The following is a 144,179-nucleotide window of genomic DNA, read 5'->3' on the forward strand; positions in this document are numbered from 1 at the left end:
TTTTTTTTTTTAAGATTTATTTATTTGTTTGAGAGGCAGAGAGAGAGCCAGAGTGAGTGAGAGAGAGAGAGGTCTTCCAACAGCTGGTTCACTTCCCAAGTGGCCGCAACGTCCAGAGCCAGGAACCAGGAGTTTCTTTCTGGGTCAGGGGTGCAGGGGCCCAGGCACCTGGGCCATCTTCCACTGCTTTCCCAGGCCATAGCAGAGAGCTGGATTGAAGTGGAGCAGCTGGGTCTTGAACTGGTGCCTATATGGGATGCCAGCACTTCAGGCTGCAGCTTTACCTGCTATGCCACAGCACCAGCCCGATGATTAAGTTTTAGCAAATGGAAGCTGACTAAATTATGAATATAACTTACATATCTTCAAATATCAAGATTCAAGTAGTATATTTTCATATGTTCTGTATGTCAAGGTATTACATTCAGGTTCCTATAATTAAATGCTAGTTACTGTCTGATAACTATAAAAATTATTTTGTAATATGCACTTTTCCTAAGAAAATAGATATTTGAAATGTGAAACTTCTTGGAAAACACATAAAGATTGATGGTTTCATGTCCTTCAGGTATAATTTCAGGTTGAAATTACTTAAGATGAATTATGCTATGTATGATATTATGTGCTATCATTTGTATATCATGTGTATAATTCAATAATATTACATATAAATATTTGTCATTTATATTTTAGTGCATAATCCCTCCTGATTTGTAATGGTCGTTTGAAAGCATTATATGGAAAGATGAAATTTATCATGAAGTCTTTTGAATATTTTTCTTAGGATGACCCAAGGAAGAAAATATTGACCAGATGGCACAACTCCAAGAGAATCTTTTAAAATTTATGTGGGGCTATATAGTATGCATTCCTTCAATAGTAACTAGAATTGGAGGCTTATAAAACTTACTGAAGAGATGAAAATATCAAGCTGATTTAAGATATTTGTGTCACTGTGATCACCTGGAAAATTTCTTACTAGAAAGATAAAACAGCATTGTATGGTTTCTAATCTTCCTAATTAATGTGTTTATTTATTTATTCCTTTTCCTCTTAGTATGTTCATGTTCATTTGATATCTTCTAGGTTGGCAAAGTTGGGAGTTGTTCACTGGAATATATCTCTCTCTAGGAATATATACTTCATTTGATTAAAATATAGATAAGGTGATTATTAAAGCATGCCAAGTGCTTATGTTTGGGGAATGAAAAATGAAAATGTTCACATGTTGATCTTGGGTAGCCTTACAAATACAAACAAATTAGAAAGTGACCTGTCACGGCTAACATGATTTTCCCCAGAGAAAGCTGTTTGTGCACAACTAGCAGTGTCACAGCCCCAGAAAACAAAATATCTATGTTTGAAAGGTATTGATTGAGGTCTTATGAAATCAAAAACCTCACCAGTGACATTTTCCATCACTGTAGGTCACCTTGTTGTGAGTCTCACAGCTTTTCATACTGACATTAAGATTTCATCCACCTATTTCATGTCTCTTCCCTTTATTTAGGTGAATATATATAATCCAGAAATCCATCATATTTGTGAGTGGTAATATGTTGATGTGGCCATTGGGAATAATGGAACGTATTTGTAATACTGAGTTTTCTTCCCAAGTTATTATCTCTTTTTATTTTATTGACACATCCTGAACTCTGAAAGTCTAATGACACCTTGTAAATCATATCCATAGTATTTGGGTAAAATTTATAAACTTCAAAAGTATGATTAGGCTATCTATGAAGTCCACAAAGAAATATCACAGAATAGCACTGATGAATGCAGTTAAAATAAAAACCAAAATAAAAAACAAATAAGGCCATGTTATCCACCTACATCTTGGGATGCCAACAAATTACCGCCTGTAATGAACTGCAGGTATTTTTTGATGAGCATTTGGCTGTTTATCATTTCTCCCCTAGCAGTGTGACATCTCTGCTGATTACTTACATTATGGTTAATTTGCAGCTTATAATCAGTCCTAGTTTCTTAATAAACGTCTCGTTAAGTGACGGGAACTGCCATTTGCCTCTGTGTTCCCACTTCCCAGTATAGTCTGTGCACATTTTGGAAAGAAAAAGGCAAAAAGCAGGAATGGGGCTCTAGGATGTCACACGTGTCATTTGCAGTCGTGTCCCGGAGCCTCAGAGGGAGCATGCAAGGTCGGTGCCCTTCACAAGGCACTGCTGCAGAGGGGGAAACTGGGATTATCACCATCGTGCCGGCTTGTTGTCACATAGCAGACTTTGAATACCTAACTGCACTGGACAAACTAAGAAAGTGTCTGAGGGATTCTAAAGTGGGCGAGACATTCTGTCTCTGAGGGAGGATGATGATGGTGGCAATGATGATTGACAGGTGACAATGATGATTGACACTCTGCATTAACACATGAAGTTCACCAAAAGACCAACAGACATCTGCAGACATCCAGAAAACATGCATGCCCACCTACTTTACATAAAGCTAAAAGAGTTCCTGGGTGAAACATTTCCAGAATCTTTAAGAATCAGAAACATGCTAGAAGATCTGTGGTTTTGGTACTAGATAAAATGTGACTGTTTGAAAGGCTCTTCCTCTTGTGGCCAACATACATGAGATGGACATGTAAAAATATAGGTGAACAGTGGCTTGGCATCCTCCAAAATCCTTTTTTGTTTTGTTTTGCTTTTCAGAACAACGTGCATTAAAGTGTTGTTTTCTTAAGTGTGATTTTGCAGTACAGTTGTGATACCAACAGTAATCTACATAACTTGCAAGATGAATTTCTTGCAAATTAAAGTAAATGTGGTAACAGAAATAATCATACTGGAACTTAACTCCAATCCTCATAGATACAAAAGTTCAGTTGATCAGACCCCAGTGATCAGATTATGGGAAATAATCATACTGGAACTTAACTCCAATCCTCATAGATACAAAAGTTCAGTTGATCAGACCCCAGTGATCAGATTATGGGAAAGTGAAGAGAAGGTACTCTTTTCTACTTACCGGAAACAGAGCCTTCCTTTTCTCTGTAAGAAGCAAGGTTACAAGGCGTTGTTTGAGTATATTGTTATTTTAAAAATATTTATTAATTATTTTGAGATGACATTTTTAATATATAGAGAATTGATTTCAAGAATTTTATAGATGCAATTCCAAGAATACATAATTTTAATTTACATTATAGACAACAGTTTATCGGCTCACAAGTAAAAATTTATGAGACCATAGTCCAGCATGAACATAGTCAAGGGCTACATACACTAATCAAAGGAAAAATATGCTCAAATTTTTTTAAAGATTTACTTAATTTAATTGAAAGTCACAATTACAGGGACACACACACACAGAGTGAGAGAGAGACAGATATCTTCCATCTGCTGATTACTCCATGAAGGGCTGGAATGGCTAGGGCTGGGCCAGGCTGAAGCCGTGAGTCAGGAGCTTCCTTCATGTCTTCCACATGCATGCAGGGGCCCAAGTTCTTGGGCCATCTTTCACTGCTTTCCCCAGGCCATTAGCAGAGAACTGGGTTAGAAGTAGAGCAGCACCAGTCAACACCGCGGCTCACTAGGCTAATCCTCTGCCTGTGGCGCCAGCACCCCTGGTTCTAGTCCCAGTTGCTCCTCTTCCAGTCCAGCTCTCTGCTGTGGCCCAGGAAGGCAGTGGAGGATGGCCCAGGTCCTTGGGCCCTGCACCCGCATGGGAGACCAGGAGGAAGCACCTGGCTCCTGGCTTTGGATAGGTGCAGTGCCGGCCGTGACGGCCATTTGGGGGGTGAACCAACAGAAGGAAGACATTTCTCTCTGCCTCTCTCACTGTCTAACTCTGCCTGTCAAAAAAAGAAGAAGAAGAAGAAGAAGAAGAAGAAGAAGAAGAAGAAGAAGAAGAAGAAGAAGAAGAAGAAGAAGAAGAAGAAGAAGAAGAACAAGAACAAGAAGAACAAGAAGAAGAGCAGCACCCAGGACACGTATGACTCCTATATGTCATGCTGACATCATGCCTGCTCTGCCACAATGCCAGCCCCCATAAAGTGAGCGTTAAAAGTAACAAAAACATCAAAAGTTTACTGGTATATAATTGCTATCAATTTACTTGAAAATATTTAAAACATGGGCCCGGCACTGTGGCATAGTGGGTAAAGCAGCCCACCTGCAGTGCTGGCATTCCATATGGGCTCAGGTACAAGTCCTGGCTGCTCCACTCTCAATCCAGCTCTGTGCTATGGCCTGGGAAAGCGATAGAAGGTGAACCATATCACAGGGCCCCTGCACCCACGTGGGGTGACCCAGAAGAAGCTCCTGGCTCCTGGCTTCGGATTGGCACAGCTCCAGTCATTGCAACTGTTTGGGGAGTGAATCAGCGGATGGAAGACCTCTCTCTCTCTCTCTCTCTCTCTCTCTCTCTCTCTCTTTCTCTCTCTCTCTGCTTCTGCCTCTCTGTAAATCTGCCTTTCAAATAAATAAGTAAATCTTGAAAAGATAAAAATATTTAAAATAAAATTTGTCAAAGCACTGTATTTTCAGCAAAACTATTAACACTCAGTCATTTCTTCCTCCCTACCAATTTTTTGTTTGTTTCTTCCTTTCTTTTTTTTTATTTTTTTAAGATTTATTCATTTATTTGACAGGCAAAATTATGAGAGAGAAAGAGGGAAACAGAGAGAGAGAGAGAGAGAGAGAGAGAGATCATCTTGCATCTGCTGGCTCACTCCTTAAATAGCTGCAAAGGCTGGTGCTGGGCCAAGTCGCAGCCAGATGTTAGGAGATTCTTCAGGGACTTCCACACAGGTGGCAGAGGCCCAGACACTTGGCCATCTTCCACTGCTGTCCCAGGCACATTAGGAGGAGCTGTATTGGAAATGGAGCAGCCTGGGCTTGAATTTATCACCTATATGGGATGCCAGCCCTGCAGGCAGCGACTTAACCCACTACACCACAGTGCCGGTCCCTCTCCTCTGTTTCTCTTTCTCTCCTCTCCTCCTTCCCTCGCTCCCTTCCTTCCTTCCCCTCTCTCTCACTGGGTTTGCCTTTTAAATAAGTAAATAAATCTTTAAAAAGAATATGAGACCAACTAATGGGACACATAGTTTTTTTCTTTAAATATTTATTTATTTATTTATTTGAAATGTACAGTTACAGAGACAAGGAGAGGCAGAGAGGGAGAGAGGTCTTCCATCCATTGGTTCACTCCCCAAGTGGCTGCAACGACTGGAGCTGTGCTGATTCCGAAGCCAGGAGCCTGGAGCTTCTTCCAGGTCTCCCACGTGGACTTGGGCCATCTTCCACTGCTTTCTCAGGCCATAGCAGAGAGCTGGATCAGAAGTTGAGCAGTTGGGACTTGAACCGGCACCCATATTGGATGCTGACACTGCAGCTGGCGGATTTACCCACTATGCCACAGCATCAGCCCCAGGGATTCACAGTTTTAAAATTTAAATATTTCCAGTCTCTAAGGTGAAATTACTGTAATTAGTGTTCATTATAAACTACTAAGATTCAGTATATGGCATATAAATAAGGGCTACTCCATCAAATAACTGTTAAATATATGGAATAATTTTGATAATTTTAAAGTTCACATATATTTTATATCAGCATTTTGATATTACTAATCTGTTTCAAGTTTTAAAATGCATTATTTAAAATTTAAGCATTCTTATAGTTACTGAATCTCATGACTTTTTAAAAATATATCAGTCAAAATATTAATTAGCATTGCTTTAGAGTTTATCTAAAACCTACAATTTGATTTTATGCACTAAGATAAATAGTATTTCTCTAGATTCTTACTTCTCTTTGCTTTGCTAGATCACAAAAAGGAAGAATAAGGAGATATATTTATTGGACATCCAACACTGTTAAGTCAGTTAATCTTCACCATAATTTCCACTATAACTTTACAATAAAGGCAATTTCATTTTATAGATGAGAAACTGATCTCAGAGGTAAGATGCTTCTGTATAGCAACATAAAACGCCTCCAAACTAGGTTTAATCATTGTTGGGATTACATCAAACACAGATAAGCTTTAAAACAAGTTACCTAATTCATTTTTGATTCTTTCTATCCATGAACATTGATCTATCTCTCAAATATTTTAACATTTTTGACAAATACAAATATAACATATTTATGTCTAAATATCTGTATTCATTAACTTTTTAATAGTTTTATTCCTTTTGTAAATGATACATTTTGGAGTATTTATTTTATTAACATTTATAGAAATGTGACTAATTTTTAGTATTCATCTGTAAGTGCATGAGAGTAAATTCTCTTATTAAATCTAATAATATATTTGTATTGTTTTGGGGCTTTACTACGTTGTTAATGAAATTGCAGCTTTCTTTCTAATCTTCATGTACTTAGTTCTGTTTATATTTCACTTCAACTGAACCAGATAAACTATTAGGACAATGATGAATAAAATCATAATTACGATTTTTAGAAATATGCATATTACACACACAGAAGAAGGGACAACTGCCAAAAGAGTTTCCTTTACTCTGTCTCCAGAGTCACAAAATTATTGGACAACACTAATCACTAGCTTCCTTAAATCACGTTGGACGCAGCTATACTTAATATACACCTAATATGCATTAGACGTGTCATCACTCATCATATCATATATAGATATCATTTTCTGACAGTGAAGGATAGCTTCTTTTCACAAAGTTGTAGATTTTTTTATCAGATTTTAGGCAGAAAAGTAGAAAGAGTTCAAGGATTCTCCAAAAAACTGTCAGGGGCTTTCAACTTTTACCAGTTTTATATCCTAAAATATCTTGCTGCAAGAAACATAGAATAAGATGGTTTCATAGTTTCATAACCCATTGTCCAAAAGTCATATGTTCGTATAAGTTTTGGCATTATAAAGATAACTATGAATTCACCTTAATAAGGAAACTCCTATTGTGTGGACCTTGTTTCTGGAATCCCAGCACTCAGAGTGAGGTAATGTGACAAAGACACCAGCCAATGTCTCTGGGTCTCCAATGCTGGCAAAGAACACTGTGCCTGTACACGTGCAAGACAGTGGATCTGTTAACATATTTGGAGCTTTCACACTGGCAAGGACCCTTGATGTGAATAACACATTTTTATGTGGATGGAGAGAAGACCAATAGGATAGGGTAAATTATCCACGACACCCACACTGCATTAGGCCAGACTAAAGCACTCTGCATGCCTGCCTGTGTTCCCACCTTGTCTGTGATCCATTTACCCCCCACTTCAGCTGCTACTCTTTACTCTGATGGAATGATGAGGGATAGCCTGTCACCTGTGTATGGGACTAGCCTCTGGAAATGGCCCTCCTGAACCCTATCACTAACATTCAGATTCTAGTTCCAGTATTTCTTATATAAAGTAATACAGATTTGTCCCAAAGTTCTGAAATCAGAAAATTCTCTTTGGAGAGAATAATCGGCCAATGAAATATGATATATAATTGATGCGACTTGAAAGCTTGTTTTCTACACTAGGCAATAAGGATGGAATCTTGTCCTCCGTGTCTTACTGTATCTTATGATTCTTAACATATTGGCTGAAATGAAATAGGAAGATTCCTGTAATTTCTTGGATGAATGAAAATCCGTTACTTGATGATCGACTGAATGAGTGAAGGCGTAATCTGAATGGTATAAATCACCAACATCAAGTTACTGAAAACTATTTTGAAGGCATAACCAAGATATGGACTCCTGTATGACTGTGAACATTTTACAAAACAAATGAATTCAGAGAACATCCAATCATGTACCTTATTTTATATTACTCTGAATATATCTTTAATAAACTACCAAAAAATAGGAACTTATAATAACTTCCTACAATATTAAATATAATGTGAAATGCGAATCTTGATCCAGGGTATGAGTTATATGTGCTAATGCACAACAAAAGAAAAAAGACTAATCATTTACAGGAACCAATTGTTTTGTGCTAAAGAAGAATTGCAAATATTCCATTGTCGGGAAATGTTTTACAAGTATATTTTATGGATTAAATTTTTGCTATACAGTATCATCACGATTCTGTCACATTTCAGTATTATTGATTTGAAACAGAAGTGGTTTTTGATATCATTTATTCTGGGTTATGCACTGTGTAATTATTCAAATGCTTCATTTTCATTTGGGCTTTCCTATTTGTTTTAAATGTTATTACTTGCTTCAGTGCATTTTCATTTTAGTGAACACACTGATAAATATTTCTATCAATTGCAGATGTGATTTTTGCATAAGTAACTAAAATGCTAGTACCATGGTTTAATACAATATTAGACACCACAGTATCTGCCAGCAGTAATTAGAAAGTTTGTGTGCATTTGTGTAATCATAAATGCCTTATGGAATGGTTTAAAGTGTGATTATAACGAGGAATTTGAATGCTTCCTATCTGTCCAAAAAGCCTTAGGTACAAAGACAGAGCCGATCCTAGGTAAAATGGTGATGTGCACTAAATGTCCATTGCATTTCTTTCATCCTTTCATCCCTGCTTTGCAAACTCATTGGCCTTGCCTCTTACTCAGTCCCAGTCAAAGTCATCTAAATCAAATCAGTATTCTAAATGCATTTCATTCTTTGTATCATTCTTGCCTACTTATCTTCTGTGAGACTATTCCAAATTTCCCTTCCTATTGGCTCATTGATACTGGTCTGCTTTATTCACTTCTGTGATAGGTTACCAAAATCCTCTTAAGATAATTAGAACACACCCAACCCAAAGAGGTTGAATGGTCAGCTGGTGTTACCATAGTAAATAAGTCTTAGAGTTTCTGGGATCCAACGTGATTGTTTAACTTCTCCGCGATCCTTATGAGTTTACTACTAACATAGCTAATTCTCTAACATAGTGAATTCTTCATTGTATTTTTCCCAGTGGAAAAAAGGGAAGCAGTTTTCTACATTAAATAAAAGTGAATTGATCAAAGCAACAGAGAAACTTCCAGATTCCTTGAACAGGATCACTTGAGCCAAGGGAAGAGCCTGAAAGTTTCCACGAAAAACCTGCTATTCAACAGGGCTGGACTGTGCATTCACCAGACACAGATTTCACTTGGAGGTTAAGCTGCTTTGGCAACCAGCAGGCTCTCCACATGCTGCTTAGTGAATGGAGTCTCTCTCTCTCTCTCTCTCTCTCTCTCTCTCTCTCTCTCTTTCATGCACATGGACGCACACAATGGTAAAAAAGGAAACAGCTAGTTTCTCTTTTTATTTTAATTTTTAAGGATTGACTGATTTGAGAGGTGGAGTTACAGAGAGAGAGACAGAGACAGAGAGAAACAAAGAGAGAGACAGAGAGAGAGGTGTTTCATAGGTTGGTTCACTCCCCAAATGATCACAATGGCTGAAGCTGGGCCAATCCAAAACCAGGACTCAGGAACCACACAGGTTCAGGGGCCCAAGCACTTGAGCCATCTTCTACTGCTTTCCCAGTCATAGCAGAAAGGTGTACAGGAAGGGGAGCAGCTGCAACATGAACCAGCGCCATATGAGATGCTGGTGCCACAAGCGGAGGCTTAGCCTACTACTCCAGAGTGCCAACCCTTTATTTTAATTTTTAAGATATATTTATTTGTTTGAATTGCAGTTATAGAAAGAAAGGGCACAATTATTCTTAAGTGTTGAAACTTAACTGAAAAGCGATCTCTGTTAAATATAATAGTGGGAACAAGAGAGAGAAGAGATGTACAGTTTGGGACATGCTCAAGCTGACTTGCCCCAAATGATAGAGTTAGAAACATGCAGAGGATTTCAATTCAATCCCATCAAGTTGGCATGTACCAATGCCATCTCACTAGTCCATGTGATCAATTTCTATTCACAATTGATCACACTGATAGGTCTAAGAGTCAAAGGGATCACACAAACAAGACTAGTGTCTGCTAATAATAACTGATAGAATCAAAAATGGAGAGAACAATCCAACATAGGAAGTGGGATACACAGCAGACTCCTAGAATGGCAGATATCCTAAACAGCACTCTGGCCTCAGAATCAGCCCTAAGGCATTCAGATCTGGCTGAAAAGCCCATGAGAGTATTTCAGGCATGGAAAACCAAGACACTGTGGCAAAAAAATAAAATAAAATAAAATAAAATAAAATAAAATAAAACACCTAAATGAAAGATCTCTGTGAGTGAAATCCCAGTGAAAAGAACAGGTCATCAAAGAAGGAGGTACCTTTCTCTGAAGGGAGGAGAGAACTTCCACTTTAACTATAACCTTGTCTAAATATGATCTATGATCAGAGTCAGCGAACTGAAAAGGCCTCCATAGCCTTGGAAACTCATGACAAGAGCCTAGGGTGATTACAGACGCCATAAACAAGAATGTCAATTTGTTAAGTGAACAACAGGAGTCACTGTGCACTTACTCCTCATGTAGGATCTCTGTCCTTAATGTGCTATACATCGTGATTTAATGCTATAACTGGTATTCCAACAGTATTTTACACTTTGTGTTTCTGTGTGGGTGCCAGCTATTGAAAGCGTTACTTAATATATGCTAATTTGATCTTCTGTATATAAAGATAATTGAAAATGAATCTTGATGTGAATGGAAGGGAGAGGGAGCGGGAGAGGGGAAGGTTGCAGGTGGGAGTGAAGTTATGGGGGGGGGCATTTTAATCCATAAGCTGTACTTTGGAAATTTATATTCATTAAATAAAAGTTAAAAAAATAAAAGAAAGAAAGGGAGAGAAGGAGAGAGATCTAGATCTAGAGTTTCACTCCCAAATGGCCATAGTGGTTGAAGTTGTGCCAGAACAAAGCCGGTGCTGGGGACTTCTAGGTCTCCCATATGGGTGCAGGGGCCCAACTACTTGGGCCATCTTTCATTGCTTTCCCAGGCACATTAGCAGAGAACTGGACCAGAAATGAGGCAGCTGGGACTTGAACCAGCACTCATACGGGATTGCATTGCAAGTGCAGCTTAACCTGCTGTGTCATAAAGCTGACCCTGAGTTTCTCTTTAGAAAAAAATCAAAGCCAGAGTGAGAGAAAGAGAGAGAGAGAGAGAGAGAGAGAGAGATCCCTCCTATAGTTCACTTCCTAAAGGTTCTCATTGTCTCAATAGCTAGAGCTGCGTCAGACCAAAGTTGAGAGATGGTCACTCAATTCAGGGCTGCTATATGGGTAGTGAGAACCCAATAACTTGGGTCATCACTACTAACAGGGCCCATATTAGTAGGAGCCTGGATTCAGCAGGTGGACCCAGATATTGAATCCAGGTACTCCAACATAGAATAAAGCTGTGTTATATGTCAGTGCAAATGCCTCTCTCGGGCTCTATTTTTTTTTTTGTAATGTCTATATGTTTTTGAAAGGCAAAGCAAGAGAGAGATGGACAGAGACAGACAAGAGACATCTTCCATTTATTGGTTTACGCCTCAAATGCCCTTCTACAAGTGAAGATTGGCCAGGTCAAAGCAAAGAGCCTGTAGTTCCAGGAAGGTCTCCCATGTTGATGGCAGGGACTCAAGTACTTCCCCCTCATCCTCTGACTCTCAGCTTGCACATTAGCAAGAAGCTGGACAGCAAGTACAGGAAGGACTTGAACCCAGACACTCAGTGGGAGTGCTGCTGTCCCAAGTGCTGGTTTTACTGGTCACAACACAGTGCCAGCCCTGGTTTCTCTTATTTCTGACATTCCTTTGTAAATTAGGAATTTGCAAACCAAAACTTGAACACTAAAAATGCATGTTTATTCAAATAAACATTAATAATATCACAAATAACAAAATAGCAAGCTGGTGCCAATTATTCCATTTTCGTATGTTAATGATTACATTTGCATAATGACTCCTGGATAGTGACGAGGATGAAAAGGTCATGAGAATTGATAATTCTTAAATATGTTCAAGATTAACACCTGATGAGAATAAAATAGACCTAAGAATTGCATAGCAAACAACAGCAACAAAAAATCAACAAGTCAGGCTGGTGTTTGACATAGTGGTTGAGATGCTAGGAACTCCTCCATCCCATATCAGAGTGCCTGGCTCCAGAACTACCTGTTCTCCTTCATATTTGGCATCCTGATGATGTGTACTCTGGGAGGGAAAAAGTGATGGTTCACGAACTTGCGCGCCTGCCACCCATATTGGGAAACCTGCATAGAATTCCTGGCTCCTGACCTCAGACTTACCCAGCCTTTTCTGTTCTTGACATTTGGGTAGTGAATCAACAGCCGGATGATAGATATCTCTCTCCCAACCCTCCTTTCAAATGAAGTAGAGTTTTTTGTTTTTTTTTTTCAAAAAATTATTTAAAAAAATTTGCCAAGGTGTCTGCTTACTAAGTTTCTGGCTTTGCTCTGTGTAACTTCCATGTATTATCACATGCTATTCCCAATAAAAGCCATGGCATAGACATTATTATTCTTTTCATTTTTAAAAACAGATTTATTTATGTATTTGAAAGTCAGAGCTGCAGAGAGAGTGAGAGGGAGGGAGGGAGAGAGAGAGAGAGAGAGAGAGAGAGACCCTCCCCAGGGTTGGGCCAGGCCAAAGCCAGGAGCTTCTTCCTGGTCTCTCATATGGGTAGCAGAGGTTCAAGTACTTGGGCCATCTTCTGTTGCTTTCCCAGGCCATTAGCAAAGAGCTGGACTGGCAGTGAGGCAGCCTCTGGGATTCGCACTGGTGCCCTTCTGGGATGCTGGTGTCTCGGCTGCAGCTCTACCTGCATTGCCTTTATTATTATTATTATATTATTTTCATTTTACAGCTGAGGAAACCAAAGCAAAAATTTGTTAATTAACCTGATGAAATTGACATGTGGCAAGGTGGAGGCAAGATTCGAGCCTAGCATTTATGGCTTTAAACTGCAGAATTAAACACAGGGAGATAGAGCTAAAAATGTTGAATTTTTAACCTTGAGGGATATTGGAAAAGTGCTAGCAGTATACATAGAATCGTCCTAAAATCATGGAATACTATTTAGCCTACGTATTGTAAAGTACTATTTAGCATAAATATTGTAAAATGCATATGGCTAGGCAAATTATTGTAGCGTTGAAACATCATGCAGGTTGCACAAAGTATATCAGATACTCCTTAATTTTCTTCACTTATCAGCTCTCCAATCTTTCTACAAACTTAGGTAATGATTAAATTTGCCTGATTTTGGCATTCAAAAATCAAAGTTTCAAACAATCTGGACTCTAAAATTTCCAGTAAATCTTGGACTTTGGTTTTTCCAGTTTGGGCCCAACTGAAAAAATCAAAGGACCTATGTCTCTCATCTTATAGAGACACCAACTAATCAGGCTATTTGGATTATATTAGAAGTACTGTCAAGATGTAACGTGGTACTAAATTTTAAGTTTCTATAATGGAAAATGCTATTAATACACATGTTTGAGAATTAAAAAGTCTAATGATCTTGTGTTACTAGACATGATACTTATCTTAATGAGAAAGCCCCAGAGGCCTAAAGGGTTAAATACTTGTAAAATCCTACAGGTGCTTTCAAAAATACTGTGAAGTAAGCAAGTGCCTCTTGTTGGTTGATGAGTTTATAATTTTAAACATGACAGCTTAAAGTCTTTTGTCATCCACAGTTATATATGATTTGCTGCTCATAAAACTAAAGCGTTGTTGGTTCTGTGTTTAGGTGTCCTCCTACAGGTTCCAGCCACTTCTATTGTATTCAGCACTTTGGGATGGCTCTGTAAACAGATGAAGCCAATAATGTATTAACAGTACCAACTGAGAGAAAGTATGGTTAACTGAGGTTACTAAAAACAAAAAGCAATTCAAATCAATTGGCAATCTACAAAAAGAGTTAAAGATTTTAAAAGCTATTATTAAAATTGCTATATTGGTCTATTATGTTATATGTGTGTACATATTGTATGTCCACATGGGAAAATTTTATTAGGAGGTTTATTTTAATTGGCTTATAGATAAGATTGTCCATAAATTTAAACTGCTAAAATTAATCAAAGATACATTTTAATTCATGTGACCTGAATCTCTGCATCATATGTTTTATACTTGTTGGTAGAAAGAAACTAAAAACATTTTATATGGTTGTGCTTAAGTTTACTGGTTAAACAAAGTACACCATGTTAGATATTTAAGAGATGTTTTCAAATACATGATTCTTAAAATTTATAGAAGGCATTGGACCTTCTGGTAAATGTTTTCTTAAGTTGTTATCTAATGGTTGAAACTGTTTGCTAAGTATTCATGTAATATTGCTATTGTCAGCAAGCGATCTAGGACTTGCTCCCTCATTTCTCTATTCTAAGCCCAACTTGTTCTTTCATTTCTCTATTCTCTTCAAGGTAGGAAACTAATTCTATTATGAACGTATCTGTAGGACGCACAATTTAATCTTTAGACCTTATAAAAGAGATGGCTAACATTTTTCTGTAATAGCATAGCCAAAATAAGAGCTTAAATTAAAATCTCATAGCTAGATTTACTTCGCCAAACAGTAAGTAGAAAATACCTCCCTTTCAGACCAAAAGGAAAGAAAGTTTTAAAGTGAGAATATAATTTTCCTCATGGGCTTTGTCCACCTTAGAAAAACTACTACAGAACATGCCTGTGACTATAGACTTGTAGTTCAGGCCACCGATTAGAGATGAGACTTGGGCATTCCCTTGACTTGCATCCTCTGATCTGCTTTAACAAAAACCAGGAGGAAAAGAAAGCTAGGCATCAGAAGCAATGGGTGGCAGGTCTATTAATGGCTGATCTGTACAGTGATCTGCCCTCAAGGAGACCCAACAGGCCAGTTCACTGCAGTGGCTTCCAATGTGGTAAGCCTGGGCTTCAGCAGAAGTCAACTTGTGAAGAGCCCTGGCAGCTCTGCCAGGAGTTGGATCACTGGAAATGGACCTGCCCTGGAGTCGAAGGAGGCCCAGGTCAGAGCCACAGATCTTATTGGCTCTAAGCTGAAAAGCCCTTCACTCAGCCCAACTTCCAAAGTGACCACTGCAGCTGAGGGGATGGCCAAGTAGGGTCAGCAACATTGCAGGCAGAACTGTAAATTTCTTGTTAGAGATGCCACCTGCCTTTACCTGGCTAGCTCTCCTCCCAGGCCAGCCAAGTAATGAAAGTCAACAGAGTGTCTTCCCCTAGGAGGTTCACACCTCCCTTAGGATGTACCCCATGTGAAGAGATAGATAGGTCTGGGTCTCTTAACTTACAAGGCCTAAAGCCCACCAGATTATTATCAAGCCCCTTCTATCAGGTTCTACTTGCCTCTCAATCAGAAAACTTAATTGTAGCTTAGACAGCACCTTTCTTAGCTCCTCTAATAATGACTCTGTCCTTTGTTCTAGACCCTGTCTAGCACACTTGGGCCTCATTCCTTCGTAATCATAACCTCTACTCTACCACTAATGGCTCTACTCCCAATCTGTGTGTACTGATGGTCCTCTTCCCCACTTAATGCTGTATAATTGTTCAGACCTGGTTAATGCCACGCTTAGGATCATTGGTTACTATCCTCACCCTGTCTTTTATGACCTTGTCTAAATATGATCAGAGTCGGCAAACTTGGAAGGCTTCCATAGGCTTGGCAACTCATGACGAGATCCTAGGTTGTTTACTGGCGCCATAAACTAGAGTGTCAATGTGTTGGGTCAACAACAGGGGTCACTGTGCACTTGCTCCTCATGTGGGATCTCTGTCCTTAATGTGCTGTACATTGTGATTTAATGCTATAACTAGTACTCAAACAGTATGTTTCACTTTGTGTTTCTATGTGGGTGCAAACTGTCGAAATCTTTACTTAATGTATACTAAATTGATCTTCTGTATATAAAAAGAATTGAAAATGAATCTTGATGTGAATGGAAGGGGAGAGGGAGCAGGAGAGGGGAGGGTTGCGGGTAGGAGGGAAGTTATGGGAGGGGGAAGCCATTGTAATCCATAAGCTGTACATTGGAAATTTATATTCATTAAATAAAAGTTAAAAAAATTGCCTGATTTTAAAATCATACCTTAATAAATCTAAATATATCATTAAAAATCATATTATTTATAATTTGTGTTTCTTGTTTGTTTCACTCAACATTAAACATGCACATATTTAATTACTCCAAGTCCATGTAGCAGTATGCATTCCTTGATTTCTATGCAATATTCCATGGCTTCAATATGTTAAGATGTATACATCCATTCTGTATGAGAAGAATATTAACTTCTTTCTGAGTTATGTCTAAGAAGGTAAATGTGGCTATGAACTTTCTTGTCCACACGCATTTGAGCACATATGTAAATTTGTAAACTTCTACAAGAATCATCTGGAAATGCCAATAGAGATTGCACACCTTTCATGAGCAGTGTTCAACTATTTTTCAATTATTTTACATGTGCAATCCCAATAATAGCACAGTGAAGTTCCAGTTGCTTCTCTTATCCAGTGACTTGTTTTATTCCTTGTCTCTTAATTGTGTCATTAGATTAAAAATTCTCCTTTAATTTGTTCATTAGTTTTTGATTATAATATCCAGTTTAAAGAAGTGTACTTAGTAGATCGGTCCAAATAAACACATGCATATTTTCTGGAACTTTAGCTTTTCAAACTGATATATTATGTGTTTATATTCATAAGTAAAGAGATGATGTTCAATGCATCGCAAGAGTGTCATAATCAAAACGAATAGTAGATTTCAAAGTAGGATTACTACTTGAATTCAAGTAAGAACAGAAGAACATTAGTGTAAGGAATAAACAAATATATATCATTGTAAGTTGTTGAGATTTTAGAGCCATTTCTTATAACAAATCCTATGCTGAGAAATGTAATGATAGTAAAATTGAAAATAAAGAAAAATTCAGCACAGGTTTACTGGATTGGGGGCATGGCATCACATCCACCTTCTCATACCACCGATGTTGGGTTTGGATATAATGTCAGACAATACACCGACCTGACTAAATGTGCTCAACAGCTTGACTTTCGCTGCTTGCTGCTCTACCATGAGACAAGTACTTCCTCTGTAGCCAGAACCATATCAGCTGGGACCATCCCCAAAATAAGAAAAGTAGATTGAACTCAAACTGACAGCTTGGAGCCAGTGCAAGGGGACTCGATGCTAGTGACTTCCAGCTGAACCCAAGCTCCATCATTTCAGCATCAGTTTACTTGCAAGTCTGTAAACACAAAATAAATTCTTGTGGTTGCAAAATTTCTGGCAGAGGCTGTTGATTTCCTAACCATGTATTTCAGGTTTTAAGAATTCAGAGAACTCTCGCCACCTCCAACTAATAATATCTGCATCTCTTCACCTGCAGGCTCTCTATGAGACTGAATATGAACTCAGTGCCTACACACAGGGAGAATTAATACTCCTGAGAGCATCTTTTACAAAGATGGGTTTTTCTATAATTTTTTACTAATTCCCATATATACATTTATGAATCCATATATATGTGAATACATACAATTTTGAATTATGCATTAGAGTTGCTATGAACTTTATAACATTAGTTTATGTATTTTATATTATTTATAACATGTTTATTTATAAGTATAAAGGTAATTATATTTAAATTTTAAATCATATCATCCTACAGATGCTCATTCAACCCTTAGGACAAAGATGATGATGAATCAAAAAGAGGACTGAGTAAGAAATGATAGAAAAATAGTCAATCTACATAGAGCAGCGACACAGAATCCAGAGGAATAGTGCATTTCGAAGGGTATTGATAGTAATGCTTGAAGCATGGTAAAGGTGTGTTAGGAGAGAACTGAAGGCTAAGCGTTATAGAGCCAATATGGCTGTGAGTCATGACTGTATTTTGAGATGATGCACGCAATTTATAAAAACAGAAGCCTACTTTCAATGAGTTTTGCAGGAGATGAAAAGTAAAGAAGTACAGACATGGCCAGCACTGCGGCTCAATAGGCTAATCCTCCACCTTGCGGCGCCGGCACACAGGGTTCTAGTCCCAGTCAGGGTGCCGGATTCTGTCCCGGTTGCCCCTCTTCCAGGCCAGCTCTCTGCTGTGGCCAGGGAGTGCAGTGGAGGATGGCCCAAGTCCTTGGGCCCTGCACCCCGTGGGAGACCAGGAGAAGCACCTGGCTCCTGCTTCGGATCAGCGAGATGCGCCGGCTGCAGCGGCCATTGGAGGGTGAACCAACAGCAAAGGAAGACCTTTCTCTCTGTCTCTCTCTCTCACTGTCCACTCTGCCTGTCAAAAAAAAAAAAAAGTACAGACAGTGAAAATGGTTTGAAATTTAAATTAACATTTCTGAAACTATAAACTATGAACCATGTAAACAACATACAGCTATGAAATTAATTAGCACAGCACTATCCAATATAGATATTCCATGAGCTGAATTTAGATAACTTAAAATTCTCTAAAAGTCTCATCAGAAATTAGAAACCAGTGAAATTAGAAAAATATATTTAACTTACTATTTCTAAAGTATTACAACTTCAAAATGGAATCAATGAGAAACGTTTTGCAGAGTATTTTTATTATAAATCTTTAAATTTGGGTGTATTGACATTTACATACATATTAATTCAGATTAGTAGTATTTCAACTATTCAATATTTGTATGCGGTCAGTAGCTACTATATGGTCTCAGTGATAAACACATTCAAACAATTCATAAATTCTGTTATAAAGGAGAAAAATATCAGTTTGCCAGTGGGCTAAATGGAAGAATTAATCTAGGAAAACTCGGGGGAATATGTTGACTGTTTAGAAGCCAGATAATAGCTAATTGCCTGTCATGTTTCAGAGAAGAGATACAGTAATTTATAACCTCAGAAATACTGATGTGTGAATTATTCAAGAAAAAGTATTATCAATGACAGATTATGTATTTTATTTCAAAGTAGACTGAAAACCGTCATTTATATACACTAAAGCTTTAAATGCACTGCTTGAGTGTGTCATGTTTTGCATATATAACAAATGAGCATCAAATCGTCATTCTCTGAAATGGACAGAGTAGCTTGTGGGAGTATTGTCTAATCTAATTTATTGTGAATATATTGTAAAACAAAAACCTATAGCTATGGTTCTGAAATATAATCAAGCACTTCCAAAGTACATCTAGGGACATACATAGACATTGATTGATTACTCTTAAAATTTAAGTGTCAGGTTTTTTTTAATTATTTTTAAAGATTTATTTATTCATTTGAAAGGCAGAGTTACAGAGAGGCAGCAGCAGCAGCAGAGAGAGAAATCTCCCATCCTCTGGTTCACTTCCTAAATGGCTGGAACAGCCAGAGCTGTGCCATTCTGAAGCCAGGAGCCAGGAGCTTCTTCCGGGTCTACCACACGGGTGCTGGGGCCCAAGGAATTGGGCCATCCTCCACTGCTTTCCCAGGCCTTAGCAGAGAGCTGGATTGAAAGTGGAGCAGCCAGGACTCAAACCAGCACCCATATGGGATGTTGGTACTGCAGGCAGCAGCTTTACCTACTATCCCAGAGTTCTGCCCCCCTCCCCCCAGTGTTTTTAATATTACCCCAAATCCATGAAACAGCTATGGAAAAGCAAAAGCAAAAATAAATTGTTCTGATTAAGAAGCATGAGATGAAGTCGGTGTCAACAACTTGCAGTGTCCAAAACATTTGTATTCTTAAATGCGATAATCAGAATTGGAAGAGATCATCAAAGACAGGTCATCAAGGGAAATGTTCTCTCTGATTGAAGGTGTCTATTGTTAGGGCTATTTGTATGGAAAGTGAGGAATTTGTGTCTTCGTAAAATTATTCCTAAATGCCTTTGGAGTTTCTAGAAATCAACAATGGAAATCAAAGGTGACGATAATCTAGGATTCTCAGGTTTATCACACACACACACACAAAAAAAGCATCTAGAGCACATAGTTACACACAAAACAAACAAAAATTAATTTTTTACCTGATGTTCCAATGTAACTGGGTGTCCTGTAGTTGATCCGGCAACCTGTATCAATCCCACACCTTTTGAAATAATCAGAAATGTATTTTCCCCATCACTTCCCCAATGCTGAAGACGTTTCCCCTGGGAGATTGTGAGATTCATGCTACTCTAACTCTCACAATTCTTCTACCAGCTGTCACAGCATTCTGCTCACTTCTCCATCCTGCATGGAACTCAGTTGACAGAAACCTCGGTTTTCCTGCTCCTTTAACTTTGCCATCTGTATAGCCCCTCCTCCTAGTAGCCCAGTCTCCCTCTTGGACTTATGATAGAGATTTACAATGCACACATCCGCTAAGTTGTTAATATGTTCACCATAGTCAGTGAAATTATTATATTATCTATAGTGATCCATAAACTTTTTTTTTTTTGACAGGCAGAGTGGACAGTGAGAGAGAGAGAGACAGAGAGGTCTTCCTTTGTCGTTGGTTTACCCTCCAATGGCCACCGCGGTAGGCGCGCTGCAGCCGGCGCACCGCGCTGATCTGAAGGCAGGAGCCAGGTGCTTCTCCTAGTCTCCCATGGGGTGCAGGGCCCAAGGACTTGGGCCATCCTCCACTGCACTCCTGGGCCACAGCAGAGAGCTGGCCTGGAAGAGAGGCAACCGGGACAGAATCCAGCGCCCCGACCGGGACTAGAACCCGGTGTGCCGGCGCTGCAAGGCGGAGGATTAGTCTATTGAGCCACTGCGCTGGCCAACTTTTTTAAGATTTATTTATTTATTTGAAAGGCAGAATTAGAGAGAGGGAGAGGCAGAGGCAGAGAGAGAGAGAGAGAGAGAGAGAGAGAGAGGTCTTCCATCCACTGGTTCACTCCCCAAATGGCCACAATTGCCAGAGCTGGGCAGATATGAACCCAGGAATCACAAAATTCTTTCAGGTCTCCCACACGGGTGCAGGACCCCAAGCACTTAGGCCATCTTCTACTTTGACTTAGGCTTTCCCAGGCCACAGCAGGTAGGTAGCTGGATTGGAAGAGGAGCAGCCGGGAATCAAAACGGAGCCCATATGAGATGCCAGCACTGCAGGTGGTGGCTTTACCCTCTACACCACAGCACTGGACCACCATCCTTAAACTTTTAAAAACAAGACCATGGGGGGGTCGGAGAGGGATTTGGCTCACTGATTAGCCAACTTCTTGTTATTGTGAATCCTAGGAAGTAGCAAAGATGGCTCAAGTAACTGGGCTCTGCCACCCTCAGGGGGGAGTTAGATTGACTTGCCAGCTTCCAACTTCTATGCAGCGTGTTCCCAGCCATTGTAGATGTCTGGAGTGTGAACCAGCAAGTACACTCACTCTTCTCTCTCTCTGTCTCTCTCTGTCTGTCTTCTTTCCTCCTTCTCCTCCCTGTCTTTAATTTAGAAAATTAGTAAGACCACAGGATACTTTTAAGGATTCTATACGAGGTGAAAATTCACATAACTTAGTGTGGAAAATAAATGCAATTTGTCTAAACAGGGTGGAAATACTCTTCAATAGAAAAAGAACCGTGAAGGGTCATTATGATACTTGAATACAATTTCTTTCCCCAAGGAGGATGTGCTGAGCAGTGGGGAACCAAGTACCTTTTTTGCATGTTGTCTGGTAATATTTCTTCATTTCCTTTACATATTTTAATGTAATCAGTACAATTCACATCTGCATAGCAATCAAATTATCTATCAACATAATCCAATGAAATGCTGAAGAGCCAAATAATCAAATTCAGGTTAATATTAATTGCTCTATTCTCTGCACCTGGATTCAGAAAAGAAAAAGAAAGAAAAACAGCAACAATAAGAGATAATAAATATTCACTAACTATTAAATAATTATTATGACATTTTGTAGTTGGCCAAACATGTTTCTTTCAGGTTTGTTTGAATACTTTAACCTGGAAAGTTGAGCCTTTTTTTTTTTTTTTTTTTTGCTGTGTGTTGTATCTTTTCTATCAAGACTCTCTCCGATATAAATTTGTTACACCTGTCAATTAAATTATAATTTCATTATAAGTAAAAAATGAGTTACATCAATATAAAGTTAGGAAAAGTTGGAGATCCTTAATTATTATTGTTTTGTTTGACATTACTCAACTTTATTATGAAGTTTTAGTTCAGAATCTCCTTATTTTCAAAAATTTGGAGTTAACAAGTTTCATTTATTTGACAAGTCATTAATGTTAAACATAATAAAACATTTAAATTGTTTATAAACAATTAGATAGTATACCAAAAGGTAGCTATCGACATGTGCTTAATTTTTAACAGTGATAGTATGTGATTCAAAATTAGTATAAACATTGTATAGACATTATTTCAGCCACCATTTATAGCATAGACTAGGAAGAAATAAAATGAAGAAAATAACAAATTCAAAGAATCTAGATATAAAGCTGAATTTTAATTTTTACATTTTTTAAAGTAAAATATTTTGGGGCTGGTGGCATTGTGGTTCACTTGGTTAATCCTCTGCCTGTGGCGCCGGCATCCCATATGGGCACCGGGGTCTAATCCCAGTTGCTCCTCTTCCAGTCCAGCTCTCTGCTGTGGCCCAGGAAGGCAGTGGAGGATGGCTCAAGTGTTTGGGCCCCTGAACCCACATGAGAGACCAGGAAAAAGCACCTGGCTCCTGGCTTCAGATCGGTGCAGCGCCAACTGTAGCCACCATTTGGGGGGTGAACCAATGGGAAAGGAAGACCTTACTCTCTGTCTCTCAGTCTCACTGTATATAACTCACCTGTCAAATAAAAGAATAAAAAAGGAAGAGACCATTTAAAAAAATAAAGGAAAAAATTTTAAGTTATTTAATGAAGTTCCCCACAAACAGAAAGAGTTTAATTAAAATTCAGCTTTTCCTCTGCATTGAAACTTATAAAAGCTGAATACAATTTTAAAGTATATCAATGATGCTATTTTTCATTTTTATTCAGGTCTAATTTCCCTTAGAAAATTCCACACATCTTGATTGCATAACATTATGAATTTTCACATAGAATAAACCCAAGTAACCAATATGAAGATGAAGGAGAACGTCTGCCTCATGTTAACAGGCTCCTGTGTAACTCTTTCTGGTGATTAATCCATGATGTACTCAAGACTGATCACTATGTTGGTTTATATCACCATACACAAAATTTGCCAGTTTTTGAACATTATGCACTATGAACTTTGCTGCCTCTCTTTCATTTAACAGTATATGTACAAATTCATCCACATATATTATTGTATGAAATGGTAGTAATATTTTATAAATTCCATTTTGAAAGTGAGACAATTGTAAAAATTGAAAATTCTAATCATAATTCACAGAAGAAGTAACATTTCAAGCGATTAAAATATCAGGCAAGTCAGCCCTGCTGCTGTGGTGCAGTAGGTTAATCATCTACATGCGGCACTGGCATCCCATATGGGCACTGGTTCTAGTCCTGGCTGCTCCACTTCCAGTCCAGCTCTCTGCTGTGGCCTGGGAAACAGTACAAGATGGCCCTGGCTCCTGGTTTGGCTCTGCTCAGCTCTGGCCCTTGAGGTCATTTGGGGAGTGAACCAGCAGATGGAAGACTTTTCTGTCTGTCTTTCCCTCTCACTACCTGTAACGCTACCTCTCAAATAAATTAATTAATTAATTAAATATAAGGCATGTACAAAAAGCACTAAATATTCCCTAAATGAAATAGTAAAGCAAAAATACCAATCAAGTATCAAGTTAAGTAATTTAGAATACAAGGATGGGTGCAGCACCTTAAACTGCTTGTGATGCCAGCATCTGATTTCAGAGGGCCTCTTTGAGCCTTGGCTACACTGTTTCCAGTCCAGTTTTCTGCTAATGCACCTGGGAAAGCATTCATTTTCATCACTAAGTAATTTGTATTTTCTAAAAAGCGCTTTTTTTGTTTAATGATAAAATTTTAAGTGATGTATTTATTCATATGAAAGGAAGAAGAATGAGGGGAGGAGAGGAAGGGAGAGGAGAGGAGAGGAGAGGAGAGGAGAGGAGAGGAGAGGAGAGGAGAGGAGAGAAGGGAGACAGAGAGAGAGAGAGAGAATGAACATTTTCCATTCCAGGGTTTGTTCCCCAAATGACTACAATGACTGTGTTGGTTCAAGCTCAAGCAAGGAGCCTTGGGCTCCATTTGGAACTCTCTAGGTCCCCAAGTACTTGAACGTTCTTCCACAGATTTCTCCAGCACATACATAAATAGCTTGGTGAGAGGAAGAGCAGATAGGAATTGTCAGGAGCTCAAGTATGGTATGCTAACGTCTCAGGTAGCAGCTTAGTTCACTGTGTAACAATGTTGTCCTACTTAATAAGAACTTTTCAGTTTAAAAAAACAAAACTTGAGGATTCCAAGATGGCTGAATAGGGAAATGACATGCTGATTTTGACCAGGGAAAGATAGCAGGGAAAAACGTAGAGGAAAGTATATTCCCAGAGGAGAGTTGGAGAGAAGTTTGTAGTGGAAACTCTACAGAAAGAAGAAGAACCCCATGGAGCAGTGTGGAAAGTACAGATGTGCAGCAATGAGCAGGAACATCATCCATGATCCCCACCACTGGATGCTGGAGAAGATGCCATTTTCCAAGTGCAAGGTGAGGGAAGACTATGGCAATAGTAATATTGCCTGAGGGAGAGCCCTGTGGACCACACTATCTTTGAGTCTAGCCTAGAGCCCTAATAGCGGGCAAGGTACCCCCAACCCAGCTGAGGAAAAGCACATTTCTTTCTCCCCATCCCCAACAGGGGTGTCCAACAACCAGAGGGGAAAAGATGCTGTCTTTACATAAGAAGAGGCTGTGGTAGCTCTTGCAAATACTGCCAGGGTGTTGCCGTTGAATTCTCTACAATGTAGCAGTGGGTTCGTTTCTGAGAAGAGCAGCGTGGTGGGGGCAAGAGGCGCGGAGTCAACACACAGACCCCGGGAGTCTGGTGAGAGCAGGCTTGAGGCGAGCAGCCTGCAGACTCGTTTATTACAGTTGATACAAAGCTTATATAGCCAAGACCAGCCAATCTGGTCAAGGGGCGGTCTATACCCCAACCAATCACAGCCTGTTGCCAGGCAGTTTCCAGAGCCATCCAATCACAGCCTGTCACCAGGCAGTTTCAAAGCCATTCCTGACTAACTGACGCTCGCTTGTCAGTGGCCACCTTGGCATGGCCTTCTCATTCCACTACATTTCCCCCTTTTCGTTTATTTTTGAGCAACGGGAGGCATGATTCTTGGCCATACCATTGTTGACCCCGTTTCCATGTGGTCTCCGTACGCAGCTGTGCCTGTCTTAGGTTGTCCCCCAGGGGATCTTACCCGTCATTGACTAACCAGCACTCAAATCGAGAGACCACAGGATTGCTTGCTCAGATAGGGGTAGGAATGAGGAATAATGGTTATCAGGAATGGCATGACCGCACACAGGCTGTGGGCCATTGGAGTGGCTGACCAGAGCTAGTGGGGTACACAACAGTAACAGATATGGCTTCGGGCAGTTGCTCAGGGTAGGATGATAGGGCAGGTGCGTCTGCTAACAAGGCGGAGTCTTGGTCTTGTTCAGCTGGTTCTGGTTGGCTGTCAGTTGCAGGCTTGATGTTTCTGGCTGGTACCCAAATGGTCTGTTCTGCATTCTCTGGAAAGACACAAGCATATCCTCGACCCTTGGTTAATAGAAGCCTTTTTATAGGCGTTGGAATCCAGGGTCTGAATTTTGCGTACACTTCAACATTAGCAGCAAACATGCTGATGGCATGGGATCTAGCGGCTGCCCTGAGAGCTTGGGGTGCCCGAGGACTGCCACAAATGTGGGGATCCTCACTGGGTGCGGATGGGATGACCTTGCATGAGTTATTGTGTAAAGGTCCTCTTAGTTCATCCCACGGGTATGTGGGGGGTGGCTGACTAGGCATTGCTACCTTGTTTGCTACGTTGTTTTTTTCACTGTCGGAGTTCCCTCTCCCTAAGTCAGCAACCGTTGTCTGTGAGACAGGGACCTGGAGTGTCAGGCTCCTATCACTCACAGATTCACGATCTTTGATAATCTGCACAGGATTCTGAGAGGGGGGTATCTTTCCCATGTCTGAGCGCTTAAGAGCGGCACGGTACGCCAACTCTAGCCAGAGGAAAGACACATACAGCACTGCTACTGTAACAAAGCAAATTCCTAGCACCTCAACTGTGGATGGCATTTTGTAGGAGGTTTCCCTATGCTAGACAAACAGATAGTGGTGTATCAGATCGTACGTATGTCCTGTGCTTAGTGGGGGACTTCCTTGATTCGTTAGGTCAAGGCCGTATGCCCACACGGTGTCTCCGGAGCGTCACCTCTCTCGAATGAGGGAAGATGACTTGGTTCCGAATTCTGGGATGATCAGTCCCTTATGTGAATTCGCCGGGCGAACCGAAAGTGAAAGGAGGAGCCGAGAAGCGACGTACGCTTCAGGGCGGTGTGTGCTAACCTGGGGTCACTTAGACCAAGGACAAGGACAAGGAAAGGGGCGTAGGAGGGGGTTCTGTGCTCACCCTCACAGAACCGAACAGCACACCAAACACCGAGGGGCCTACTTGCCGAAATCCAGGGGGGACCTCGCCGAGTCCGACACACTGTCTCTTTCCCAGTCACGTTGGCGCGCCAGATGTAGCAGTGGGTTCGTTTCTGAGAAGAGCAGCGTGGTGGGGGCAAGAGGCGCGGAGTCAACACACAGACCCCGGGAGTCCAGTGAGAGCAGGCTTGAGGCGAGCAGCCTGCAGACTCGTTTATTACAGTTGATACAAAGCTTATATAGCCAAGACCAGCCAATCTGGTCAAGGGGCGGTCTATACCCCAACCAATCACAGCCTGTTGCCAGGCAGTTTCCAGAGCCATCCAATCACAGCCTGTCGCCAGGCAGTTTCAAAGCCATTCCTGACTAACTGACGCTCGCTTGCCAGTGGAATGAGAAGGCCATGCCAAGGTGGCCACTGACAAGCGAGCGTCAGTTAGTCAGGAATGGCTTTGAAACTGCCTGGCGACAGGCTGTGATTGGATGGCTCTGGAAACTGCCTGGCAACAGGCTGTGATTGGTTGGGGTATAGACCGCCCCTTGACCAGATTGGCTGGTCTTGGCTATATAAGCTTTGTATCAACTGTAATAAACGAGTCTGCAGGCTGCTCGCCTCAAGCCTGCTCTCACCGGACTCCCGGGGTCTGTGTGTTGACTCCGCGCCTCTTGCCCCCACCACGCTGCTCTTCTCAGAAACGAACCCACTGCAACATTGTGGAGAAATCAACTACAACACCAGGGGATTTTACCAAAAGCAAAAACCACATTTTTCACTGCCATTGAATAGGCCTGGAGGATTGACAGGGTGCTGGATGCTCACAATTGTGAAGTATCCCTGTCCTCTCAACCTATGACATCCCTCTGGGGCTCAGACATCTAAAGTGGAGTACCCACAAGCAGCTGGCCCTGGAAATGACTCTGCTCTGTCCATAGACAGGACAGGCTTTCAGAATAAAGAAAGGATCCTCTGATCCTTGTGACTATGGGAGCCTTGCATGCTGTGTCTGGAACCCCCATGACACCACAATAGGGTGTGGGGTTTAGCTGCATCTTTGGGCAATCACTGTATCTAGTATTAGATACTCAGAGTTCCCAGACTGTCTGGGGTGGGTCATCTCAGAGAGATCTGTGCTCATACTGAGAATTAAACAAATACTTTGTGTGGATCATGCACCAGTGTGGGCAACAGTTGTACCCACTGCTGGCTAACTCCAGGAATTGATCCGCTTGTAAGTCAGGAAGTGAAGTTGTGATTATGCCAACAGGAATGATCATAGCCTCCCCACTTATGGCAATAGAAGATATCTACCAAGCCCAACGTAGGTGCCCTCCTGGAATCTTGCCCCATCCCTATGAATTGACAAGAGCCCCTGGGTACTAACTGAAGGGACAGATACCCCAATAAGCCACAGAGGCAGAGTTGAATGATAAAAAGTAACAATGGAGTAAAACAAAAAGTATTTCCAAAAATGTCTAAAATCGAGGCAGAAATACAAGAAACAAGAACATGGAAGACAGAAAAAAGAATATCCAAGCTGGAGTGTAAATCTTTGGAAATAGATTAAAAAAAGAAAGAAAGAAAAAGAAAAAGAAAAAAATCATTGTTCAAGATTTATAGGATATTCTCAAATGTCCCAACATGTGGGTATTAGGAGTTCCTGAAGGTGTAGAAAGAGAGAATGGATTAAAAAGGCATATTCAATGAAACAATTACATAAAACTTCCCTAAGTTGAGAAGAAAAGACTATCCAAGAACAAGAGGCATGTAGAACTCCTAATAGACAGGACAAGAAAAGATCTTCACCATGTCACGTTGTAGTCAAACTTTAAATAGTAAAAATAGAGAAAAGATTATAAAATGTGCATGAGAAAATGTCAGATTACTTTCAGAGGATCCCCAGTTAAACTCACCGCTAACTTCTCATTAGAAAACTACAGTCTAAGAGAGCATGGAGTGACATATTCCAAGTTTAAAAGAAAAAAAGTGTCAAGCCAGAAATTGTACCCTACAAAACTCTCATTTATGAGTGAAGATGAAATAAAGACCTTCAATAACAAAGGGAAATTGAAAGGATGTGTCACCACCCATCCAGCCTTACAAATGATGCTTAAGGATGTGCTGCACAGAGAAACACAGAAAGATAGTCATCATTATGAAAGAATGTGAAAGCAGTCTCCACTAAAAGTACAAAGGAAATCCAAAGTAAACAATAAGATTATTTATAGAAAAATGGCAGGAAAGAGAAATTAGTTCTAGTAATCTTGAATATAAATGGTCTAAATTATAAAATTTAAAGACTGATTGGATTAAAAACAAGACCTATTTGCTATCTACAAGAAACCCACCTTACCAACAAAGATACACACAGACTGAAAGTGATAGGGCCATAAATCAATGCTAATGGAAATCAGAAACAAGCAGTTGTAGCCATCCTAATACCTGAAAATATAGAATTTAACACAAAACTGTTCAAAGAGTCAAATAAGGGCATTATGTATTGATTAAGGGATCATTTCAACAGATTAAGTATTACTATAATAAGTGTACATATAACCAATGCCAAGGTGCCTGGCTGTATAAAATAAATGTTAATGGATCTAAAGGGAGAGGTAACACTCCAATCGAATAGTAAGAGGGAAATAATTCAACACACATTCTTCATCAATGGACAGATCAACTAGACAGAAAATTAGTGAAGAAATAGTAGTGCTAATCAACTTATGGATCTAACTGAAATACACAGAATATTTCTTATCACAGTTGAAGAATAGACATTGTTTTCATCAGTGTATGGAGTATTTTCTAGGATAGACCATATGCAAGTTTTAAATGTAATCTCAGCAAATTCAAAAAAATTGAAATCCTATCATGTGTCTTTTCTGACCACAATGGAATGAAACTGAAGTTTAACAACTAAAGAACCTCTAGAAAATATAAAAACACATGGCGACTGAACAAAATACTCCTGGATGAACAGTAGGTCACTGAAGAAATCAAAGGGAAATAAAAAAATTCCTGGAAATCAATGAAGGTGACAGTACAACATATCAAAATTTACAGGATAGAACAAGAGCATTCTTAAGAGGTTTATTGCAATTAGTGCCTATACAAGAAATTGGAAAGGAATCAAATAAATTTCAATGTATCAAATAGATTTCAATGTACCTCAAGGACCTAGACAAATAGCAATAAACCAAATCCAAAGTTAATAGGAGGCAAGAAATAATTAAATTAGAGAAGAAACATACAGAATTGAAAAAAAAACAATACAAATATCAGTGAAATAAAAAGCTGGTGTCTTGAAAAAAAATAAACAAAATTGATGTACCAAGAAAAGAGGGAGAATACTCAAACCAATAAAATCAGAAATGAAAAAGGAGATGAGATGTAATGACAGATATTACAGAAATAAAAAGAATCATCAGGGGCCAGCACTGTGGTGCAGTATGTTAATCTTTCAGCTGCAGTGCTGGCATCCCATATGGGTGCTGGGTCTAGTCTCTGCTGCTCCTCTTCTGATCCAGCACTCTTCTGGTGTCTGGGAAAGCAGTAGAAAATGGATCAAGTGCTTGAGCACCTGCACCCATGTGGAAGACCCAGAAGAAGCTCCTGGCTCTGGATCAGGGCAGCTCTGGTCATGGCAACCATTTGGGGAGTGAACCAGTGGATGGAAGGCCTTTCTCTCTGTCTCTCCTCTTCAATGTCTGTAACTCTAACTCTCAAATAAATAATAAATAAAAACTTTTTTTGAAAAAAAGAATTATCAGGGATTACTACAAACAGCTATATGCCAACCCGGGAACCTAGAGGAAATGGATAGATTCCCGGATTCATACAATTTACCAAAATTGAGACAAGAAAACCTAAACAGGCCAATAACCAAGAAAGATATTTAATTATTAATAAGGTCCTACCAACAAAGTCCTGGACCTGAACTAATTCCAATTCTTATCAAACTATTCAGAACAATTGAAATAGAAAGAATCTTCTCAAACTCCTACTATGAAGCCAGCATCATTTTAATTCCAAAACCAGAAAAAGTTACAACAAATAAATAGAACTATAGACTAATATCACTGATGTATATAGATGCAAAAATCTTCAAGAAAACAATAGCTAATCAAATCCAACAATACATCAGAAAAATCATTCACACATACCAAGTGGGATTTATCCCAGGTATACAGGGATAGTTTAACATATGCAATTCAAAAAATGTGATACATCACATTATGAAACAAAAGATGAAAAACCATATGATTATCTCAATAGATGCATAGATAAGTTTGAATAAAATACAATATACTTTCATGATAAATATTTTAATAGAATTGGATATAGAAAGAATATTTCTCAGCACAACCAAGGCTACATTATATACCAAATAACCACAGACAGTGTCACATTGAATGGAGGAAAAATTGGAAGATTTCCACTGAGATCTGGAACCAGACAAGGATGTCCCTTTCAGCACTGCTATTCCATATAGTCATGAAAGGTTTAGCCAGAGCTTCAGGGGAAAAAGAGAGAAAGAAAGAAATCAAAGGAGAGGATGAAAGCAAATTATCCTTGGTTGCAGATGACATCATTCCATATATAGTGGAACCAACCAAGAGGCTTCACTAAGTCTGGAAAGGTTTAAAGATATAAAATTAGCACACAAAAATCAATAACATTTATATAGACATAACAATGCCTTGTTGGAGAAAGAACTTGTAAGTTCAGTTCCATTCACAATAGGTACAAAAAACTAATTACCATGCAGTAAGTTTAACAAAGGAAGTGAAAGATCTCTTTGCTGAAAATTACAAAATATTTAAGAAATAAGTAGAAAAAGACACAAAAAATGTGAAATTCTTCCATGGTGGATTGGAAGAATTAATATCATCAAAATGTTCATGCTACCAAAACCAACTTACAGATACAGTGTGATTCCAATAAAAATACCAACAACATTCTTCTCAAATCTAGAAAAAATCATATACAAATTCATATGGAAACAAAAGAGACCCTGAATAGCTAAAGTTATCTCAGACATCAAAAGCAAAGTCAAAGGTATCACAACACCAGATTTCAAACATACAGCAGAAGAGTCATAATGGAAACATCCTGGTACTGGCACAGAAATAGACATGATAACCAGTGAAACAGCATAGAATCTGCAGAAATCAATCTATGCATCTACAATCATCTGTTCTTGGGCAAAGAATCTCTGGGGAAAGGACAGTCTATTCAACAAATTGTGATGGGAAATTTGGATCTAAAAAGGCAGAAGTATGAAGCAAAAACTCTACCTTACACCTTATAAAAAATCAACTCTAAATGGTTTAAGGATCTAAATTTGTGACATGATATCATCAAATTACTGTATTAGAATATTGGGGAAATTCTGGAAGACATTGACATAGGAAAAATCTTGGAAAAGACCACAGCAGCATAGGCAATCAAAGCCAAAATTGACAAATGTGATTACATCAAGTTAAGACGCTGCTGCATTGCTAAAGAAACTCTCAGCAATGTGAAGTGGCAACAGAAAGAATGGGAAAAATATTTGCAAACTATGAAACTGATAAAGGATTAATATTCATCATTTATAAAGAGCTCAAGAAATTCAACAACAAAACAAACAATCCAGTTAAGAAATGGGTAAAGGACTTTAACGGGCATTTTTCAAAAGAGAAAATTCAAGGGGCCAACAGATTCATAACAAAATGCTCAGGAACAATAGCCATCAGAGAAATTCAAATCAAAACCACAATGAAGTTTCACCTCTCCCCAGAAATCTCTCTCATACAGAAATCAGAAATTGCTCATAAAGATTCTCTAATCTGCTGTTAGTCAGAATGCAATCTAGTTCAGCCATTGTGGAAGACAGTATGGAGATTCCTTAGAAAGTTAATAATAGATCTACCATATGACCCAGCCATCCCACTCCTGGGAAGATACCCAAGGGAAATGAAATCAGCATATGAAAGGGTGATCTATACCCTCATGTTTCTTGCAATTCAATTCACAATAGCTAAGATATAGGAGGTGAACCACTTCTCACTCTTTAGGTGAGAGCTCTGAATAGTGGATTCCTTTCAAAGAACGCAATACAGAAAGGAGGGAATGGTAAAACCAACTTTCAAGTAGAGAGATGCTACTGCACCCAGGTGATTAATACTAATATCATAGATGTTACATTGATTACATAGACCCTCAAAAGGATGTGATGCTGAGAGCAATTCTCTCTGATCTTCTTCTACAGATTAATAACCACAGTCTAACAATGAGAAGACATCAGACAAATCTCATTTGATGAATACTATACAAAATATCTGATCACCACTCCCAAATTAAAATATATGGTAAAAAAGCCTCACATACAAGCAGAGCCTAAAGTACATGAATATCGGATGTAATTTGTTTTAAAATATAATTTTAAAAAATGAAAATTGGGTCAAACTGAATAACTAGTTAATAATAGGGTGTCCTGGTCCATGAATTGTGACAGGTATATCCTATAGATATTGGTATTGTAGTAAATTAGGAGTGGGATTTGACAATTTCTCTGTAAGATCATCTCAACTTTTCTGTAAATCTACAACTAATCTAAATGCTTTAAAATTTACTGAAAACTTAAAAAGGAAAACAGTTGAAGAAATACAAAGGAGGGTTTTAGGGTTGTAGTCCCTTTCTGACAAGAAGTCTAATCCAGAAAAAGAAATAAGATCCTATTTATAATTTAATTATTAACCTGTGTATGAGGCTATGCAGGGTGACCTACTTGAGAATGAATCAACAGTCTTCAGACCATCTCATACACATTCTTTACAAGTCGAAGAAAGGTTTCATAGTACATGAACACCTGCCCATCCACTGCAGGATTGAGCATGAAAAGAGGAATAGTTTTGAACTTTAGGTCATGTGATATGTCAAGGTATGACAACTCCTGAGATGACATAAGCATGTCTCTTAACTGGGGAGAAAGTGTATCAGTTCTTACTTACCATATGTCACTCTTTTCTCATAGACACATCTCCTACTCAAACCACAAAGCCTAACACATGAGTTAGTTATGTACCAGGGTAGAAAAAGACAAAAAATACTCTCGTAATGAGAATTCTGTTAAGCCCTATGGAGTTCTAGCTTTCCCTTAAAATCTTCTTTCCAGGCAGACAGGGAAACAAGCTAGCTTTAGAAACTTGAATGAGACAAATGTTGCATTCAAGTAATCATCACTTGGTTTTTGGACAATTTTATCAGTGATTTCTGAAATATTCACCTCAGCTCTAAAATATGAGTTATTTCAATATAAATTTAGAACTCAGAACATCCTGATTTTTATTTTGTGTTGATTACATTCACCTTGGGAACCAAAATTTAACCATTTAATGTTGAATTCCACTGATCTTTGGAATAGTCTCTTTCAGTATTTTGTTGGGACTACAGGCAAACTTGAGAAAACTTTTGTCATTGTTTAGGTAGAAAGGAAGTCAAACCCTTACCTTCTGTTCCCTCCTCTCGCCCATATCTCCCTCTCTACTTCTCTTTCCTCTCCTTCCCTCCCTGCACCGCTACTCCAACCCTTCTGTTTTCCCCTTTTTTCCTTCCTGCCTCACTCTTATCTCTGCAGATGCATTTCCACAAGGTACCAATTACTTTGCTGTACTGCCCTATAGGTGGCCTCTTCCCCCTCTTTCTCTTCTTCACAGCAGAGTGCTTAATTAGGTGCAGAAACCACAATGTCTGAGGTCAGCCTTTTGAATGTCATGAAATTGACTTCTCACTTTCCATTACCACTTATAAGCCATAATTAGCCTTGTCACTGAGTGAAACAGACCTAAACTGTTACAGTGTATTGATTTGTACATTCAGTGAGACATTTACTACTTGTTAGTACGTATCTATTGTGCTTTATTAGAATGCTATCTAAGTAGAAAGGTGAGATCACAATTGAGAGAATGAGAAATTAATTGTGTTTGTTCTAAATGATTCTGAAAACAAACCATCAAAGACCTTATTTATAAATCATTTCAAACATTTTAGTACTTCAACATACACTGATGTAATAGAAGAGTATAATGAACTGTCATGTACAATATACGTATCATCCAGCATCAATATTTATCAATGCTTCCTAACTTATTTGATACATTGTAACTCATCATTCTCTCATATTTCCTGTCTTCCTAAATCATTCTCTGCCTTCATTCTGGATATTTTTTCTCGTTTTTACATTCCTTTATTTCCACCTATTTTTTTTTCTATTGTTGGGTTATTTAACATTTTTTAAAGATTTATTTATTTGCAAGGCAGACTTAGAGAAAGAGAAAGAGGGACAGATAGACAGAGATCTTCCATCCTCTGGTTCACTCCCAAGTGGTCACCACAGCCAGAGCTGGGCCAGATCAAAGCCAGGAGACAGGAGTTTCTGACTAGTCTCTCACATGGGTGGCAGGGGCCTAAGCACATGGGTCATACTATTCTGCTTTCTCAGAATCATTACAAGGAAGCTGGATTGGAAGTGGAGCAGCTAGGACACAAACTGGCACCCATATGAGATGCCAGAATCTCAGGCAGTGGCTTAACCCCAAAAGCCACAACAGCCTCAGGGATATTTAATATATATTTTAAAATTTTTATTTATTTACTTGAAAGTCAGAGTTACATAGAAAGGGGAAAGGCAGAGAGAGAGAGAGAGAAAGAGAGAGAGAGGTCTTCCATCCACTGGCTCACTCCCAAGTTGGCCACAACATTCAGAGCTGTACTGATCGAAAGCCAGAAGCCAGGAGCTTCTTCCAGATCTCCCACAAGGGTACAGGGGTCCAAGGACTTGGGCCATCTTCCACTGCTTTCCCAGGACATAGCAGAGAGCTGCATTGGAAGTTGAGTAGCCGGGATTCAAACTGGCGCCCGTATGGGACGTCAGCACTGCAGGTGGTGACTTTACCCACTATGCCACAGCACCAGCCCCTAGGGTTATTTAATATTAAACATTTTTTTTTAACATTTCCTAAGTACAACTTTTGGACCATAGTGATTTTTTCCACTGTACGTACCCTCCACCCACATTCCCACCCCTCTTTCCCCACCCTCTACTATTCCCATTTTTAGTTTTACTAAGATCTATTTTAATTAACTTTATACACACATGATTAACTCTATATTAAGTAAGATGTACACAAATAGTATGATAAAAAAACAGTTCCTTAACAGATGAGACAAGAGCTGTTTAAAGTCATTCCATCTCAAAGTGCCAATTACACTTCTATAGATAACCTTTTAGGTGTTCTATTACTTATCACAGTTCAGGGACAAAATATATTTCTCCTTTTGGGACTGGCTTATTTCACTAAGTATGATGTTTTCCAATTTCATCCATTTTGTTGCAAATGAAAGGATTCTTTTTTTTAATTTGCTCTGTAATATTCCATGTTGAACATATCCCATAATGTCTTTCAGTCTTCAGTTGACATATATTTGGGTTGACTTCCTATCTTAGCTTTTGTGAATTGAGCTGCAATAAACATAGGGGTACACATAACTCTTTCATATGCTGATTTCATTTCCTTGGGGAAATTCCCAGGAGTGGTATGCCTGGGTCATATGGCACATTTATATTCAGGTTTCAGAGATATCTCCATATTGTCTTCCTCAGTGGGTTTACCAGTTTGCATTCCCACCAACAGTGGATTAGGGTACCTTTTCTCCACATCCTTGACAGCATTGGTTCTTTGGTTTCTGTATGAAAGCCATTCTAACTAGGGTGGTTTCATTGTGGTTTCTATTTGCATTTCCCTGAGGGCTAGTGATCTTGAGCATTTTTTCATTTGTCTATTGGCCATTTGGATTTCCTCTTTTGAAAAATGCCTGTTGACGTCCTTTGCCCATTTCCTAACTGGATTCTTTATTTTGCTGTTGTTGATCATTTTTTAAACATTGTCACTTGCATAGTTTGCAAATAATTTCTCCCATTCTTCTGGTTGCCTCTTCATTTTCCTGAATCTTTATTTTGCTGTGCAGAAGTTTCTCAACTTGATACAATTGATGTTACTTTTGCAGTGCAGAAGCTTCTCAACTAGATATAATCCCATTTGTCAATATTGGCTTTGACTGCCTGTGCCCCTGGGGTCTTATTGAAGAACTCTTTGATTATGCCTAAATCTTGCAGGTTTTCCCCAATGTTCTCTAATAATTTGATGGTATCAGGTCATAGAATTAGATCTTTAATCATTTTGAGTGGACTTTTGTGTAAAGTGTAAGGTAGGGGTCTTACGTTACATTTCTGCATGTGGAGACCCAGTTTTCCCACACCATTTGTTGAAGAGTCTGTCCTTCCTCGAGGTGTTGATTTTGCCTCCATTGTTAGAGGTAAGTTGATAGTAGATGTGTGGGTTGATTTCTGGAGTTCCCATTCTGTTTCATTAGTCTGTCAATTTGGTTTTTTTCACCAGTACCAGGCTGTTTTGATTATAACTGCCCTGTAGTATGTCTTGAAATCTGGTATTGTGATGCCTCTGGCTTTGTTTTTGTTGTATAAGATTACTTTAGCTATTCAGAGTCTTCTGTGTTTCCATATGAATCTAAGCATCATTTTTTCTATATCTGAGAATATCCTTGGTATTTTGATTGGGATCACGTCAAATCTATAAATTGCTTTCAGAAGTATGGATATTTTGATAATACTGATTTTTCCAATCCACAAACATGGAAGATTTTTCCATATTATGTCTGCTATTTCTTTCTTAATGTTTTGTAATTCTCATTGTATATATCTTTGACATCCTTGGTTTAATTTATTGCAAGCTACTTGGATTTTTGTTGTTATAGTCAGTGGGATTTATCTTAGAAGTTCTTTATCAGTCATGGCATTATCTGTGTATACAGAGACTATTGATTTTTTGTGTGTTGATTTTATATCCTGCCACTTTACCAAACTCTTCTATGAGTTCCAATATCCTCTTAGTGGAGGCTTTTGGATTACCTATATATAGAATCATGTCATCTGCAAATAGGGACAGTTTGACTTCCTCCTTCCCAATTTGTATGCCTTTGGCTTCTTTTTCTTGCCTAATGACTCTGGCTAAAACATTGAGGAATATATTGAATAGCAATGGTGAAAATGAACATCCTTTTCTTGTTCCAGCTCTGAGTGAGAATGCTTCCAGCTTTTATCCATTCAATTATAAGCTGGGGGCCAGTGCTGTGGCCTAATGGGTTAAGCCACCACCTGCAGTGCCAGCATTCCATATGGGTACTTGTTCGAGTCCCAGCTGCTCCAATATGATCCAGCTCTTTGCTATGGCCTGGGAAAGCAGTAGAAGATGGCCCAAATATCTGGGCCCTGCATCCAAAGGTAAGACCGGGAAGAGGCTCCTGGCTTCTGATTGGTGCAGCTCCAGTTGTTGCAGCCATTTGGGGAGTGAACCAGTGGATGGAAGACCTCACTCTCTTTCTCTCTCTCTTTCTATCTCTCTCTTTCTCTCTAACTCTGCCTTTCAATTAAAATAAAAATCTTTAACAAAAATAGTATGCTGTCTGTGGGTTTGTCATGAATTACCTTGATTGCTTTGAGGAATGTTCCTTCTATATCCAATTTGCTTAAAGTTTTTATCATGATAGTGTATTGTATTTTGTCAAATGCTTTCTCTGCATGTATTAAGTTAATCATATGGTTTTTGCTCTCCAGAGACCAATGCCTGGAAACTGGGCCCAGGGGTATAATATTCCTCTGTGCTGCCACAAACTCCACACAATGCGTCTGGGCAGTCATCTTTTTGAGCACGATCCTGCAGCAATGAATCAGGGAGCCCTGAACACATGGATCTACCCACAGTGACTGCCCAAAGACCCAGCTATACCCTGTATCCTCCCATGCAGCCACAGTGTTTTCACACAAAGCTCCATGGTCACAAACACCAAGTCCCCTATTAATTCTCCCAGCAGACAGGTGTCTCCTCTTGGCTGACTGCTGAATGGTCCTGACATGATCTGGTGCACCTGTTACTTATGTCCAAAATGGTATCTGCCCTCTCACAGCTAGTTACAGGATGCCAGTGCCAGGTGACTGGGGAGAGGGAAATACACCCCTTTTCTCCCTATATGTACACCGTCACCCTCAGGGCTCCAAGCCAGACTCGCATCAGGCTCTTCCCTCAGCTTTATCACCAGTGGCTTGGGCTACTGCAGTCTCTTCTTAGCTCACTATCCAAAGCTGGGGCCGAGGCTCTCAGCTGCTGGGGTCCTGAGTTGTGGATGTCCACACCCTCCAGGAAGATCCGCTGTGTCCCTCTAATTTCTATTGAGTTTCCACTGCAGTTTTCTCCTTAACTCTTCCCTGAGATTGTACTCTCTCCAATTTTTTTTTAACTATCTTCCCCTAGACTAGAGCAGTAAACTCCCTTCCTATTCTTCCATCTTGGAAAACACATGTTATTTATTCCACAAATAGTTCACGATGCATCTCTAACAGAAAAGGTTGGTTATCTATAATTAGTGTAGCAATCAAATCATTGTCATATCTAAGAAAATGTTTAAAGAATCTGTAAAGTCTAGGCTAATCCTCTGCCTTGCGGCGCCAGCACACTGGGTTCTAGTCCTGGTTGGGGCGCCAGATTCTGTCCTGGTTGCCCCTCTTCCAGGCCAGCTCTCTGCTGTGGCCCGGGAGTGCAGTGGAGGATGGCCCAAGTGCTTGGGCCCTGCACCCAATGGGAGACCAGGAGAAGCACCTGGCTCCTGGCTTCAGATCAGCACGGTGTGCCGGCCGCAGTGCGCCATCCGTGGCGGCCATTGGAGGGTGAACCAATGCCAAAGGAAGACCTTTCTCTCTGTCTCTCTCTCTCTCACTATCCACTCTGCCTGTCAAAAAATTTAAAAAAAAAAGAATCTGTAAAGTCATGTACTAACATGGGATTATTGAAACTGTTAATTGAATCAACTATTTTGCTAATAGATCTAAATATTAAGATCTATGTAATCAGCCATTGATCTTGAAGATATCAAATATTCTCTATTTTATTCTTGCTAAATTCTAGGACAGGGATATAACATAAAAAACAATTCCAGAACTGTGTTTGAATCTCTGTTATTTTAGATATGGAGAAATTGTGCTTGAGGAATAAGCATTGTAATTTATAGTGAGCTATTTCCACACAATCACAGAAGTTACTTATGAATTTTGTTATTATAAAAGAAATAGTTTGTGACTACACTAAAACTTACAAATTCTCTTTACAGCTAAAAAAATAAAGATAGAAGAAAGGAGATGTGTGATCAAAGATAGGTTATGACAAAGAAATGCATTTTTATTGCAGTTTTTTGCCTTTATAGTGTTAAGAGACATTTAATATGATTCATGGAAAATAAAACTTTTGTATTTTCATAGAAGAAAACTTAAGAGAAGCTAAGGATTTTTTTTCTTGAGATAATAGTGTTTGCAATTATCTTAGGGTCAGGATACGGAAAGAGAAATACTGTTTTAGATACAAGATCTATCAACTTCAAAATGTTTCTTAATTTCTTTAAGCACCACCTTCTTTACATAAAATGGTGATAGTAATTATGCTTATCTCAGAAAGGAGTCGTGAAATTTAAATGAGATTACTCATGTCATCATAGAGTCAGACCATAAGAGTCTCAGTTCTTATGTCACTGTGATAGTGGTTGTGCTCCATGCTCTCAGAGGTCATCAACGTTTACTTTTTAAAATGTATTTATTTACTTGATAGAGTTACACAAAGAGGGTAACACATACACACACACACACACAGAGAGCGAGAGCGAGAGAGAGGATGAGAGCGAGAGTGAGAGTGCTGTCTTCCATGCACTGGGTCACTTCCCAAATGACCACACAGGCTGGAGTTAGGCCAGGCAAAAGACAGGAACTCCCTCTGGGTTTCCCATGAATGTAGCAGGGGCCTAAATTCTTGAACCCTTTTCTGCTGCTTTCCCAGGTACAGGAGCAGGGAACTGGATCAGAAGCAGAGTAGCTTGGTCTAGAACCAGCAATCTGATATGGGATGCTGACATCGCACATAGCTGCCTAAGACACAAAGCCACAATTCTAGCCCCAAGCTTAATTTTTAAAATTTAGAACACACCTGTGGCCAGTGTTGTGGCATAACAGTTAGTTGCCTCCTGAGACACTAGCATCCCATATGGGTGAAGTTCATGTCCTGGCTGCTCTACTTCCCATCCAGCTCTCTGCTAATGGCCTGGGAAAGGCCTCATGGATGGTCTCTTGCCATCCATGAGAGAGTCCCAGATGAAGTTCTTGGCTCCTGGCTACTGGCTCCTGGCTTCTGGCTCTGGCCTGGCCCAGCCCTGGCTGCTATGGCCATCTGGGAAGTAACCAGTGGATGGAATTTCTCTCTGTGTTTGTCTCTGTCTCTCCTTTCTCTCTGTAGTTCTTTTAAGTCAATAAATAAACCTAAAAAAAATGAAAAAAAGAAGTCTTAGAATACAGCTAATAACCATAAAAGATAGCAAATGCCAGGACTTTTGGAAATGCAAGTCCCAGGTTTTGACCAATGACATGCATGCTTGAAACTTCCTGTTTCTGTATCCCTATGGGTTCTTGATAATGTACTCAGGTCTCCTCCAGAGGCAATCATTTGTGGAAGCTCCACACTTTGTTCCTCCTTAGTTTAGTAGACACAAGGGGTTGGTTCCTTTGAGGTGTCAATAAATAATCAGACACAAGTGGGAGTTGTTCACAAACATCCTTATTGCCTTGTGATAAATATGGAGTAGCAAGCAAGCTATAATTTCATAGAAATTGTCTCCCTGAGAAGCATTTTGCCAAATCTTTTACAGCAAAGGTTAGGAGAGTGTCTGCGATGCAGAGAAGGGGGAAGTGAAGGGCCTTTCCAGTCTGCAATACATATTTCCAGGTAGCCTGTGTTCAAAGCCCAGCCTGGAACTTGCTGCTTGCAGCTTTTTCACTTTCCAGTGGTCACATCCTCTGTGAGCTCAATGTTGCAAGGTAATGTTTCCAGGAACACTCTTCAGAAAAAGCATGCTCAAAAGCATCGGCTGTTTGAGATCCTCCATGCATGTGCCACTATTGCAATTTTGTCTGAGTTTTATGTTCTTGGTTATACATGGAGCACCAGTTATCTTTTTATTTTATTTATTTTATTTATTTTTTTATTTTTTTGACATGCAGAGTGGATAGTGAGAGAGAAAGATAGAGAGAAAGGTCTTCCTTTTTGCCGTTGGTTCACCCTCCAATGGCCGCTGCGGCCGGCACACCGCGCTGATCCGATGGCAGGAGCCAGGTGCTTCTCCTGGTCTCCCATGGAGCACCAATTATAAAAAGGGCTCACTCTTGGAATCTAATTCCTATTGTCTTTGGCAGAGTTTTGTGGGAGGGAGCCTACTCAGGAGGCTTCTCATTTCATTTTCTAGCAAAACAAGGGTCAAACCAGGATTGGACGAAACAGAGGCACAACTAGCCAGGTGACTCCCTCAACAGAGAGAATATGTACACAAAGGAAAATTCCATCACCCATGGATTTTGGACCTTTTGCAGCTACCTTTCAAATAAATAAATAAATCTTTAAAAAAGTTGGCCAGCGCAGTGGCTCAATAGACTAATCCACCACCTTGTGGCGCTGGCACACTGGGTTCTAATCCCGGTCGGGGCGCTGGATTCTGTCCCAAAAGATTTCTTGCATAGCTCTTGACTCCCTTGACTCCACACTACTTAAGAATCTGATGCCAGTGTAGAATCATTTTATCAGGACCGGGGTTGAGTTTATCATCAGTATGGCATGGGGTGAAATTTAAGAAAATGGCAGGAATTTCAAACTTTGTAGGTACAGAGCAATCCCATATAAATCGTAGAAGGCCATTTTGTAGTCCAGGTACTGATTCTAAGGTTTATTTTTTTTTAACTTTTATTTAATGAATATAAATTTCCAGTGTACAGTTTATGGATTACAATGGCTTCCCCCTCCCATAACTTCCCTCCCACCCACAACCCTCCCCTCTCCCGCTCCCTCTCCCCTTCCGTTCACATCAAGATTCATTTGCAATTCTCTTTATATACAGAAGATCAATTTAGTATAAAGATTTCAACAGTTTGCACCCACATAGAAACACGAAGTGAAACATACTGTTTGAGAACTAGTTATAGCATTAAATCACAATGTACAGCACATTATGGACAGAGATCCCACATGAGGAGCAAGTGCACAGTGACTCCTGTTGTTAACCCAACAAATTGACACTCTAGTTTATGGTGCCAGTAACCACCCTAGGCTGTCGTCATGAGTTGCCAAGGCTATGGAAGCCTTCCAAGTTTGCCGACTCTGATCATATTTAGACAAGTTCATAAAAGACAGGGTGAGGATAGTAACCAATGATCCTAAGAGAGGCATTAACCAGGTCTGAACAATTATACAGCATTAAGTGGGGAAGAGGACCATCAGTACACACAGGTTGGGAGTAGAGCCATTGGTGGTAGAGTAGAGGTTATGATTACAAAGAAATGAGGCCCAAGTGCACTAGACAGGGTCTAGAACAAAGGACAGAGTCATTATTAGAGGAGCTAAGAAAGGTGCTGTCTAAGCTACAATTAAGTTTTCTGATTGAGAGGCAAGTAGAACCTGATAGAAGGGGCTTGATAATAATCTGTTGGGCTTTAGGCCTTATAAGTTAAGAGGCCCACACCTATCTATCTCTTCACTTGGGGTATATCCTAGGGGAAGGCACTCTGTTGACTTTCATTACTTGGCTGGCCTGGGAGGAGAGCTGGCCAGGTAAAGGCAGGTGGCATCTCTAACAGGAAATTTACAGTTCTGCCTGCAATGTTGCTGACCCTACTTGGCTGTCCCCTCAGCTGCAGTGGTCACTTTGGAAGTTGGGCTGAGTGAAGGGCTTTTCAGCTTAGAGCCAATAAGATCTGTGGCTCTGACCTGGGCATCCTTCGATTCCAGGGCAGGTCCATTTCCAGTGATCCAACTCTTGGCAGAGCTGCCAGGGCTCTTCACAAGCTGATTTCTGCTGAAGCCCAGGCTTACCACATTGAAAGCCACTGCAGTGGACTGGCCTGTTGGGTCTCCTTGAGGGCAGATCACTGTACAGATCAGCCATTTATAGGCCTGCCACCCATTGCTTCTGATGCCGAGCTTTCTTTTCCTCCTGGTTTGTGTTAAAGCAGACCAGAGGATGCAAGTCAAGGGAGTGCCCGTGTCCCATCTCTAATCTTCGGTGGCTTGAACTACAAGTCTATAGTCACAGGCATGTTCTGTAGTAGTTTTTCTAAGGTAGACAATGCCCATGAGGAAAATTATATTCTCACTTTAAAACTTTCTTTCCCTTTGGTCTGAAAGGGAGGTTTTTTTTCTACTTACTGTATACTTTGCTGATGGCGAAGTGAATCTAGCTATGAGATTATTATTTAAGTTCTTATTTTGGCTATGCTATTACAGGAAATTGTTAGCCATCTCTTTTATAAGGTCTAAAGATTAAATTGTGCATCCTACAGATTCCTTCATAATAGAATTAGTTTCCTACCTTGAGAATAGAGAAATGAAAGAACAAGTTGGGCTTAGAATAGAGAAATGAGGGAGCAAGTCCTAGATCGCTTGCTGACAATAGCAATATCACATGAATACTTAGCAAACCGTTTCAACCATTCGATAACAACTTAAGAAAACATTTACCAGAAGGTCCAATGCCTTCTATAAATTTTAAGAATCATGTATTTGAAAACACCTCTTAAATATCTAACATGGTGTAGTTTGTTTAACCAGTAAACTTAAGCACAACCATATAAAATGATTTTAGTTTCTTTCTACTAACAAGTTTAAAACATATGATACAGAGATTCAGGTCACACAAATTAAAATGTATCTTTGATTAAATTTAGCAGCTTAAATTTATGGGCAATCTAATCATAAGCCATTTAAAATAAAATTCTTAATAAAATTTTCCCATGTGGACATACAATATATACACACATATAACATAGCATAATAGTCCAATATAGCAATTTTAATAATAGCTTTTAAAATCTTTAACTCTTTTTGTAGATTGCCAATTGATTTGAATTGCTTTTTGTTTTTAGTAACCTCAGTTAACCATACTTTCTCTCAGTTGGTACTGTCAATACATTATTGGCTTCATCTGTTTACAGAGCCATCCCAAAGTACTGACTACAATAGAAGTGGCTGGAAAAAGTCCATAGGAACCTATAGGAGGACAGCTAAACACAGAACCAACAACGCTTTAGTTTTATGAGCAGCACATCATATATAACTGTGGATGACAAAAGACTGTAAGTCGCCATGTTTAAAATTATAAACTCATCAACCAACAAGAGGCACTTGCTTACTTCACAGTATTTTTGAAAGCACCTGTAGGATTTTACAAGTATTTAACCCTTTAGGCCTCTGGGGCTTTCTCATTAAGATAACTATCATGTCTAGTAACACAAGATCATTAGACTTTTTAATTCTCAATCATTTGTATTAATAGCATTTTCCATTATAGAAACTTAAAATTTGGTACCATGTCACATCTTGACAGTACTTCTAATATAATCCAAATAAATGACTCATAAAAGTAGCCACAGTTCTGAGGACAACTACATTAAGGACAACATAAAACCACAAACACACCAAAAATTATTTGGGGGTGGGCATTTGGCAGAGAAGGCAAGTTTAATTTTTGGTCCAAAATCCAACACCAGTCATTCAACATCATAAATTGTTGCCACTTGAGATGCCTGTATCCATAGCAAATACTCTGGTTCAAATCTAGCCTACTCTGCTTCCAACCCGGCTTCCTGCTAATGCACACAGTTAAAGGTAGCGGATGACAGCATGCATAATTAAGTCCTGACACGTCCACAGGAGACCTGGATGGAGAAACTGGAAGAGATTTAGTAATGGAGAATGGCACTCACTGGTGAGGTCAATGTGTACACAGCTTTCCCACAGAGCAGGAAACTAACAACTGCAGGAGGAAGTCTCAGATCAAATGGCTTCAGGCATTCAAGACGGGAATTGTCCAAAGAGCAAATAAAAGGAAAATAAACATTTTCTCTTCATGTTATTTCTTAAGTTTTTTTCCTGGTGAACAAATGCCACTTATACACTCAGTCATTTAAACACATATTAAGTATGTATGGAAAACTGAAAACTGGAAGAATGAGCTTCTGTTTGACAAATATGAACAATGATTCAATCGCAGGATTTCATTTCACACCATTTTTGGTTTCTGTGCTTACACAGATAATTCACACCTATCTTGGAAGCAGTTAAAACACATATGGATTTTTAAGGACATCATTTGGGTCATAATATCCATACATAAATTATATAAACTGAATGACAAAGGATCATTTCATTTAGTTAAGATTTAATTCATCAATGCCAATGTCAATGTTCCTGTATTCCAGTTATATAATCTTTTTTTCGGAATTTTAAAACTGCATTTTATTTTTCAGCAAAGATATCAAGGAAGTTAAGCTTGCCTACTGACCTAACGCCTGATTTAGGTAAGTAAATAACTTAATATATGTCCAAAGTGATTAAATTCTTTTTTTAGAAAGCTTTTATTTAATAAATATAAATTTCATAGGTACGGCTTTTGGAATATAGCAGCTCTTTCCCCCATACCTGCCCTCCCACCCCCAAATCACCCGTCCTCCTACTCCCTCTCCCATCCCATTCTTCATTAAGATTCATTTTTAACTATCTTTATATACAGAAGATCAACTCTATACTAAGTAAAGATTTCAACAGTTTGCACCCACAAAGAGCTCAGATTTCATTCAAAATATCTGTAATTCCTCCAGGTTCTAGTTGACATGATGACTCAATCCTTCCTTGCTTACTAACTACCATCAGTGAATGTACATGTCCAAGTCAGAGGATCCTATGATCCTAGAGTAACTGAGACTAAGTTCTGGACAAAATTAGTGATAAGGCTCTCCATAACTCTGAGCTTATGGCTGGGACTCTTGGATGGCTCTGTCCTTTCCTTGCCTGCCCCTCCATCATCTGCTAGTGCTCACTGATCTCACACTTTCTGCTCCTTCAGAAAACCAAGCCTCTGAATATGATCTTAGATAAAGCACCAGCTGTCTATTTATAAACAAACAACCAAACTCTGAATTCATGTATGAAATCTGTTTGGAAGTTGTTTCAGTATGGGAAGGCTACAATAAATAGAAACTCCTACATTTAATTAAAACTAAGTCACTAATATCACAGGTTAATGTCTTCAGTTATAACATTTTTATTACATCAGTAATAAATTTTTCCATGTATTGTGATATTAAATCAGGTGATACTTTTATCCAATCATTATTTGGAGATTGTTAAAGTTTGATTTTATCAAATTACAGGAGACAATATGTCATTAACACAAAAATCTTGGATTTCAGGCATCTCTGATTCATAAAATGTCACACACCTTAAATTACATGAAAGTCTGAAGCAATTTGATACAAATATTTTTATTGCATGAAATTTGCATATTCTGTATAAAATCTGCAGGTGCTCGTACCTATCACTAATGTGGCTTAGAGAATACACCCATTCATAATCTCGGTTAGAAATGACTTATTCTCTATATGATAATATCATATAATATCAGGTATAAAAACTTAAAGAACAGATATCTTGAATTTTATTAGTGTTCTGTATGATGATATATGGTTTATGTGAACTAACCATTTAATACATTGAGAAAGACATTCATGATACAATGTCAGCCATTTTTAAAACTTTCTGAGTGGAGTTCATCTTTTTCTGTACTTGTACATTTTAATTTTCTATCTGCTTTTTTAAATCCCAGCTAATTAAGGGATTTCACTTCCACATAATGATGGACTCTTAAGCCAAGCTCGTAATTACAATGAGTGTGTAGTGTTCCATTAATTGCAGATTGCGGGTTAATTGGTAATTCCTCGCACAGCACTTTTCTGGAAGATGTTTCACAGTGTAGTTAACTAACTTCTTCCTCAGGACAAAGATTTAGCTGTTTGTCTAGGCATAGATCCTCAAAATGCTAGCTAAGGAATCCTACTTCTTTGATATAGAGATTGTATAAGAACAAAGCTGGGGAGATTCATTGTGAAAATATCTTCATCACCCTACAAATTTAAATTTTATATTATCCCCTTTAACTCACACATCTATCCTTAAAACCTTTGAACAACTCAATCATGTATCCATTAGGGATCATTCTGGCTCTAGAGTGTTTTGCATAAAATTAGTTATCTTTCTTCAACATTTGTCTACAGAAAGAGAAAAAGAATGGGGAGTAGGGAGAGAGGGAGAAAGAAAGCAAAGAGTGATTTGCACGATTTGATTTGATTTTCTTAATTTACAATCAATCAATGAGGTAATAACACTTTGGCATTGATGAATGATTCCTTCCTGAAATCACAAAAATTCAATATATCTAACACTAATCTCATGTTCATATCTTCCAACCAAGCTTATTATCCTCACATTTCTCATCATACTCCTACTCAGGATTAAGATGTGAAGTAACTATGGACTGTGCTTTCATTCTTTACCCCCAAATCCAGCCATGCATATGTTTCAATGTTTTCTATACAGTGACAGGTGCATTTTTGTATATTCTTCCTTTCTGCCTTCAATGCCTCTCTCAAAATTAAGGAATTCATCATATTATAATTTGGTTTTTAATGTAATTCCTTAATATATATGGAACTAATTTAATAAAAACCATATTACTATAAAATGCATTGTAAATATCTAGTCACTGAATATCTTTCTGAGTAATATATTGATTAAAACAGTGATATTTCAGCAGCAACTTTATACATTAGATAATAAATAATTGTTTGAAATTATCGCAACTTCTATCTCACAGCATTTGTGTGACCATCACAGAGCTCAGTCTTGATTTTTTCTTGCCAAATATTAGTATATCTTAAATTACTGAAGAATTAGTCTATTAATGTGGTTTGCAATCATTAAAAGCTAAGTTTGAATTATCTGTGTTACCTAGGTAGCAGTTCTTACTGATGTTAAATTATTCAAACAGAGGAAGGTGATGTGGCACAACAGGTTGAGCCATCATTTGGATGCTCACATATCAAATAAGGCTGCTGGTTCTCTTCTTCTGGTCCAACTTCCCACTAGTGCTTCCTGGGAGGCAGCAGATGATGGCTCAAGTGGTGGTTCTTGGACTTGCTTGGGAGTCCTGGATGGTGTCTCAGGCTCCTGGCTTTGGCAGCCATTTGGGAAGTGAACCAGTAGTGGAAAATTTCTATATCTATCTTTCTTTCTCTCTCTCTCTCTCTCTCTCTCTCTCTCTCTCTCCCATCCCACTTTCTCTCTGTGTTCTAAGTAGATGAAAATAAATAAATATTAGAAAAACAAATTATTTTGTGAAGAGCCCTGGCAGCTCTGCCAAGAGTTGGATCACTGGAAATGGACCTGCCCTGGAGTCGAAGGATGCCCAGGTCAGAGCCACAGATCTTATTGGCTCTAAGCTGAAAAGCCCTTCACTCAGCCCAACTTCCAAAGTGACCACTGCAGCTGAGGGGACAGCCAAGTAGGGTCAGCAACATTGCAGGCAGAACTGTAAATTTCCTGTTAGAGATGCCACCTGCCTTTACCTGGCCAGCTCTCCTCCCAGGCCAGCCAAGTAATGAAAGTCAACAGAGTGCCTTCCCCTAGGAGGTTCACACCTCCCTTAGGATATACCCCATGTGAAGAGATAGATAGGTCTGGGCCTCTTAACTTACAAGGCCTAAAGCCCAACAGATTATTATCAAGCCCCTTCTATCAGGTTCTACTTGCCTCTCAATCAGAAAACTTAATTGTAGCTTAGACAGCACCTTTCTTAGCTCCTCTAATAATGACTCTGTCCTTTGTTCTAGACCCTGTCTAGTGCACTTGGGCCTCATTCCTTTGTAATCATAACCTCTACTCTACCACCAATGGCTCTACTCCCAACCTGTGTGTACTGATGGTCCTCTTCCCCACTTAATGCTGTATAATTGTTCAGACCTGGTTAATGCCTCTCTTAGGATCATTGGTTACTATCCTCACCCTGTTTTTTATGACCTTGTCTAAATATGATCAGAGTTGGCAAACTTGGAAGGCTTCCATAGGCTTGGCAACTCATGACGACAGCCTAGGATGGTTACTGGCGCCATAAACTAGAGTGTCAATTTGTTGGGTCAACAACAGGAGCCACTGTGCACTTGCTCCTCATGTGGGATCTCTGTCCTTAATGTGCTGTACATTGTGATTTAATGCTATAACTAGTACTCAAACAGTATGTTTCACTTCGTGTTTCTATGTGGGTGCAAACTGTTGAAATCTTTATACTAAATTGATCTTCTGTATATAAAGAGAATTGCAAATGAATCTTGATGAGAATGGAAGGGGAGAGGGAGCGGGAGAGGGGAGGGTTGTGGGTGGGAGGGAAGTTATGGGAGGGGAAGCCATTGTAATCCATAAGCTGTACACTGGAAATTTATATTCATTAAATAAAAGTTAAAAAAAAAAAAAAGAAAAACAAATTATTGGCCGGCGCCGTGGCTCAACAGGCTAATCCTCCGCCTTGCGGCGCCAGCACACCAGGTTCTAGTCCCGGTTGGGGTGCCGGATTCTGTCCCGGTTGCCCCTCTTCCAGCCCAGCTCTCTGCTATGGCCCGGGAAGGCAGTGGAGGATGGCCCAAGTGCTTGGGCCCTGCACCCGCATGGGAGACAAGGAGAAACACCTGGCTCCTGGCTTTGGATCAGCACAATGCGCCGGCCGCAGCAGCCATTGGAGGGTGAACCAATGGCAAAAAGGAAGACCTTTCTCTCTGTCTCTCTCTCTCTCTCTCACTATCCACTCTGCCTGTCAAAAAAATAAAAAAATAGAAAAACAAATTATTAAAATCCCATGTTTAAATGACTTATTTGAACCAATATAAAATTTGGAATAGAAATCTTTGATTAGCTGTGACTTTCTAAGTGCAAAAGAAAAGGCCCAATGGAAATTGCTCTGTCCACGAAAGAAATGGATAACAAATGTTACCAGGTGGAATACATAAAGAATAAAATATATAAAATGCTGAATAGTGCTGTAGATAACATTGTCAGAGAAAAAAAAAGTCTCTCTATATATTCGTTTTGCAGAATCATTATTATGTTTTAATCTAAATTCAACTTTATCTTATTCCACTTTATTCCATTTTCCAGTCAAATTCTTTCTAGTGTGCTTCATCTTAGCCCTGCCTGCTCTCCCTACCATGTCTATTTATGTACCACGCTGTAGACCTACTAATCCATGTGGAGTTCTCTAAACAGGAAATGTCTTCATACTTATGACCAATACATGCAGTGCCAAAAGCTCTTTCCTTTTATTGTTTCCAAGACATGAAATCTCCACAGTTACAAAAACTGACACCTTTCTTGGTATGCACTTGCTAAGACAATAACACAATTGCCTTTGGCAGATCATTACATCATTCAAGAGGATTAAATAAAAATTTTCTTGGACCTCCTCACTGCTTAACCTTTAGTGGTAGCCTTGTTCCTGGATGAGAACCAAGTCCTTAAAATGAACTTTTTGGCTCTGTGGCCAAAATAGACTTTAGTATGTATACTTTAGGCCCTGTGCTGCAAAACCACAGTCCTTTTGGGACCCCACCTTCTCTTTTCTTCAAGCTTTTATATTTTCCCATCTCAATTTCTCAACTTGTTGCTTATCTTTATTCTTTTTTTTAAATTTTATTTATTTATTATTTGAAAGGCAAGGCAAAGTTACAGAGAGGCAGAGGCAGGGGACGGAGAGGCTGGTTATTCCATCTGCTGCTTCACTCCCCAAATGGCTGCAATGGCCGGAACTGGGCTGATTCGAAGTCAAAAGCCAGCAGCATCTTTTTGGTCTCCCATGTGGGTGCAGGGGCACAAGGGCTTGGGCCATCTCCACTGCTTTCTCGGGCCATAGTAGAGAGCTCAGACAGAAGTGGAGTGCCATATGGGATGCTGCCCCTGCAGGTGATAGCTTTACCTTCCACGCCACAGTGCCAGCCCCAATTCTTTTAATATCATTTTAAATGACATTTTCTAAGGGAAATCTATTCTGGCATTTAAAAGACATTAGATTGCCTGTTACACACTCTAACCTCACCTTGTCATTTGAATTTATTATACTGAAGGCAGTTTGCAATTATAACTTTCTGTGATCATTTCATTAATCTCTACTTTCTGTACCGACTTGTGAGCTCCACAAGTCCAGGCCTTTGCCTGTTTTACTCAGTATTATATTGGTTTTGATTCTGACATGCCCAGATGGTGGAAGTGTTCAGTGAGTAACTGCCTGAGGCACAGAAGAACTAAGACAGTGGTACGGAGCCACGAATCGGGAAACATTTACATTAGCCATGTCTGTGTGTCTAGTGCTGCTGTATTCCACTGGGCCAGAAGATAATCAGAGACACTAGCATTGAGAGGGAAGAGGAAGACAAGCTGGAAATCCATATACCTATTTCAATGAGGGTTGTGTCTTCTGCAGCTGTAAGTACCTCTTCAATTCCCTCAGGAGAACATGAGAAGGAGAAATAAAAATCAATTAGGAGATAGAAAGGGTGGAAAGGTCCTCACCAAAAAAGAATTAATTGGGGCCTGCATTGTGGTGCATCATGTTACGCTACCATCTGCAATGCGGGAGTCTCACATGAGCACCAGTTTTGTCCTCGATGCTGTATTTCCAACCCAGCTCCTTACTAATACATCTGGGAAAGCAGCAGAAGATGGCATGGGTACTTGGACCCTTGAACTCCTTGTGGGAAAACCCAATGGAGCTCCAGGTTTCTGGCTTTGGCCTTGTCCAACTCCAGCCATTGAAATCCTCTGAGGAGTAAACCAGCAGATGGAAGACACACACACACACACACACACACTGCCTTTCTGTAACTATGCCTCTCAAATAAACAATTTTTTTTTAATTTAAAAAAAATAGAGGGGAAAATACCATGTCAGCCTATCTGTTGTTAGTTTTCCCAAAGCAGAGAAAAATCTCTTTAATTTTTAAAAAATAGAAAAGGGGAGAAAGGCTGTCAGTTGAGAATGAGGGTGTGAAAGAGTTACTGGAATGTTCTAGAAAAAGATGAAAAGGTGTGGTAAGGTCCATGAGAAGAAAACTTGTCAAATGGTGCATGAAAAAAGCCAGAACACAAACATTCTAGGCTTGGTAGGCTATTTGCTCTATGTTGCAATTACTCAACTTTATCTTTGTAGCAGGAAATGAACATAGCGGTGCTTCTGAGAACTTTCCTAACAAAACAGTGTTTTGGAATTGGCCATGATCCATAAATTGAAACCCTAATCTGGGGCAATATATGTATGGACTTGTGTTTGGTTGTAAGGGACACCCAAAGCCCACTGGAGGTTACAGATTGGAACTCCAACCTAAGTTGCCAGCAAGCTTGAGGTTGAATATATTCTCCAGGCAAGAGGAGCTGGATATCATCAGAAAGGTGGTGGCCACACAGGAGTTTTGGTCTCTAGTTATTAGTATCTCTCTCTCTCTTCCTCTCTCCCTCTCTCTCTTTCTCTGTTACTCTGCCTTTCAAAAACAAACAAATAAAATAAATAACAGTTCTTCGTAAAGCAAGAGCTCCTTCTTCAATAGCTAAATGAAATGTCAGCCTTGGAAGCAATAACTTATCAGATGGGATTCAAAGCCAAGTACTGGAAATTGAGTGTCCTAAAGTATTTTCAATGTGTTTCAAAAAACTTATGGGTGTTTTATTTGAGATTTACTAATGCCTTTGCTTTCCTATGTTCATTTCATGAATGAATTGGTCAATTTCCTATATAATAAAATAGGAGGATCACCTTAAATTCCTCAATCTGAGGTACTCTCAAATCCAGTGAATAAAAACTCAATATTTTACCTCCTGTTACTCAAAGCGTGGAATTCAGGGCTGCAGCCAGTATCCACTGGATGTTAGTAGAAATGCATAATCTCAGCTCTTTGGGTGGCCACTAGCCAATGTCTACACTGCCGCCCTGCCCCCAAACCCCAGGGAGGTGTTGTGCTCACTAACCTCTCAGAAGCCAGTCTCGGTAGCACCACCTCCATATTCCTGAGACAGAAAAGAAAATTACTGTGAAAGTATTGCAATCATTTGGTTTCATTTCACAATTTTCTGTAGAAGTCATTACAACCCTTTGAATTAGTTGGTCATGCTGGCTAATAATTTCAGTTCTGGCCTCTAAATGTCATTCAGAAGATCTGCTCTGAAAAATCAAAAGGAAGAATATTAAATTATGAGGAGTTGTTCCATTCATTGCTTTCCTCCTAACTCTAAGAGCTTTATTTTTAGATGAATAATTGCATCCTTTGTACTGAGAACAAATTAATAACCACTTGCGTTTTGCAATTCCAATTTCACCAATGCAAGGGCTCATGTAACAGTCAGAGTAGAATATCACAGTGACAATTAGTTAAAATTTAGCTGGCCTTGTGGAAAAAAATCTCAATTCCAAGGGCAGCTGTTGTTAAATGAGGACATTTGGGTTACTAGGCAAATATTAAATTAGATGAGTTTGCAGAAGCCATAAACATGTTATTCCAGCACCCTACAAGAAGATAATAGAAGTCATAACAAATAGGCTTTGAAATCACATTTTAATTAGACAAACTGTTTTATACAGGATCCCTGACACAGCACCAGCAATGAGGCCATGCAGCTAGTTAAACATATAGATATGAGCCAGTCTATTTTGAAATAAAATTATACCACTTAATAAGCAGTTTTGCTCAAAAATAACAACTTCTGTAAATCATTATAACTAGAATAATATTGAGAATAATATTGAGTTTGGAATATGCCCTATTTGACTGTATTATTATTAAACGTTATCTCTGGTACCATAACAAAGTTCCATTTTCTAGATGTATTTTTCAATAATAGGACAATAAAATAAACTGAAAAAGTTCACCATCAAATATTCTTGATTCACTATTTCAGAGACAGTGGGGGCAGGGTAGTAAAGCAGGAACACAGAAAAGTGTGTATGTTCTGAAATTCAGGTAACGTCATATTTTTCGTGTGCTTCCAGCACTAATTTATGCATTCACACATTATTTATACTCTTACCATTCATTGTCTTCTCTCTCCCTTTTGTTTTTTTAAAGATTTATTTATTGAAAGGCAGAGATACAGAAAGAAGGGAAGAGAGAGACAGAGGAGAGAGATCCTCTATCCAAATGGCAGCAATGGCTGGGGCTGGGCGAGACTGAAGCCAGGAGCCAGGAGCTCCTTCCAGGTCTCCCAGGTGGGTGTGAAATCAGAGAAGACCCCCTAAAGTTTACAGTAAAATGTGGCCCTTTAAAGTTCCCCAGAAATGCTATCCGGGGTGCCACATGTGCTACCGGAATTTGGGGTGCCTTACAATTTCACCACAGGCTTATTACTAAATCCCCGATATTAATAAGCCCAAGAGGGTTCTTGCCTAATATTTAGAGAAGAATTCTAAATACCGGCACAGATAAACGAGGCAGCATGGTACGTTTTAAGCTTTTATTTAGTGAGAAAGAAGCATAGGAGAGTGCGAGTTTTATTTAAGAGAGAGAAGTGAATGGGGGTTCATACCGAGCACCAGGAGCCAGCCATGTGGAAGAGCTTCTAGGCCAGGAAGCCTCGTGCACATGGCCCGAAGGCCATGCGCCCTGGAGGCGCGGGGCTACAGCAAGCCCCTTCCTAGCAAGAGGCCAGGGAAAAAAAGCAGGCCGGGCCACACCATGGCCCAGCTTTTAACCCACTTCCAAAGAGGAGTGGTTAATTAACCTGATTGGCTGGTGGGCACCCAGGTGTGGCCAGTTAGGGGAATGAGGACACTCAGGGGCGTGGTGAAGGCATCAGGTAGGGGCATGAGGTCACACAGGGGCGTGGCGAAGGCGTGGTCCTCCAGTTCACAAATCTGATCAATTTTAACCTACATGCCTGCCTACTTCAGGTGCAGGGGCACCTGCTTTCTCAGGCACATTAGCAGGGAGCTAGAGAACTTGAACAGGCACTCATACGGGATGCCCACACCGCAGGCAGAAGCTTAACCTAGGATGCCACAGCTCCAACTCCTCTCTTCCTTTAGGTAAGACTGAATGTCCCTAATTTAACAACATGGGCTAATGCAGTTTAATCTGTTTTCTAGGTGCTTCATTTTATTCTTACCACTTGGCTCCTTCAGATTTTATTTTCCTTAAGAGAATCCTGGTAAGTAGATGGGCAGACTATTCACCTGGTCCCCTGAGAAAATGATGACGCTCACTTCCAGCTTAGCATAATTTGTTTCAGGTGAATCTCAGTAGGCTCAAAAGCCACAGCATAGATTATGTCCTTGCTGGTATTGCTGGGAAGCAAAAAAATCAAGAAAGGATGCAACCAAGAAGTGCTTTACATTCTTTAGAAACAGAGAAAGAACTGAGAATGAGCAGTCCAAAAAGCTAAAGTGATGCAAATAGCTCACTTGCTATTTGCCTTCCAAGATTCTAGTTAGCAGAAAGCTAGACTCGCCAGTGGGGCCAGAACAAGAACTTAAATACTCTGATGCAGGAAGCACCTGTCCCAAGAGTCATCCTAAACAGTGGGTCAAATACCTCCTCCCAAACTAACTTCTATATCATCAGAATTTTTTTGATAATTAGGCTACTCAGCGCTATACTCGCTGTTTTTAGGTTTGACTTTAAAAGTCTTAGAAAACATTCACACACACACACACACACGTGAAACATGACTTAGCATTACCTTGATGCAAGACTGGTAGTGTAGTATTCACTTTCCTTCAAATCAACAGTGTCTCCTTTAGAAAATACAATATGGCCAAAGAGGGTTATCCTGGGAATACAAAGTTGGTTCAGCATTGGAAAATGCATACTGTAATTTATAATGTAATTGACTAAATGGTAAAACATTTTCATCAAACAATAAAATTATTTTCTTTCACCATAAAAGATATGCACCCTCAAATCTTGACAAACATTGTACTCAGATGTTAATAATCTATTTAAAACAAACACTGGAAGTATAAAAAGGTCACCAGTTACTAGCATTTATCCACACATTAACATTAGACAAGAGCACTAAAATTCAACAGAAAGATATAACGATTATCAATGTATACGCACCTAATTACAGGGCACCAGCTTATTTAAAAGACTTGTTAAGGGACTTAAAGGGAGACTTAGACCCCAACACAGTAATACTGGGGGACTTCAATACTCCACTCTCAGAGATAGACAGATCAACAGAACAGAAGATCAACAAGGAGACAGTAGATTTAAATGACACTATAGCCCAAATGGATCTAACAGATATCTACAGAACATTTCATCCTACATCTAAGGACTTTACATTCTTCTCAGCAGTACATGGAACCTCCTCTAGGATTGACCACATACTAGGCCATAAAGCAAGTCTCAGCAAATTCAAAAGAATTAGAATCATACCATGCAGCTTCTCAGACCACAAAGGAATGAAATTGGAAATTGGCAACTCAGGAATCCCTAGAGCACGTGCAAACACATGGAGATTGGACAACATGCTCATGAATGAACAATGGGTCATAGAAGAAATTAAAAGAGAAATCAAAAATTTTCTGGAAGTAAATGAGGATAACAGCACAACATACCAAAACCTGTGGGATACAACAAAAGCAGTGTTAAGAGGAAAATTTATATCAATAGGTGCGTACATCAAGAAATTGGAGAGGCACCAAATAGATGAGCTTTCAAGTCATCTCAAGGATCTAGAAAATCTGCAGCAAACCAAACCCAAACCCAGTAGGAGAAGAGAAATAATTAAAATCAGAGAAGAAATAAACAGGATTGAATCCAAAAAAAACATTACAAAAAATCAGCCAAACGAGGAGCTGCTTTTTTGAAAAAATAAACAAAATTGACACCCCATTGGCCCAACTCACTAAAAAAAGAAGAGAAAAGACCCAAATCAATAGGATCAGAGATGAAATGGGAAACGTAACAACAGACGCCGCAGAAATAAAAAGAATCATCAGAAATTACTACAAGGATTTGTATGCCAGCAAACAGGGAAATCTATCAGAAATGGACAGATTCTTGGACACATACAACCTCCCTAAATTGAGCCAGGAAGACATAGAAAACCTAAACAGACCAATAACTGACACAGAAATTGAAACAGTAATAAAGGCCCTTCCAACAAAGAAAAGCCCAGGACCACATGGATTCACTGCTGAGTTCTACCAGGCATTTAGAGAACTAACTCCAATTCTTCTCAAACTATTCAGAGCAATCGAAAAAGAGGGAGTCCTCCCAAATTCTTTCTATGAAGCCACCATCACCTTAATTCCTAAGCCAGAAAGAGATGCAACATTGAAAGAGAATTACAGACCAATATCCCTGATGAACATAGATGCAAAAATACTCAATAAAATTCTGGCCAATAGAATGCAACAATACATCAGAAAGATCATCCACCCAGACCAAGTGGGATTCATCCCCGGTATGCAGGGATGGTTCAACATTCGCAAAACAATCAACGTAATACACTACATTAACAGACTGCAGAAGAAAAACCATATGATTCTCTCAATAGACGCAGAGAAAGCATTTGATAAAATATAACACCCTTTCATGATGAAAACTCTAAGCAAACTGGGTATGGAAGGAACATTCCTTAATACAATCAAAGCAATATATGAAAAACCCACGGCCAACATCCTATTGAATGGGGAAAAGTTGGAAGCATTTCCACTGAAATCTGGTACCAGACAGGGATGCCCTCTCTCACCACTGCTATTCAATATAGTTCTGGAAGTTTTGGCCAGAGCCATTAGGCAAGAAAAAGAAATTAAAGGGATACAAATCGGAATTGATGAAATTCTTAATATTGTTTGGGTCTTATCTCCAAATTATCTTATAACTCAACAAAATACCAGACTCTCAAAAGTGGCATCTATTTTAGTTTGCCAAAGAGTAGTGATAAGTAGAATGACAAACTTTTTGTGGAAAGACAATGACTGGTCTGTAATGAAAGCACAGTTGGCCTCAAATAATAATTTGAAATGTATCAGGCAGGTCATTGTAGATTACTGGGGAATGGAGGGGCCACTTAATAAAGGAGGAGGAAACAATTCATTTTCTAATTGGGAAAGTTAATTTAAAATTTAAGTTGCAATATATTAGAAACCTAACTGAGAGTCACATAATATTAAACAGTTATAGAAAAATAGATCAATAGGTTTATTAATAGGGAATCTGCACATAAACATCACAGAGTTACAAATCCTGGATATGCACAGGAAACTGATATCTGCTACAGGACCAAAGCCCACAGATGATCAGTTACTTTATGTTAGTGGTGCAGTATTTGGATGAAACCTGTGCATATCCTCCTGTGTAACCTAAATCATGTCTAGATTACTCATAATAGCTAACATCATGTAAATGTTATTATAGTGTATTGTTTGTGGAATAACGACAAGAAAAAAACCGTGTATATAAAATCAGCACGGGTGCATTGTCAAATGTGTTTTTGATCTGTTTGGGTGAATCCATGGATGTGAAACCTACTGATGTGGAGGATTAATTCTATTGCTTTAATAAATAATCCCCAAATTCCAGTGATTTAACCAATCACTTGCTTTCTATTTCTTGTATTTTTTTTTTTTGACAGGCAGAGTGAACAGTGAGAGAGAGAGAGAGAGACAGAGAGAAAGGTCTTCCTTTACCATTGGTTCACCCTCCAATGGCCGCCACGGCCAGCGTGCCGCGCTGATCCAATGGCAGGAGCCAGGTTCTTCTCCTGGTCTCCCATGGGGTGCAGGGCCCAAGCACTTGGACCATCCTCCACTGCACTCCCGGGCCACAGCAGAGAGCTGGCCTGGAAGAGGGGCAACCGGGACAGAATCCGGTGCCCCGACCGGGACTAGAACCCAGTGTGCTGGTGCCGCTAAGCGGAGGATTAGCCTATTGAGCCGCGGCACTGACCTATTTCTTGTATTTTTAAAAGAGACATTTATTTGTGTGAAAGTCAGAGCTACAAAGAGAGAAGGAGATCACCCATTCAGTGGTTCACTTCCCAGATTACCACAATGGCCACTGGGATGGACCAGATAGAATCCTGGAGCCAGGTGCTTCTTCTAGGTCCCCTATGTGAGTGGGAGGGGCACAAGCACTTGGGTCACATGCCACTGCTTTTCTCAAGCCATTAGCAGGGAGCTGATTGGAAGTAGAGCAGCCAAAATGAAAACAGGCACTCATTTGTTTTGCCGGCATTGAGGCGATGGCTTTACCTGCTACAACGCAACGCTGGCCCCATTGTATTTCTCATATAACATCATCTATTGATCTGGGTGTCTGGTCACAGAAATAGGAACTTCTAAGTAGAATTGCCTTAATATCAAACAAATCATCATCATCATCATCATCATCCTCATCAGAGAACTAAAACAAATTCAGGAAAATCACAATATTCAATATAAAGAGGCAAAATGTATTTAGATTTCTATACAGTAACCATGAGAAATCTGCAAAGAAGTTGAGGAAAAAAATTCTGTTTACAATCATGTCAGAAAGAATATAAAGAAACAGAACCAAGGAGGTGTAAGACTTTGTTTTTTACTAAAATTGTTTTTCGTCTCTTTGTTTTGTATCATCAGTTGTCCTACCATCAACTTGACAAACTGTCTTGTAACCATGCAAATTAGTTGTTAAAACTTTTTTTTTTTTTTTTTTTTTTTTTTTTTTACTTTTTAGCACTGTCATAGAGCTGTTGCAGGCTTTTGGAGAGTGAACCAGCAGATGGTTGCTCTTTTTCTCTCTGTATCTTTTTATCTTTCAAATAATAAATGAATACATAGTTAATGAGAACTTCCAGACAACTCTTCATTTCTGAAAGCTGTTTAGGCTCCTCTATACTGCACTGCTACCCTGTTTCACCATATTTACTAGGTCTCCTTTACCTGTTTCCTCTAGGAGTAATATTTCACATAATTTCAGATATTTTCTTAATCTTCCCTCCAGAATGCAAGCTCCTTGAATACAAAAGTGTCATTTTTTCTAGATTTATCTGAAACTAAAACAATGACCAATAGTTGCTCAGAGGTCAGCGAACACTTGTTGACTGTACAATGTGGTTCTCCAGTATACATGAGGGAACTTAAAGGTATCATGTGAAAAGGTACAGGTAACCTATATTCTAGTAGCTACGTTAGAGTCCCCGCTCCACCCCCAGTTACAGCTTCCTGCTAATGTGTACCCAGGAGGCAGCAGGGGATGGCTCAGTTACTTGAGTCTTTGCCATTCACGTGGGATTACCAGATCAAGATCCCAGCCTCTGGCTTCAGACTGGACTGCTCTCCACTCTGCAGCATTTGGGGAAGCAACCAGCACATGGAAGATGTCTCTCTATCTGTCTCTTTCCCACTGTTTCTTTTTCTTTATCTCGCTGGCTTGCAAATAATACCATTCTAAAAAATGGAATTAAAATGTAAGTTTATTTTGGTGCAAATAATTTTTTAACCCATATATATAAGTTTTCCTGATACATATTTCCATGAACTTTTTGAATATGCTTCATATTTAATCTGTGAATGGACTAATTCACGAATTAATAGAATATCTCTTAAGATATATCTCTAATTATTGTAATTAAATATATATGGAAGGAAATATATTGTTTTCTTTCAGAAATAATATTGACTTAAAATAATATTCAGAAATAATTTTGACTTAAAATAATTGGAAACCTCACAATAATTTGGGCTAACATTTAATATTGACTGCTATTTGGCTTTATTAGAAATTTTATAAAGTGTTAACAATTGGAAAAGGACTTTGATTACTTGTTCTTGAATGTTACAATCTGAATTCATACTTCTGTTTATGCATTTACAACTTAAAAGCAATCTCCAGAATATTAACATAAAATGTACTACTGTAAAAATATTTTAGTGTTTTTAGTTAGAACAAATCATTTTTTTGTCTTTCCTGAGTATTTGTTTTGAAATCCTTGGGGAGCAGTTAACCAAAAAACAAACCAAAAAAAATCATTAGTTCTGAGAAGATAAAAATTTTGCTGCAGCGTGAACACTAGTGTTATTAAAATCTCCATTGGATGAAATGAACAATTAAAAGATTAAGTTGCAAGAATAACTGTAAAGAAAGAAAAGAATCAACCATATATTGTTTATATGTGGGGCTGGTGCTGTGGCACAGTTGGTTAAGCCTCAGTCTGGGGCACTGACACCTCATATGGGCACCAGCTTGAGTCCTGGCTGCTCCACTTCCAATCCAGCTCTCCTCGATAGCCTGGGAAAGCAGTAGCAGGTGGCCCAAGTGCTTGGGCCCCTGCACCCTCGTGGGAGACCCAGAAGAAGCTCCTGGCTCCTGGCTTCAGATCAGCTCAGCTCTGGACATTGTTGCCATTTTGGGAGTGAATCAATGGATAGAAGACCTTACTCTCTGCCTCTGCCTCTCTGTAACTCTGCCTTTCAAATAAATAAATAAATCTTTTTTTAAAACTTTTATTGTTTCATGTTAAGCTTTTTATTGTTTCCATAAATTACCACATTCTTCACATTGCAATGCCTACCTCCATCTTGGTAATTACGCATGATAGCTCTCAATGCCTATAATCAACCTGTATTAGATTTGATAAGGGTTTTGGAGAGCATCCCTAATATTTCTTTTAAATGAGGAGTTCAAGTTTCAGTACAAAGGTGATGTGATCAAGACAACATGGTGACAAACCCAAGTACAACCTAGGCCTTCCAGGACTTATCTGTACTTGATACATAAGGTTTAGAGGTGTTTAAAACGATGAGCTCAGAGACCAAATATTCTACCATTCATTCTACACTTTTCTCTCTTTTCCATACTTCCTTCTTTAAATAATATTTTATTAATATTAAATAATATTGATTGATATTACAAAGATAAAAAGGTAAAATGTAGATGAGCTTAATATATTGCAAAATAAATTTATGTTATATTGTGACCCTCTAGATATTTTGGCTGCATAAAATATGAGTTGATAAAATTTAGAATATGCATATAAATAGCTCCAAATATATACCTGTTCCCTAAGTGCTGTCCTTCTGTCTAAGAATTTTGAAGGTGTTAAATGAGCCAAACTAAATGAGAATATGAATCCAAGTGTCTAATGACTAGTATCTGTAATTTCGTCTTATGAACAATGAAAAGGATAGAAAGGTGCATGTGAATGAAACATTATTGCCCAAATACAGACTTTCTTTTCTTGTTTTTAGCATAAAACATAGAATCATGATCCATAAGTAGAGGTAAGGAGCCATCCTAATCAACATATTTTTAGTTCTACCACTAGAAAATGCAACCTCATCAGTGAACTTAACTCTAAGTAATCATGCAAAGATCCCCCTAAGAGAGAATGAGGGGGTGGGTGGAAGATAGGAAATTTGATAGGAATATAAAGCATCTACATTCTTTAGAATAAATGCAGATTTGATAAATATTCATTGATGCTCTTGCTATTCATGGTAGTGATCCATAACAATTGTGAAGAATAAAAATAAAAAGAGTAATTAAAGATAATTAGAATTTTCAAAATCATACCCTTAGATGGAATATTTCTTGAGAAATCTTCAAATGACAATTTTCTGAATTAATTTTAAGTTTGCATCACCCAGAATGATCTGAAACTATCTTACTGATTACTCAAACTGAGAGAATATAATTATGATGATTCTAACATTGTTCAAAGTAATTACTGCAGTTCAGCAAGTTCAACATAAACTTGCACTAATATGAGACTATTTGGAGATAATGTAAGGATAATCATGAATAAAATCTGAAATAAATAGTTAAGTCTTATACCTGAAAATGAAGCTGAAATTCTGAGACAAGTCATCTGTAAATAATTGTGCATTGTTTTTGATTATCTGATTGATCATGTTTCATTGAAATAGGCACCTGCCTTCTGATTACAAATAATAAGCAAGCTTTTTTTACCTTTAATTTTTGGATCACCTATAAATATTTTAACATAATTGATTTTATGTGTTAACTTTGTTGGGGCAAATATTGTATTATGCTGTACATTTTGATTTAATGCTATAACTAGTACTCAAACAGTATGTTTCACTTTGTGTTTCTATGTGGGTGCAAACTATTGAAATCTTTATACTAAATTTATCTTCTGTATATAAGTATATAAAGAGAATTGAAAATGAATCTTGATGCAAATGTAAGGGGAGAGGGAGTGGGAGAGGGGAGGGTTGCGGGTGGGAGGGAAGTTATGGGAGGGGGAAGCCATTGTAATCCATAAGCTGTACACTGGAAATTTATATTCATTAAATAAAAGTTAAAAAAAATAAGCTATATACTCTGAAATATTTCAATTAAAAATGGTAATAAAACTTTTGCATGAAGATTTTCAAAATTAGTAGAACCAGGTTAACTCATTAAATTTTAACTAATTAATTAATTAAAAGGGAAAGAGAGAAAGAAGAGACAGAGAAAGAGAGAGAGATATCAATCTTCTATTCACTGCTTCACTCCCCTAGGAGCCTATAATGGTTTGTCTGAGCCAGGCAGAAATCAGGAACCAAGAACTCCATCTGAGTTTTGCACATGGTGGGCAGGATCCTAAGTGCCTGGCCATCATCCACTGCTTTCCCAGCTGCATAACTAGGGAGCTGGACAAGAAGAAGAGCAGCCAGAAATTTGAACAACACTCCAAAGTAGGACACAGGTGTCACAAGCGCAGCTTAAGCCACTGTGCCACAACGTTCAAATGACTTGAAATTTAAGAATACATAATGAGTATGCAACACATTCTTTCTTAAAATTAATTAGTAGAAGTTCAAGGCAAATTAATGCTCAAAGCAGAGGGAACCAAATCAATAAACAATTTATTTTGAACTACCTATTTATTCATTTATTTTATCAAATTTCATTCAAATACTTATTTATTCAATTAGTTATTTATTGAATTACATATTAATTCAAATATACTTCATCAAATATTTATTGAGTTGCTATTGCATTCTAGGCTCTCTCTACAAGGATATCTCTAAGAGCCATATTTCCCAGATTTACCTGATTACAATTAAGATTCAGTTGCCAACATAAAGGGGGAAGAATGTACAATGGGTAGGCAGCCAAGAGTGTCTGCTGAATAGCTCAACTATTGAAAGTAAATGAAAGAATCATATTAAATTAGTTATAAGGACTGTTTCTTCATACCTGATATCAAGACCAAACATGAGTGATCCTTTCCTCTTCTTCAGGCTTTTCAGAATCTATGTTGGTCTATAATATTTTGTTCTTCTCTTTAAGAATGTCTCATTTGCATAATTTAATCAAAACTTGCCAGATAAAGCTATATGAAATTCCACAACATTTCTATAACATAATCAATAAAAAGTAATTTCAATTATCAAAAAAAGTTTACTTTCAAATTTTTGAAGTAATCCACATGTTTAGAAATGTGAGTTGGCTTAAAAACTAAAAAAGCAATCATAGAAATCAACATGCATCCATGCAGATGCAAATACACCTTGAAATAAAACGTGATGGATTTTGAAGATATTCATGATAAATCTCATCATCAATGGCAATTTTATTTTATTTATTTTTTTAATTTATTTTTATTTTTTTATTTTTGACAGGCAGAGTGGACAGTGAGAGAGAGAGAGAGACAGACAGAGAGAAAGGTCTTCCTTTTTGCCATTGGTTCACCCTCCAATGGCCGCCGCGGTAGGCGCGCTACGGCCGGCGCAACGCGCTGATCCGATGGCAGGAGCCAGGTGCTTCTCCTGGTCTCCCATGGGGTGCAGGGCCCAAGCACTTGGGCCATCCTCCACTGCACTCCCTGGCCACAGCAGAGAGCTGGCCTGGAAGAGGGGCAACCGGGACAGGATCGATGCCCCGACCGGGACTAGAACCTGGTGTGCTGGCACCGCAAGGCGGAGGATTAGCCTACCGAGCCACGGCGCCGGCCAATGGCAATTTTTAATAAGAAGATCACTGTAATCACTTTTACATTGATACACTTGTATACGGATATGTTTGTTGATGTGTATTAGTGTTTTCTGTGTGATAATATTGAAGTACACTCCTATTTTTTTTTTCTTTAGTTACTCATGGTTTTAATTCAATTAACTCTAGAAAATTTGACAATGGGGAAAGAACAATGAGGATGAAGATGAGGAAGGGAATGTGATCAGATGAGGACTATGGTCCTCATTCCCCCGTAAGTCCAGCTGGTAGGAGATACCCTTAGAAGTGGTCTTCCCTCAGTGCATTACTCCCTACCTCAATGCCTTACTGTGTCAAACTTCGGTAATCAAGGAAAGTATTGTTCATGCACTGTTTGGTTACTATGTGTCTCCAGAGATTTATCCACGCTGCAGATACTCTAATGCAGCTTGATGGTTTAGGGGTATTTCACTGCTACTACTGTCCTTTCAGATGCTGCAAGCTATCTGGACACCCCCAAAATGGGATGGAGCAAAAGTGCAGGGTCACTGGAAGAAGAGAGCAGGGGATGATCATTGTACACCCTGATCCTTCCATGCATAAATTCTGAAGATGAAACTGCAGTAGGAAGTTTGAGAGCTATATTATCAAGGCCTCTCCTGCCTTTCCAAATAGGACTTGGAGATCACTCATCTGGCTGAATCTTTACCCCATTGAATGTAAGCATGTCTTATACAAACAGGAGAAGTTCCTGAGAACAGATCTCCATAGATTCTCCTCTTTTGTGGAGTGGAAGGGACACAGAGATGAGCATATGCCCTTGAGAAAGGTCACTCACAAGACAGTGATGGCGTTGGCAAGAAGAACCTGCTGAATGGTTTGCAGCCAAGATTTATCAGGCAGACTCATGGGGCCAAAATGTATCTTCAGTGTGGATAAATCTTTGGAGATAATATAGAAACCAAAACAGTGCACGAATAACACGTTCCTTGATGACCAAAGTTTGACAGAGTAAAGCACTGAGGTAAGGAGGAGTTTACGTAATTACCCACAGCAAAACACCAGGGACGCTGAGAATGAGCCTGCATCCGAAAGGCTCTGACAACACCGTCAGACTTTCCTTCTGTAACCTCGAGATTTCTTCTTCACATACCACACTCACACTGCTTTTCAGAGGGTTTGTATAGCATAAAAATTCCCATAGGGAAACCTTGTACCTAAAACTCTTGTATAAAATACTGAATCAGGTTAACATTACTCTTGTTGAAAGGGAATTTTAAGACTCGTTAAATTTCAAAAAATTCACTTGATCAAGAAAAGTTGCTCCAGAACTGGGTGGCATTCCAGATCAAAGCAGATACTGAGTGCCTCCTCTGACTATATAAAATGTTATTTTTAACCAAAACATCAGGAAATGACATATAGAGATTACCTAATTTGTGCAGTTTGATGTTTGCCTTATTTGGGCCTGAAACTGACAGAAAGACCAGATGCTGTGACTGGCTGAGTTTCAGTTGCCTAGTTACAAGGATATGCTCTTAGGCTAGTTCACAACCTACTTGTATGAAGGTAGCTTGTAGTTCACTATATAAGGAGGCCAGGTTGGGCCAAATTTATTATTCAAGGATGGAGGCTGTTTCAGGACAAATTTATTTCTGTTTAACACTCTGTTGGAGTCTGTTAATGTGCAGCCGATACCCAACGAGCTGTGAGAGATAAATAACAGGGAAGGACAAATTAGGTACAAAATAATGAGTATAGCCTATTTGGTTTGGTGGTTAAGTACATGGCTTTTGTACAAATGTGAACGAGTGAGTACTAGAGAATCTTTCGTGGGTAATAGAGTCTTTAATGGATCTTTAACAAGGTTGAGATTGTGAAAGTTTAAATATCTGAGCAGTTATTCCAGGAAAACGGTAAATTCTGCTGTAACAAAAGTATTTCACAAAAAGGAATACCAAATTATGAACAAATAATATATTTTAAAATATTTGGGGGCCAGTGTTCTGGTGTAACAGATTAAGCAGCTTCCTAATGGGTGCCTGTTTGATTACTAGCTGCTCCACTTTAGATTCAGCTCCCTATTAATGCACCTGGGAAACCAGCAGAAGATGATCTGAGTGCTTCTGGCCCTGCATCCAAGTGGGAGACCAGGAAGAAGATCCTGGCTCTTTTCTTTTTTTATAGATTTATTTTTATTTATTTGAATGATGGAGTTACAAAGAGAGGTAGAGAGAAGAAGGGTCTTCCATCTGCTGGTTCACTCCCCAGATGGCCGCAATGGCCGGAGCTGCACTGATCCAAAGCCAGGAGCTAGGAGCTTCTTCCGGGTCTCCCATGTGGGTGCCAGGGGCCCAAGGATTTGAACCATCTTCTGTTGCTTTCCCAGGCCATAGCAGAGAGCTGGATCAGAAGAGGAGCAGCCGGGACTAGAACCGGCACCCATATGGGATGCTGGCGCCTCAGGCCAGGGCTTTAACTGCTGCGCCACCGTGCTGGCTGCGATCTCCTGGCTCTTAACTTCAGTCTGGACCATTCCTGGCCATTGCAGCCGTTTGAGGAGTGAATCAACAGATAGAAGATCTCTCTCCCTCTGCCTTTCAAACAATGTTTTCCTTTAAATTTTATTTGTTAGGCAAATTTTATGTAATTCATATTAGGAAAACAGTGATACTTCCCATTCTACTTCCTTTCTGTCCATTCTCCCGCCCTTCCTCCTCCTTCCTCTCTTAATTTTTACAAAGATCTATTTTCAGTTTATATTCAGAAGATTAATCCTACGCTAAGAGTTCAACAAATAGTTTGAAGAAAAAAAAAACTGTACCTCAACAGTTGAGACAAAGACTTTCAAATAAATAAATAAATCTTTAAAAAATAACTACCCCAAGAAAAATATTTGAAACAGGAATTAGTCAAAATAAATGTCTTACTGATTTAAGTATGACTTATAAACATAAAAATTACCTCAGCTTTAAAACCAGCAAAATGCCCTGATCCAAAAGCTTAGGTGATAATGATTTTAACATAATTCCTTAGGTTGTGACTATCTGAGTCTGATAACCTGGAACTGAATACCCATCAGATGATAAATGTACACAGTGCCACTCTAAAGGATATAAAAATGAAATATGGCTACATGACTACACATGTAAACATAGAAATAAAAATTCAAGACCATAAGTCTGTTACATCAAAAAAAAAAAAAGGGAAAAGTATATTCTGTAAAGAAATTCACTTAAAAGGTAGATGATGAAAACATAAAATTTCAATTTTGTGTGATTAAAGGAAGCCTATCTAAACTTTCTAAGTCTTTTTGGTCAAGTTGTGTGGAAATCTTTTTAAAAACAGCAATCTTCAATGAATGAAATCAGTTTTCAAACTCAATATATACTGTATTTTTTAACTGCTTATTACTATAAGGAGACACCCAAGGAAGCCTAATTTTGAAGAAAACATGCTTACTTAGTTTAAGGGCATTTTATGGACATTGGCTTTGTTCTGGTGAGGGCCATCTCCACTGCTTCAAATCACAATGGATAGCAGTGTTGGGAGCAAGGGATCAATGGTAATGGAGGCCAAGCACACGTTTTTATAAAATTCCTCTCGAAAGAACTAAGAAAGGTCCTATTGATAGATACCTCAGTCCCTTTCCAGAGCATTCATTCAACTAGCCTAAGGAGCTCCCGCTGGATTCTCACCTTGTAATGTTTTCACATCAACTCTCAATGCTGCCATCCTGAAACCAAGCATGCAACAAGTGAACAGTTAGAGGAAAACCACACCCAAACCATAACAGATAAATAAATGAACCTTACAATCATGCATGTTGGGGCTGGCTGTATGGTGCAGTGGGCTAGGCCTCCCCTGTGGCATCCGCATCCCACATGAGTGCCATTCTTGTTCGGCTGCCACTCTTCCCATCCAGCGCTCTGCTATGGCCTAGGAAAACAGTAGAAGATGGCCCAAGTGCTCGGGCCTCTGCACCTGCATGGGAGACCCAGACATCCTCAGCTCCTGGCTTCAGGTCAGCCCAGCCCTGGCCATTCCATCTGGGGAGTGAGCTGGTGGATGGAAGAACTTTGTCTTTCCCTCTCTGTGTCTTTGGCTCTACCTCTTAAGTAAATAAAATCTTTTAAAAAATAATGCATGTTTTGGAAGAACTGATATAAAGTTAATAGACAAGAAAATTATAAAGAACTTTTCATTAAACAAAGTTAGAAATTAGTTCAAAATATTTTATTTTATTAATTTCCTATATCATAAGATGGAATGATAATGAAATTTAACTATAATGGTTCCATTAACTGCCTTTACTTAAAAAAATTAAACAACTTCCAGTCAATTGCATTCATATTTAAAAAATCTTTTTTTTTTTTTGACAGGCAGAGTGGACAGTGAGAGAGAGACAGAGAGAAAGGTCTTCCTTTGCCGTTGGTTCACCCTCCAATGGCCGCCGCAGTAGGTGCGCCGCAGCCGGCGCACCGCGCTGATCTGATGGCAGGAGCCAGGTGTTTATCCTGGTCTCCCATGGGGTGCAGGGCCCAAGGACTTGGGCCATCCTCCACTGCACTCCCTGGCCACAGCAGAGAGCTGGCCTGGAAGAGGGGCAACCGGGACAGGATCAGTGCCCCGACCGGACTAGAACCTGGTGTGCCGGCGCCGCAAGGCGGAGGATTAGCCTAGTGAGCCGCGGTGCCGGCCAAAAAAATCTTACTCATTTGTAAATTTGCAAGTATGGAAAACATCAGTCTAAATAATCAAATGGCACAGATAATTTTAAAGACAGTTTTCTAGTCCCCATATCCAGCTAATTTATATAAATAAATATGCACTGATAGTATACTTATATAAAAATGTATACAAATAAATATATTTGTACATAATTAAATAATTAGTTCCTTATAGATTCTAATCATTATTTAAGAATAAGTTTAATCCTCCACCTGCAGCACCTGCATCCCCTATGGGCGCAGGTTCTAATCCCAGCTGCTCCTCTTCCAATCCAGCTCTCTGCTGTGGCCCGGGAGGGCAATGGAGGATCCCCAAGTGCTTGGACCCCTGCACCTGCATGGGAGACCAGGAAGAAGCATCTGGCTCCTGGCTTCTGATCGTAGCAGCCATCTGGGGAGTGAACCAACAGAAGGAGGAACTTTCTCTCTTGTCTCTCTCTCTCTCTCACTGTCAATAACACTACTTGTCAAATAAATTTTTTTTAAAAAGGTAAATCTCTAATCTTAATACATTATTCATACTTTGCTGGCTGTTTCTACTGACATGAGTCTATACCAGGGTATTTCTCTTAAATTGCTCCTATATTTAGAGGTCAGGAATCAGAGGGCATGTGTTCAGCCTGGTGACTAAGATGCCTGCAACCCACATTAGAGTACCGGGGCTCAGTTCCCTGCTATGATTTGAGCTTCCTGCTAACACAAACCCTGAGTGGTAGAGACGATGGTTCCAATAATTGAGTTCCTTCCATTCCCATGCGAGAACTGATTGCATTCCTATCTTCAGGCTTTGATCTGTTCCAGCCCAGATCACTGTGGGCATTTGAGGGGAGGAATGAACCAGTGGATGGCAGCTTTTTCTCTTTCTCTCTCTGTCTCTCTGCCTTTCAAATAAGTAAATCAATAAACAAGGTTCAGATGCAAATTTATCTTTGCAGAATACTAATGTATTTTTGCATGTGTTTGGAACATTGATATATTGAATTATAGGGAAATATTTTTCGCATAAGATAAACACCAATTACACTAAGGAAGTAATTATATGCACATCTAACACTAATTTTATCATCATATAAAGAAACATAAAATTTAAATTAATTGTATATTGCTTGAAATGTGTATAATTTAAATATTCACTTTAATATTGTAACTTTGAAGAACAAAGTGTCAACGCAGAGTTTTTTGGTGTTGTTTTTGTTAAGCAGAAATTGCTTTTGTGGTGAAGACTTGCTACCTTAAAAATCCTCAAATTCATTTTCATTGTTCATCTGAACCTCACTGTACAATTTACGGCACAGTAAGAGAAGACTGGGTAGATAAGTACAGAAACTGATCTTGGAACTGAGTCAGCATTTTTATGGAATATGGTTTTTAAATAGAGTATTTCTCCTGCTTTAAGCCCTGAAAAGCTATCACATGCTTTTTTTTTTTTTTTTCATCTTAACTTTTCTCAGTAACTCTAGAAATAGTCTTTTTCAAAATTTGGAATCATTTCTAAAAATAATATAAAGGCTTAAAATATTTCATTTTTTGACTTTTTTCTGAATTAAGATATCAAGATACCAAAATTGTGAAAAATGCATCAACCGATTATATTAAATGGAATTTGATTCACATTTAAGTTACTTAATTCTGGTGGAAATTATTTATATTTACTCCATCTTTAGAGAGAGGTGGACATTTTACTTATGAAATATAATATCCGTTACATGAATTTCCCAGTATTATACAAAATGATGGTCCTTATAGAAGAAAAAATGAAACAAGATTCTACATGAATAAGAAATTCAGCTGTTTTATTTTCATTTTTAGATACAGCTGTCCTTCTCCAAGACCCAGAGTTAAGGAACTGTCTCAGGCAGTAAGTTGTACTGATGGACTGTACAGGTGCTCATCCCTGGGCTTCACCTTCACCATTCCATGTCTTCATGATATCATTTATCTGCTTTCTGGATATTTATATCTTGAGTGTAAACTGTACATGGCACGTGCAAATGATACTCTTGATCATTTTAAAGTTGTTGAGATTTTTATCCTGGTGATGCAATTTTTTGCATTAACTTGAGGAGAGCATTTATGCTTGCACTCAGCTACATGAGGCATCTCAACGGTAAATCAGCAGAAGCTGTAGGTTTGCACTTTATTTTTGCTGTCAATCCAGTTCTTGCGTTACCAACGCAAAGAACGAGTATCATATACTTAATGTCTAAACTACTAAGAGACCTCATTTTTCCTTATGATCTTGTTCTTTTCTACCAAAATGTTCTGTTGGAATCTCTCCTCCATGATGATCTGGGATTTAATGGGCCTGCCTCATGTTTTTAATTCCTTCCATGTGGATATTAGAAATGTGGCATGAAGAATTTAAGAGCACAAGGGCAGTGGAAATGAGCAGAGGGGAGCCATAGTGAGTGGAGTCTATCTTGTATACCTCTTCTTGAACAAAATCCATTATCCTAAAACATTGAGCTCACATATCTTTTATTCATTGCACTCAGTTAGGCCTGTGTAGAGCTTATTTACAGTGAGAAACTTTAGGTATAATCAGATAGACTTATGTTTTAATTAAGAATTTTCTGTACCCCTCACATGTTGCATGGAAATTGGTATTTGAAGTAAAAGCTGCAATATTTAACCTTTTAAAATTAAGACGTTGTTCACACTGGCTTCTGTGTATCATAGGGGACAGTTTCATTCCAAATGCAATAGTAATTGTTGTCAACAATAACAGAAGCTAGTGGAAAAATGTTTACATTGATTGGAGAGTAATGAACTATTTTCTACAAGTAGAAATTGATCAAATTCATTGAAAGAAGGGAGAAGGAAAAGGTAGGCAAGGAACAACAACAACAAAAAGAAACACAAAACAAAGTAAATAATAAAACAGGAGGCTCGATCCCAATCATATCATTAAATGTTAATAGAATAAACTGTTAATTAAAAGGCAGAGATTATTAGAAAATATTCCAAATACTGTACTCAACTGTATGCTGCCCACGAAGATACTCCTTAAATATAAACACATAGATATTTTGAAAGTATATTTAAGGAAATGCATATTATATGCAAATATTACTCTATATAAGAACATATAACATACAGCTATATAAGCTACAAAAGCATCAGATAAAATTGGTTCCAAAGCAAATATCTCAGGTAAGGGGGCATATTGAAAAAAGTTCAATCCTTCAGGATTGAATCACTAAGATCATTTCAAAAATTCATAAATCAAAAATCATCAGAAGATAAGATGTATTACACAATTCTGTAATCATAATAGGACATCTGGCATCTTTCTATTAGTTATCTAATCCTGCAAAGCAAGTCATTCCAAAACCTAGCAACTTAAAGCTCACTATTTCTGTGGATCAGAAATTCAGTAGTAGATTCAGAGTCCTATAGAGTCCTGGCTCAGAGTCTCTTGTAGTGTTGTGTTCACATGTCTGCTGCAGCCACAGTTATCTGAAGTGCTGCTTGGGGCTGGAAATCCGTAGAATCTTACTTATGTGGCTGGCATGATTGTGCTACCTGTTGGTTGACCTTAATTTCTCTCTTCAGCTTCTCACAAGGCTTTTGAGTGCCATAATGATTATGTGACAGGTTTCCCTCAGAATACCTGATCCCAAATCCCACAGTGCTAGTAGCAGAATCTTCACGACCAAGCATTGGAAATCATACATGGTCACTTCCATCACATTTTGTTGTTTACACAGACCAAACCTGATTAAATGTAGCAGAGACTTCTACATGTACATAAATAACAAAAGACTATTGTCACCTAGGCGGCTGGCTAACAAAGTATGCCATCTGGTGCTAATGAGGCACATTCACTTGCCTTAAAATTATAAGCACCCCTTTCCAAGTTCCCTGAGTCTCCTCTCATTACATTAGCTCATAGTTAGGCTGTCACTAACTAAATTAGGTCTAGGTCCAGATGAACCTCTGCAGTGTAGATCCTCAAATATAACTCATGTACAGTCTTTCTCAAAGTGAACATCTGGGAACTAACCATGCTTGTATCTGCTCCCAAAGCTCCCTACAAACAATAGTAGGACAGACAGAAACTTAGTTGTGTGTATACTTATGATCCCCAGATATTTTTCCTGATCAGTCTACATCTCTCCACAACACTAATTCCTTGGTACAAACCATTATTTTCTCTCTCTGAAAATATTGCAATAACCCCCTTTTATTTTTCACCTCTTATAATCAATTGTGGCTGGCGCCATGGCTCAACAGGCTAATCCTCCGCCTAGCGCCGCAGGCACACCAAGTTCTAGTCCCAGTCAGGGCGCTGGTTTCTGTCACGGTTGCCCCTCTTCCAGGTCAGCTCTCTGCTGTGGCCCCGGAGTGCAGTGGAGGATGGCCCAAGTGCTTGGGCCCTGCACCCCATGGGAGACCAGGAGAAGCACCTGGCTCCTGGCTTCGGATCAGCGCGGTGCGTCGGCCACAGTGCGTCGGCCACAGTGCGCCGGCCGCGGCGGCCATTGGAGGGTGAACCAACGGCAAAGGAAGACCTTTCTCTATGTCTCTCTCTCACTGTCCACTCTGCCTGTCAAAAATAATTTAAAAATAATAATAATAAAATATAATCAATTGCACAATACATAACCAATGTAATCATTGAAGATATAATGCCAATGATAATAAGCTTTTTCATAAATATCTTCAACATTCCTCATTCCTTTAAATTATATTGGAAATTCCTTAGTCTGTCCCCACAAGATAGAGTAACTGTTGACAACTATGGCAAATTCTCTATTTTCTCCTTCTTAACTGCATTTTAGTGGCAGGAAACTTTTCTTCATCCATTACATGAAGATGCTTTGATGATGTTCTGTGCTCTGAAAATGCCTTTTTCTGAGCTTTTTGTCTGTTCCTTCTACTCTCTTTTCATGTCCCAAAGAGAATTTCCCTCAGTTTCTTGTCTAGGTTAATTTGTCCTACCTGCCATCGCTTCCATGTCATCACCTCCCTTTGTTTTTTCACCATTTTTAGCACTTAGAAAAAAAATGTTGTACTTTTACTTAAAAAATTATTGTTACATAGTTCATTTGGATTTAAAATTTGTGAATCAGGGTCAGAAAAAATACAGAAAATCAGATTGTCACATCATACATACACAAAGCTCAGACTTTAGTAAGTATCGATTTTACCAACAACTTCAAGTACACCAACTAGTCAAGAGGCATCAGTGAAATCAGAGACAAGGTGAGGCCCAGGATCGACTACTGGCCTCCCCAGGAGAAATGTCCTGAACTAGCCAGTCACATAAGGTTATCAAAGGTCACCTCAAGTCTGAAACATGTGTGCTATAGACTCAGATAGATACAAACTGCTGTGATATTACCCAGGAGGCATTCCTCATCAACTGGAAATCCTGGGTTTATCATCAGCAGTGCCAGACAACCAAGCATCTGTTGTCAAAGGCATTTCATGAACATGGGCTGTCTTGCTACCATCGCTTGCCATGGTGTGTGCCACCAACACATTTACAGTGAGGTTAGATCTGACCAGTCCAGAAGTTCTTTCCTGGTAATTCCCCTCAGCTTTACCCATTCAACTTCCTTCCCCTGCCTCATTCTCCCATGGTCATTTTCTATAAAGTTCAACCTGTTGAACAAGTGTCCCAAGAGTTTATGAAAGGTACTCAGATTCCAGTAGATTGCCAATTAGTATGATTTAATGCTGCATGGAGCAAATTACCCTTATTAATATAAGAAATCTTAAATGAAAATTGCAATCTCTTTTCCTAATTTGGAACTCACTTGTATATAATTGTTATCCAGTAATTGATTTTCTCTCTTCATGTTATTTCTTAATGTTATATTCTTGAGGTCCAGCAAATTCCTTAATAATGTCAGTAAGTATTGTTAAAAAAGGATTGAAGAATATGTCTTTAATATATGTCATAACATTACATATTATTTACCATGCCTTCTCTTTGCTGATACCATGTTCTCTCTTCCTATTTTTCTCGTTCCTTTGCTCATCCTCGTGGACTCTGTAGCACTTTCTCTTTTGTTGTTCTTGGTGTTTGTTTATTGTTTTTTTAATTTTTTAAATTTCTAATTAGTTTTTGTCAGATTCAATACAGTTTGTAGGTAAAATTATAAGTATATAATGATATTCCACTCTGCTCTCCCTCCCTTCCTCCTCCTTCCTCTCCTTCCCACCCTCCCTCCCTCTCCCTCTCTTTTATTTTAGTTTTTGAGATGATACTTTTTAAATTTCCATTACCATAAAAAGGCTTAATGCATCTGTAGCTCTTTCAATCCCACAAAAATCACTGTAACTCCCAAAATCAGTCTTGAGTAAAGGCATGGGGTATTCAAAATAGGGAAGTGTAATGGTCAGTTTAATGTGCCCTGACTACCAAGAGGAATTGTCTGAAATGGACACCAGGAAATTGTGTCTGGAATACAGAAGATTCTTTAAGGTATGCCTTGCATGAACATCCCTGTGATCGAGGTCAATGGAAAACCAGAACAACCAAAGCCGAACAGCACTACATGGCCCAAACATCAACAACATAAGCTTTAGTGAAACCCACCAGGTGGAGAGCCATTACCACCCGAAGAATTGCTATGGGCAAAGAGAGTACAAACTGTGGAAAAGCAGTAGGTAATTATAAATACTAGCTGTATTATAGGACCAGTTACAGAAAACAGTATTGTAATGTTTATGAGTAATCTTCCTTATTTGTTACGTCTTTATAAATTATGGTCCGGTTTATAATTTACTTTTGTAATGATTATCATGAGTTTCATGCGCCAAATAACTGTACAGTTCCTGGTTAACGTAATTAAACACTGTGGTGTTATTTTATAGATATGATTACAGATGATAATCAACTAACTTAAACAAAGGAGGTTATATTAGATCATCTGGGAAGGGGCTGATTCCATCAGTTGAAAGGCTGTGAGGACAGCAATGAGCTTACTGTGGGAGACAACAGTGCAAGAGTGCAAGCAGACTTAGCCAATGCCAAGGGTTTCTAACTTGTCCTTCACGACAGCCAGCTCTACAGATGTCATATGTCCCATCAACTAATCCCTTGCCACAACTCTCTTCCTATCAGTTTCATCCCATACTATTTCTCCAGTTTAGCTTTATATAGGAGGAGAAATTACCACATTAAGTCCCGTCTCAGCTCTATTTTCTAACATTCTGGGAAAAATCTCATAAATGTCATATGTATCCCTTACTCAATCTCCAAGTGTGTTTCAATCCCGATGTTCTCTCTACATCTGTTTTCCTGAGCAGTCTTCCAAGGCTTTCGTCTTTCTTTTTACTTAGATGAAAATTTCATCCTATTTCATGCTCAGCTTGTAAACAATAATCTTAAAGGTCTATAAAGGTGTTTCTCATCTCACAAAGTATTAGCAATGATGCTGTCCGTATCCTGAGAATCTGAAGTTAATAAGGAGAATAGAATCATAGAGTCTTAACCCAGGTATAAAGATGCTGTAATTTTGCCATGCCATGATTTCTAAAAGTATTTTTCATCGAGCTCTGGTTCTGTGAAATGACTAATAGTGAAAAATTTTCTTTGAACAAACTTTCTTGGAAATCCACATACAACCTATTCTTGGCTGCTGCCATCATTTGGGGAGTGAACCATTGAATGGGAGATTCCTTTATCTGCATCTCTCCCTCCCTGTCTCTGTTACCCTGCCTTTTAAATGAATGAACAAATATCAGCATAGTAAAATCACTGAAAATTATGTCCATTTTTCCTCAGTCTTTAAGGTTTTATTTGTTTCAGGCCTTTAAATATCTGTTTAACCTATGAACTCTTCTTCACAACATTAATTTAGAATAGGCAGAATCATAAAGCTTACCCAAGAATTACTAGGTGGGAGCTCATTCTTCTACTCTTATAAGTAAGACTTTGACTCTTTTTTCTAGCCAGGGAATATTGCAGATTAAAGGTATGTTTTTGCTGGTTATTTTGGGGAAAAAAATGGAGGGAATCAGTAGTAACCAGGACAGCATCGCAGTTTGCTCCCTTAACCTAAGGTAACTGAAAGCAGCACTGTGTTTATCTTTAAGCAGTAATATTTGTAATGTCCTACCCACATAAGTCCTTAAATAAAAATTATGCATTCTCTGAAAATAAAATTGGAAATACCAAAATGCCTAAAGCTATTTCATTAGAAATGTGAAAACTGTGCATGACACAATGAATAAAGAACAAGGCTTTGTTTGGTGGAGGTATAACACCGGGTGGTTAGTAATCCGTCCCTATTGTATGTCTAAATGGGAATGCCTGGATAATAATTTAGCCTTAACCACCAGGAAGAGATGGCGACTCACATAAGTCATACACCACAAAGGCTGTTGCTCACTAAACAAATACCGACAGGAAGAATAATGTTTGCCTAATGGTGGTGAAATGTCAGACAATGCAGAATCAGCAAAGCAATCACTATCAGCCTACACGGAATGATTCCGTGAAACATACTATTCAATGGCATGGGGTGTCTCCCCTTCCTTCGATCTCCCCACAAGAAAGAGGTGATTTTCCTTAGATGAAAGTGAAATATTTCTTGTTGCTTGATGTCTACATTAAGGTTTGGTTGAGGATGAGGAAAATAAATATTAATTCAAAGAAAGAAAATAAGAATGGAAGGAAGTATTAAAACAAAACTGAGAAAGGTACAGGTAGAATTTTTGATTCATTTTTAGTAATTTATTTTAAAGGGAGATCCTCAATACCCACTAGAATATAATAAATTACTTTTCTGTGTAGATTGTGAAGGTTCACAAATGCATACAATACCTTAAAAACTGTTTGCACTCAAATACTATAAACAGAAAGAACAAGGAGCAAATGGAGGAAGAGGAGTTCAAGGAATTTTAAAATATATTACACCACAGACTGTGTCTAAAATACTTTAGTCACTATAATACTACAATATTTCATGAGTGTCTTTTTAGTTTAGTTAATAGTTTATTTTTAAAAGACATCCTAAGAGATTAAAAATTCATCAGTTATTTTCTTTTACTCCAAATTATGCCCTAGATGTATTAATTTGAAGGTTAGTAATAAAGGAAACTAATGTTTTCCCTAAAACCACCATCAAAATTATACTAATGATATGTATTTTGTCATCATACCACTATGTTCAGTCAGTAGTTCACTTGAGAACATGAAAATATATTTACAATGCTAATAACAATTTTCCTTAGATATGCAGGCCTATTTTATTATATCATTAATGTCATTAATATTCTTTTAAAAAGTATTTAGAATAAGGTGAACAAATTTAATGTATTTCATGCACATAGATTTTGGAGCACAGTGATGATTCTCCCCCTACCTTCCTTCTTGCCCATGCTCACAAAATCTCTCTGCTTTACTTTCTTATTCTTTCTTTTAGTTTTTACAGTGACATATTTTCAGTTTATTCTATAATCATAAGATTAACCTTGCACTAAATAACTAATTCAACAAAAAGTAAGAAGGAAAAAAAAAAAAAGAAAAACCTGTTCCTCAACCATACAGACAGGAGCCGTAATACATAATCAAATATTGAAACGCCAATTTCACTCATATACATTACTTCTTTTGTACTCTGTTATCTCGAGTCAGGGAAAACATCATATTTGTATATCTATCAAGAGATCTTTTATCACTTTGATTCATAGGCAAGAGGATATATTGTATAATTGGATAACACTTGAATCTCAGTTTGAATGTCATATGGATAAATAAAAGTATGTTATTTCAAGCAAATTATAAATATTCCTGACTATGGCATAGATTTATGTACTATGGAATTAAAATCCTATGATAGAGCAGCTTGTCACAGTTTACTGACAGTCACATAAGGATGGCAAGGTGATATGGTCAGCCTCAGCCCATGGAGCAGGAATCTGAGATAGAACGGATGCTGGAGGCCATTGATTTATCTTTTCTCATATTTCAGCAGGAAGAGACCGATTCTGCTGAGATCACTTAAATTTCCTAAACACGCGTACACACTAGAGCTAAATTGAGGCTGACAAGCCTGTCTTTCAACTCACAATTCTGTGCTTGTTCTTCTACTGACGCTTATTGCCCATCAAGTGATTCAAAACCTGGCCAAAAATTAATGCCACAGAAAGTTTATGCATCTTACCATGCATTATGAACACTAGTGTATAATGCAAGTACTTTATACCACCGTGATGTGAAATAAACACACTGTTTTAATGAAGATTTATGGGCAATAAAAGGAGGAGTGAAATAGTAAATACAGCAGGCTGGATAGCACCGTTTCTTTGTACACTGAGTTATATTGGTTGGGAAAATTCAATACACCAAATTCTCTACATTCTGATTACATTTTCACAGAGAAAATTATTTTGTTATTTTGATATCATCTTCAGTATAAATTGGTACACTTGCAAAATAATAGGTTGAGTAGTATGATATGAAGTACTTGGTTCTTATGAGAGAGGTTTCTCTTTGAAAATCTGTTCAGTTTTGTGGTTTTTAACTGGTTTTCTTGTGGGTAATTATACAGGAGCTAAGTACAATGAGTATTTTTGTCTTTCTGGGCACTTAATAGTTTGGCATGTTGTTCTTCCTCCTTAGTCTTATGAAGATGGCTGATGTGAGTCTCTAAGTGAAAATGCAGTGTTGGGTTTTATTTAAGCTTTATTTTGTTGAAAGGCAGAGATATGGAGAGAAAGGGAGAGACAGAGACAGAGATCTTCCAACCACTGGTTTACTCTAAAGCATCAGCAGGCAGGGCTGGGCCGTTCCAAAGACAGGAGCCCGAAACTTATTTGAACCATATCCTGTTGCTTTCCCAAGCACAAAAGCAGGGGATTCAATTGAAATTGGAGCAGATAGGATTCAAACTGGTGCTCCAATACAGAATGTTGGCATTGCAGATAATGGCTTAACCCATTATGCCACATCTACTATCCTATGAAGTAACTCTTAATGTGCTTAGAAGCAGCTTTCTGGATTTTTCAATCTAAGGGATAAACCTGACAAAAATAAGCTAAAAGACTTTTGAATATCTTCATGATTTACTTGGGAGGCCATGTCCAATGTGTAATGACCAAACATTTGAACTTCTGAAGAACTGTACCTATACCATGTATAACTATGAATTCATTAGGATGTGGATTATGTTTATTTCCTGGAATAGAAAATATATTATTGTTTCCTCTGTTAAAGAGATTTGGTGCATTTGACTTAAATGAACTCATTCTTTCAGAATTTTCTACTTTTCCCTAAAAATGGGGAATCAACTTACTTAACTCTCTCCTGTTTGGTTGCATAAACAACTAGCTTGTACTCTGGAAGTAAAGTCAGACAAGTCAACCACTTACGACCCCATTTTTGATCAGTGATAATTGATGATCTTAACTCTCTAGGGTCAAGACTAGAAGAAGAGTTTAATTCTTTTTTTTTTTAAAAAAAAAGAATTTTATTTATTTATTTGAAAGGATGAATAACAGAGAGAGAAGGAGAGATAGGAAGAGAAAGAGATCTACCACCCACTGGTTCACTCCCCAAAATTGCCTCAAAGCCAGGGCTGGGCAGCCAGAAGCCAGAAAATCCATCAAGGTCTCCCACTGGGGTGGAAGAGGTCCAAGGAACTGGGCCATCTTCTCCTGCTTTCCCAAGCCTTTAGCAGGGAGTGAATCCAAAGTAGAGTAGCTAGGATTCAAACCAGCATCCATATAGGATACTGAAATTATAGCTGGTGGCTTGACTCACTATGTCACAATGCTGGCCCAATCTTTGCTATTTGTTCTTGGTTCTTTCCCCTACATACATTTTTTAAAAAGTACATTAGAAAACTGGGTAGTTAACACATAATCATATATCATTTTTGCATATATCATATTTCATTAAAATATTTTAATAAATACAACCAGTTCTTTTTTTTTCCTGAACATAACATCATTTGTCAAATCATGTACAAAAGCATTACTATTGTCCCAAAAGGAAAGTGCTATTTATAGTACCTGCAATGCCAGGGGCTCCTAAAGCACTGGCTTGATATATTTATTAACTCAGTAATAGACATCTTTTGATGGACGATGAAAGAGGTTAGCCTGCATCATAACAAATGTGCAATTCTCATACTATTTATAAATATGAAGCTGTCAGGGCTACTGTACAGCAGTACAGGTAAGAGTCTAAACTATATTTGCGATTAAGTTTGAATGTGGTAACCTAATGACTGATCTTCTTTTATGGTCACTACATAAAAAATCTTTCTGTAGTGAGCATGAGACATTATGCAGAAGGCACAAAATGAACAGCATTCATGTTAGTATCATTATCTTTGGAGTTAGACTACTATTGGATGTATAACAAATCCCCATGATTTCATCATCTCTTGGAGTTGACACACACTCAAAAGTAGAATGTGGTCCTCTTTCTTAGTGATTCATTCTGCAATGGAACACAGGGAAAACAATAATAACTATGCAGTGAATGATTATTGTGGTACATAAGTCAAAATGGGTGCCAGAATTAAGAATACAAGTAAAAGGTGGTTGCTACAGTTGGACCAATTTACTGTTATACTAATTTTAACTCTAGGGAAGTTAAAATAGATTTTAAAATATATAGATATGCTAACAGGAAATATACAAAGGAATCTTATTAAATTATTAAATCAATCCTAGTCAGGCAGATATGAAAGCAATCAAACAAAAACTCTAATAAGTAAAACCCACAAACATAGGCGATATTACTACATATATTTCAGTAATTAATATGAATATAATTGAATATATATGGTATATAAACTAATTGAAATACAGAGTTTGTCAGAATGGACAAGAACATGATAATTCTGCAGTTTGTGTAAGAAACTCAATTCAAATAAAAACTCAGTTTAAAAGTGTAGGGATGAGAAATAATATATTAATCAAAAGAAGGGCAAGAACTGGGAATACCAACATTACTTGTAAGGAATTTTTTATGTGATAGAACTGTTTTTTAAACTGAATTGAGTTGACATTTGCAGAATTTCTAAAATAAATTTCCAAATTCCTAGGGACTGTATGCTTATAATATTGTGGTGAGTATACCTCAATAAAACTTTTTTTTTAAGTTATGGTATTTCATTTGATGATACCGTCATTCCTCTTTTACTATTTGCAAATGGTGTCTTACATGGTATAATTCGAACAATTATAAAATAGATCTCCATGTTAAAAAACACAGATGGCCTATATGCTTGTACTCCCATATAATGCAATGAGCTATATTTGCCAAAGCACTCAATGTTTAATAAAATGTGAAGTGCAGCAGTACTTCAGAAGATGCCTGGAGAAGTTGATGCTAGTGTTGGTGGTTGTTATGGCTGCTGGAGCAGAGAATATGATATCAAACTGACATACTGGGTAACCAGATTGGGAGAAGTGTATACTGCCCTTGAGTATGGTTTTCCTTATTTCCTGATAGACAAGATTACAACTTTTTTTTTTTTTGACAGGCAGAGTGGACAGTGAGAGAGAGAGAGAGAGAGAGAGAAATGTCTTCCTTTGCCGTTGATTCACCCTCCAATGGTCACCGCGGCTGGCGCACCGTGCTGATCTGAAGGCAGGAGCCAGGTGCTTCTCCTGGTCTCCCATGGGGTGCAGGGCCCAAGCACTTGGGCCATCCTCCACTGCCTTCCCGGGCCATAGCAGAGAGCTGGCCTAGAAGAGGGGCAACCGGGATAGAATCCGGCACCCCGACCGGGACTAGAACCCAGTGTGCCGGCGCCGCAGGCAGAGGATTAGCCTAGTGAGCCGCGGCGCCGGCCAAGATTACAACTTTTGATTATATTGACTTAGAAACTAAATCTATTTCCTTTAGAGAGCCCATCTCCTAATTGTTGGTATTATTGAGTTCCCTGCTTATCCAGGCAACTTACTTTTAGGTCATCATATTCCAGAATCCTCCAATAAATCTATTTTCAAAGTATCTCTCCCAATCCACAGAACGACATTCTAGGGCTTTCAGCAGATGGCTCTTTTGTTTTTTCACATACGGTTAGACTACTGAACATCATGAATGAGGCACGTAGTACTTCAATAGTACCTCATGGTGCATAGGTACTGAGGTACATATAATGGTAGGTAAAAGTAGATGTAGTTTTTTTTTTTCTTTCAAATAGTTTTCTTCCATGATTGGCTGAATCCATGAATGTGGAATCCAGACATATGAAGGGTCAACTATATACATGCGCTGAAATGCTTTCTGGAGGTCACTCTCATCTTTCAGCAACTTACTTTTGTGCAATAACACCAGATGTATTACCTTTACTGTCATGTCCATGACTGACACCTGTCCCATTTCTTGGATTCATGATACAAAATAAATGTCAGTCATAAATATCTATATCTGTATTGTATAATTACATTCCACATATAATATTATTAATAAAATTTCTTTGTTTACTTGTAGGGCATGGAGGCACAAAGAAGTGCCAGCATAGTTTAATTCATATCAACCTTAGTATATTTTTTTATTTATACTCTATTTTGTTTACTTCTTATTATGAAAAATGAATGTAATTTGCTGTTCTCTCTACTCAAACGACTCAGTGGACAAGAGGAAACTGAATTTTATATAATTTCTTCCTTAAAATAAACTCATAGAACTATTAATATCAAATTTGAATTTTAATATTGTTGGCAAAAATTATAAAATCAATAAAGGAGGCAACAATAGAAAAGATAATCTTGCTAATGCTCACTTAGTAATATCCAACAAAAATGCAAAATTTCTGAAGAGCATAGCTTTAATGGAAATGCACATAGAAAAAGCAGTAATCAGGGAAATACTTGACTTAAGACAGTGTCAAGGCAATGATAAACAATGATATATCAAATACATAATTAAAGAAAAGTTAGCTTTCACTCTAATCTGTGAAATTTAACACACGTCTCTAACTAAAGATATTATTTCCACTGTCACATAAAATGTTGAGGTTTCAGTGGTTTTAGCTAAGTTCCTGAAGTCACTCCATGATAAGTGAAGAAGTAAAGCAAAAAGAATCCAAAGCCTAAGATAGCAGATTTAAATTTATATTTAATGTCATATAATGACAACATGTAATTGACTTTTGTAAGAAAAAATACACTAATTTGGAGAAATCCAGCATCCACATAGGAAAACAATAAAATAATAAATTCTCCAGTTAATAAATTTTGCTAATCGCCATTTAATCAAATCACCAATAGATACTCACTATAGTCACATATGCCATGCTTTTAAAATGTGTTTGCTTGACTTGAGGGAATGCAAAGATTTTGACATAACCAATTTACTTATCTTTTTAATTTTTATTAATGTAAAGATAATAGATTTAAGGTATTTCATCGATACAACTCTAGGAAGATACCCATAACAAATTTAAATAAGCATTATATGGATATCTACAGTTTCAAACTTTCCTTGAGAACATCTTTTGTACATTATGATAAACATTTCTCTGATTTTTTGCACTGGCAAGTTTTGGTGCTGTTTTTGTGTTTGTTGCTTTTGTCATTTTAGGTATGAACAATGAAGATAAAGACAGTTTAATTTCTTACATATTCATACAATTGACTGCATAATTAAACTAAATCAAAATGCAGTTAGTTGTAATAGAGAAAAAGGGGAACTCCAGTCTTTCTTAAATTTAGATATTTTTACGAACCTAATTCAGTTTTATTATAGAACTATTTTTTTTTTATTTGACAGGTAGAGTTATAGATAGTGAGAGAGAAAGGTCTTCCTTCCATTGGTTCACCCCCTAATGGCTGCTATAGCTGGAACTGTGCTGGTCCGAAGTCAGGAGCCAGGTGCTTCCTCCTAGTCTCCCATGTGGGTGCAGGGGCCCAAGCACTTGGGCCAACCTCCACTGCTTTCCTGGGCCACAGCAGAGAGCTGGACTAGAAGAGGAGCAGCTGGGACTAGAACCAGCGCCCATATGGGATGAAGGCACCACAGGCAGAGGATTAAGTGAGCCACGGTGCCAGTCCCTATTGTAGAACTTTAATCACAGTAGAAATTACATATGAGTTATCTTGCTTCTGAGACAGTCCACATTTTGGTTGTAATATGTTGGATGAATTTAGACTACAATAGTAGGAAACAAATATGTAACCAGCACATCTTACATTTTCACAAAAATCTGGATATTTATATTACCATATTGCTCAGAAGACCTTGGCATTTTCATAGGAGTTAATACATAACTTTAAAAGCAAACATTTAGGAAGTCCTGCAGTGAAAATTACAGAGCAATTATGATGCTTAAAAGCAACTAAAATCCTAAAACATTACAACACATTTCCCAAAGAAGCACAGTTTGTCATTGCTGCTTGTTTAATAAAAGGTACCTAATAGTGTCAACCTTAACCATATGAACATCTCAACTAATAATTTTATCCCTTAAGAATAATCAAAACCAAGAGATCTAGGCATTTGTGGGTTTATGATAGACACTTAGAACTGCAAGGTGTTAAGTATCATTATTCTGTGAAAACTGTATACATGAAATACATGAATTTTTTTTCCTTTTATAAATAAAAAATTAAATGAAAGGAAAGGATGTACATCTCTTGCCACAATAATCATCATACGTACTTCAGTAGTCTCAGGGACAATCATGTCTAGATGAGTACATATTATGCCTGTTTACATCAATAGTAAGACAACAGAAGATACTGGAAATTGCTCAAGAGTTGCCCACACTTAGAGACTCATGTGGCTGCTTCAGGACTATGTCATAGTGAAGCAAACTCAAGGTGATATTAAATGAGCTAAGCAGAGCATTCCTGTTAATGAACGACAGACAGCTGGAAGCTAACCATCAGGTTCCAACTGTTCCAGCCAATGTGAACATTCAAAAGGGAGTAAGTTAATGCCAGGTAGTGATTTTTGTAGACTTTATTGTATCTGGTTCAGGATGAAGCAGGGCACTGTGTTTGAGGTTCTGCTATAGAGCATGATTCCATGCTCACAGAGATTCAATGGCCAAGACAGATTGTCACATCAAACAGCACTCCATGGGAGTTCTTGAATGGAATGGCAGTGGTGTCTTCTTTAAGCAGAAATAAATAAAATAAAATAAAACAAAACAAAATAAAGTAAATAAGATAAACTTTTAACTTGTAGCTACCAATCTCATTGGAGTTTATAAATTATCTTATAATTAAAAATTACCATCTATAAAACTCACTTCCAGTCTGACTCTACCATATATAGATATGACCTTGGAAATGGCATTTAGGTTCCCAGGAGCTTCATTTAAAACAACAAATTAAGGAAATGGTTATAATGGCTTGCCCTTTTTAACTAGAATGTTTTTAAAAGTCATTTGCTTTACTTTTTTAAAAGATTTATTTAGTCATTTTGAAAGGCAGAGAGTTACAGAGAGGCAGAGGCAGAGAGATCTTCCATCCACTGGTTCATTCTCCAAATGGCTTCAGCGGCCCAAGCTAGAGCAATCAGAAGGCAGGAGCCAGGAGCTTCTTCTAAGTCTCCAACATGGATGCAGGGGATCAAGGACTTGGGACATCTTTCACTGCTTTCCCAGGCCAGACCAGAGATATGGATTGGAAGTGGAACAGCCAGGATGCAAACTGGCCCTGTATGGGATGCCAGCACTGTAGGCAGCAGCTTTACTAGCTAAGTCACAGTGTCGGCCCCTATGTATGTTTTTGTTTTGTTTTGTTTTGTTTATCATCAACTGGTTTATTAGACACACACCAACAGGAAACAAATAGAAAAGAATTTTAACTAAAGCAAAGAATAGGTAATAAATACTGCAACAGAGGCCATCTGTCTTTTAATAAAACTTGTTTCTACTTTTTTTAGAAACCTTTTATTTAATGAGTACAAATTTCATAAGTACAACTTTAGGAATATAGTGATTTTTTCCAACATACCTGTCCTCTTACCCACACTCCCACCATTCCTCCTCTTCCCTCTCTCATTCCCAATCCATTCTCCATTAAGATTCATTTTCAATTAACTTTATACACAGAAGACCAACTCAATACTAAATAAAGATGTAAGACCAACTCAATACTAAATAAAGATGTCAGTGATTTGCACACATACACAAATATATATATATATATATATATATATATATATATATAGTGTGTGTGTGTGCACGTGAAACTGCTAAAAACAAGTTTTACAGTTAATTCTCATGGTACAACTCATTGAGGACAGAGGTTCCTGCATGGGGAGTAAGTACACAGTGACTTCTGTTGTTAATTTAACAATTAACATTCATATGTATGACATCAGTGATCACCCAAGGCTCTTGACATGAGCCTTGGCTATGGGAGACTTTTGAATCCACAAACCCTTTCAGTATTTAGGCAAGGCCATAATTAAAGTGGAAGTTCTCTCCTCCCTTAGAGAAAAATACCTCCTTCTTTGTTGAGCATTTCTTTCCACTGGGGTCTCACTCATTGAGTTCCTTCACACAGAGCATATATTTTGCCACAGTGTCTTGGCTTTCCATTCCTGAAATGCTCTCATAGGCTTTTCAGCCAGACCAGAATGCCTTAAGTGCTGATTCTGAGGTCAGAGTGCTATATAAAGTGATTATCATTCTATGAGTCTGCTGTGTGAACTGCTTCCCAAAAAGTCATTTGCTTTAAAGGAGGTTTCATTTGAGAGGCTGTTCCTCATTATTGTCCATTACTTACTATAAATATTGATAAGGAAGTAGTTCCAGATTCCATCAGTTTTTAACAGAGCAAGAGAAGTGAACAAGAGCTGCTAAAAAGAAGTAGGTTTGCAATTTATCTCTGGAGGAAAAAATCTCCTGCTTCAACTCATTACAGGACTTAGAGTTACTTCTAATGTTTTCCTCTCCTGACATCATTCTACAACTGTTCCAGTTAGTCTTGGCCAGTGCACAGAGAAATGAGAATAGCTTGGAGCGATAGAATCTGATAATACTAGCTCTATTGACACTTGAAAACACGAAAAACAGGGGCTGGCGCTGTGGTGTAGCTGGTAAAGCTGCTGCCTGCAGTGCTGCCATTTCACATGGGCGCTGGTTCGTGTCTCCGCTGCTCCACTTCCAAACCAGCTCTCTGCTGTGGCCTGGGAAAGCAGTAGAAGATGACCCAAGTCCTTGGGCTCCTGCACCCGTGTGGGAGACCTGGAGGAGGCTCCTGGCTCCTGGCTTCGGATCGGCACAGCTCAAGCCATTGCAGCCAATTGGGGATAACCCATCGGATGGAAGACCCCCCAGACATCCACTCGCCTCTATTTCTCTCTGTATGTAACTCTGACTTTCAAGTAAAATAAATGAATCTTAAAAAAGAAAAAGAATATGGCCCAAGCCCTTGGGCCCCTGCACCCAGAAGAAGCTCCTGGCTCCTGGCTTCAGATCAGTGCAGCTCTGGCCATTGCAGCCAATTGGGGAGTGAACTAGTGGATGGAAGACCTCTCTCTCCCTCTCTCTCTCTCTCTCTCACTCGCTCTCACTCTCTCTCTCTCTGCCTGTGTCTCTCCTTCTCTCTCTGTGTAACTCCAAATTTCAAATAAATAAATACATCTTTAAAAAAAAAGAAAACATGAAAAAGAAAATCATTAAGATGTTTAAGAAAAGGAGGATATATGCCTAGCAAATTTGGTAGTGCATGCTAAATATTCAAGCATTTTTTTTCTTTCATATCACTCTACCCAATGGCTAGAACAGATGGAAGGAGGGAATTATTTGTGTGAAAATTTAAAACAAATGAAATGTTTTCAAAAATTTCACTGAAGTAGCGATAACGGATATGCTGACTCCATGATAACAGAGGAACACTGAGACAAAAATATGGCAGCTTTTGTACAAACACAAACTGTGACTATGGGGTTTGTAGCTTGTATCACTAACCTTTGACCTACAAAGAGTGACAGCTACAGCTCAGACTCTCTCACTGATATCCGATTAAATGATTAAATGCATGCCCTACTGTCTGCAAAAGGTGAGAAGAGCTGAGTCATACACCTGCTGTAGCATATTTTTTCCTTTAAATCGTTTATTTCCTCTATTTTTAATTGTCCTAGATTTCTTATTTTTGTTTTTTTTAATTAATTAATTTTTTTTATTTTATAAATGTGAATTTACAAAGTGCAACTTTTGTATTGTTGTGGCTTCCCCCCCAACCTCCCTCCCTCCCGTGGCCCTCCCCTCTCCCTCTCCCGCTCCCATCCCGCCCTTTATCAAGTTTCATTTTCAATTACCTTCATATATTGAAGATCAACTTAGTATATACTAAGCAAGGATTTCAACAGGCTGCACTCACACAACCGCACAAGGTATAGGGTATTGTTCGACTAGTAGTGTTTTTAAGTTTCATAGTAAAACACCTTAAGGTCAGAGATCCTACATGGGGTGCATGTACCCAGTGACTCCCGTTGTTGATTTAACAATTGGCACTCTTATTTATGATGTCCTGCTGTAGCATATTTAACAATTTAATTCTCCTCACTGACTTCTTTATAAATAATCAAAAAAAAAAAAGAAAGAAAGAAAACAAACAAATCAAAGCAGAAAGTTTTTAAAAGCAAATGAACCACATCTGCTTGATATTACAAAAAGGAGTGGGTGCAATGATTTTATGTAAAATTTAGGTTCATTCTCTACTGACAATACTTGTATCATGGGTAAATTTGTGACTAAAATGAAGTCTGTGGGACTAAAAGAGAAGTCTCATACTAATAGGATCAGCTTGGCCACTGTCAAATTATTTGGGAAATCATTTGGATATTTCAGAACTCTGTAAATAGCTTTGCAACTAATCAGTTGGGATTTGAAGAACGGTTGAGATTGGAAAATTGGGAAGAAAGTGATGTCGATTTTACAAAGAGAACAATACAGGAAATTATATAGAAATAACTAAGCATGAAATGGCAATGGAACACAATGACACCCCTGCCCAACTGGAGGTTAGTTATGTTGCATGTGCTGCAAAAAAAGAGTATAAGGCTTGGATTAAATTTCATTCAGAATCTCATCCCCACAATTTCTCTATTCTTATCTGGAAACTAATTAATCAATCTGTAGACATGGACTCCTCCCCAGTAACCCATATTTTAATGCTAGCTGTCTGGAAACACAAAGACAGCATTCGCTCGGCTGACTCTGATGACAGGCATCTCTCCCTGTCTGGACGGTACTTTAAAGACGCTCATACTTTTTGTCAGTATAAACTCACACCATATTGTGGCTGCCAACAGTTTTGGGGTATTTGGTTTACCTGATAGCCAGGAAGTCCACTTGGAGTCTCATTATTTCATCAGTTTAGTTGACTTATATTCTTTTAAAATAGTGGGATGAACTAGAGAAGCACACAATTACCCTAGAAAATAAGGAGTTCAGTCTAGCTGGACTACTTTCATTGTTACTAAGGAAAAGAGCAAACAACCTGCCCGTGTGACTCTAACCCAGACAATAACAAATGCAATTGAGACTGAATCTCTTTATTTGACTGCTACTGAGGCTACCGGTGTAGGTAATGGTGTATTCTTTTCTTTTCTCCCGCACAGTTCTGTTCCTTTTGTTTACCCCTTTAGTTGGTCATATTGTTCAAAGAACAGGGTTTGTACCCTTTAGTATGAGTTGTCCAGCCCCACCACAACCCATTCCCAACACAATGAGTGAAAGGAAAATGTTAGAGTGGGAATCCCTCCAAAGAGCACTGTTGCCCAGTTACATTCACTCTCTGAAACAGACACTTGTATGTGCAAAAGTGTTTTCTTTTAATAAAAAGATAGCACAAAGCACTGAATTAGCAGTCCTCCACTATGTAGTATGAAAAAATGAATAAATGATATGCATGAGTCCCCAAAAAGGACCTGTTTCTAAAAACAACAGCATGAACTAGCAGTTTGTAAATTGTTAAGGAAATTATCCAACTTTATATTTTGTATGTTATCTAAAACAATATTGAACATGTAGATTGATAGCAAATAATATAGATATTTCTAATAGTCATTCTTACTTAAAGGGAATTCTTATGGGATTTCCTTTAATTTGTGAGATGAGAAATATTTTTATAGCATGAATTCAGAAAACATTTCCTAATTACCTATGATATGCAATTATCTGCTTAGTATGTTTAGTAGATATATAAATTACAACTCTTCTTTTCATTTCTGAGAATATACAGAAAGAATTCCCTTGATAGCTCGATACATAGCACATATGGACAATAACAGTCCCTCCTGCTAGGATATGAACCATGCTAAGAAGTCATTCTCAAGTTATATTTTTTTCTCTGCATGTAAATTTGTCTAGACAAAGAGAAATGGATGTACTCAGGACTGAATGTAAATATCTTTTTCACTTGTCAACTTTATTTCTTAGAGCAAATTTAAAATTTCTATCCTACTGCCTTAGGTTTTACTTTTATGGGTTACTCTTGATGTTCTGTCACCGCTGAGTTTTGTACAAGAATCCAGGCAGCTGCATCTGTCCTCAGGCATCCTTCCTCTTCTTTTGTTTGCTTTTCACACTTCTGCAGCTCCTCTCTCACTGAATCAAGCACAACATGTCCACTAAGACACTTGGCCTAGATTAGACCTGGCAAGAAGTTTGATTCAAATCTGGCACGTGGAGATAAGGTATATCAACCCAAAGGATCTTCTTCAGAAATTCAATGTTCCTATGGTGTCAGAGACACAAAACCAGACTAATGATCTGTAGAGATTTTTATCATCTTGTAACACATTCAATTACTTCCACATATTGGTTTTTTTTTTAAACTTTTATTTAATGAATATAAATTTCCAAAGTACAGCTTATGGATTACAATGGCTTCCCCCCTGCATAACTTCCCTCCCACCCACAACCCTCCACTTTCCCGCCCCCCCTCCCCTTCCATTCACATCAAGATTCATTTTCAATTCTCTTTATATACAGAAGATCAGTTCAGTATATATTAAGTAAAGATTTCAACAGTTTGCCTCCACATAGCAACACAAAGTGAAAAAATACTGTTGGAGTACTAGTTATAGCATTAAATAACAGTGTACAGAACATTAAAGACAGAGATCCTACATGATATTTTTTAAAAATTAATTAATTTTCTATGCAATTTCCAATTTAACACCAGGTTTTTTTTTTTTCCATTTTCAATTATCTTTATATACGGAAGATCGATTCAGTATATACTAAGTAAAGATTTCATCAGTTTGCACCCACACAGAAACACAAAGTATAAAAATACTGTTTTAGTACTAGTTATAGCATCACTTCACATTAGACAACACATTAAGGAGGTACCTTTCTCTGAAGGGAGGAGAGAACTTCCACTTTGACTATGACCCTATTGGAATAAGATCAAAGTCGGCGAACCCTAAAGGCTTCCACAGCCTTGGCAACTCATGACTAGAGCCTAGGGAGATTACTGACACCATTAACAAGAGTGCCAAATTGTTAAGTCACCAACAGGAGTCACTGTGTACTTACATCTCATGTGGGATCTGTCCTTAATGTGTTGTCTAATGTGAAGTGATGCTATAACTAGTACTTCCACGTATTGTAAGAAATATATACCTGGCCATATAACCTGCATATAAAATGCTGAGGGCAATAGACTAAGAGGGTACAAAAGTTATTGCAATATGCAGTTGATTTTATTATGTATGTATTCATACATGTATTTTGGATCATGCACATCATCTTGCTGAAATGAATTTCTTATTTCTTTCTACATACATTTCCACTTACATGGCCATTATCTGTAACTATAAGATGTTCTTACTTCTCTGTATCTCACTTTCTTGTCTATGTCTTTCCTTAGCACTTTACTGAAATAAATAAAAGTATTAGACATATACTGGTACTTTTGGCAATTATTTTACTGAAGTCGTGTGAAATCATTCCCTCTATGTGTCTCATTCTCTCCACACATGTGCTTGTTCACACACACACACACACATATGCACACATATTCCTGCATGTGCTTGCAGACATCCATCCACATTTCAGAACAGAAACTGTCTCTATCCATTCTCACAAATAATAGACAAAGTGAGTTAGCCTAAAAGAAAACAAATTTAGTATGCGATGTTGACCATTAGCAGTGCTGCATTGAAATATACAGGGAGAAGGGAATATTTCCCATACACTTATTTATTTATTTTTTAAATATTTCTTTTTTTTATTTGAAGGAAAGAATTACAGAGAGGCAGAGGCAAAGTCAGAGGAGAGAGGTCTTCTATCCGCTGGTTCACTCCCCAAATGGCCACAATGGCCAGAGTTGCGCAGATCTGAAACAAGGATTCAGGAGCTTCCTCCAGGACTCCCTCGCAGGTGCAAGGGCTGAAGCACTTAGGCCATCTTCCACTGCTTTGCCAGGCCATAGCAGAGAGCTGGATCAGAAGTGGAGCAGCTGAGGCTGAAACCAGCACCCATATGAGATGCTGGCATTGCAGGTGGCAACTTTACCCGCTATGTCACAGTGCCGGCCCCTTCCCATACATTTAAAGAATACATACAAATAAGATAATTTAAGCATTAGTCAAGAATTACGATTTCATTTGACTTTATCTATTCTTTCTTGATTTTTAATAATAATGATAATTATCATGAACAGACAACCTTTATTATAATCAAGTATTTTATAGCTTAAAGAAATTGGAACAGCTAAAATTGAACTACTACAATATAGGATAACTCAGGCTAAAGACAGAAAACTAAAGAAATAGCTCGTGGTTATTCTGCAAGTGAAAATCAAGAAGATAGGGGCAGGCACTGTGGAACAGCGGGTTAACTCTGGCCTGAAGCGCTGGCATCCCATAAGGGCATCGGTTCAAGACCGGGCTGCTCCTCTTCCAATCTAGCTCTCTGCTATGGCCTGGGAAGGTAGTAGAAGATGGCCCAAGTCCTTGGGCCCCTGCACCCGCATGGGAGACCTGGAAGAAGCCCCTGGCTCCTGGCTTTGGATCGGCGCAGCTCCGGCCATTGTGGCCATCTGGGGAGTGAACCAATGGATGGAAGACCTCTCTCTCTCTCTCTCTCTCTCTCTCTCTCTCTCTCTCTCCCTCTGACTCTCCTCTCTCTGTGTAACTCTGACTTTCGAATAAATAAATCTTTAAAAAAAGAAAATTAAGAAGATAATTTTAGCTTTCCTCTGTCAAATTTGTGTAACATATTATTGGTTTCCTATTGTCTTCTCCCAAATCTTTAAGATGATCAGTGATTTTCAGGTTATTAGAAAAAGGTGACAGCATTTTGAATAACAGAATTCGAAGATACAACTCACAAAAGATATGCTTTGAAGCATAACGTGAAGCAAAATGTTATTTCTGATATTCATTAGCAGAAATATTGGGACCATTTCTTCAACTAAATCAAGTATCTAATATTTCAAATCCCCCATAATTCCAGTCTCTAGCAAGTCACATTAATATATACAGCCACTGTGCACTTGCTCCTCATGTGGGATCTCTGTCCTTAATGTGCTGTACATTGTGATTTAATGCTATAACTAGTACTCAAACAGTATGTTTCACTTTGTGTTTCTATGTGGGTGCAAACTGTTGAAATCTTTATACTAAATTGATCTTCTGTATATAAAGAGAATTGAAAATGAATCTTGATGCAAATGGCAGGGGAGAGGGAGCGGGAGAGGGGAGGGTTGCGGGTGGGAGGGAAGTTATGGGAGGGGGAAGCCATTGTAATCCATAAGCTGTACACTGGAAATTTATATTCATTAAATATAAGCTAAAAAAAAAGTTATGAACTTAAACTGATCACTTTAACTAGTAAGATGGCATTGGTACCTGCCAACTTAATGGGATTTGGAGTCCCATGGCAGGTTTTTTGCTTTACCCTTAGGGGTAAGTCCAAGAGCCGGCTGCACCATTTCCAATCTAGCTCCCTGCTAATGTGCCTGGGGAAGCAGTGCTTGGGCCCCTGCACCCACGGGGGAGACCTAGAAGAAGCTTCTGGTTCCTGCCTTAAGTCTGGCCCAGTCAGGCCATTGTGGCCATTTGGGGAGAGAACCAGAGGATGAAAGACCTCTGTTTCTGTTTCTCCCTCTCTCATTCTGTAACTCTGCCTCTCAAATAAATGAATAAATCTTAAAAAAAAAAAGAAAAAAATCTAGGATTTGCTTCAAAGTAATATGGAATGAGACAGATGTTGGGAATATAAATGAAATACTGGCCATGAGTCAATAATTGTTAAGTTGGGTGATGGGTACTTGGGAATTCACTAGTTCTTCCTTCTACTTCCTTCTACTTCCTTTTTTAGCAATTTTTCATAATAAAAGTTAAATAAAAAGTTGCGTTATTTTTTCACTGAGAAAAAAATATATATACATATGTGTGTGTGTGTGTGTGTGTATTCCAAGAGTTACTTGCACATGAATTGGTGCAATCCATTCTACAATTTTATACTAGAGATATTTTATTGATTCCAAAAAGTTTTACTTCACTCATAACATTTTCCATTGTGATAATTGTTCTGCCAACATGGACTTCAAAGATTCTATAGCTGTTAAAAACATATTATTTTCCCACAAAACTCTCAAACTTTATGTAAGGCATAAAAATAATAGCAAACGAGTAGTCCTTTGACCATTGTATCTATGTGATCTGTCAAACCATTTGCAAGAAATACAAATTATCAGTACTATCCATATTAGTAGCTCTAACTATGGATTTTAGTTTTAATATAGCAAAGATAATTTATGACATAAAAATATATTAGATTCCAAATTTTAACCAATAGATCAAAAATACACTGAAGACACATAGTAACTTCTCTTGTATGCTTCCTAAATAATATTTAAGAAGACTACGGGATTCTGTTTATTTATTTGGGTTAAGTCACAACATTCACACTAGAAAAACATCAAAAAGTTTTAAAGGACTAAATATAAGACTCCCTGTTACCTACACATAGTTGTATTCCTCTTAGCGACTCTCGTGGTTCTATATATGCACTTATCTGTGGTGGCATATGTTTGTTAATTTCCATTGAATATAGTACATCATATGCTCTTCTGTGCTTTATTTTCGTCAAGCAATGTACCACAGATCCTTCCCCACGTGACGTGAAGAATTCTCTCATCCTTTTGAGAGTTTTGTCATATTCCATTATGTTGGTATATCATGATTTGTTTATAATATCGCCTTTTAGGGATATTTTTCTGCCATTTTTATTACAAGCAATGATCTTTCAAATGATTTTTAAATATCCTATGCAAATTATCTTCAATGTGTATCTATAAAAGGAATTTGATTGTAGGCAGTATCAATGTATAGACATATAATTTTGCTGTTTTATATCCAAACTAAATAGTCTAAGGATCATGAGACAAACTTAACTTGTCAGCTTTATTTGACTTACAAGCTTGGGATTCTTTTTCTCAATAAGAAGAAAAATTAAAAAGGAAAAATAATGTGATTCAGACCATCAAAACCAATCATACAAAGTTGCTACAAAGCTTGTACTACCCAACGTAAAATAAAATACACAGTACTTATATAAAAATTATTAGAATTTAAAGATATTGACAAAAGAGCATTAAACCAAGCACAGGTCCCATGTTCCCAAGAGTAAATCTAAACAACAACAATATATAATCTGTAACAACATAGGACTGAGCCTGCTTCCAAATAAATTAATCAAATTGATCTTCCAATTGAAGTGGGAACAAAGAAGAAATTTTACCACAAATTTCTTTTATATGCAAGAATGAGGAAACTTTTTACACTCAGGGTCCAAACTTCTTCCTTTCCAATGAGCTATCTTCATATCTCTTACTTATTATTACTGTATTGTTTTTTTTTTTTTGCATTTCATACATTGTAGACACATAATCTTAAAAGATTTAGTGATACATTCCAAATGTTTTCTGATGTTCTTATTTGTATTTCAGGTTTCATTTCAACACTTATTTCAATGGAATTTTTCATACATGTTTCATGTGGTCAAATCAATTCTCTACATGGCTTTAGTGTTTTGCTCCAGACTCAACTTTAAGATCACATGTGTAGATACAAAAATATATTTTCCCCTAAAAAGATGAGTTCTTTATATTGATTAATTCTTTGGATATTTAATATTCCTGAAATTTATCTTGATATTAGAGATGAAGAGTATTGCTAGGGGATGAATTGTGTCTTTTAAAATCCATATGTGCCTCCATGTGGATATAAATCAACTCCACAAGAAACAAAAATAAGGAAGACACCATGACCCCCCCCCCAACCAAAGAGCACAGCATTTCAGTATTTTAATGTGAAGATGAAGAGATTGAGGAAATGATAGTAAGGGAATTTAAAAAGTAACCATAGGATTACTCAAACACAATCAGAAACAAATCCACAAACTAAAGAAAACTATGCATGACATGAATGAAAGTTTTTTTGCATGAAATTGAGATTTTAAAGAAAAATCAAAATAAAATACTAGAAATGAAGAGTACAATAGGTCAAATTAAAAAAAAAATGCAGTGGAAAACCTTAATAGCATACTTGGCAAGGGAGAAGAAAGAATATCTGAACTAGAAGACAAGTCTTTGGAAATCCTGTAGCCAAAACAAAAGAAAAAAGAGAAAAAGAAAAAAGAGAAATTAGAAAAATTAAAAACAGTGTTGGAGATTTATGGGAAACTATCAAAAGACTCAACATTTGGGTCTCAGGAGTTCCTGAAGGTGTGGGATCAAAGAGTGGACTAGAAGGCATATTTAGTGAAATATTTACAGAAAACTTCCCTAATCTGTAGATAGAAAGGGATGTCAAAATAGAGGAAGCATATAGAACTCCTAACAGACAGGACAAGAAAAGGTATTCACCAAGACAGTCCATGGTAAAACATAAAGCAAATCTAAAATGTGCACAAAAGGAATGCCAGACTACTTTCAGAGAATCTGCAATTAGACTCACAGCTGACTTCTCATCAGAAAACGTAGAAGGGAATTATGAGATATAGTCCAAGTCTTAAAAGAAAATAAAGCTGTCAACCCAGATTACTGTACCCTACAAAGCTCTCATTTATGAATGAAGGTGAAATAAAGATCTTCCGTAACAAACGGAGATGGAAAGAGTTTGTCATTGTTCATCCAACCTTACAAAAGGTGCTTAAGAATGTGCTACACACAGAAACACAAGAGTATGAAAGAGTATAAAAGCATACCCCCCCCCAGGAAAGTACATAAGAAATCCAAAGTAAACAACAGGAATATTTATGGAAAAATGGCAGGTCCAAGTCGTTACTTATCAGTAGTCATCTTGAATGTAAATGGCCTCAGCTCTCCAGTTTAAACATACAGATTGGACAAATGTATTACAAAACAAGATCCATCTATTTGCTGTCTGCAAGAAACACACCTCACCAACAAAGAAACATGTAGACTGAAAGTGAAAGGATGGGAAACGATACTCCACACACTAATGGGAATAACAAAAAATAGGGCAGGTGTAACCATCCTAATATCAGACAAAAAAAAAAAAACTTTAACATAAAAACTGTTAAAAGAGATGAATAAGGTGACTACGCAATGCTTAAGAGATCAATTCAACAGGAAGATGTGACTATAATACATGTATACTCACCCAATTACATGGCGCCTGGCCATTTAAAATAAATGTTAATGGATCTAACAGGTGACATAGACTCCAATAAAATAGTAACAAGGGACTTCAACACCCTGATTTCATCAATGGACAGATCAACTAGACAGAAGGTAAACAAACCAATTGCAGAGCTAATCGATACTGTGGACCAAATGGACCTGATTGATATCTACGGAACTGTTCACTCCACAGTCGCAGAATGCACATTCTTCTCATTAGTGCATGGAATTTCTCTAGGATAGACCATATGCTAGACCATAAAGCAAATCTCAATAAATTTAAAAAAATCTGAATCATACCATGTCTCTTCTCTGACCACAATGGAATAAAGTTGAAAATCAATAACTCAAGAACCTCTAGATCATATGAAAACACATGGAGAATGAACATTGTGTTCCTTAATGAACAGTGGGTCACAAAAGAAATCAAAAGCAAATCTTTTTCATTTGATTTTGTGATTTTTTCCTATTCAAAAAATTAAAGGATTTGCATATAATATAATATAATATAATATAATATAATGAATCTTCTCTCAGAAATAAACTATGGGTAATTAAGTCACTAGCAATAAAATAGTGTATATTTAATATATTTGCATTTCTGTCCCAAATGCTCTTTTCAAATAGTATTACTTGGACAACAGGTCAGGACTATGTAATGTCTTTAGAATTATAGCAATCAAATTATTATATATTGAATAGAGGCTGATACTAGTAACCTGGATAGTTTATACCAAACCTTAAAGATAAACAATGAAGTATGCATCCCATCTTCTTAGATAAACAATTTTCTCTTCCTCTTTGCCACATCAAAATGTTCCCAAGAAAATACACTCCTATCTACATTTAAAATCCCAGCATCCATTACCTTCCCTGTGTAAAGTGCTCACGACCAGCCTCTGTGGATTTGCTCTTGTAAGTGTAGTGCACTCAATTTCGTTGAATCAATTCCAATGTCAGACATGGTAAAACGGGTTGAAACAGAAATTTTCTGCAATAGCTTACTATTTTATTACCTGGGACTCTTTTTTAATAAGTGTTGATATCTGGAACAGATAACATTAGTGTCATTGATCTTGGATGAGGACCAGGCCTAAGAACTTTGAAAATGAAATACGTGTTTCTAATCAGCGGTCACATTAGAGGAGACATCACAGTAAAGATTTGTAACCCATGTTTTGGGCTCCCTTTATATTGACAATCCTGTCTTAAATCGTTCTTTCTTCTTTCTAGGGGTCTTGGCACCTTTTCTGTCTCCTAACTGTGGTGATTCAATACTTCCCTTACCCTCTGCTTGAATCCTTGTGTTGGCTGCCTTAACATTCCTTCATTACATGAAAATGGAGCTTCAGTTCTTATTTTAGCATGACCCTTCAGAATTCAGGTTGAGATTTGGCCCACGCTACCTGCTACATGCTACATGCCCTATCTCTCAGATATAAAATACATATCTTACCTGCATGTGTTGTTAATAAATACTTAATTCTTTACACTTGATATTGAATTTATTCACACCCTTACTATTCCACTATACTATACTATACTACACTACACTATACTATACTACACTACAGTATACTATACTATACCTAATATGTGTATTAGGATAATATACATTTGCTTTGAACAAGGACACTTGATAGCAATTATTTGTGGATTATCATATTTTGTCTGGAGTAGTTTCCTTTTTATTTATTTTTTTTTATAGGCAGAGTGGATAGTGAGAGAGAGAGAGACAGAGAGAAAGGTCTTCCTTTTCCGTTGGTTCACCCCTCAATGGCTGCTATGGCCGGCACACTGCGCTGATCCGAAGCCAGGAGCCAGGTGCTTCTCCTGGTCTCCCATGGGGTGCAGGGCCCAAGAACTTGGGCCATCCTCTACTGCCTTCCCGGGCCACAGCAGAGAGCTGGACTGGAAAAGGAGCAACTAGAACTAGAACCCGGGGTGCCGGCGCCTCAGGAGGAGGATTAGCCTATTGAGCCATGGCACCAGCCTGGAGTATTTTCCTTTCTGTCTTTTTCTTCCAAACTTGACTTCATTCACTTCAGGCACTGGAGTTAATTTTTCCCCATCTCCTGTAGGTAGCTTGGCCTCCATTACATTCATTAACATTTGCTTAGATCATCTACAATGAATGAGGCCATGACCAGTCACTTCCCATTGTACAAGTGGATAGTACCCAGTACAAGATCGAAAAGAGTGATACATAATAGTATGGCAGCAATATAGTGCTGCAAGAGAGAAACTCTATATATGGAAGTTAAAAAACATTAATCATCTCAGTTTCCTTCCAAAGAAGAACATTAGGGAATATCTCAGTCTCTGCAACTGTTTCTTTTTTTTTTCTTTTTCTTTTCTTTTCTCTTTTTTTTTGACAGGCAGAGTGGACAGTGAGAGAGAGAGAGAGAGAGAAATGTCTTCCTTTGCCGTTGATTCACCCTCCAATGGTCACCGCGGCTGGCGCACCGTGCTGATCTGAAGGCAGGAGCCAGGTGCTTCTCCTGGTCTCCCATGGGGTGCAGGGCCCAAGCACTTGGGCCATCCTCCACTGCCTTCCCGGGCCATAGCAGAGAGCTGGCCTAGAAGAGGGGCAACCGGGACAGAATCCGGTGCCCCGACCGGGCCTAGAACCCGGTGTGCCGGTGCCGCAAGGCGGAGTATTAGCCTGTTGAGTCACTGCGCCGGCTGCAACTGTTTCTTAAAACATGTGTATGGACATTATTCCTCAGCTAGGTAGAAAAATGTTCACATGTCTGTGTTACTTTTCATGTGTTTATAAGTGAATATGCACAAAACACAAACTTCACATGAAATACAGGTAAACTTGCAATATGAGAGGTTGTGCAAATTATCTCTCTCCCTTCTCATCCTTCTTTTTAAAATCTCTTAGCCAGCCATGAAAATGATTGAGGTTATCTAACTATTGAATCAATTGAAATTATTTTAAAATATTTCTCTATAAAAGGAGGCCATGTAAGAACTATCAACATCAGAAGCTCATTTCAATTCACACTATAACATTCTAAAGTGAATTCTGCTATCTGCTTTGTGCCTCAATGCTAAAATCTAGGCTCTTTATAATTGGGAGCAAAATATTTTTCTCCCATGATGCGAGAAAAGGGACCAAGGAACCATAAAAACAGGGAAATTGAATTGGCGTTATTCTTTCTTTAATAACATAAATTTCTAGGGACTGACTTTATACAGACATGTCAGATTTAGATTCCTTTTGAATACAAAGAGGAAAGCAGCCCATGTGCAAACAATAGGACATTGCAAAATAAGACGTTGAATCATTTTTTAAGGTTTATAATACATTTATATTTTCTGTTTTGCAGTAAGATGGTAAAAGAACATGTCTTTTTTTTATTTATTTAATAGAGTTAGACAGTGAGAGAGAGAGAGACAGAGAGAAAGGTCTTCCTTCCACTGGTTCACCCCTCAAATGGCCACCACGTCTGGAGCTACGCTGATCTGAAACCAGGAGCCAGGTGCTCCTGGGCCATCCTCCACTGCACTCCCAGGCCACAGTAGAAAGCTGGACTGGAAGAGGGGCAACTGGGACTAGAACCGGCGCCCATATGGGATGCCAGTGCAATAGGCGAGGGATTAACCAAGTGAGCCACGGCGCCAGCCCCAAAGAACATATCTTGATAATGATAATAATAATTTATTTTATTTTTAATGTACCCACGCACTAAAATTTAACCTAAGTTAATTTTATTCAACTAGTGAAAGTCAAATAAGAAGATTATTATCCATTTGTTTTACCCCATTTTAAATATCTTAAATAAAACTTCAGCAAATGAGTTTGTTGAGTCAGAATGTGCTTTTCACTGCCAGCCATATACCAAGTCATTACTGGAAGTAAATCTGAGCCATTCCAACCCTGGGAGTCTCAATGGGTCCAATGGGGGTGTTCTCTCTGACTCCACCCTTTGTCATCTTAAAAGGGTTATATCAAATTTCTTTTCAAGATTCGCCTTCTTCATAGTGCAATTCCATGATTTTTGTTTCAACTTATATCACTTGATGCATATTTATTTAAATTAAGCAAAATAAAGCAATAAAATAGACAAAAATAAAAATGTTGATTTTTAGGAATAAATTGCTTAAAATGTAAATGACTGAGAAAACCACAAATTTGACTTAATTCATACAAATGGAAATGAATAATAAATCTATTCCCCTTTCTTAATAGCAGAATAAAATTTAAAAAATATTGTTAATAAATGCTGTTATTCCTGATAATGTATAACTAATTAAATGCCATCAGGTTCCTAGGGATATCTTTTATACCTTTTTTTTTTTTTTTTTTTTACATAGATATGGGCCACCCTCAAAGGAAATGATTTTGCTTGCTTTGTTGAAGTAGACAAGAAGTGAAATTGGCATTTGACATTTCTGGCACCAAATCCTCACTGCTTCAACCTACCATAATAGTGGTTATTTACAATGCCTTCACGATTGGCCAGGAAATGTAAGTGAGGGGAGATGGTGATATAACTAGGAGTAACTGAATTTTAGAAGAAGGGGCCAGCGCCGCGGCTCAATAGGCTAATCTTCTGCCTTGCGGCACCGGCACACCGGGTTCTAGTCCCGGTCGGGGCACCGGATTCTGTCCCGGTTGCCCCTCTTCCAGGCCAGCTCTCTGCTGTGGCCCTGGAGGGCAGTGGAGGATGGCCCAAGTGCTTGGGCCCTGCACCCCATGGGAGACCAGGAGGAAGCACCTGGCTCCTGACTTCGGATCAGCACCATGCGCCGGCCGCAGCGGCCATTGGAGGGTGAACCAACGGCAAAAAGGAAGACCTTTCTCTCTCTCTCTCTCTCTCTCTCTCTCACTGTCCACTCTGCCTGTCAAAAAAAAAAAAAAAAAGAAAAAAAAGAAGAAGAAGAAGGAAGACAACAGGATGAACTGAAATGGAATCCTAAGAGATGAGGTGTCCTATCCACACAAATCAATCACCCACAAGCAGGAATGGGTGCCCAGTGCCATCCAAAAAATCAATGTGTACGTGATTCTCTCAGTTCCATATGTGCACAACATTATACATGAGCCTGTCTGAAACATTGATTCTGGCCCATGGGATTTTAGATTGCAACCTCTTCCGATAGGAGATTTCAAGTCCTTGTTTAAATGGTTTGATTTGGAATAGATTCAAAGACTTATTGTGGAAGATTCCTAGGTATATGCTGTGGTTCAACTCCGTAGGGAAAAAGAATTGTCCCTCCATGGAGACTTTTAAGGCTACAAATCCCCATATTTCTGCATGCATGATGTATCTGTAATATTGCAGGTTTTCCCATCAGAAGTTAAAAACTATTCACAATATCCTAGATCCAGGTGGGTTAAATGACTTGCAATAACCAATGGGTCATTATCAGAAGTGTATCAGAGAATGGGGGGAATTTTCTTTCTCACTATTCTTGGAACCCTGAAGTTTTTTCCTTGGAATAACCTTGGGTTAACCTGCTTAATGATGATTTCTATGCAAACTCATCTCTTTGAAAACCCTGAAAGAAAACCTTATAAATGCCTCATATGAGAGTTATGAAGTCAACTTAAGTAATCCTGATGGCAGGGCATCCAAAGGTGTATGAACAGGCCTAGATGTTGTCAACTGAATTGGCTGGTACCAGAGGAATTTCCAAATGACACAGGGTCACGAACTAAATGAGAAGTTGTATTTTTTTAATTTTTATTTATTTGAAAGGAAGAGCTACAGAGAAAGAGACAGAAACAGAAAAAGAGAGATAGAGAGAGAGAGAAGAAATTGGGATATCTTCTGTTTGCTGGTCTACTCCCCAAATGGCCACAACAACTGATGCTGGTCCAGAGCAAAGCCAGGAGCCAGAATCTCCATCCAAATAGCAGGGGCCCAAGGACTTTACTCATCTTGCTTTGTTTTCCCATGCATTTTAGCATGGAGCTGGCTCAGAAGTGGAGTAGCTAGGACTCAAATTGGTACCCATTTGGGATGCTGGCCACTTAGCTTAGCCCACTGCACACAGCACCTGTCTCAAGAGGTTAGATTCTAAAGTTACTGATCTATGGAGAGGGAGGATTGGAGGTTTGAGTTATGTAGCTAAAGCTGGAACTGAGGCACAGTGTGTGGGGCAAATGACATCCAGATTGTGGAAGGCATAGGCACTGGAGGTATAAGAACTGCAAGGGAAAATACTTTTGATAGAATCCTTCCTGTTCTTCACAGTGCTCTTAGTTAATTGTTGCCAAAGATTTCCACGTTGATGACACCTTCCCGTACAGAATTGTAATTGCCTTTTCCAGAATAATGGAATGTTAGAGGACTCAAATCTGACCAGAAGAGGTAGTTGGTCATGCTATTACAGCTGATATATATATATATATATATATATATATATATATATATATATAGTATATCCCTCTTTTAGAATCAGATACTAGTACTGCTGGCAGACAACAATTGGACATGCTACTTTGTAGTGAAAACCAATGAGAGAATATATGGGTCTAACATTTAAAAAGAAAGGCAGACATTTGGACCAGTGGTTAAGCTGTTGTTTGGGACACTTGAACACAATGCCAGAAAACCTGGCTTCAAGTCCCAGCTCTGCTCCGAGGAATGAACCAGCAGGTAAGAGTTTTCTCTCTGTTTCTCTCTGCCTCTCAAATAGTAACTTTAAAAAAAAAGTTCAATAAAATGAAATAACATTGAATGATTTAAACAAACTAAAATAAATACCAAGAACAGATCAAGAAGAGTGTACTGTGCCAGCCTTGTGGTGTGATGGGTAAAGCTGCCACCTACAATACCAGCATCCCGTATGGGCACTGGCTCATGTCTCAGCTGCTCCACTTTCAATCCAGATCCCTGTTACTGACCTGGGAAAAAAAACAGAAGGTGACCCCAGTACTTGTCACCAACTTTGGAAGAGCCAGATGAAGCTCCTGGCTCCTGGCTTTAGCCTTACCCAAGCCTAGTTGTTGCAGCCATCTGGGAAGCAAACCAGCAGATGGAAGATCAATCTGTCTCTCTGCAGCTCTGCCTTTCAAATAAATAAATATTTTTAAAAAGAATATTGTAAAACAAAAATACTAAAAGTGATGAGACATATTGGTAACCAGAAGCAAAAGAAAGAAAATTCTATTAAAAACAGGAACGCTCAAACATGAAAACAACTATATTAAAAAATGCAAAACCATCAAAATAGGAAAATTGATAAAAATTGCATTGAACAGCATAATAAATGAAGATTTAAAATGGATTTTTGGGTTGTATAAATTGTAGGAGGAATTCCAGCTATGCTTGCACTTTGCCCTCTGAGCTCACTGGTTCCCCTGGGAGTCTCACCAGGTTTTCTTTGTTGATGATCTGCTGGTAGAGCTACCTCTTTTTGTATCTGAGCATAATCTTATATTTTGGGGATATTTTTGAGACCTTAAGACATATAGCTTTTTCTCTGCAGTATATTGAGAAAGTTCTAGTTTAGAATTAAGACAAAATTTTCATTTGGTCCATAGGATCATCTTGACCAAATGTGTAGCCTGATGGACTCAAGATATGTGTTTGGCATTTCCTTCTGGTTTATCACCTTTAAATTCTTTCTTGTTGTAAAGTCACATATATAAATAATACCAGAATAAATGTATATATACATAATTTAAAAATTGAATTAGCATGGCTACAGAATTGAGATATAATCTTTGAAGAATTTTAAAGAGTGGAGGGAAAATTTTAATTTCTATGTTCTTTCCTTTTTACACATCAATATGGCAGTTATAAGTCAATAAATTTTTACTATCTCCAAACTGCATTCAGTGAGAAATTCATAACTGATTACCATTTTAACGGATGAGTAATATTTTTCACAACTAATACAAATAATTGCTCATTTCTCAGTAGATGTTTTAACATGGTGCTAACTGCAGAATTTTAACTATTTAGAGCTGCAAAGTGCTGCAGTCACCACAGTGTGCTTGGAGAAAAATGTAATTTAGCATCAATGCTCCGATTTTGTTTAAAAAAATTAGTCTAGAAAAGAAGACATTGAAATAATAGGGCTGTTGAGAGCTTTTAAAGTATCTACTTGATGCCTTAAAATAATGTTTTTAGGACCCGGTGCTGTGGCTCAGTGGGTTAACGCCCTGACCTGAAGCCCTGGCATCCCATATGGGTGCCAGTTCAAGACCCGGATGCTCTACTTCCGATCCAGCTCTCTGCTATGGCCTGGGAAAGCAGGGAAGATGGCCCAAGTCCTTGGGCCCCTGCACCCTTGTGGGAGACCCAGAAGAAGCTCCTGGATTTGGATCAGCACAGCTCTGGCCGTTGCGGCCAATTGGAGAGTGAACCAACAGATGGAAGACCTTTATCTCTCTCTCTCTCTCTGCCTCTCCTTCTCTCTCTGTGTAACTTTGACTTTTAAATAAATAAATCTTTAAAAAAATAATGTTTTTAAGGAGCAAGTGTTTGACCTAGGTATTGGGATAGCCATATCCCACATCCGTGTGCCTGGGTTTGATTCTTAGCTGTGGCTCCTGATCCAGCTTCCTTTCAACACACGCATCTTAGAAGCAGCAGTGAGGACTCCAGTAGCTGGATCCCTGCCACTCCTGTGGGAAGCCTGGATGGTGGTCAAGCCCCAGCTTCAGCTCTGGCCAAGTCCCAGACATTGTAGGCATTTCAGGGGTGAGCTGTAGATGAGTCTCTCTCTCTCTCTCTCTCTCTCTCTCTCTCTCTTTCTCTCTTTCTCTCTTTCTCTCTTTCTCTCTCTCTTTGTGTGTGTGGGGGTGTGTGTGTAGGTGTCTCCCTCTATCACTCTGCCTTTCAAATAAAACAATCTTAATTTTTTTTTTTAAAAAAAGTTCAGATCTCACATTTAGGTATTAAATCTACTTGAGCTTATTTTTGTAAATGATGAGAAATAGAGGTCTAGTTTCAATTTTCTATGCATATATATCCAATTTCCCCAGCACCATTTATTAAAAAATATACTTTTTCCAATATATGTTCTTAGCATCTTTGTCAAAGAACAGCTGGCTGTATATGTTTGGGGCTGCTTCTAGTGTCCCTGTTCTGTTCCATTGGTCTATGGATGTTTTTATGCTGATACCATGCTATTTTAGTTACTGTAACACACTGAAAATCACATAGTGTAATTTTTCTGGCTTTTTCTTTCTACTAAAGTTTAATTTGACTACCACACAAATTTTAGTATTTTTTTTGTAGTTCTGTGAAAACTTTCACAGGGATTTTGATACAGATTTCAGTGAATAGCCTTGGTTTCTATGCATTTCATAATGATAATGACTCTTGCAATTTGTGAATACAGGATGTCTTTCCATTTCTTCATGTCCTCTTTAACTTATTTCATCACTGACTTAAAGTTTCCATTGCAGAGTTCTTTTACCTCTTCGGTTAAATTTATCCCCAGATTTTCTGGTAACTATTGGAAATTGGATTGCCTTCTTGATTTTTATATATGATTCAATATGAGGGTATAACACTGCTACTATAGCTGCATATTAACGTTGGACCCTACAACATGGCTGAACGTCTTTATTCTAACAGTTTGTCTTCTAAGGGGAGGATGCCAGCAAGTGAAGAGTAATAATGAAGAGACTACACCTGGCCGACCAGATGGGCATCTTAGAAAAGCACTGAGTCTGCATTCAGACTGGAGATTTTATGGATGTTGGGCAGGGGCCCTCCATTTCTCCTCCTCAACACCTTTCCTGGAATATTGTTGGGTGGATGCGGATTCCCTCCTGGAACTTCACAATAGCCCCCTTGGTGAAGGGCTGATGAGATTCCCCCAACCTGCTTCCAGAGAGAGGCCTGGCACCCAACCAACCAGGTTATTTAAAAATGGCAAAACTTTTGCTATGTAGATGCCGGTTTGCTTCTCAGGCTTACTTCCTTGTTCCATCGCATGGAAATTTCCATTTTTCTTCTGTCCCCCTAGCTGCCCTACACACACATAGACTCATGTTCACCCAGCTAACTTCACATTCCCCACTCAAGAGAAGTAAGCCGTAATCTTACAGAGAGTAAGATGAGAGCCCACTTTCTGTGTTGTCTTCAGAGCTGACATATGGGCATAGAGCTGCTCATGGGTATTGCCCTCTTGCTGTCTTAGGGTATTCAGAAGTGGTCTGGAAAATGATTTTTTTGCATAGTCCAGAGGACTGGCTATATCATCTGAAGGGATAGCCTGAAAGGCTCATCTCATGATCATCTGGAGTTGGATGACTTCCATTCTGTTAGAGACAAAATGAATGAAACACAAGTTATAGGGCCAAGCAAGGGCAATAGCCAGGATTTTCATGACCAGATTTGCTAGGCCAGATATTCCAGCCCTGAAGTTGTCTGACCTTACTCAGGAAGTAGTGAACATGATTGTACCTGTCCAATTTGATTGATGCCCCACAAGAACAAAAGCATTTTTGGAGGATGACTTGGGCATCTCTTTGGGAAGAAAATACTATGTCTAACTCCCTACTTCTTTCGAAGGACTGAGTTTAGCAATCCTAGTCCAGGGGCCCTAATCACGATGACATTTGCCTGAACGAATGTCATGTTTTGTTCTTTCCCAAAGGAGGAGGCCCTGTTCAGCTCACATTCGAGAGCTTGATATGGGAGATTTACTATTTCCCTGTACTTAGGAATCAACCTCATATTAGTAAGAGCTATCTTAAGGTTGTAGGAGCAGGGATCTACTACATGCCCGGTTTCTGTTCCCAGGAAGTGAGGCTGTGCCCCAAATAATTTATTTCCTGACATACCAGCTGTACTTTCTCTTGGAAACCCAGTAGCCATGTTCTGTTAGGAAATTAAGGGTTCTAGACAAAAACCCAAAATTGGAGTCTCAGAAGGGGAGCAGACTGGCATTTTAATTTGGCTCTCCACCACTACCCCCACCCCTGCAAGATAAGTCCATTAGGTTCTCAGCAAAGAACATAGGTGGGAGATATTTGTAAATCCTTGTGTGGCAGTACTCTCTGGGTTAGCTGTTACTTAACACCTTGTTGGATAATCAGAATGGAGAAGAGGGCGTTTTAGGCTTCATAGTAATTGTGTGGGCATTAAGACGTGGCCAGGTATGTGTAACGTCCCAAATTTTCAGTATTTTCACAGGTGGAAATATGGAAGAGTTGTTATAGGGGAAGTGTGAAAACACTTAGGGAAGGCAACTCATTAACTTATTTCCTGGCTGGGCTGGAAGGAGGACTGGACTGTCTGCATTAAAAAAATATGTATGTATGTATGTATGTATGTATGTATTTATTTATTTAATCTGAAACCAAAAAATACAGAGAAAAGGAGAGACACATAAAAAGAGATATCTTCCATTCATTGGTTCAATCACTAAATGGTCATGATGACCACATCTGGGCAAGGCTGGAGACAGGAGCCAGGAGTTTCATCTAGGTCTCCCACATAGGTGGCAGGAATGCAGGGATTTGGGCCATCTTCTGCTGCCTTCCTAAGAATATTGTCAGGGAGCTAGATCAGCAATAGAGCAACCCAGGCATGGACCAGCACCTATAGGACGCCGATAATGCAGGAAGCAGCTTGACCAGTTATGCCACAATGCTGGCCCCCCTAAGAGCTTTTTGTGGAGTCTTTGGGGTTTTCTATATTTAAGATAATGGCATCTACAGTGATTGCCTGGACTTCCTCCAGTGCGAATGCCTGTATTGTTTATCTTAAATTATTGCTATAGCTAGGACTTCCAGGGCTGTCTTGAATAAAAGTGGTAAAAGTGTGTGTTCTTTTGTCATTTCAGATCATTGAAAAAAAAATCTTCATTTTTTGCCATTCAATGTGATGCTAGCTGTTGGCTTGTTACATGTGGATTTCATTGTGCTAAGATATGTTTCTTCTATATATCTATCTGAGTTTTTATAATGAATAGATATTGAAGTCCATCAGATGGCTTTTCTGCATTGAGATGATTATGTGAGTTAATCCATTCTATTTAAATGGTTTATTGTATTTATTGATTTGAAAATTTTGAAATGCCCTTGTGCCGCTGAGATGGATCCCACATGATCCTGGTAAATGATCTTTTTAATGTGATATTGGACTTGATTACCCAGTTTTTTACAGAGGATTTTTGCAACTATGTTAACTAAGAATGCAGGCCTATGGATTTCTTTTTTTGTATCCTTGTCTGGTTTTGGTGTCAAGGTAAAACTGGCCTCAGAATGAATTTGGAAGAATTCCTTTTTGTTGTATTTCTTAAAATAATTTAAGAAGTTTTGATGTGAATTTTTTAATTGTTTGATTGATGTAACAGTGAAGTCATCTGGTCCTGGCCTTCTATTTCATGGTAAATTTTTAAAATATTTTTTGATTCAATCTTTCTTCTAGTTATCCCTCTCTTTAGGTATTTTACTTTCTCATCATTCAATCTGATTGAGTATGTGTGTGTATGTGTGTGAGGGCGCACACATGAATTTGTCCATTTCTTCTAGGTTATCAAGTTTGTTGCCATTTAGTTATTCATAGTAATTGCTAATGATCATTTGTATTTCTCTGGTGTTCATAGTAATGTCTCTATTTTTATCACTAATTGTATGTATTATTTTTCTTGGGTAGTCTACCTAAGTGTTTATCAATTTTGTTTATCTTTTCAAAGAACCAGCTCTTAGCTTTACTGGTTTCTAAGTCTCCATGCCATTTACTTGTATTCTGAGTCTTGTTTCTTCTGTTTCTAATAATTTTGGATTTGACTTTTTCTTCTTTTTATAGTTCTTTGAAATTTGTTTGTTTGAGGTCTTTCTCATTTTTGAATGCAGGCTTTGATTGCCTTAAACTTTCCACTTCGCGCTAGTTTTGTTCTATAGGTTTGGTGTGTTTCCATTTCCAGAAACTTTTAAAAATATTTATTTATTTATATATTTATTTGAAAGGCAGAGAAGCAGAAAAAGAAAGAGAAATAATCCATCTACTGGTTCACTACCTGCATGACCACAACCGGCAGGGTTGGACCAGGTCAAAGGCAGAAGAGAGGAATTTGATTTGAGTCATTTACTTGGGTGGTAGGAATCGGAGAACTCTGGACTATCATCCACAGACTTCCCATGTGAATTAGCAGGGAGCTACTTCTGAAGTGGAGCAGCTGGGAGTTGACCCACATGATTATATGGGATACTGGAGTTGCAAACAGTAGCTTATCCAGTGTGCCACAATGCCAGCCTCATTTAAAATTTATTAAATTTCTTCCTTTATTTTATCCTTAATCTGTTGATTGATCAGGAGTAAGTTGTTCAATTTCTATTTTTTATGTAGTTTGCAAATTTCATTTGCTTATTGATTTCTCATTTTGTTGCATTGTGGTCAGAAAAGATACTTCGTATGATTTCAGGTCTTCTATATTTGCTGAGACTTTTTTATGTCTTACTGTATATTTCCTAAAAAATGCCTCATATGCTGGTGAGATGATTGAATTATATAGCTGTTTGGGGGGGGGTTCTGTTTATGTTTGTTAGATCCAATTGATACAGGGTCCAATTTAACTGTGCTGTTTCTTTGCTATTTGTCTAGAAATTTTGTCCATTTATGAAAGTGAGATATTGTAGTCCCTCTCTATTATAGTGTTGGAGTATATCTCTTCGTATATGTCTAATAATGTTTGCTTGATGTATTTGGATAATCCAATATGCAGTGCATATGTATTTACAAATGTCATTTTCTCTTGCTGGATTGAATCCGTTATCATTATGTAATAATCTATACAAAGAAAAATAAGAAAGTATCAGTTGTCTTTTTTTTTATTATTATTATTTGACAGGTAGTGTTATAGACAGACAGAGAGAGAGAGAGAGAGAGAGAGAAAAGTCTTCCTTCCCTCCCAAATGGCTGCTACAGCCAGAGCTGCGCCAATCTGAAGTCAAGAGCCAGGTGCTTATCCTGGTCTCCCATGCAGGTGCAGGGGCCCAATCACTTGGGCCATCCTCCACTGCCCTCTAGGGCCACAGCAGAGAGCTGGACTGGAAGAGGAGCAGCCTGGACTAAAACCTGGCGCCCATATGGGATGCCAGCACAGCAGGTGGAGGATTAACCTAGTGAGCCACGGCACTGGTCCCAGTTCTCTTGTTTCTAATAAATATATGGACATCATGCTTTTAAATAGGTTTTCTTCAAAAAATAAATATATAAATAAATAAAGCAAAGAAAAAATCTACTTGTTTCATTGGCAAATTCAAGCAAATATTTTAAAGAATAAATAAAATAAATATATCATACCATAAAGTTATATAAAAATGGAAAAGTAGACACTATGATACCAAACCTGAAATAAAATATATGGTAAATAACTTGCCAAAATTTTCACTATTTCATATATAGATGTAAAAATATTCAGTACTTTCAAGCCAAATTCAGTAATATGTAAAATATATAATATGTAGCAATCAAATAGTGTTTATTCAGGTAAATTGAGTATGTTTAACATATGCAAATTGATATATAAGATAATATGCCATCATGTTAAATATAACAATAAAATAGCAAATCAGAATGAAAAATGAAATATTATTGAATTATATAAGGTCAAAGTTCAAGAAGTAATTATAGCTAGTTGCAAAATAGCACATCATCTTAGAACTATAAAGAAAAATGTCATATCTATAAAAATCATAAAATGACAATGTCAGGTAGTATGGTAGGAATCCTCATTGAGGGAACCTGAAGAGGTGACTTTGCACTTTACTCATATTTGCATCAAGGATTGTTGTTATGAAAGAGTTTATATAATTTAAAAGTGACTAAGCTGTTCATCTGCTGTGGAGAATATTTTTAAGTGAGCCATGAAGTATAAAAGAAAGAAGTTAGGAAGGTTAACTGTAAGTAAAATAACAATTTGAAAAACAGCTATAGAGTGATCAAGTACAGAGAAAAACAACAGGCATTCTCACAGATTTCTTAAAAGAACATGAATTGGTTAATTATTTAAGAAAGCAACTCACTTCTACATATACATATATATATATATATCTTTATATATAGCAAAGGCATACTTTATTTATTGATTTAGATACATCAGTTATGTAATCATGAAGGTAGTTTATGGAATTATTTCCAAGGTTTTCTTGTAAAATTTTCATCACAACGTATATTTGGGAAATTTTCAATATCCAATGGATTTGTATGTAAGTAATTTATATCATGAGCAGCAACGTAAAATTATCTTGGTGGTAAGCATTTGGTTTAGCTGTTAAGAGGCCAGTCAAGATGTGAAAAAATATACACACATACACAGTATATGCATTCCTAACACACATTGAGAGGGGACCCATATTCTCATGGATTTACCACTGAGCTATAGTCATATCCAAAAAAACAGTAATATAATAAATGATAGAATATAACACATCCTTTTTTTAAAGATTTATTTATCCACTTGAAAGGCAGAGTTACAGAGAGGCAGAGAGAGAGAGAGAGAGAGAGAGGGCGGGGTGGGGTTGGGTCATCCATCCACTGGTTCACTCCCCAGACGGCTGCAATGGCCTGGTCTCCCACATGGGTGCAGGGGCCCAAAGATTTGGGCCATCCTCCACTGCTTTCCCAGGCCACAGCAGAAAGCTGGATCGGAAGTGGAGCAGTCAGGACCCGAACCAGCACCCATATGGGATGCAGGCACTTCCAGCAGCGACCCCAACCACTACGCCACAGCACCAGTCCCTATAACACATCCTTAAGTGAAAATCCATCAGACAGGCTCTCAGGTATCATATGACTCAGTATGTAGGTACATATATATATTCAACAACAGGATTACATTGAAAACATAATCATGATATTTAGTAGGGTTACTTCTAGTCTAGCAAAGCATTGAAATGAGAAATAGAAAGGAATACGTAGGACTAGGCAGTGGAAATCCATTTCTGGAACTGTAGTCTCTTTTCAGAGTTTGGTTTTAGTCCAACAAGTGTCTCACTTAGAATGCCTTAGTTACATGCTTCCAAAACAAAATCATGGGTCTTATTTTCGATTGCAAAGAAAAGTCACAATTATACATGAGTTCTGAATCACAGATATCAAAACTACATATGCAAAGCACTTAAGAACAGATAGCAATCATTTTAGATAGTAATTAAGTGGGCAGGATTCATTGACCTAGAAAGAAGATATTCTGAGCCTACTATTAACCATTATATAGGGAAGAAGCTCCTGTGTAAAAGGATAGTTCACTTTTTGCTTGCCTTTTAACACTATTCTTTGTGCCGACCTATATAATTATTTTTCCTTTCTAGAAACATGGATATGAGTGGGTGTGATTACATACTTGTGTATTTGTGTGCGCTGCTTTCATAGAAACTGTTTCTGAAAGAAATATGAGAAGGAAAGAGACAAGTTGTGGCCTTTGTTTAAATCAGTGGGGAAATAAAAACAAATTTATGCAAAAAAAGGAGCAGTGAGATTTATCTGTGCTTGAGAAAACATGTTACATAGGCCAGCGCCGTGGCTCACTAGGCTAATCCTCCGCCTGCGGCGCCAGCACCCCGGGTTCTAGTCCCGGTTGGGGCACTGAATTCTGTCCCGGTTGCTCCTCTTCCAGTCCAGCTCTCTGCTGTAGCCCGGGAAGGCAGAGGAGGATGGCCCAAGTGCTTGGGCCCTGCACCCGCATGGGAGACCAGAAGGAAGCACCTGGCTCCTGGCTTCGGATCGGCACAGCGCGCTGGCTGTAGCTGTCACTTGGGGGGTGAACCAATGGAAAAAGAAGACCTTTCTCTCTGTCTCTCTCTCTATAACTCTGCCTGTGAAAATAAATAAATAAATAAATAAAATAAAAATAAAATAGTATTTGTTTAAAAAAAGAAAACATATTGCATATATCTCTAGTCATTCAGAACTCATGTATAATTGTGACTATTCTTTGCAATCTAAACATGTTGCATATGATTCAATTATATGAGCAACTTGGCCCTTGCCACACAGATTTCCCATTATTTTTAATGCAAAGGACACAAAGGAGATATTCAAATTGACAGCAATTAGATACCACAATATTCTCCTATAACTGGTATTCAGATTGAAGAATCTGGATGTCCTAATTTTGTTTGTCTGTTTCTAGAGTGTTCTTTTTTATTTGTAAAATAATCTTTTAAAAGGTAGATTGATGGGTGGGGGGAGATTGTGAGAGAGAGAAGGACAGAGAGATAATTGTCCTTTCACCCTGGTTCTCTCCACAAATGGCCTCAATGGCTAGTGTTGATTTAGGCTGAAGCCAGGATCCATGGACTCCATTCGGATCTCCCAGGAGGGTAGTAGGAGTCCAAGCACTTGGACCATCTTCTACTGCTTTCCCAGATATATTAGCAGGGAACTAGATCAGAAAAGAATCAATTAGAACTCCAATGCTCTGGTCAGGGATGCTGGCAATGCAAGTATTGGTTAAATTCCCATGCCATACTGACAGCCTCTTGAGTTCTCTTTATATGGATAGTCATGGAGTTATTTAAATATGCATTAACTAAGATAAATGTTTGAGCAAGTAGTGTCTATCTAGATTCACTCTCCAATTGGGATTGTGGGATTACCTTATTGAGGAGGCAGTCCTTAAGGAAGACATCAACAAAAGTTTTATTGGCTCCTGTTACAATCCATGCCCTTGATTTTCAATTGATGTTATTTAATGTTGATTATTGGAAATGCCACAGCACCACACACAAGAGTTCTCATACTATAAAGACAAATGTCTATATGGGACATGGATGCAGGAGGCATTGAGTCTTCTGTCTCCTCCACTTTCCTCAGCTTCATTCATGCTTGCAGCACTGAGGTTTTGCAAGGACAGTGGTGCTACCTGAGAGCTGACACAGGATGCCCTGCACTCTGATCCAGCTGCCTGTGCTACTTCTCCTCCCTTTGCACTTCGAGTATCTCCTTCCAACCTGGGGGAAAAATTCTGCTGCCTTCTAAAATCCTCCAATCTCTCTTTTCCTCCTGGAGAACAGAAGTATAGAAATAAAAACCAGGACAGATTTCATGCAAATCTTTCTTCTCAAAATATCTCTGTTTAATAAGTGAATTCAAGGAGCAAATATTGTTGGCTTAAGCTGCTTCTTGGGACATTTGAATTCCGTATTGGAAAACAGGTTTGAGTCCTTGACACTCAGCTTCAGATCCAGCTCCCTGCTAATGTACATGGGAAGCATCAGATGATGGCTCAAGTACTTGAGTTCTGTCACTAACAACACGTAGGGAACCCTGATGGGCTTTCTGGTTCCTGATATTGGCTTGATCAATCCATTTGGAGTGAACCAGCAGTTGGAAGATATCCTCTCTCTCTGTCTCTCTGTCTCTCTCTCTGTCTCTCTCTCTCTCTTTCTCTCTCTCTCTCCTTCCCTGTCTCTCTCCTCCTTTCAAATAAGTAAGTATTTTAAAAGTTAAAGATTAAAAATGAACTCAGTTCACATATGCCAGAACTCATCACTTGAGGAATGACAGAAAAAACTAATTCATACACTGCACAGCAGTGACTGTTAACTTTTGTGATATAAAGTAATTGTATAACTATAAAAATCATTGAAACCTACTTAGACTTGTACAAAATAACAACTCACTTTACCATAGTTGTACAAATTAACAAGCATGACTGTAATCAATAACTTAATAAATTGAACAATGTTACATAGCCAAGAAAGCCAGATGTCTTTTGGAAAGGCTCATTGGCAGTGTGCTGGCCCACTTTAACATAAAAAAGAAACTTTTTTTTTTCCTTTTTGGCTTTATTTCTAAATTCTGCATGCTATTCCTTGATTTTTTCATCTGGTGTTGGGTATGTTTGCACAGTGAGTGTTTTACAACTTCTCCTGAGATGCAGTCACAATTGCTAATTTTGCATCAAGATATATTCTGACATGTGATTCACACAAGGTTTACCAAAGGAATTTAAATTTTTAATTTAAACTTTGTCTTGCAGAAAAGTTGTATGTCAAATTGTATGTAATATAGGAAAACTTGATAGCATCCTACATGCAACTTGGTCTAACATTTCTTAATTTTCTTCTTCCCATTCTGTGTTGTTCTCTAAGAGTCAGGTTTATTAATCATCGTGGAGAGAACATTGCAACTTCTATCCTATAGGACAGGATGGTATTACTGGAGCCTCAGCAACAAATTTTACTTTATTTTAGGCAGGCGCTGTGGCTCATTAGGCTAATCCTCCGCCTGCGGCGCCAGCACCCCGAGTTCTAGTCCCAGTTGGGGCTCCAGATTCTGTCCCGGTTGCTCCTTTTCCAGTCCAGCTCTCTGCTGTGGCCCAGGAAGGCAATGGAGGATGGCCCAAGTTCTTGGGCCCTGCACCTGCATGGGAGATCAGGAGGAAGCACCTGGCTCCTGGCTTCGGATCAGTGCAGAGCGCTGGCTGCAGTGGCCATTTTGGGGGTGAACCAATGGAAAAGGAAGACCTTTCTCTCTGTCTCTCTCTCTCTCACTGTCTAACTCTGCCTGTCAAAAAAATAACAAAATAACAAAATAACAAATTTTTATTTATTTTAAAGACAGAGAGTGGGGGGAGAGGAGAAAGAGAGAGAGCTTTCAAGCCTGCTGGTTCACTTCTCAAATGCCCACAACAGTTGGGACTTGGCAAGTTATAAACTAGGAGGTTGGAACTCGATCCTGATCTCCAGGGTGAGTGGGAGGGATACACCCAATCCAGTCATCACCTGCTGTCTCCCATAGTGTGCATTAACAGGAAGCTGGAACCAGGACCTGAACCCAATAACTTCAATATGAGATGTGGGAGAACTCATCTTTACTTCTCAAATGCCCTCAGTGGCTGGATCTTGGATAGGGTCAACATTTGGATCTAGGAACTCAATCCAGGTCTCTCACATGGGTGATATGAAGCAAATTATGTGAGTGATCACTACTGCCACTCAAGATTGGCATAAGCAGGAATCTGGGGTCTGGAAACTGAGTTGAGGCTAGAACTCCAGTACCCAGATATGGGATGCAGGCATCTGAAGTCACATCTCAGTTTCTAGGGTAAAGCCTGACACTCTTTAATATTTCTGTCTGCATTTGTATCTACTCACACACAGACATGCACACACACACACGGCATACATACCCTCATATATACATTCATGCACACAAAAGTTCATGTGGACCATTATTGAGTCATGTGTAGGCAAATTGCAAGGATGAAGGTTACATAACTCATTTTTTATCAATTTCCACAGCAGCTGGTATGAAATTTGAATTGTTATTTCACAAAAATCTGGGAAAATATCACAAATTATCAATATATGAACCTCCAACTCAAGAAAATCATGTGGCTGTGATGCTTCATACAAATTAACATAATTCCTAATTCACCAACAACGCCATTTTTTGGTCCCTTTTCCCCATCTTCCCCTCTCAGGATTCTGTTCAATATCACACGCTGCTGCTGCCTTAGTTTTCCTGTTTTCAGTCTTCTTCAATCCAGAAATATTCCTTTTCCTTTTTCTTATTTATGACCTTGATACATTTAATAATTAGTCTTCTGCTCCCCAGGATGAGCCTCATGAAGGTCCATCTGACTTGTTTTCATGCGTCCTTAGGGCATACAGTACTGGGAGGAATGGAGGAAATGCGACCTTGTTCTCCGGCACACTTGAGGAAATGCACTGTGCCTCCAACAGCGGGCACATTAGCTTTGACCAGCAGGTCTGCTTTGTTTCCTAGGCAGAAAGTCACCACATTTCCACCTGACATTCTTAAGTATCTTGACAAAACGCCCTGAGATTATGCTAATATGCTGTTTCTTTTAGAAATCCTACCACTGGCCTTATCACAAATTAATGTCTCTTGCTTGTGTCAAATACTACCATGCTAGTTGCCATAGGGTATTCTGTTTACAGCATTCTTTCTATATTTATTAGTTGACATTATACTGTCAGGAAAAAAATTTTCCTGCATCATTCTTTATTTCATTATTTATATTTTATGTAGTTGATTTCTGAAAAACATGAAAACATTTTTACCTAGGAATCTGTTACACACATTTCATGCATTTCATATATAAAAATTTACGAACATAGTGATTCTTCCCACCCTATCCTCTCTCCCACCTTTGCTCCCACTCTACTTCCTCCTCCCTCTCCTATTCCCATTTTATTTTCAGTTAACTTCATACTCATAAGATTAACCCTATACTAAGTAAAGTGGAGAAATAACTTGACTTGGATTAGGGGTGCTGTAGAAATGAACTTGAGATATATTTTATTATGACCAACAACATTGTACCCATAGCAGTTCTCTTATTCTCTACCTAGATGAGGCCAATTTTGTCAACTGTTCCCTCCCAGGACATTGCTGTCTAACAGAGATAGCAATTAAATCCCCAGTGAAAGATCCTTAGCTTATTTTATTGCCATTGGCAGAGTTAAGGACAGGGGCAAATTGTGTGCTTGTCCAGAGAGGTAAATATTAAAGGTGAGAGGATGACTCTGTCTCTATAATTAATGAGTGATTTTATAAATTAATAGCAGAAATAGGTTAAAAGTGTGCCTGTAAAAAACCTCATGAATAGAAAATGGGAGATGGTTGTGAGACAATTTGTAGGAACATATGTGCCACAGAAAGCTTAAATGGATAAATTTAGGTAATTCCATTGTCTAAAGATATCTTAATTCATCAATCTAAAGATAGCCATATCATAGTTAGATGGATATAAAGGATGTATAGTTGATTGACTATCCAGAAAAAAAAAATAGAATTTTAAGGGGTAAGGCAAATTCAGTCATGGGATTCTATTATTGTCATATTCCTAATAAATACTATGAAACACACATTAGAAAAAGAAACATTTTAAGGTTACTTTTCTTGATTGAGGTAAATGCCATTTGTAAACCAAATACTCAATTTATTAAGATATCTGATTGGCTTATATATCTACAATGGTGACTTCAGCCTGGACCTCTGGCTCAGTGCTGTTGGACCAAATCTGTTAAACAATCTTCAGGCTGTGAAGTCCATGAGTCCCCACTGGATTCTCATCTAGAACCAATCCCACATTCTATCACCTTCACCACAAGGTTTTTCCTGCACTGAACTGGTCCCTTAATTTTGTGACTCTCATCAAGACTTTCTGCTTGGTAATTATTATTAGGAAAATCACCACCTGTGGTTCCACACTGTCTTTTGGGGATGTGCAAAACCCAGGACTGTGACACAACTTCCTGACCAATTTATTGCTCAATGAGAGCCAACAACGGTGAGTCAGGAATGGGAGCAGGTGAAGGAAGTCTCCACAGCTGGCATCACAGTTCTTCCTCAGAAAAAATTATTTTTCCTTTAATTATTAATTTTTAAAGCTGAAATTTAATAGACTAATTCACACTGTGATATTTAGTTAATTTCAAAACCAAATTTGTATTAGCAAACAATTATTTTTGACACAGAAGAATTTATTAGAAAATCATCAGGAAATTTCTAGTTAAACACACTTTAACAGGAGTTCTCCAAAAAATGAAAGATATAAGAGTTTCTCCCCTTTTGATTGTTTAAATGAGTGCATGATGCTCACATGTGACTTTTTTTTTTTTGGGTCTGTGCTTGGTTAAGTATTGGAGCTGATTGAATCACATCTAGACTTCTGTTTTAATGTGGATGTTTGATACAAGAAAAATGCCCACAAATAGGACCAGCAAAGCCTAGGGAAAGAACTGTTGGGATCAGAGACAATATCCCATGTGGGCAAAATGGAAGAAACTCAACAGTATTTGGTTGTAAGGGCAATCTATTGGAGGACCAAGGCAACACTGGGCAGTCTGGATAGCCCTACAAAAATGCAAATTCCGACTCCAAAAACTGAATATATTACAATGAAAGGCATTTAACAATGGTTGATTTCTATGGAACGTGGCAAAGGGTCTGTGAGAAGATGTGATCTACCATGCTTCTGTCCTAGGGATCAAGGCGGCCTCTAAGATTTAAAAGATTTATTTATTTATTTATTTATTTGAAAGTCAGAGTTACACAGAGAGAGGAGAGGCAGAGAGAGAGAGAGAGAGAGAGAGAGAGAGAGAGAGAGAGAGACAGGTCTTCCATCCACTGATTCACTCTCACATTGGCCACAATGGCTGGAGCTGAGCCAGTCTGAAACCAGGAGCCAGGAGTTTCTTCTGGGTCTCCCACATGGGTGCAGGGGCCTGTGAACTTAGGTCATCCTCTACTGCTTTCCCAGGCCATAGCAGAGATCTGGATCAGAAATAGAGCAGCTGGGACTCGAACTGGCACCCATATGGGATGCTGGCACGGCAGGTGGCATTACCTGCTATGTCACAGCACCCGCCCCTGTGCTAATTCCATGATGTCAAGAAACAGCTGTTTCCAAAATTTTGCACGACTCTCCTCTGTACCAGGTTTTCCAAGACAGATCAAAGAAGTTTTTATTTGCAAAATGAAAGCCTTTCATAAGATTTTGTTAGCTTTTTATGTCAATAATTTTTTTCACAGTTTGCAAAAGTTCCTTGACATACAGATGTTTGAAGTCAAAAGTCTTTGGAGGATTCCGGCACATAAATGAGGACTTTTCGATATCCCATAGAGCTGCCAGCAGTGCATGCCTGAGAGCCTTCCTTTGCTGAAAAGACCACATGGGGACACCCAAAGCTGTCAGATGGCAAAGCAGGCAAAGTGCTTGGAGCTCCACGTTCTCATTTATGACAACAGCAAATTACTTGGCCTTTAGCACTATCACACTATGAATACACTTCCTGACCAAGTGTAATAGTCACTGATGGGAGTCCTACCCACAGGGAAAAATATCTAAGTGTTGTTTTTGTGTCTGTCAGTGTGAAAATTACATTTGTTGCAAAACAACTTTAAAAAGTTTCTTAAGGCTGGTGCCGTGGATTAACAGGCTAATCCTCCACCTTGCGGCTCTGGCACACCGGGTTCTAGTCCCTGTTAGGGCACCGGATTCTGTCCCGGTTGCCCCTCTTCCAGGCCAGCTCTCTGCTATGGCCCGGGAAGGCAGTGGAGGATGGCCCAAGTCCTTGGGCCCTGCACCCGCATGGGAGACCAGGAGAAGCACCTGGCTCCTGGCTTCGGATCAGCGTGATGAGCCAGCCACAGCGGCCATTAGAGGGTGAACAAATGGCAAAAAAAGGAAGACCTTTCTCTCTGTCTCTCTCTCTCTCTCACTATCCATTCTGCCTGTCCAAAAAAAAAAAAAGTTTCTTAAAATGTTCAAGTGGTATTCACTTCTAATATTCAGTAGAAACTTGAATAATTTAAATATGCTGGCCTATAAACAAAATGGGATATGAAAAGCATATTCATTGGACCTGGGCAGTTCTGGGTTTAAATTATGCAATTGCTCTGTTGAAGGCCAATTAAACCATCTGCCTGTTTCCTTATCAGTAACACGGGAGTAATGATTTAACTCACAGGTGCACTACAGACTTTAAATTGCATGTATACATAAAGTAAACGTTATATAAAGGAATTTACTTATTCTTCCTTCTAATGTCCTGCTTTATCAGTTTTCCTCTATACCAAACAGTTCTGAGTTCCCATTAGATTCATAAATAAGACTTGCCAACTATGGGCTGGAAAGGGCACGGAGTTTTCAGGCAGAACTTGCATCATGTAATTATGTATTACATGTGGCCTGCGCCAGGGCTCACTAGGCTAATCCTCCGCCTGCGGCACAGGCACACCAGGTTCTAGTCCCGGTCGGGGCACCGGATTCTGTCCCGGTCACTCCTCTTCCAGTCCAGCTCTCTACTGTGGCCCGGGAGTGCAGTGGAGGATGGCCCAAGTCCTTGGGCCCTGCACCCGCATGAGAGACCAGGATAAACCCCTGGCTCCTGCCATCGGATCAGCGTGGTGCGCCAGCTGCAGTGGCCATTGGGGAGTGAACCAATGGAAAAGGAAGACCTTTCTCTCTGTCTCTCTGTCTCTCTGTCTCTCTCTTTCTCTCTCTGTCCACCCTGTTTGTCAAAAAAAAAATTATGTATTACATGTAATACATACATTATATATTATGCAAAAATGTTCCCTAGCAATCTATGAAACAAAGAACCATTTTCAGATCCATAATGGTTTAATACAGTAGGTGAATGGCAAATACACTGTTAGCCCTGTGTTCGTGGCACACACTGCAAACACTACATTTCTTTTATGCCTTCCTGAAGGCGAGTAGATTTTTAAAAAAGTAATGCTTTGCATCCTACAACAGGTTCAGTCTCAACTGATGAGTTCTGGACAAGTTAGTAAATACTCTAAATTCTTTTTTTTTGCACACACTGGAAGAAATATCTGTGTGCACAGTGACACACACTGAAGCACACTGTCACACACATCCTCCTAAGGAGTCTCTCAAAGCTAAATATACACTTTTGGCTCCTGGGGTTCCTAATCCATGAGTCTTTATGCTAATAATACATAATCAAGTCTCTGGAAAGGCTTAAAAGCAAAAGAAATATAAACAAAGCTTTTACTTACCCTTAATTTGATTCCTGGTTTGCCAGCAGCACTCTATAGTCTATGGTTATTATCCACGTGTATTACCATTTAAAACATGCCAGCTGGGGCCAGTTCTCATTTGAGAATAGGAACAGCTGTCCCAGTGGAAAATAAAAGCATGTCACTTTAAATTTTAGAGCAGGACCCAAGAAATGTCAGACTCCTGCCTCAGCTATACAACCACACACATTATGCTTGACCTGAACACATCCCATCAATTCATGTTCATGAGAAAATTACACTTTGAATTTACTTGATTCCTGTTCTTTATCCAATTTCTTACATGAAAAGGCAATTTGATCTTCTCTTCAATGGCTGCTGTATAAATATCATATTCAACAGCAGCATGCTAATGTCTTGAAAGTTTAATGATAGTTTTTGAAATACTGGCAACAATAGCCCCCATCTTTCTTCCTAGATCACTGAATAATTACAACCCAATCTATTTTAAATCTATTTTAACGAGTTGTACTGAGTCTATTCTAAAATGTGTTGTATTTCTCTGAAGCTACAATGTTTGAATATGTATGTTTTTATGCACACACGGACGCATACTAATCTTCGCACTATAAAATAATATTGTATCAGTAAAAATACTTAGAAATTGCTAGAATAGCACAAATGATAGAATGATTGTGATAGAATCTTAGAAAAGGCTACAGATCAATAGGAGATATTTCAGCTTGATGTAGCTGAGTCTATATGATTTGATGTCTCCAGCAACTATAAGTTAATCAATGGAAAACAGATATGGCTGGAGAGAAGAATAGCATGAAAAGATACGCAAACATATTTGGAAAATTTAGACTGGTTTACATTATCTAGTGCAGTGTTATCACATCCAGCCTGCTGCCTGTTTATAAGTAAAGTTTTGATGGAACAAAGCCATGTCCATTCCTTTGTATCTTGCCTCTAGCTGCTTTTGCCCTATAGTGTTGAGTGTTTGGTAGAGAGCTCCTCTTGCCTGTGTAGCTTAACAGTCAACCTCTGGCACTTTATAGGAAAAACTATAACTATAAGGACTATGGCATAGGTTATATGTTGGAGGGAGAAGGGTAACAAAGAATGCTCAATGGTAGAGCTTATATATGAATTATGTTTGCAGGTAGATTGAGCCAAGTGACCTAGGTTTGGCCACAGGAAGGTGGAAATCAACCACACCACTAAAAAGGAACAGGTTGCAGTCCAGTGTTTCCTTCTCCATTCCTACTGGTCAGGATATTATCACAACTGGAGAAATTGTCTTGGGCTGAGATATCAGAACCAACAGTACTGGAGGGCAATGCTATCCTTTCTCATCTCTGTCTGTTACATAAGATAATAAAAATAACTTCTGCATTGTATTTCTAAATGGAGATGATTAGTCTTTATGTAAGCATTGTTAATGCATTACAGTGTTATTATAGTGCTTACCCTTAGCCCAATCCTGCGGGCTGCGAAATCTCCTCCTCTTTACTTCTTCACATTATGCCCAGAAACTGAAGATAATTCCTCCTTAACTAGTCACTAAGCTTGATATATTTTCTGTTTTAGTATTAATTTCTTCACAGTATAACACACAAAGAAAATAGAACTTTCTTAGTTCCAGTAGTTCCTCTATAGGCATTCAAAGACAAATGCCAATACAAACCCAAAAAGAGAGGTAAAATAAAATTGAGGCATGATAAACTAATACTTACTTAGATAATGGCCAATTATTTATAAAATTAAAAAATATGTCAACTGTTTATTTTAGAATCTCAGTGTACCCACAGTAGAAGTAATATAAGGAAGAACAAACCTAACAACATCACAGACAACATATTAAGAGCTAAAACACAAATTGTAAATGTTAATAGCAGGTAGAAAAAAGATATATTCAAGAGGACAATGATAGAAGCAGAAGCTAATGGAATAACATCTTTGGAAATACGCTTTGAATAATTTTGGATTTATAGGAAAATTGCCAAGATAGTGTTGGGATTTCCTATGCATTTTTTATCTAGCTTCCTGAATGATATTATCAAATAATAGCATATTCATTTACATGAATGTATTGCTTTGGTACAGTAATTTAACTAAAATATAGATTTTATTCAGATTTCATCATTTTTCCCTCTGAAGTCCTTTTCAGATCACATTGCATATAATTGTCATGTTTCCTTAGTTTCTTCCACAGTTATCTCTGATATCTCAAGGTTTTCATGGTTTTCAAGAGTGGAAATGTGTTCTGTAGAATGGGCTCACATTATATTTCCTTAGTGTTTCCTCTTCATTATATGGGGCTTTTGAAAAATATACAACATAGATGAAGTGTTCTGTACATTGGTGCATATCAGAGCTTATAAGATCAGAAGAAATGATAGCTGAAGCTGTTAATATTGATCACTTAAAGTGCTGTATGCCATATTTGTCTAAATAAAGTAGCTGCCTTTCTCTCCCCCTACTGTAATAATCAGCAGGATGAGAGGGAATTGAAGCTTCCTATGAAGAATGAGTAATTTACTTATTATTTTACCTCAAGTTCTGCTGAATAAAAAATTTGTACCCCTTTTCTTGTAATTATTTAATAATTTTAGATAAATATAAACTGACATATATTTAATCCAATGCTATTATAATATTATATTTTGGCTTTTTTGCATGCCTAGTTTTTCAAGCAAAGTTTAAAAATTTTCTGCCTCTACCATATTCAATGGTGATCTTGTATTTCCTCTGTCCCAGCCCAGGAATCAGTAATTTCGCTAAGTAGAGTTGGTTTATCTTACTGAAAAATTATGCTTAAGAACAAAAATCTGGGCCTAGAGATGTTCATTATGCCAATGATTTCTAGGCCCTTTTGGTGGCTATAACCAGAAAATGTTTATAGTCTATCTACATTTGTCTTTATGCATCTATTCAATACATTAAGAATAAATGCATTTGTAGATCTATGCCCCATTTTAACATTGTACCTGAGCAAATGTAATGTTCTAAAAAAAAGAAAACATTAGAAACAGAATTTTTCATATTTTCAAATACAAAGGTAAAATTAGAATTTTCAAAACCAAACAAAACAGACCTCAGCAGCAGCATCTCAATACTAAAAACTACTCAAAAAGGGGCCAGCGCTGTGACTTAGTGAGCTAAACCTTTGCCTGTGGTGCCAGCATCCCATATGGTCCCAGCTGCTCCCCTTCTGATCCAGCTATGGCTTGGGAAAGCATTGGAAGATGGCTCAAGTGCTTGGGCCCCTGTTCCCATGTGGGAGACTAGGAAGAAACTCGTGGCTCCTGGCTTCAGATCGGCTCAACTCCGGCCGTCATTGGTAGCTAATATATAGTTTACAAAATAATTTAATTTATATGAGTGAAATTGATATCTTGGGATTTGATTTTTTTATAGCTCCTGTCTATACTCCTGCAGAGCAGTGCTCTTTACTTTTTACTTATTGAATTCTCTATTTAGTTGAGGTTTAAGCCCATGACTATAAATTAAATTAAAAATATGCTATCACAGAAATTAAAAGGAAAAAAAAAACAAAGGAAGGGAGGAGGTAGGGAGTAATGAAAGGAGGCAGAATGGATGGGGAGTATTATATATGTATATTAATTAATATAAGGACAGTTCATAGATACAATTCTAGAATATAATGATTCCTCCTCTCCCTCCCTTCCTCCCTTCTTTCCTTCCTTCATCCATTTATTCCTCTCTTACTATCTTTGAATTTTTGAGATAAAATATTTTTGATTCACATCATAGTCAAGTCTTAAAATCCCATTCTAATAAGTAAAAAGCAATAAGACTGCAATTCAGCAGGCATATATAACAAGGGCTATAAATGAATCAAGTGAAAACTTGTCCATTTCACACATATACAGTAAATTTTAAAATAATCACAGGTAATTCCAATCTAAATGATAGTCTATCTCTCCTGAACATTGGTGTGGCAAATATACAAAGCAAATTTGGACGAAACAATGCATTTTTATTATCACCACCACTAATGTAATAACTTTTTCTCCTTTTGGATATCATTTATGCCACAAGTCAGTTTTTATTTATTTCAGAGTGACTATTTGTGGCTAGCTCCGGGGTAAAGTCCACAATCTTCTGTATCTATACAGATGACACTATTTTTGTGGCAGTACAGAGTAAAGATCTAGGATAAAACTCATAAAAATGCAATACAACACATAAAGAAATTATTTTTGAGTACCTATGAGTTCAGAAGAAATAAACCTATGGAGAACTGAGTGCTTTATAAAATAATTACCTTCAAAGCCTCTGATGATTTTATTGTTTAATATGTTGGGTTCATTTGAAGATGGTATAGAAACGTAGGGTTAATTACAAACACATGACTCTTTTGTTTATTGTGGCATATGCTTCCTGGCTGTAGTTCATCTTCCACGCTGTGAATAACTCCCATAAAACAGATGCTTCTGGGAAGAAAAGGGGCAAGGATTTATATTTGATGATGAAAAAGTTAAATTCTCTCAAAAGAGGCATTTCTAAGAGCTGAATCAAATATTTGATTCTTCACTGAACTTCAAAATGAACAATGTCTTTAACGAATGCTTTGGTTAGAGCCAACTGACCAAGGACTTTAGGAGGACTTTGTATTATTGTCTAAAGTCCAATTTTAAATCATTTAACTTGTCACCTTAGGTGCTCTGTCTATTGATTGACCATCAATATTTAATCCTCTGTTTCTGAAGAATTTGCAACATCACATACTTTCTTCAGTACTTTTTAAAAATCAACTTCTGGTGTCTATATTTAGAACATAACTTTTGAGATTTTGAGTCTTTAGAAAAAGAACATTTTTACTAAGATATATTTTCTCTTGATCGATGATTTAGTACTAAATATTGCTTTAGCTTCTGTTTCAATTCTTAACCTCCATGTTCATAACAGATCAAAATGCAGTTTATTTTGCCTTCTCAAACATCACAATGTATCTGTCCCTCTGTGCATTAGACCCTTTCAAAATCAAGTGATGAGGTCCCTGGCATTCTGATTGCTGCTGCTAGCTGCTGTTGTCTTACATTTCCGTTTTGATAGGTGAGAAGTAGTCACATATTACTGTTATCAAGTCCTGGATGGAAGGACATATACACACATGCACCTATCTACCAAAAGACAAAGTTTCATGCTTATTTAGTAGTCTTAAGATGACTCAGTTTCTTCTTTTCCTTAGTAATGATTAGTGATTCCATAGTATTTATTAAGAAGGAAAATGGAAATGTCATTGCATAGGAGCCATAGTATCAGCTGACAACAAGCTAAAAAATTGGCTTTTCGTGTCAGTATCCACATGTATTCAACTACAAAATGGCCCTTAGTCACTCCTAACTTCCAAGATCAACAAAAGATGTGGTATGATAGAAATTAAGCACAGGACCTCTGATACCAGATATCTGGGTTGAATACTGCAATGTCATTCACAGGCTAGTTACTGGTTTCTTCCAGTTTTCTTATACATCACGTGGACATATTCAACACTCTGCTTATAGGTTGACTTTGAATATTCAAAACCTCTATTTGGGCAGAAATTTGAACTAGTGGATAAGCTGCTTCTTGGGATGTCTGTGTCTACTAACAGAGTGCCTAGCTTCAAGTCCTGGCCCTGCTTCAGATTTCGGTTTCCTGCCCATGTGTACATTAGGAAACTGTGGTGATGCCTCAAAAACATGTCTCTCCAGCTCACATGGGAGACTTGGACTCAGTTCCCAGCATCATTCTGGCATAGCCCTGGCTATTGTGTGCATTTGAGTGACACAGCAAACGGGAGGTCTCTGTCTGTCTCTTTCTCTGTGTCTTTCTGTATCTCTGCCATTCAAACAATTAAAATAAGTAGATAAAAATTAACATTGATTCTTAAAAGTCTGGGTCCTTGTACAGTTTTTTAGCAATGGAAGTGGATTTACATATACTTTTTAATTTTTCAAAGCTTATGAAGTTAATGTGTACACATATAAAGTGTAAACATTTCAAAAGCATATTCTGGGCCAGTGCTGTGTGGCAAGCAAGTTAAGCCATTGCTTACAACACAGCAATTCCATATCAGAGTACTGTTGTGGGGAAAGCTGTTCTGTCCCTGATACCGTGCCTGGGAAGAAAGTAGAGAAAGGCCTAATTACTTGGCTCCCTACCATTCATGTGGAAGATAAGGAGAGTTCCTGGCTCCTGGCTCCTGGCTTCAGACTGATCCAGACCCAGCTTTGCAGCCATTTGGGGAGTGAACCAGTGGATAGAATATTTCAGTTTCTCTACCTTTCAAAATAACAAATGAATAATTAACTCATCATTTTTGAAAGTGCGTATATTGCTTTGATGAAGAAAGTTTTATTTTGTTTATTTATCTGATAGAGTAACAGAGATGGAGTGGGGGAGAGGAGAGAGAGGAAGAGAGACAGGGAAAAAGGGAGAGAGAGAGATCTTCCATCTTCTGTTTCATTCCCTAGATTCTTGCAACATCAGTGCTGGGCCAGGCTGCTGTCAGTAGTCAGACACACCATCCTGGTCGCTCATGTGGGTAACCAGCTGCCTTCCAAGGTGCATTAGCATGAAGCTGGATCAGAAGTAGTGTAGCTCTGCAGGGGCCCAAGGACTTGGGCCTTCTTCCACTGCTTTCCCAGGCCATAGCGGAGAGCTGGGTTGAAAGTGGAGCAGCGAGACTCAAACTGGTGCCCATATGGGATGCCGGCACTGTGGACAGCAGCTTTTCTCGCTACACCACAGCGCTGGCCCCATCCATTTTCTTTTTTTATAAAACTCTTATTTTTATATTAGGAAGGTAGAGTTACAGAAAGAGAGGAAGAGACGGGGTGATCTTCCACCCACTAATTTCACCCTGCAAATGGCTGCAAGAGTAGAGCTAGGTCAGAGCGAAGCCAGGAGCTCCTTCCTGGTCTTCCATGTGGGTGACAGGAGCCCAGGTACTTGGGCTATATCTTCTGCAGGTTTCTCAAGGGCTGCATAGGAAGTGAAGCAGTCAGGAATCGAACTGGCGCTCATAGGGAAAGTCAGCATCACAGGCAGCATCTTAACCCAATGTTCCGTGATGCCAGCCCTAATATGACAATTTAATATTTACTTTCTTGTGTCAGGATTTGCTCACTCAGAAATGTGTTGATTTATGTTTAAATAGTACATTCATTATTATTTTTGACTGTTTTCCCATAATAGAAATACAAAATAATTTTATTATATACCACTTTCTGGAGGAAAACTTGTTATTTTCAGATTTTGCCTATTATGAGCGAAAATGCCAGAAATCCTCAAGTATATGCTCACCTAAATGCATGTTCTCATTTCCTTTGGGTTATTTCTGAGTCATACTGTAAACTTAGGCTTCATTTTACATAAAAATCATGTCAAATGATTTTGAAGTATCTATATCATATATCTATATCACACCAGCATCTTGGAAGAATTGCAGTGGCTTGAAATCCTGACCAATACTTACTATTTCCAGTTTTCTCAGAGACAGCCATGCCAGTGGGCATATCATGGTTTCTCATCACGGTTTTAATGCGGATCTCCTGGTGATGATGATTCTTTTTATATTTTCAAGTACTTATTGCTCGTTAATGTACCTTCTATTTTAAGGTGTCTGTTTAAATATTCTTTCCATTTTAATAAATTAGTTAATATAGTCTTCTATCTGTGAGTTAGGAGGGTTCTTATACAAGTCCGTTTTTTGTCATACATGTTGTATATGTTTGTTCTCAGCCTGTGATTTGTCTCTTTGAGTCCTTAATTGTGATTTGATTGTCGTGTCTGGCCCTTGTTTAAGCTCTTGTGAAACTGGCCTTTCTCATTTTTATTTGTTGAATATTACGGTTAGTGGTACATTGAGCCCATGGTTATTGAGAGGATTACAATTATGCTTTTGCAAAAACAGAAGAAAAATAAAAAAGAAAGGAGGAGGGGGTTTAATGGAGGAATACAATGAAGGGGAGATGTATGGTTACTTTCTTAAAATTATACCTGTAAAATACATGAGGTCTGTTCTCTTTATAGTAGTAAAAATTTTAAAAAGAAATACCAATATATTCATTTTATGGTTTCCATTTATCAAGTTATAGTAGAATTTAGTCTTTCATGCCTTAAGAAAACCTTTTCCAAACTGTAGTTGTGAAACTTTTCCTTAAGATTCTTCTAGTTCACTGGTGTTCAATATGAAAATAATGCAACCTACATATGTTATTTTAAGTTTTCCAATAGCAATACAACAAAAAAAAAGAATCAGGAACATTAATTTCAATAAAATCATTAATTGAATCTCATATATACAAAATGATATTATTTCAAGATTCGGTGTAAATATTGTTAATGACATACTTTACTTTTTTTCTTTTAAGTCTTTCTGATGTATGGTTTACAATTTCAGCACATCTCAAGTGGGACTGGCCATATATTACTTGTATGTGAGATTATGTCTACCGTAAGGAATAGTACAGTTATAGATACTTGATAGTTCAAAGTTTTCCATTGGGGTAAGTGATCAATTTTTAATACTAAAACGTGTAAGACATGAGAAAAGTTTGAGGTTTATTTTTCCATATGAATAACTATTTCTAGAACCAGTTGTTGAATAAGTATCCTTTTCCCCATTGCATTACCTTGGCTTCTTTATACAAAACAAACTTACAATAAAGTGCAAATTTATTTTTGAACCTTGGACTCTATTAAATTGCTCAATATATCTATCTTTTGCAAGTAATAAATTGAGAAGATCTTTACTGTAGATTTAAAATAATTATTTAATGAGATAATGTTACTATTTCAAGATTGTTATTTAAAAATATTTTGGAGTTTCTTGGTCCTTATATTTAAATAAGTCTAATGAGATTCTAATTGAGATTTCACTGAAATTGTAAGTCAATTGGATAGAATAAAATAGGTATCTTAAATATTCCAAGTCTCTCATTTCATTAAAAATGGAAGTTTAGGAATGTTTATGGAATTCACCTACAAGTTTATATTCATTCCAAATTTTTTGAAATATATATGCAATTTTTTCATAATACAAATCTTCATGACTGTCTCTTAGACTTTTTATGTTTAACTCCCTCATCAGTGTTATACACTTTTCTGCTTCTGTTTTTATCTTCAATAAAGTGTTAATGTCTCTTGTGTTTGTCTTTTAACTAATTTTTAAAATATTTTTTAAGATTTAGTTATTTATTTGAAAGTCAGAGTTACATAGAGAGAGAAAGAGAAGCAGAAAGAGGTGGGAGAGAAAGAGAGAGAGAGAGAGAGAGAAAGTCTTTCATCTGCTGGTTCACTCCCCAATTGGCCACAATGGCTGGAGTTGAGCCCATCCGAAGCCAGGAGCCAGGAGCTTCTTCTGGGTCTCCCATGTAGGTGCAGAGACCCAAGGATTTGGGCCATCTTCTACTGCTTTCCCAGGCCATAGCAGAGAGCTGGATGGGAAGAGGAGCAGCCAGGACTCAAACTGGCACCCATAAGGGATGCTGGCACCACAGGCAGTGGCTTCACTCACTATGCACCAGCCCCTAATTTTAAAAATATTTTTAAACAGGATTCCAATATGGATGAGTAGGGAAAAGACATAATGCTTTAGATGAGGAGAAAAATAGTAGAAGAAAAGAGGAGGAAGAGCATCCCCAGGGAGAGTTGGAGAGAAGTTTGCAGTGTAAATTCTATAGAAGGAAGAGAGATGCCGTGGAGCAGTGTGGAAGGTGCAGGTGCACAACAATGAGAAGAGGAAACACTCATGACCCCAGCAGCCCAGAACAGAAGGAGGCACCAGTTTTGGAGTGCGAGATGAAAGCCGATTGTGGCAGCCCATGCAACTGGTGATATTGATTGAGGGAGAATCTTGCAGACCACACTGACTTAGAATCCTACCAGAGCCCTATTGCAGGGCATGGTACCCACCTAACCCAGTGAAAGGAAAAGCATGTTTCTCCCAATCCCTCCACAAGAGTGCCTGACAACTGGCACAAACAATGGCTGCAGTGCCTCCCACTCATGACCAGGGCATTTCACCACTGTATTCCCCACGGATGTTGAGTCTGGCTGGGAGAGTTGATGGGGGGCTGGGCATCCACTAAGGATTGTGAGGTGTCCCCATCCTCACAACATATCATGAGCTCACAGGCTCAAACTGCCAAGGTGGAGCATTCAAGGGCAGCTAGCTCTGGGAACCTTTCTGCTCTCTATGTGGACAGGACCTGCTAGCAGGATACTCCACATCCCGTGACTGTGGGATTAATGTACACTGTAACAGTGGAAACTCTGAAACTGCATGATAGGTTGTGTGCAGTGTAGCAATCACTGGGTGTGGTGTCAGAAGCTCAGAGATCCCTGACTGCCCTGGGTAGATCATTGAAGATGGATTTATGCTCACTTTGAGGACTCACAGAGTCTTTGTGTGATTCATGTGACAGTTCAGGTGAGTGTTACGTGTGCTGTGGGCTAACACCAGGCACTGATCATCCTGGAAGAGAGGAGGTGAGGGTTTGATTATGTCAAAAGAGGTGATTATACCCTTCTCACTGCTAATAGAGGAGAGCTACTATGCCCAACTGTAGTGTCATCTGGATACTTACCTCACACTGGACCACTGACCAGAGCTCCATGGCCATACTCAGCACATGCCTCTGGGTGTTTGCTAAAAGAGCAGTCACTCCATGAAACCATGGGGACATAGTTCAAAAATAAAATCCAGCAGAGTAGAAAACCAATAGCTATTTCCACAAATGCCTAAAAACAAAATGCAGAAAGTTAAGAAACAAGTATAAAGAAAACATGAACACTGCCCCCCCCAAAAAAAAAGAACTCAACCTCACTTCAATACTAGAATGTGAAGAAAAAGAGATTGATTGAATGCCTGAAAAGGACTTCAAAAGATTCATCATAGGATCACTCAGAAGCAATAAGAAGCAAATTCATGAGTTAAAGACATCCATACCTGACAAGGAGGAAAAATTTTCCCATGAGATTGAGATGTTGAGGAGAAATCAAACTGTAATGTTTGAAATGAAGAATTCAGTATGTCAAGAGAAAAATACAGTGCAAAGCCTTAATAACAGACTTCTTGAGGCAAAAGAAAGAATATCTGAGCTAGAGGACAAATCTCTGGGAATATCTTAGTCTGAACAACAACAATAACAAAACAAAACAAACAAACAAACAAACAAACAAACACCCAGATCTTTTAAAGCAATTCATGTAAAGGGAGGGGAGTGTTGCATTGTGGTACCCAGGGATTATGCCACCCCCTGTGGTGTGTCCATATCATGTCAGAATGCCAGTTCAGGTCACGTTTCCCTACTTCTGGTCCACCTTCCTACTAATGCACCTAGCAAAGGAGCAGACGATGATCCAAGTGTTAGAGCATCTGCCACCCAGTCAAAAGACCTGGATAGATTTCCAGGCTCTTAGCTTCAGATTAATACAGCGACAGTCATTGTTGTCATTCAGGGAGTTAACCAGGGGATAGATCATTGTCTTTCTGTCTCTCCCTCCCTCTGCCAGTCTGCTTTTCCGATAAATAAAATAAGTCTTTAAGATTTTTATTAAAAATATTCAATCTTTCACCCTAAAGTAAAGCATAAGCTGTGATTTTCATAGTTGGTATATATTCAGGTTGAAGAGATTCTTTTATGCACCTGACTTACCAAATGTGTTCGAAATGAGTTTATTTCTGCAGTCTGCTTCATCTGAAATTATTAAGGGAAATTTCAGCCAATACAATAAAACTTGACCTCTCTGATCAGAAAGCAGTGCCCCTTGAGATGTTACAAAAATTCAAAAATGACCCATAGTTTGCCCGCTGTATCTTTAGCACCTCAGTCAGTTTTTGTAAAAATAGAGCAAGCTAGTTCCTCAAAAAGGAAGTTGGCAAATTCTCTAAAGATTTGGACTGAATATAGGAAGAAACAGAGAAACAGGTCAATAAATGACAATCCAGTATAGGGACAAAGATAGAGTCCAATGAACTATACTCATCTTTGGGGTGTGTGTGTGTGTGTGTGTAAGAGAGAGAGAGAGAGAGAGAGAGAGAGAGAGAGAGAGAGAGACAACAGAAAGGAGATAACAGGATAACAGAAGGGAAAAAAACTACAAGGAGACTCTATCTAGAAATTCCAAGTCATGAGGAGCTGAACAGCTATGTAAGGTAATTTAGCAACCTTGGACAGGGGTCTGAAATCAGTGTCAGAGAAGTGATGTAAGTAATGAATTCCATCAGAATTCACAGCAGGATGGGACAATTAAGTAAAAAATGATAGTAATGTTTTTGAGAGAAAAGCTTAGTAGATATTACCTTGCCTCTATTGCATATGCTTGAGATATTCTGGTTTAATTCTGGTCCATCTGTACTGGTACCTCAACATAACATAAACACTGCTCTTGATCTCTAGCTATCGAATACATAAAAATAGTCCTTAATTAATAGAAAGCTTATGCCCATTCGTGGCTATATTTTTGTATAGTACAAAACAGGATTTTTTTTAGATGAGGATATCTCATTAGTAGACATGCTATGGATGAAGAATTCCCACAACATCTGTGAATTTAGGGTGTAATCAAGAAAATCCCATGTTTTTATTCACTGTATTCAAATTCATGAAGATTATAGTTATCAAACTTCTAAATAAACATAAGTGACTACATAAGGCCTCAAATCAGTGATTGGAAAGTTATTCCTCCTCCTCCTCTTCATTGTTTTTCTGTAATATTCTTGGATCAGAATAGCTGCCTTTCATTCCTTTTGTGAATTATGTAGTGAAAATCAGTGAAAGGAAAAATCCACAAATATTTGTTGAGAAATCATTGTACTCTGCTGTCCTTAATTAAATGTTATATATGCACATTGTTCTTGCATAGTAGGATCCTTGTACTTTAGAAATAAATTTGCACTTTCTGAAGTACCACTGTTCTCAGACTATATATATGAGTTCACTGATACGCCATCCATCTGTACTACCATAACATACTCAAATTCTTACTTTATTAGAATTGGAAGCTGACTTAATGTTTCTGATTTCAAAAATGGCCCTGAATCTTACCCTTTTCTTGTATCCTTACCTTTTGTCACAAAACTTTCAGGTTACTCTGATCTTGAGCTTGACACTTAACTTATTTTGATTAATAGAAAGTTAGCAAAGGGATGCAAACTGGAGCTTGAAAAGCATTTGTATTATTGGGTCTGACCTTGCTGTTCTTGCCCTCTGTCATTACCATGAGAAAGATGTGTCTAGACAAGCCCATAGGGCTCAGGAAAAAAAATTAGAGACATAAGTAGACTTGAGTTGTCACTGTCAATCTGATGATCCCATCAGATATCCATCTGCCAACGTCTAGACATGTGAGCAAGCCTAGCAAGAAGACCAATCCTCAACCCCAGCCTATTTGTCAGATTGCATACTTGTGAGTTAAATGAAAGTTTATCATTTCCTGTTGCTGAAGTCTGCTGGTTGATTATGATGCTACTGCAGTAATTAGTGTGTCATACATCAGTAGTAATGCCACACCAAAATGCTATTATAAAAAAAGAACCTTTTAACATTTGCTTTAGAAAATGATGAAGAAACTAATAGAATGTTGAGAAGTGGTGAGTATACATTGATAAAATGGCAGCCCGAGTTATATAGCTTAGATGATTGGGGAATATCATACAGAATAAAAATGTATATTGATGATCTTTTAAATTTCTACAGGGACTTATAAACAGACTGATGAAAGGATTTCTTATTTCTCAATAATAACATATTATAAAATATCTCATGAAATATATTAATTCAATAATGAGCTGGCTAATTTTTAATTCATTTTTTAAGGAATACAAATTTCATAAGTGCAACTTTAGGAATGCAGTTCTTCTTCCCACCATATCAGCCCTCCTACCCACACTCCCACCCTACCTCCTCCTCCCTGCCCCATTCTCAGTCCCATTTTTCATTAAGATTAATTTTCAATTAGCTTTGTACACAGAAGACCAACTCTATGCTAAATAGAGAATTTAGCAATTTGCACGCACGCACACACACACACACACCAAAAAAAAAAAAAAAAGAAACTGAGAACTGATTTTATACTTAACTCTCTCTCTCTTTTTTTTAATTTGACAGATAGAATTAAACAGTGAGAGAAAGGTTTTCCTTCAGTTGGTTCACCCTCCAAATGGCCGCCACGGCCAGAACTACACCGATCTGAAGCCAGGAGCTAGGTGCTTCCTCCTGGTTTCCCATGCCGGTACAGGGGCACAAGCACTTGGGCCATCCTCCACTACCTTCCCGGGCCACAGTAGGAAGCTGGACTGGAAGAGGAGTAACCAAGACTAGAACCCAGTGCCCATATGGGATGCCAGTGCCGCAGGTGGAGGATTAACCCAGTGAGCCACGGCACCGGCCCCACAGTTAACTCTCAATACAACTCATTGAGTTCGGAGCTCTTGCATGGGGAGTTAGTGCACAGTAACTCCTGTTGTTAACAATTAACACTCTTATGTATAATGTCAGTGATTACCCAAGGCTCTTGAAATGAGCTGCCTAGGCTATGGAAACCTTTTGAGTCCACAAAGTCCATTAGTATTTGGACGAGGCCATTAGCAAAGTGGAAGCTCTCTCCTCCCTTAAGAAAAGCATGCATCCTTCTTTGATGGAGTTGGCCAATTTCTAACCATCATTTGAAAGAACTACTAGGACATTCTACTTTTCAAAGGATGCTCTCAATGTGCTTCAGCTAATAGAGTTTGAACCTTACATCCATGTCTACCAGTAATGGAAGGTCAGTATTTTTTCCTTTTTTTCTTCTGCAGCAAAGAAGTTTATATCAGATGAAAAGGTAGTTTAAAGTTAAATCACTGATTTTTATTGTAAATTTATCTTAAAGTGTCAAACTAATATTAGTATTCTTTCTAATTGATACAAATTCTTTTACAAATGTTTCCAGGAATTTGGAGTATTTCAAATTTTGGAGTAAAAATGGAATTAAACAGTATATATTTTGGTGCAAAACACTTTTGAAATTCATGCATAGTTTTCAAATAATACACATTGTCAAAGAACATATTGAATTACTCTCATAATTTTCTAAAGATGCCTGAAAAATCCTTTAAGTGCTTATTATGTCTAGAAAATGAAGCACTGAAATATGCACACAGATAAAGCTTTGAGAGCATGCAGACCATTCAGCTCTGAAACTTAGAAAATTTTTGTAATTTTTGTTATTTTTTTGGTCCATTTGTTTACATTTTAAATGGGCTGCTTGGGCAAAATTACTAGTAAACAACCAATTACAACTGATCAAATACCAGAAAATATCTGCACTAAAAACTTTCTGTGGTAGGAAGCTACATAAAAGGCCTATGTTTGAATATCTTCAGAGAGTAAGTTACAGAAGCCCTTGCAGGGGACAGAGACAATGCCCACCCTGAAATGCTCAACCTGAAGAGAAGGCTCTCCATGCTTACTCATCCGGATTGCAGAATCCATATGTACCCAAGACTACTCTGTGACTACAGTCTCCTTTTGAATAAGAATGCTCCTTGTGGCTACCCAGTCATATTCTCACCACGATATATTTGTTATTGGGAGAGAGGGCACTTATATTTTATTTATTTATGCATTTATTTGTTTTACTTTGTTTTGTTCTATTTTTTCCATTTAATTTTAAGCATAAGCATAAACAGACCTGCTGAACAGCAGATATAACCAAGGCTATGATTAAACATGCCAACATATAATATGCATAAAATAATATATTATGACTGTCTTATGACAAATAAGACTTTTTAAATTTTAATTAGTTTTTAACAGATTCTGTATGCCTTGTAGATACAATTCTGAGAACACAGTGGTATTCCCTTCCTCCCTTCCCCAATGTCCTCTCCATCTCCTCCACACCCTTCTTTCTTCTCCCTTTGTCTTTTTTTAAAATTTTCTAAATGACATTAAATTTACTTTACAGCAAAAAGCCTTTATTCTTCATCAAATAAGTATTCTAATAAGTTAAAAAAAACAAAAAAGGCAAGCTTAGTGAGACTGATAAATAATGACTATAAACAATAATTGATTGGAAAAATTACCATTTCAGCCATATGCCATGACTTTTAAAGTAATTACAGATCATTAAAATTATGGAAATAATTATCTTTTAATTTCAACATTCTCTAAATGGAGAGGAAAGAAACTTGAGTCTAAAACAGGTCATAAGATTCTGGATGCTAAACTGTATCTCAGGAGATTTGGGGCAATCCTTGGGACATGTTTAATCATATTTTTCAAGTAGGGAGAAAACAGAAAATTGAATATAGCAGTTTTAAAAAATTCTCATCCTTCTTAGCATCTTTGGCCTTTATCATAGAGCATTGTAACAATCCTTTACCTTAAGACTGTTACCAGTTACAGGGCCAGGCATGGCCAAGAAAATATGATTCAAGAAAATGCTGGAAAAGTACTTGTTCAATTAGATTTTGTCTCTGTGCTAACAACACCCATCATTACAAGAAGGACATACCAAGGTTTTCTCATTGATCTCAGAAAGAGGATACAAGGTATGTGTGGCAGAGCCAATCATCTGGCAATTCAGCGGAGGCAGACTAGAACGTTAAAACTGGTAGACATGGATGTAAGGTTCAAACTCTATTAGCTGAAGCACATTGAGAGCATCCTTTGAAAAGTAGTATGTCCTAGTTGGCTTCAAAGGAATCTATCTATAAGAAACATAACCACCAAAAGTGAAAGTCTAGACTGAAATTTGTGCTCTCATGAGTCTATGTGTTGGGGTAGGAGTGAGGCTACAGGGGCAAAAACATTTCCAGGATATCTGGGCTTTTTTGTCTGGAATATCAATTTGAAAGTATAAAAATTCTATGACTGCTTTCTGAGAAGATGGTGAGTTAATATATTGTGATTTCATAATTTTGTACATCTCTGTGCCCTATGCCTTATCCATTGATTGAAAATGTTACCCAAAAATAGATTATAGTTGTGTGGAAAAATTGAAGCTGCTGTCTGATGTGCTGGTATATACTTATGAAAACCAATTTACTTGAGGCATAAATAGAGTATCCTTTAATTTAAGTGGAACAGCAAACACGGTCTAGCAATTTTTCTGACAACTTCTTTCATCTTCTAAAATCTAAAATAAGAATTCCATTTTCATCAGTAAAAGGCAATAGAATAGAGGAAGCTGGAATTTTCAATTTGTATGCACACTAAGTAGTCACTTCATCCTAAAGCTATAATTGAAAGCCTTTTATATGGTAAAATCAGAATAATTACTGAGCCAGAATATAGTAAATACAGCAGCCAAAGAAGTTCTATGAAAACAAAAACTTAATTTTCCGTTTTTATCACATAGTTAATATTTGGCCTTTTATGAATAAGACTTTAAATGTCTGCAGTGAATGGCATGAACTGAGTTCCAGTTGCAGTTGTTTCTTTCCTGGTAAGATATAGTTCCTTTTTCAAAGTAGGAAGTGCACAGAGAGCAGAGTTGGCATAATGTGTGATTATTTTTCCCTTGATAACAGAGTGAATAATTTTAGAGAAAGAAGCTTATTTTCTGTCCAATTTTTTTAATCAACTCTCCTTCTGTTGGAGCCTCGCATTTGATTATCTTATTTTGTCACTTATGAAATTCTTTAAAAATGACTTTATCTAAAGGTCAGCTACTTTTTCTACCAATTTTAATTTTATCTACAAAATTTTATGACTTTGGGGGCTGGCTCCATGGTGCAGTAGATTAATCCTCCAACTGCGGCACCGACATTCCACATGGGCGCCGGTTCTAGTCTCGGCTGCTCCTCTTCCATTCCAACTCTCTGCTGTGGCCGGGGAAAGCAGTTGAGAATGACCCAAGTCCTTAGGTCCCTGCACCCATGTGGGAGACTGGGAAGAAGCTCCTGGCTCCTGGCTTCTGATCAGCACAGCTCCAGCCATTGTGGCCATTTGGGGAGTGAACCAACAGAAGGGAGACCTTTCCCTCTGTCTCTCCCTCTCACTGTTTATAACTCTACCTCTCAAATAAAATAAATAAAGTATTTAAAACATTTCTTATGACTTTGGATTTAGATGAGTGATAGTTAAAGATAAGTGTAATGTCATTAGCATTGGCCCCTTGGCAATCAGAAAATATAGCTTGCCAACCAATAAGAGTTGGTAATCCTTGATCTGGATTATACGTGGGGAATATTTTCAAGCCGTGAACTTCTAAACTTAAATATTAATGGATCAGAGCAGAATAAAGACATAAAGTCACTTTAAAACTATTACTCAGCTCTTAGACCAGCAATACTTCTCAGGGTTCTGATTATGGGAATAATAAGTGAAAAGAATAAGTGTGTCCGTTGGAAGAGGTAGCATACACACCATTGATAAAAAACACACTGAGGCTGATATTTCTAGTGACTTCAAGAGAAGGGAGTCTTAATAAATAGATTTCTAGTGTTATAATCTCTATAGTGGATGCAGGATTTGGGTTATTTAGCTTTAGTGTTCTTAAATAATCAGCTTTGATAATGACTCCACCTATTCTGGTTTGATGCTGAACAAAAAATGTTTGGCTTTCATTTGCTCGGTATGTAGTGCTTCCACTAGGGGTTCTGCTGACATATACAGCCCATGTGACACTTTAATTTTTCCTTTCTTGTTGATACTGTTCTTTTGCTTTTCCTTCTCAGTCTTGTAAATTCATCTTCTGAATGATATTTCCCAAGGATACTGGAAAAATGAAGGCATTTCCTTTGTGTCCTTATCTTTTTGACTGTGTGGTCTAGGTACCACATCCCAGATCCAGTGGCTCTAGGGGAAGCCCCTTCTTTGCCTTTTCCAGGCCCCCATGACTCCAGTCATTCCTTGGTTTTGGGGAGCACCAATCTCTGCCTCTGAAGCTCATTTCCAGCTTCTCTTTGTGTGTCAACATTTTTGCCCTCTGTATTAGGTTTGGAGCCCAACTTGGTAAGCAGGATGAGGTCATCTCAAAGTCCCCAACATCTGTATAAATAGTATTTTCCAGTGAGATCACATTTATGCGTTCCTAGATTTGGAACGTGGGCACATCCTTAAGGCAGTTGCTGTGCATCATGCAACAGTTGTCAATTTTATGATAACCCCCATTTACCACTGTAAATTTACCTCACTAATTAACATTTCCAAAACCTCCATCAGCAAATAA

This window comes from Lepus europaeus, chromosome 14 (assembly GCF_033115175.1).
Source record: "Lepus europaeus isolate LE1 chromosome 14, mLepTim1.pri, whole genome shotgun sequence".
Classification (NCBI taxonomy): domain Eukaryota; kingdom Metazoa; phylum Chordata; class Mammalia; order Lagomorpha; family Leporidae; genus Lepus; species Lepus europaeus.